The sequence below is a fragment of the Pseudophryne corroboree genome, chromosome 2 (genome assembly GCF_028390025.1).
Source record: "Pseudophryne corroboree isolate aPseCor3 chromosome 2, aPseCor3.hap2, whole genome shotgun sequence".
Taxonomy (NCBI): Eukaryota; Metazoa; Chordata; class Amphibia; order Anura; family Myobatrachidae; genus Pseudophryne; species Pseudophryne corroboree.
In genome coordinates this window covers 336,869,916-337,014,094 of record NC_086445.1, presented here as the reverse complement: position 1 = coordinate 337,014,094, position 144,179 = coordinate 336,869,916, and positions in this window count along the sequence as shown.

The following is a 144,179-nucleotide window of genomic DNA, read 5'->3' as shown; positions in this document are numbered from 1 at the left end:
GCAGCAATTGCCTCCACAAAGTACACAGGGAGCTGAGATGGTGGATTCCAGTGGGGACGAATTGATAATCTGTGAGGAGCGGGATGTACACGGTGATATATCGGAGGATGATGATGAGGTGGACATCTTGCCTCTGTAGAGCCAGTTTGTGCAAGGAGAGATTAATTGCTTCTTTTTCGGTGGGGGTCCAAACCAACCCGTCATTTCAGTCACAGTCGTGTGGCAGACCCTGTCACTGAAATGATGGGTTGGTTAAAGTGTGCATGTCCTGTTTATACAACATAAGGGTGGGTGGGAGGGCCCAAGGACAATTCCATCTTGCACCTCTTTTTTCTTTCATTTTTATTTGCGTCATGTGCTGTTTGGGGAGTGTTTTTTGGAAGGGCCATCCTGCGTGACACTGCAGTGCCACTCCTAGATGGGCCAGGTGTTTGTGTCGGCCACTAGGGTCGCTTATCTTACTCACACAGCTACCTCATTGCGCCTCTTTTTTTCTTTGCGTCATGTGCTGTTTGGGGAGTGTTTTTTGGAAGGGCCATCCTGCGTGACACTGCAGTGCCACTCCTAGATGGGCCAGGTGTTTGTGTCGGCCACTAGGGTCGCTTATCTTACTCACACAGCTACCTCATTGCGCCTCTTTTTTTCTTTGCGTCATGTGCTGTTTGGGGAGTGTTTTTTGGAAGGGCCATCCTGCGTGACACTGCAGTGCCACTCCTAGATGGGCCAGGTGTTTGTGTCGGCCACTAGGGTCGCTTATCTTACTCACACAGCTACCTCATTGCGCCTCTTTTTTTCTTTGCGTCATGTGCTGTTTGGGGAGTGTTTTTTGGAAGGGCCATCCTGCGTGACACTGCAGTGCCACTCCTAGATGGGCCAGGTGTTTGTGTCGGCCACTAGGGTCGCTTATCTTACTCACACAGCTACCTCATTGCGCCTCTTTTTTTCTTTGCGTCATGTGCTGTTTGGGGAGTGTTTTTTGGAAGGGCCATCCTGCGTGACACTGCAGTGCCACTCCTAGATGGGCCAGGTGTTTGTGTCGGCCACTAGGGTCGCTTATCTTACTCACACAGCTACCTCATTGCGCCTCTTTTTTTCTTTGCGTCATGTGCTGTTTGGGGAGTGTTTTTTGGAAGGGCCATCCTGCGTGACACTGCAGTGCCACTCCTAGATGGGCCAGGTGTTTGTGTCGGCCACTAGGGTCGCTTATCTTACTCACACAGCTACCTCATTGCGCCTCTTTTTTTCTTTGCGTCATGTGCTGTTTGGGGAGTGTTTTTTGGAAGGGCCATCCTGCGTGACACTGCAGTGCCACTCCTAGATGGGCCAGGTGTTTGTGTCGGCCACTAGGGTCGCTTATCTTACTCACACAGCTACCTCATTGCGCCTCTTTTTTTCTTTGCGTCATGTGCTGTTTGGGGAGTGTTTTTTGGAAGGGCCATCCTGCGTGACACTGCAGTGCCACTCCTAGATGGGCCAGGTGTTTGTGTCGGCCACTAGAGTCGATTATCTTACTCACACAGCTACCTCATTGCGCCTCTTTTTTTCTTTGCGTCATGTGCTGTTTGGGGAGTGTTTTTTGGAAGGGCCATCCTGCGTGACACTGCAGTGCCACTCCTAGATGGGCCAGGTGTTTGTGTCGGCCACTAGGGTCGCTTATCTTACTCACACAGCTACCTCATTGCGCCTCTTTTTTTCTTTGCGTCATGTGCTGTTTGGGGAGTGTTTTTTGGAAGGGCCATCCTGCGTGACACTGCAGTGCCACTCCTAGATGGACCAGGTGTTTGTGTCGGCCACTAGGGTCGCTTATCTTACTCACACAGCTACCTCATTGCGCCTCTTTTTTTCTTTGCGTCATGTGCTGTTTGGGGAGTGTTTTTTGGAAGGGCCATCCTGCGTGACACTGCAGTGCCACTCCTAGATGGGCCAGGTGTTTGTGTCGGCCACTAGGGTCGCTTAGCTTACTCACACAGCTACCTCATTGCGCCTCTTTTTCTCTATCGTCCTAGTGGATGCTGGGGTTCCTGAAAGGACCATGGGGAATAGCGGCTCCGCAGGAGACAGGGCACAAAAAGTAAAGCTTTAGGATCAGGTGGTGTGCACTGGCTCCTCCCCCTATGACCCTCCTCCAAGCCTCAGTTAGGTTTTTGTGCCCGGCCGAGAAGGGTGCAATCTAGGTGGCTCTCCTAAAGAGCTGCTTAGAAAAGTTTAGCTTAGGTTTTTTATTTTACAGTGAGTCCTGCTGGCAACAGGATCACTGCATCGAGGGACTTAGGGGAGAAGAAGTGAACTCACCTGCGTGCAGGATGGATTGGCTTCTTTGGCTACTGGACATTAGCTCCAGAGGGACGATCTCAGGTACAGCCTGGATGGTCACCGGAGCCTCGCCGCCGGCCCCCTTGCAGATGCTGAAAAGAGAAGAAGGTCCAGAATCGGCGGCAGAAGACTCCTCAGTCTTCTTAAGGTAGCGCACAGCACTGCAGCTGTGCGCCATTGCTCTCAGCACACTTCACACGGCAGTCACTGAGGGTGCAGGGCGCTGGGGGGGGGGGCGCCCTGGGCAGCAATGAAAATCCTTTTTTTGGCAAAAAATACCTCACATATAGCCTCCGGGGCTATATGGAGATATTTAACCCCTGCCAGAATCCATTTTTAAGCGGGAGACGAGCCCGCCGAAAAGGGGGCGGGGCCTATCTCCTCAGCACACAGCGCCATTTCCTCACACAGTTCCGCTGGTCAGGAAGGCTCCCAGGCTCTCCCCTGCACTGCACTACAGAAACAGGGTTAAATCAAGAGAGGGGGGGCAAAATTTGGCGAAATTGTGATTTTATAAAAGCAGCTATAAGGGAGCACTTATTATAAGGCTATCCCTGTAAAATATAGCGCTTTGGTGTGTGCTGGCAAACTCTCCCTCTGTCTCCCCAAGGGGCTAGTGGGGTCCTGTCCTCTATCAGAGCATTCCCTGTGTGTGTGTGCTATATGTCGGTACGTGTGTGTCGACATGTATGAGGACGATGTTGGTGAGGAGGCGGAGCAAATTGCCTGTAATGGTGATGTCACTCTCTAGGGAGTCGACACCGGAATGGATGGCTTATCTATGGAATTACGTGATAATGTCAACACGCTGCAAGGTCGGTTGGCGACATGAGACGGCTGGCAAACAAATTAGTACCTGTCCAGGCGTCTCAAACACCGTCAGGGGCGTTAAAACGTCCTTTTACCTCAGTCGGTCGACAGACACAGACACGGACACTGATTTCAGTGTCGACGGTGAAGAAACAAACGTATTTCCCTTTAGGGCCACACGTTACATGTTAAGGGCAATGAAGGAGGTGTTACATATTTCTGATACTACAAGTACCACAAAAGAGGGTATTATGTGGGATGTGAAAAAACTACCTGTAGTTTTTCCTGAATCAGATAAATTAAAGGAAGTGTGTGATGATGCGTGGGTTCCCCCCGATAGAAAATTATTGGCGGTATACCCTTTCCCGCCAGAAGTTATGGCGCGTTGGGAAACACCCCTTAGGGTGGATAAGGCGCTCACACGCTTATCAAAACAAGTGGCGGTACCGTCTATAGATAGGGCCGTCCTCAAGGAGCCAGCTGACAGGAGGCTGGAAAATATCATAAAAAGTATGGCCCTCATTCCGAGTTGATCGGTCGCAAGGCGAATTTAGCAGAGTTACACACGCTAAGCCGCCGCCTACTGGGAGTGAATCTTAGCTTCTTAAAATTGCGACCGATGTATTCGCAATATTGCGATTACTAACTACTTAGCAGTTTCAGAGTAGCTCCAGACTTACTCTGCCTGTGCGATCATTTCAGTGCTTGTCGTTCCTGGTTGACGTCACAAACACACCCAGCGTTCGCCCAGGCACTCCCACCGTTTCCCCGGCCACTCCTGCGTTTTTTCCGGAAACGGTAGCGTTTTCAGCCACACGCCCCTGAAACGCCGTGTTTCCGCCCAGTAACACCCATTTCCTGTCAATCACATTACGATCGCCGGAGCGAAGAAAAAGCCGTGAGTAAAAATACTTTCTTCATAGTAAAGTTACTTGGCGCAGTCGCAGTGCGAACTTTGCGCATGCGTACTAAGCGGATTTTCACTGCGATGCGATGAAAAATACCGAGCGAACAACTCGGAATGAGGGCCTATATACACACATACTGGTGTTATACTGCGACCAGCGATCGCCTCAGCCTGGATGTGCAGAGCTGGGGTGGCTTGGTCGGATTCCCTGACTAAAAATATTGATACCCTTGACAGGGACAGTATGTTATTGACTATAGAGCATTTAAAGGATGCATTTCTATATATACGAGATGCACAGAGGGATATTTGCACTCTGGCATCAAGAGTAAGTGCGATGTCCATATCTGCCACAAGATGTTTATGGACACGACAGTGGTCAGGTGATGCAGATTCCAAACGGCACAAAGGTGTATTGCCGTATAAAGGAAGAGGAGTTATTTGGGGTCGGTCCATCGGACCTGGTGGCCACGGCAACTGCTGGAAAATCCACCGTTTTTACCCTAAGTCACATCTCTGCAGAAAAAGACACCGTCTTTTCAGCCTCAGTCCTTTCGTCCCTATAAGAGTCATATCTGCCCAGGGATAGAGGAAAGGGAAGAAGACTGCAGCAGGCAGCCCATTCCCAGGAACAGAAGCCTTCCACCGCTTCTGCCAAGCTCTCAGCATGACGCTGGGACCGTACAGGACCCCTGGATCCTACAAGTAGTATCCCAGGGGTACAGATTGGAATGTCGAGACGTTTCCCCCTCGCAGGCTCCTGAAGTCTGCTTTACCAAGGTCTCCCTCCGACAAGGAGGCAGTATGGGAAACAATTCACAAGCTGTATTCCCAGCAGGTGATAATCAAATTACCCCTCCTACAACAAGGAAAGGGGTATTATTCCACACTATATTGTGGTACTGAAGCCAGAAGGCTAGGTGAGACCTATTCTAAATCTAAAAAATTTGAACACTTACAAAGGTTCAAATCAAGATGGAGTCACTCAGAGCAGTGATAACGAACCAGGAAGAAGGGGACTATATAGTGTCCCGGGACATCAGGGATGCTTACCTCCATGTCCCAAATTTGCCCTTCTCACTAAGGGTACTTCAGGTTCGTGGTACAGAACTGTCACTATCAGTTTCAGACGCTGCCGTTTGGATTGTCCACGGCACCCCGGGTCTTTACCAAGGTAATGGCCGAAATGATGATTCTTCTTCAAAGAAAAGGCGTCTTAATTATCCCTTACTTGGACGATCTCCTGATAAGGGCAAAGTCCAGGGAACAGTTGGAGGTCGGAGTAGCACTATCTCGGATACTGCTACAACAGCACGGGTGGATTCTAAATATTCCAAAATCGCAGCTGTTCCCGACGACACGTCTGCTGTGCCTAGGGATGATTCTGGACACAGTCCAGAAAAAGGTGTTTCTCCCGGAAGAGAAAGCCAGGGAGTTATCCGAGCTAGTCAGGAACCTCCTAAAACCAGGAAAAGAGGCTTCCTACGAAGCAATTCCATTCGGCAGATTTCACGCAAGAACTTTTCAGTGGGATCTGCTGGACAAATGGTCCGGATCGCATCTTCAGATGCATCAGCGGATAACCCTATATCCAAGGACAAGGGTGTCTCTCCTGTGGTGGTTACAGAGTGCTCATCTTCTAGAGGGCCGCAGATTCGGCATTCAGGATTGGATGCTGGTGACCACGGAGGCCAGCCCGAGAGGCTGGGGAGCAGTCACACAAGGAAAAAATTTCCAGGGAGTGTGATCAAGTCTGGAGATTTTTCTCCACATAAATATACTGGAGCTAAGGGTAATTTTATAATGCTCTAAGCTTAGCAAGACCTCTGCTTCAAGGTCAGCCGGTATTGATCCAGTGGGAAAAACATCACGGCAGTCGCCCACGTAAACAGACAGGGCGGCACAAGAAGCAGGAGGGCAATGGCAAAAACTGCAAGGACATTTCGCTGGGCGGAAAATCATGTGATAGCACTGTCAGCAGTGTTTCATTCCGGGAATGGAAACTGGGAAGCAGACTTCCTCAGCAGGCACGACCTCCACCCGGGAGAGTGGAAACTTCATCGGGAAGTTTTTCCACATGATTGTGAACCGTTGGGAAATACCAAAGGTGGACATGATGGCGTCCCGTCTGAACAAAAAACGGGACAGGTATTGCGCCAGGTCAAGAGACCCTCAGGCAATAGCTGTGGACGTTCTGGTAACACCGTGGGTGTACCAGTCGGTGTATGTGTTCCCTCCTCTGCTTCTCATACCTAAGGTACTGAGAATTATAAGACGTAGAGGAGTAAGAACTATACTCATGGCTCCGGATTGGCCAAGAAGGACTTGGTACCCGGAACTTCAAGAGATGCTCACAGAGGACTTATGGCCTCTGCCGCTAAGAAGGGACTTGCTTCAGCAAGTACCATGTCTGTTCCAAGACTTACCGCAGCTGCGTTTGACGGCATGGCGGTGGAACGCCGGATCCTAAGGGAAAAAGGCATTCCGGAAGAGGTCTTTCCTACCCTGGTCAAAGCCAGGAAGGAGGTGACCGCACAACATTATCACCACATGGGGCGAAAATATGTTGCGTGGTGTGAGGCCAGGAAGGCCCCACGAAGAAATTTCAACTCGGTCGATTCCTGCATTTCCTGCAAACAGGAGTGTCTATGGGCCTCAAATTGGGGTCCATTAAGGTTCAAATTTCGGCCCTGTCAATTTTCTTCCAGAAAGAATTGGCTTCAGTTCCTGAAGTCCAGAAGTTTGTCAAGGGAGTATTGCATATACAACCCCCTTTTGTGCCTCCAGTGGCACTGTGGGATCTCAACGTAGTTCTGGGATTCCTCAAATCACATTGGTTTAAAACCAGTCAAATCTGTGGATTTGAAGCATCTCACATGAAAAGTGACCATGCTCTTGGCCCTGGCCTGGGCCAGGCGAGTGTCAAATTGGTGGTTTTTTTCTCAAAAAAGCCCATATCTGTTTGTCCATTCGGACAGGGCAGAGCTGCGGACTCGTCCCCAGTTCTCTCCCTAAGGTGGTGTCAGTGTTTCACCTGAACCAGCTTATTGTGGTGCCTTGCGCCTACTAAGGACTTGGAGGACTCCAAGTTGCTAGATGTTGTCAGGGCCCTGAAAATATAGGTTCCAGGACGGCTGGAGTCAGGAAAACTGACTTGCTGTTATCCTGTATGCACCCAACAAACTGGGTGCTCTTGCTTCTAAGCAGACTATTGCTAGTTGGATGTGTAATACAATTCAGCTTGCACATTCTGTGGCAGGCCTGCCACAGCCAAAATATGTAAATGCCCATTCCACAAGGAAGGTGGGCTCATCTTGGGCGGCTGCCCGAGGGGTCTCGGCTTTACAACTTTGCCGAGCGGCTACTTAGTCAGGGGCAAACACGTTTGTAAAATCCTACAAATTTGATACCCTGGCTAAGGAGGACCTGGAGTTCTCTCATTCGGTGCTGCAGAGTCATCCGCACTCTCCCGCCCGTTTGGGAGCTTTGGTATAATCCCCATGGTCCTTTCAGGAACCCCAGCATCCACTAGGACGATAGAGAAAATAAGAATTTACTTACCGATAATTCTATTTCTCGGAGTCCGTAGTGGATGCTGGGCGCCCATCCCAAGTGCGGATTATCTGCAATACTTGTACATAGTTACAAAAATCGGGTTATTATTGTTGTGAGCCATCTTTTCAGAGGCTCCGCTGTTATCATACTGTTAACTGGGTTCAGATCACAGGTTGTACAGTGTGATTGGTGTGGCTGGTATGAGTCTTACCCGGGATTCAAAATCCTTCCTTATTGTGTACGCTCGTCCGGGCACAGTATCCTAACTGAGGCTTGGAGGAGGGTCATAGGGGGAGGAGCCAGTGCACACCACCTGATCCTAAAGCTTTACTTTTTGTGCCCTGTCTCCTGCGGAGCCGCTATTCCCCATGGTCCTTTCAGGAACCCCAGCATCCACTACGGACTCCGAGAAATAGAATTATCGGTAAGTAAATTCTTATTTTTTCTTCTTTGCGTCATGTGCTGTTTGGGGAGTGTTTTTTGGAAGGGCCATCCTGCGTGACACTGCAGTGCCACTCCTAGATGGGCCAGGTGTTTGTGTCGGCCACTAGGGTCGCTTATCTTACTCACACAGCTACCTCATTGCGCCTCTTTTTTTCTTTGCGTCATGTGCTGTTTGGGGAGTGTTTTTTGGAAGGGCCATCCTGCGTGACACTGCAGTGCCACTCCTAGATGTGCCAGGTGTTTGTGTCGGCCACTAGGGTCGCTTATCTTACTCACACAGCTACCTCATTGCGCCTCTTTTTTTCTTTGCGTCATGTGCTGTTTGGGGAGTGTTTTTTGGAAGGGCCATCCTGCGTGACACTGCAGTGCCACTCCTAGATGGGCCAGGTGTTTGTGTCGGCCACTAGGGTCGCTTAGCTTACTCACACAGCTACCTCATTGCGCCTCTTTTTTTCTTCTTTGCGTCATGTGCTGTTTGGGGAGTGTTTTTTGGAAGGGCCATCCTGCGTGACACTGCAGTGCCACTCCTAGATGGGCCAGGTGTTTGTGTCGGCCACTAGGGTCGCTTATCTTACTCACACAGCTACCTCATTGCGCCTCTTTTTTTCTTTGCGTCATGTGCTGTTTGGGGAGTGTTTTTTGGAAGGGCCATCCTGCGTGACACTGCAGTGCCACTCCTAGATGGGCCAGGTGTTTGTGTCGGCCACTAGGGTCGCTTAGCTTAGTCATCCAGCGACCTCGGTGCAAATTTTAGGACTAAAAATAATATTGTGAGGTGTGAGGTATTCAGAATAGACTGAAAATGAGTGGAAATTACGGTTTTTGAGGTTAATAATACTTTGGGATCAAAATGACCCCCAAATTCTATGATTTAAGCTGTTTTTTAGTGTTTTTTGAAAAAAACACCCGAATCCAAAACACACCCGAATCCGACAAAAAAAATTCGGTGAGGTTTTGCCAAAACGCGGTCGAACCCAAAACACGGCCGCGGAACCGAACCCAAAACCAAAACACAAAACCCGAAAAATTTCAAGTGCACATCTCTAGTATTTACCGCAGCTAATTGACTCGCCCGGGGCCTTCCTATTAGCCCTGATTTCATCACTTATTAGGGATTTGCTAAACCAAATCCCTGTTAAGTAAGCATTTTTTTCTTCGCTCGCAGCCGTGGAAGCACATAGGTTCGCAGCTTTTCACAAATTATTTGTGTTTTCTTGCAAAAAAAGGGCAATAATTGGATAGCCCGATAATGACCATGAGACAAAAATCATTAAAAAAAAAAAGTTTTTGTTGTGAGAAAAATTACCACAGCTAATAGGATACCCCCCTGAATAATACATATTGGCCCTCATTCCGAGTTGTTCGCTCGCAAGGCGAATGTAGCAGAGTTACACACGCTAAGCCGCCGCCTACTGGGAGTGAATCTTAGCTTCTTAAAATTGCGACCGACGTACGCGCAATATTGCGATTACAAACGAGTTAGCAGTTTCAGAGTAGCTCCAGACTTACTCTGCCTGTGCGATCATTTCAGTGCTTGTCGTTCCTGGTTGACGTCACAAACACACCCAGCGTTCGCCCAGGCACTCCCACCGTTTCCCCGGCCACTCCTGCGTTTTTTCCGGAAACGGTAGCGTTTTCAGCCACACGCCCCTGAAACGCCGTGTATCCGCCCAGTAACACCCATTTCCTGTCAATCACATTACGATCGCCGGAGCGAAGAAAAAGCCGTGAGTAAAAATACTTTCTTCATAGTAAAGTTACTTGGCGCAGTCGCAGTGCGAACATTGCGCATGCGTACTAAGCGGATTTTCACTGCGATGCGATGAAAAATACCGAGCGAACAACTCGGAATGAGGGCCATTGTGTTGCTCTTTTTAAACTCACTTTAACCTTAAATCTAATTATATTACTAAATAAATATTTAATATATAATGCCACCAATAGTTTTCCTTTATATATTCTCAAATCAAATTTTGGGTTATCCCTCTTGATTAAATGGGGAAGTCGCTGGGAAATGTATAAATATTTTAGATGATAATACATTACCTGGTCATATGTTCCGTTAATATTTTCATTGTTGCCCTAGGGAACGTTTAGACGAGACATTTTTGACAACTGCACTTTAACACCCCATGCTATCCATCTTTCAAAAGGAAAAAGTCATGATGTCAAAACCACAATTACTTACAAAATGGATCTGCAATTCTAATTAAAGCACTCAATTCCTTTGGTCTTTGTTTCTGTTACCATTATGTAGTTAGATTGTAAGATCTCACTGACATTGCACTTTTATTTGTGCGACACTGTGCATTTAAAGTTGTACTAAATAAACATATTAATTGAATCAAAACTTTAACGTCCTTCATAGATACTGGGAACTGAAGTTTACTGTGGGGTATAGAGTGGTCTGCAGGAGCACTGGCACATAAAAAAAACTGCTTGTGCTGACTCCTCCCTCTATGCCCCTCCCCATGACTTAGTCTTAGAAAATGTGCCCAAGGAGCCGGGTGCACATTCTCAAAGTTGCAAGAATGTTTTCTTCAGATTTTCTTTTAGTTTGTTATTTTACAGGTACACTGACTGGCATTCAGTGTACCTGCTTCGTGGGACTCAGGGAGGGAAATGAACCAACTTAATAGAGCGTTAATGGTTCGTTTCCCTGCTGACAGGATACCGAGCTCCTGAGGTGCTGATCTCACTCTGATGGAGAGAGTGAGCCCCCACCAGCAGCATATGCCGCCACCCTGAGCATAATGCCGAAGATCACAGATTCCAATGGTGTGGTGAGTGTACTCCGGGGATCCCGATTAGTGGGTGCCTGGTGATATGTGGCGACATCACAGGATGGCGGTCCCCGACTCTGGCTGCGGCGCCCGCCGGTACCTGCACACTGGACAGTGAGATCCCCTGTTGCACACACGGGCCCTCAGAGAGATGATTTAGACTGTCAGGGCTGAAATACGAAGCTTTTAAACTTTGCAGGGGTCAATATAATATTGTAGGACCACACACCATTATGGGGACGAGGGCTTCCCAGAGAGCGGGATTAGAGCAGCAACAAGAAGCGCCATTTCCTCAGTGAGACTGTAGTGGCTGACACTACCAGGCTCCCTCATCATAACCACTATCCACCACTGCAAACTGGTAACATAGTGGGGTGTTAGACTGGCTGGGGAGCACTGTAAACAGCAGCGGAGGCTGCACAAAGCACCAGAGGTGTTTTATATATATGTATATATATATATATATATATATATATACAGGTTGAGTATCCCTTAACCAAAATGCTTGGGACCAAAGGAATTTTGGATATCGGATTTTTCCGTATTTTGGAATAATTGCATACCATAATGAGATATTATGGTGATGGGACCTAAATCTAAGCACAGAATGCATTTGTGTTACATATACACCTTATACACACAGCCTGAAGGTAATTTTAGCCAATATTTTTAATAACTTTGTGCATTAAACAAAGTGTGTCTACATTCACACAATTCATTTATGTTTCATATACACCTTATACACACAGCCTGAAGGTCATTTAATGCAATATTTTTAATAACTTTGAGTATTAAACAAAGTTTGTGTACACTGAGCCATCAAAAAACAAAGGTTTCACTATCTCAGTCTCACTCAAAAAAGTCCGTATTTCGGAATATTCCGTATTTCGGAATATTTGGATATGGGATACTCAACCTGTATATATCTCCAGCTTAGGCTGTGTAAGTGTGCTGGTCCCCTTTTCTCTCCTTGACTCTCCCCTCCCTGGGTCCGGGTCACTGCTATAGGGGCTGAAATTAGGCTGTAGCTGGGTATTATTATTAATTTGTAATTGTATTATCTGTTGTTATAGGTGTGGTACTTAACAATATGTCTGATAGCAAACCTATGTGTAATGTATGCTTCATGCTGCCATCATCTCCAGATTCCCTGCGGCGTACCCAGTGTTCAGTACCCTCACAGGCTGCAAGTATTGGGCCTGAGTGGGTAGAGTCTTTAAAAGCAATATTTGCAAATATTAATACCGAATTAGCCACTGCTAGGCAGGAACGTCAAGCCCTTAGACAGTCTATAGACACTGAAAGGTCTGCTCCTAGTGATCTCAGACAGGCCACTCAGGCTCCTCTGAGGATCCCCCAGAAACGTACCATCTCTCCGATGCAATCTGACTCTTTCAGAGTCGCAGGCTTGGGACGAGGGAGAGGTAGACATGGAACAAGAAGGTTCCTTTACTCCAGGTGTTGAGGACCTCATTTATGCTATACGTGAAGTGCTTCCTATGCCTGACAAGGAAGCAAACATGCAGGAGGAAATACACTTTCTCTGACGTCCTAGTGGATGCTGGGAACTCCGAAAGGACCATGGGGAATAGCGGGCTCCGAAGGGGGCTGGGCACTCTAGAAAGATTTATGACTACCTGGTGTGCACTGGCTCCTCCCACTATGACCCTCCTCCAAGCCTCAGTTAGATCTTGTGCCCGGCCGAGGTTGGATGCACACTAGGGGCTCTCCTGAGCCCTTAGAAAGAAAGTATAGCTTTAGGTTTTTTATTTTCAGTGAGACCTGCTGGCAACAGGCTCACTGCAGCGAGGGACTAAGGGGAGAAGAAGCGAACTCGCCTGCTTGCAGCCGGATTGGGCTTCTTAGGCTACTGGACACCATTAGCTCCAGAGGGATCGACCGCAGGCCCAGTCCTTGGTGTTCAGTCCCGGAGCCGCGCCGCCGTCCCCCTTACAGAGCCAGAAGCAAGAAGAGGTCCGGAAAATCGGCGGCAGAAGACATCAGTCTTCACCAAGGTAGCGCACAGCACTGCAGCTGTGCGCCATTGCTCCTCATACACACTTCACACTCCGGTCACTGAGGGTGCAGGGCGCTTGGGGGGGGCGCCCTGAGCAGCAATAAAAACACCTTGGCTGGCAAAAATACCACAATATATAGCCCCAGAGGCTATATATGTGGTAAATACCCCTGCCAGAATCCAGTAAAAAGCGGGAGAATAGGCCGCGGAAAAGGGGCGGAGCTATCTCCCTCAGACACACTGGCGCCATTTTCTCTTCACAGTCCAGCTGGAAGAAAGCTCCCCAGGCTCTCCCCTGTAGTTTTCTGGCTCAAAGGGTTAAAAAGAGAGGGGGGGCACTAAATTTAGGCGCAATATTGTATATACAAGCAGCTATGGGGGAAAATTCACTCAGTTATAGTGTTAATCCCCACATTATATAGCGCTCTGGTGTGTGCTGGCATACTCTCTCTCTGTCTCCCCAAAGGGCTTTGTGGGGTCCTGTCCTCCGTCAGAGCATTCCCTGTGTGTGTGCGGTGTGTCGGTACAGCTGTGTCGACATGTTAGAGTCGGAGGCTTATATAGTGACGGAGCAGATGCCGATAAATGTGATGTCGCCCCCTGTGGGGCCGACACCAGAGTGGATGGTTAGGTGAAAGGTATTAACCGACAGTGTCAACTCCTTACATAAAAGGGTGGATGACGTAACAGCTGTGGGACAGCCGGCTTCTTAGCCCGCGCCTGCCCAGGCGTCTCAAAGGCCATCAGGGGCTCAAAAACGCCCGCTCATTCAGATGGCAGACACAGATGTCGACACGGAGTCTGACTCCAGTGTCGACAAGGTTGAGACATATACACAATCCACTAGGAACATCCGTGACTTGATCCCGGCAATAAAAAATGTGTTACACATTTCTGACATTAACCTCTAAAAATGGGTTTTTATGTTTGGGGAGAAAAAGCAGGCAGTGTTTTGTTCCCCCATCAGATGAATGAATGAAGTGTGTGAAAAGCGTGGGTTCCCCATGATAAGAAACTGGTAATTTCTAAAAAGTTACTGATGGCGTACCTTTTCCCGCCAGAGGATAAGTTACGCTGGGAGATATCCCCTAGGGTGGATAAGGCGCTCACACGGTTGTCAAAATAGGTGGCACTGCCGTTTTAGGAACGGCCACTTTGAAGGTACCTGTTGATAAAAAGCAGGAGGCTATCCTGAAGTCTGTATTTACACACTCAGGTACTAGACTGAAACCTGCAGAGCGTGCTGCTGCAGCGTGGTCGGTGACCCTGTCAAACATACTAGTTTGCTAACATGAGAACATATTAAAGACGTCGTCTTATATATGAGGGATGCACAGAGGGATATTTTGCCGGCTGGCATCCAAAATGAATGTAATGTCCATTCTGTCAGGAGGGTATTAGAGACCTGTCACTGGACAGGTGATGCTGACTTTAAAAGGCGCATAGAGATTCTGCCTTATAAGGGTGAGGAATTATTTGGGGATGGTCTCTGGGACCTCATATCCGCAGCAACAGCTGGGAAGAAATATTTTTACCTCAGTTTTCCTCACAGACTAAGAAAGCACTGTATTATCAGGTACAGTCTTTTCGGCTTCAGAAAAGCAAGCGGGTCAAAGGCGCTTCCTTTCTGTACAGAGACAAGGGAAGAGGGAAAAAGCTGCACCAGTCAGCCTGTTCCCAGAATCATAATTCTTCTCTCGCTTCCTCTGAGTCCACAGCATGACGCGGGGGCTCCACAGGTGTAGCCAGGTACGGTGGGGGGCCGTCTCAAAAATTTCAGCGATCAGTGGGCTCGCTCACAGGTGGATCCCTGTTTCATTCAAGTAGTATTTCAGGGGTACAAGCTGGAATTCGAGATGTCTTCCCCCCGCCGTTTCCTCAAATATGCCTTGCCGACAACTCCCTCAGGCAGGGAGGCTGTGCTAGAGACAATTAATAAGCTGTATTCCCAGCAGGTAATACTTAAGGTGCCCCTACTTCAACAAGGAAGGGGTTACTATTCCACACGGTTTGGGGTGCCGAAACCGCATGGTTCGGTTTGACCCTTTTTTATATTTAAAATCCTTGAACACATACATAAAAAAATTCAAGTTCAAGATGGAATCGCTCAGGGCGGTTATTGCAAGCCTGGACGAGGGGGATTACATGGTATCCCGGGACATCAAGGATGCTTACCTGCATGTCCCCATTTACTATCCTCACCAGGAGTACCTCAGATTTGTGGTACAGGATTACCATTACCAAGTCCAGACTCTGCCGTTTGGACTGTACATGGCACCGAGGGTGTTGCCAAGGTAATGGCCGGAATGATGATACTCCTTCGAAAAAGGGGAGTTTTTAATGATCCCGTACTTGGACAATCTCCTTATAAGGGCGAGGTCCAAGGAGCAGTTGCTAGTCGGGGTAGCACTATTTTGGAAAGTGCTACAACAGCACGGTTGGATTCTAAACAGTCCAAAGACACAGCTGTTTCCTACGACACGTCTACTGTTCCTGGGGATGGTTCTGGACACAGACCAGAAATAACTGTTTCTCCCGGAGGAGAAAGCCAAGGAGCTGTCATCTCTAGTCAGAGACCTCCTGAAGCCAAAACAGTTATCGGTGCATCATTGCACGCGAGTCCTGGGAAAAATGATAGCTTCCTACGAAGTAATCCCATTCGGCAGGTTCCATGCAAGAACTTTTCAGGGGGACCTGTTAGACAAGTGGTCCGGATCACATCTTCAGATGCATCGGCTGATAACCCTGTCTCCAAGGACCAGGGTATCTCTACTGTAGTGGCTGCAGAGTGCCCATCTTCAAGAGGGCCGCAGGTTCGACATACAGGACTAGGTCCTAGTGACCATGGATGCCAGCCTTTGAGGCTGGGGGGCAGTCACACAGGGAAGAAGCTTCCAGGGACTTTGGTCAAGTCAGGTGACTTCCCTACATAAATATTCTGGAACTGAGGGCCATTTACAATGCCCTGAGTCAGGCAAGGCCTCTGCTTCAAAACCGGCCGGTCCTGATCCAATCAGACAACATCACGGCAGTCGCCCATGTAAACCAACAGGGCGGCACAAGAAGCAGGATGGCGATGGCTGAAGCCGCAAGGATTCTCCGATGGGCGGAAAATCATGTGTTAGCACTGTCAGCAGTGTTCATTCCCGGAGTGGACAACTGGGAAGCAGATCTTCTCAGCAGACACGACTTCCACCCGAGAGAGTGGGGACTTCATCCAGAAGTCTTCCAAAGGATTGTACACTATTGGGAAAGGCCACAGGTGGACATGAAGGCGTCCCGCCTCAACAAAAAGCTATAAAAGATATTGCGCCAGGTCAAGGGACCTTCAGGCGATAGCTGTGGACGCTCTGGTAACACCGTGGGTGTACCAGTCGGTTTATGTGTTCCCCCCTCTGCCTCTCATACCAAAGGTACTGAGAATAATAAGAAGGCGAGGAGTAAGAACGATACTCGTGGTTCCGGATTGGCCAAGAAGAGCCTGGTACCCAGAACTTCAAGAAATTATATCAGAGGACCCATGGCCTCTGCCGCTCAGACAGGACCTGCTGCAGCAGGGGCCCTGTCTGTTCCAAGACTTACCGCGGCTACGTTTTGATGGCATGGCGGTTGAACGCCGGATCCTAAAGGAAAAGGGCATTCCGGAGGAAGTCATTCCTACGCTGATTCAAGCCAGGAAAGATGTAACTGCAAAACATTATCACCGCATATGGCGGAAATATGTTGCTTGGTGTGAGGCCACAAAAGGCCCCAACAGAGGAATTTCACCTAGGTCGATTTCTGCATTTCCTACAAGCAGGAGTGTCTATGGGCCTAAAATTAGGCTCCATTAAGATACAGATCTCGGCTCTGTCGATTTTCTTCCAGAAAGAATTAGCTTCAGTACCTGAAGTTCAGACATTGTGAAAGGAGTGCTGCATATTCAGCCCCCGGTTGTGCCTCCAGTGGCACCTTGGGATCACAACGTGGTGTTGAGTTTCTTAAAATCACATTGGTTTGAACCACTAAAAACCGTGGATCTAAAATATCTCACGCGGAAAGTGGTCATGTTATTGGCCTTGGCTTCGGCCAGGCATGTATCAGAATTGGCGGCTTTGCCATATAAAAGTCCTTATCTGATTTTCCATATGGATAGGGCAGAATTGAGGACTCGTCCCCAGTTTCTCCCTAAGGTGGTATCAGTTTTTCACTTGAACCAACCTATTGTGGTGCCTGCGGCTACTAGGGACTTGGAGGATTCCAAGTTACTGGACGTAGTCAGGGCCTTGAAAAATTATGTTTCCAGGACGGCTAGAGTCAAGAAAATTGACTCGCTATTTATCCTGTATGCACCCAACAGGCTGGGTGCTCCTGCTTCTAAGCAGACTATCGCTCGCTGGATCTGTGACACGATTCAGCAGGCGCATTCTGCGGCTGGACTGCCGCATCCTAAATCAGTGAAAGCCCATTCCACAGGGAAGGTGGGCTCATCTTGGGCGGCTGCCCGAGGGGTCTCGGCTTTACAACTTTGCCGAGCTGTTACTTGGTCAGGGGCAAACACGTTTGCAAAATTCTACAAATTTGATACCCTGGCTGAGGAGGACCTTGAGTTCTCTCATTCGGTGCTGCAGAGTCATCCGCACTCTCCCGCCCGTTTGGGAGCTTTGGTATAATCCCCATGGTCCTTTCTGAGTTCCCAGCATCCACTAGGACGTCAGAGAAAATAAGATTTTACTCACCGGTAAATCTATTTCTCGTAGTCCGTAGTGGATGCTGGGCGCCCATCCCAAGTGCGGATTGTCTGCAATACTTGTAAATAGTTATTGCTAACTAAAGGGTTATTGTTGAGCCATCTGTTGAGAGGCTCAGTTGTTTTCATACTGTCAAACTGGATATAGTATCACGAGTTGTACGGTGTGATTGGTGCAGCTGGTATGAGTCTTACCCGGGATTCAAAATCCTTCCTTATTATGTCAGCTCGTCCGGGCACAGTGTCCTAACTGAGGCTTGGAGGAGGGTCATAGTGGGAGGAGCCAGTGCACACCAGGTAGTCATAAATCTTTCTAGAGTGCCCAGCCTCCTTCGGAGCCCGCTATTCCCCATGGTCCTTTCGGAGTTCCCAGCATCCACTACGGACTACGAGAAATAGATTTACCGGTGAGTAAAATCTTATTTTCTCCTACGTCCTAGAGGATGCTGGGGTTCCAAAAGGACCATAGGGTATAGACGGGATCCGCAGGAGACATGGGCACACTATAAGACTTTGAATGGGTGTGAACTGGCTCCTCCCTCTATGCCCCTCCTCCAGACTTCAGTTAGACTTTGTGCCCAGGAGTGACTGGACACACACTAGGGGAGCTCTACAGAGTTTCTCTAAAAGACTTTATGTTAGGTTTTTTATTTTCAGGCAGACCTGCTGGCTACAGGCTTCCTATATCGTGGGACTGAGGGGAGAGAAGTCAAACCTACTTCTTCTTAGTTCAAGGGCTCTGCTTCTTAGGCTACTGGACACCATTAGCTCCAGAGGGTTCGATCACTTGGTTCGCCTAGCTGCTTGTTCCCGGAGCTGCGCCGTCAACCCCCTCACAGAAGCCGGAAGAAAGAAGCCGGGTGAGTATTGAAAGAAAAGAAGACTTCAGTGATGGCAGAAGACTTCAGTAACGGAGGTAACCGCAGCGGTAGCGCTGCGCTCCATGCTCCCACACACATCACCAACGGTACTTGCAGGGTGCAGGGCGCTGGGGGGGAGTGCCCTGGGCAGCATGTTACTGAGGTTCTTTGTTTTACACAGGCATTCTCGGGGCCCGGACACCCGGTACAATACCCCCGCCGAACAGCAGCGGTAGCGCTGTGCGCCATTGATCCCGCACATGCCAGCGGTCACTTGGGTGCAGGGTGCTGGGGGGGCACCCTGGACAGCAATATATGTGTGTTTTGTGAAGGTATATAGTGCCTAGACACTATATACGGTCCCCTGCCTGCATGTTACATTTTATTATAATGAGGCTGAAGCGCGCCGAAAAGGGGGTGGGGCTTAGCCTTCACAGCAGTGTTCAGCCCCATTTTTCTCTCTGTCCCCGCCAAAAAGGTGATGCAGTACAAACGAGGGGAGGCACAGAGTTTTTAGTGGTATATTGAGATATATATAACACTTTGTTTAGAAATGGCCATATAATCATTGTTGTGCATATTTCTGTGTGAATTCCCTGTCAGTTATACCCACTATAGTCCACATGTGTCTACATGAGGGAGTGATCGGTCACAAACCGATATGGGGTCACTGTCGACATCGCCAACGCCTGTTGGTACTTGATATAGTCAACAGGTCGGTAGTGGTATGCTTGTCATAAGTACACACTGGGAAACACAGTAGTATGTGGGTGACCCTGTCGGCACCAACTGTGATGAATGGGTGTAAATATATATAAGAAACCTATACCTGTAGGTATATATATGTATGGTACGTTGCAGTGGGCTGTAGCTCGAGCACAGACGTGATAGTATTTTGTGGGGGCGTCCTAGTGAAATTAGGTATGTGTTTCCCTCAGATTCCTCGGGGTCACAAAAAATGTTATTTTGCCCAGTCACTACTCCCTGTCGTCGACACAAATACTATGTTCTATGTCGGCCATAATGTTTCCTGATTAGATCCGCAACATTGGCATTCAGTACATGTTCATACACATTAATGTCACTAGGGACCCTGATGTTCTGACAGATTATATATATATATATATATATATATATATGAGGTGTATATATAGGTATATGTGTATATACGGGAAGCCCCACACTCTCACCCAACGCAGGTAACGGCTGGGGTGCCAAATCAAAGTCTGATCCAATCACTGGGTCAAACTCATAGTACAGTACAGTGTTTCTCCACATTAACAGTGGAGAAAGATAGCACTCTCCAGACTTGTTATAATGGCCCTCATTCCGAGTTGATCGGTCGCAAGGCGAATTTAGCAGAGTTACACACGCTAAGCCGCCGCCTACTGGGAGTGAATCTTAGCTTCTTAAAATTGCGACCGATGTATTCGCAATATTGCGATTACTAACTACTTAGCAGTTTCAGAGTAGCTTCAGACTTACTCTGCCTGTGCGATCAGTTCAGTGCTTGTCGTTCCTGGTTGACGTCACAAACACACCCAGCGTTCGCCCAGGCACTCCCACCGTTTCTCCGGCCACTCCTGCGTTTTTTCCGGAAACGGTAGCGTTTTCAGCCACACGCCCCTGAAACGCCGTGTTTCCGCCCAGTAACACCCATTTCCTGTCAATCACATTACGATCGCCGGAGCGATGAAAAAGCCGTGAGTAAAATTACTTTCTACATAGCAAAGTTACTTGGCGCAGTCGCAGTGCGAACATTGCGCATGCGTACTAAGCGGATTTTCATTGCGATGCGATGAAAAATACAGAGCGAACAACTCGGAATGAGGGCCCATATACGCAGTAAAGATACCGGTTCCTGCTTTTGATGTTGATACTGACGCTGCTGTTTTCCTGATTTTGCACTGAGAGACTGGCTAATACCTTGAGAAAGGTCTGAATAAGGACCGAAACGTTGGTGAGCCCTTTTTGTATATACCTTGTTTGTGACATGAAGATTACATGGAACCAAGTTTTGTGAATAAATGACTTTACTGCGTATATTATAACAAGTCTGGAGAGTGCTATCTTTCTCCACTGCTAATGTGGAGAAACACTGTACTGTAGGTATATGTGTATATATGTGTATTTCAATGTGTACAGTTATATTACAATTTATTATGAATGCTGAAGTAAAGTTATTCTTTCTCATGTGCTGGTCGCTCTGTTGATGAAGCTCTAGGTCACAAGATGGTCCCGAATCCTCACGAGGAGTCCGAGTGTTTATTCTTTTCCCGCCGTGGATAAAGTAAAGTGAATGTCTACCCCTGGTCTACACGGGGCCCTGTCAACAAGGATCGTATACAGGAAGCTAAGTTATAATTTTGATTATATGCTTTGATGATATTGGCATTACATGCGCATGGGGGTGTACTTGTATTCAAAGATGGTCGGTTACCTTGTTATCCGATATAATTAATTCCTTGGGTCTTATCTAGAACATTGCAGCATGCTGACGTGCGACTACAAGAGGTATGCACTGACTCCGAGAAATACTGGAGCATCTTCCCTATGAAGGGATAATCTGGTTTGGTGATGGCTTGGTTAAGTGGATTTCGGCAGGTACCACGGGTATGTCTGCCGTCCCGAACTATGTTCCCTCACAACGGTTGCTGACGCATTATTTATGGGATGCAGTCATTTTGTCCGGTTGGATACCGTTTTGTTTTCCCCTTCTTTGCAGGTAGAGGAAGGTGAAAAGGTAAGAGGTCTGCGGCCTTTTCAAGTTTGCAGAGCAAGATATCGTCCCCTGTTTCTACCACGTCCACCGCAGATCGCTTGGTCTATCTTGCTGAAGCTCTCACCGGTGGGAACTTGTATAATTCCTCAGTCAGTCCTGGAATGGACTTGACACAGTGGGTTAAGAATACAGTCCAGAGGGGGACATACTCGAGTTTCCAGATGATTCCACTCGCTGATTTTTAAAATAGATCTTACCGATTCTCCTATGGACGGGGAGGTAGTAGGCGACGCCATACAAGGTTTGGTTCAGGATCAGGACATTGTCCTGCTGTCCCTGTCAAAAAAAAAAGGGGGAATAGGCTGGCTTTTTTGTGCTTCTGAGACCGGACAGCTCGGTCAGAACAGTCCCAAGAAGATTTCTTCTTAAAAAGTTAGAACTACAAGTTGGAATCTCTCAGGGCAGGGATTTCCGACCTGTAAAAGAAGAAAGAGGTTTTAAGTGCGGTGTCATCCGCGTTAAACTTACCTATTTTTGCTATTCAGGATTGTCATTGCCAGTTCACCAGAGTGATGGTGGTATGATGGTTTCCTTCTATAGTAAGAGCCAATATTTTTCTGTACTGGGATGCTCTCCTGACTACGGCGAGGTCAAGAAACAAATGGTAAAATTTGTTGTTTCTCTCTGACAGTTCTTCGCCACAAAGAATCGCTGTTGATCCCAACAACGCTGAGGTCGGAGTTGGGAATAAGTTTGGATACTGATCAGTTAAGAGTTGTATTTTCCTGTGGAAAGAGATCTGATGATCCAGAGTCGAATCAGGTTTGCAACAGTGTAAACCTGTCGATACCTTTTGTTGATGCGGAAGATGGTTACGGCCTACAAGGCCATTCGGTGTGCAGGTCAAATGCCAGAGTGGTTTTGCGGGACCAGTTGAACTTATGGTCCGGGTCTTACCTGCACATGCACCGGTAAATATTCCTATTTTACAGGACCAGGATATCTCTCCTGTGGTGGCTTCATGGTTCTCACCTCCTACAGGGACGATGGTTCGCGATCCAGGATTAGATCCTGGTGTCCATGGATACAAGTCTTCAGGCTGAGGAGCAGTTTTTCCAAGGGAAGAATTCCCAAGGGGAAAGGTCAAGCCGAAAAGCTTGCCTGCAATAAGCATTCTTGGATTATGATCTATTTACAACGGAACATCTTCTTCGTGTTCTGCCCGTCTTAATTCTGTCGGACGACATAACAGCAGTGGCATAAGTAAGCCACTAGGGCGGAATGAGGAGTAGAGCGGAAATGGTGGAAGCCACAAAAGTTTCCGATGAGCAGAAAGGTAGGTAAACGCTCTATTAGAGGTCGTCGTTCCGGGTGAAGACAACGGAAAAATAGACTTCCTCAGCACGATCTTCATCCAGGAGAGTGGGGTCTTCATCAAGAAGTTCACAGAAATGACAAGTCTTTGGGGAATCCCTCAATTAGATGTGAGGGCGGTTTCGCCTCAACAGGATACTTCGGGGATGTTGGTCCAGGTCAAGGGACACTCAAGCTATAGCAGTGGACCCCCTTGTGACACCTTGGGGGTTTCAGTCGATCTATGTGTTCTCTCCACATTCACTCTTTCCGAAGGTGATAACCATAAGAAAAACAAAGATTCAGGCGATTCTCATTGTTCCGGTCTAGCCAAGGAGGGCTAGGTAACCAGATCTTCAAGACTTACTCATAAAAGATTCATGGCCTCTTCCTCTAAGAGTGGTCCTGTTACAGCAAGGACAGGGCGTGTACCAAGATTTACCGGGGCTGCGTTTGACGGCTTGGTATTGCCAGTAAAGTCAGTTCTACATTGCTTCAGGCTAGTAAAGGAGTAACGGCGAAGATTTACCACCGTATTTGGAGGAAGTATGTGTCTTGGTGTGAATCCAAGAAGGCTCCTACAGAAGAATTTCGTCTGGGTCGTTTTCTCCATTTTTTGCATGCAGCTGTGGATGCAGACCTAAGGCTAGGCTCCATTTAAGTGCAGGTTTCGGCCTTATCAATTTTTTAAAAAAAAAGTGTGGGCCACCTTTCCAAAAGCTCGGACTTTCATGAAAGGAGTGCTGCACTTCCAACCTCCACTTGTGCCCCGGTGACACCATGGGACCTTTATGTGGTGTTGAAGTTTCTTATGTCACACTGGTTGGAACCTTTATGTACGGTAAAAAATTTCTCTCTTGAAAAGTGGTCATGCTGTTGGCATTGGCGGCTTTGCCTCACAAGAGCCCTCTTTGATTTTCCTTGTATATAGAGAGGAATTGAGAAATTGACAACAGTTTCTGCCTAAAGTGCTTTCTGCGTTTTCACAGGAACCAACCTATTGTGGTGCCTGGGACTGCTTAAGCCTTGGCTGATTCAAAGTCTCTTGTTGTACTCAGAGCTTGAATTTTTGAGTCGCCAGGACGGCTCAGATTGGGGAAACAGAGGCTCTGTTTATCCTGTATGCTCCCAACAAAATTGGGGCTCCTGCTTCTGAGCAGACTATTGCACGCTGGATCTGTGATACGATTCGGCATGCTCATTTTACTGCTGGATTGCCGTTACCAAAGTCGGTGAAGGCCCATTCTACCAGGAAGGTGGGCTCTTCTTGGGCGGATGCCCGTGGAGTCTCGGCGGTTCAACTTTGCCGAGCGGCTGCTTGGTCGGGTTCAAACATTTTTGCTAAGTTCTACAAGTTTGATACCCTGGCTGCTGAGGACCTTAGGTTGCTCAGTCGGTGCTGCAGAGTTGTCCGCACTCTCCCGCCCGGTCTGGAGCTTTGGTATAAACCCCATGGTCCTTTTGGAACCCCAGCATCCTCTAGGACGTAGGATAAAATAGGATTTTAATACGTACCAGTAAATCCTTTTCTCTTAGTCCATAGAGGATGCTGGGCGCCCGTCCCAGTGCGTACTGTATCTGCAGCTATTGGTTGTCGTTACACTCATGTGGTGTTTCTTGCAGTCAAGTCTGTTGCTGCAGTTATTCGTGCCATGACATGCGATATCTGATTATCGGTCATGTTACACACAAGTTGTGTTATGTTTTCGGTCAGCATTTTGCTGTATGGTTTTTCCATGCCGTCAGCTGGTGTTCTATTGAATGCCACGTTCTGCGGCATGTTTGAGGTGTGAGCTGGTATGACACTCACTGTGTTTAAACAATAAATTCTTTCCTCGAAATGTCCATCTCTCTGGGCACAGTTTTTTAACTGAAGTCTGGAGGAGGGGCATAGAGGGAGGAGCCAGTTCACACCCATTCAAAGTCTTATAGTGTACCTATGTCTCCTGCGGATCCCGTCTATACCCCATGGTACTTTTGGAACCCCAGCATCCTCTACGGACTAAGAGAAAAGGATTTACCGGTAGGTATTAAAATCCTATTTTAATGTATTACCCAAATCTTCCGTCATGTTCCCAGTGTCTAAGGAATTGGACACTTTAGCTAAGCAAGCATGGGTGAACCCAGACAAGAAATTCCTTATCCCTAAAAGGGTGCTGAATACCTTTCATTTCCATACAGAGGACAGGAAGGTGTGGGAGAATCCACCTATGGTTGATACTTCTGTTTCCAGATTATCACGAAAATTGGTACTCCCAGTACCAGGGGCTATTTCTTTGAAAGAGCCAGCTGACAGCAAAATTGAGAATATTCTCAAGTCATTATATACGGCAGCAGGGGTAGCCCAACGTCCTACAGTGGTCTATAGGTGGATTGCCAGGGCCATAGTAAAATGGTCAGAAGCTGCCATTACAGGTTTTGATACTCAGGAAGATATAATTACACTGATGCAGCACATGCAAGATTCGGCACAATTTATGCGTGAGGCTGTGAAGGAACTCAGTCTTATTCACGGTCGTACTACGGCTTTAGTAGTCTCAGCACGTAGAGCTTTATGTTTGCGACAATGGTTGGCTGATGGTTGGCTGATGCAGATTCAAAGAAGGGAGCGGAAAACCTTCCTTTCACAGGGGAGGCCTTATTCGGTGAAGAACTCAACAAATGGATATCTCAGGCTACGGCAGGAAAATCCACATACTTGCCGTCAGCGCCTCCCATACTAGGCGTACCTATCCAGGGCCTGCTCTGCAGTCCTTTCATGCCAAATTCAGAGGCAGAGGTGCCTCTACGGCAACCAGAGGAACTTGAAGTAGGTTTTGTACGGCCCCTTTTGAGGGGCGAAATCCAGGTGGGTGCTCGGTTGCGACACTTCGCCCAGGAGTGGGTGCTGACTTGCAGAGATCCTTGGGTGAGGGATCTCGTTTCGCAAGGGTACCGCCTGGAATTCCAAGAGCTTTCCCCTCACAGATTTTTCAGGTCGGGTTTACCAGCTTCACCTGCAGCAAAAGTTATCTTGCAAGAGGCCATTCAAAGAATTAATTGTACTAGTACCCTATCAGCTAAAAATGCAGGGGTTCTACTCAACTATTTTTGTGGTTCCCAAACCAGATGGTTCGGGGCTCCCAATTTTGAACCTCAAAAACCTGAACCCTTATTTAAGGGTCTTCAAATTCAAAATGGAATCACTGAGGTCGGTGATATCCAGTCTGCAAGAGGGGGAATTTTTAATCTAACTAAACATCAAGGATGCGTACCTGCATATCCCAATTTGGCCGCCTCATCACGTGTTTTTACACTTTGCAGTGCTGGACTAGCACTACCAATTTAAGGCTCTGCCCTTTGGCCTATCAACGGCTCCAGAGAATCCAGTTTCTGGGTATGATTCTGAATATGGTACAGCAGAAGGTGAGCCTTCTGAGGGACAAGGCCTTGACCATCCAGAGTATGGTCCGCTCACTTTTGAAACCACGGAAAGTGGGCATCCACATCTGCATCCAGTTGCTGGGCAAGATGGTGGCCTCATACGAGGCGATACAGTACAGCAGGATCCATGCCAGACCGTTTTAACTAGATCTGCTAGACACGTCTGGATCGCATCCCCGGATGTAACAGCGGATAAAACTATCTCCAAGAGCAAGAATTGCTTTGCTATGGTGGCTTCAGATGCCACACTTGCTGGAAGGCTGAAACTTCAATGTCCATCACTGGACTCTACTGACAATGGATGCCAGCCTCAGGGGCTGGGGTGCAGTGACCCAAGGGGTCCATTTCCAGGGGAGGTGGTCACGCCAAGAGGCAACTCTCCCGATCAACATCCTGGAACTCAGAGCAATTTACTATGCACTTCTGCAGGCTTTCCCATTGCTGCAGAATCACGCAATTCAAGTTCAGTCATACAATGCCACAGCAGTGGCTTACATAAACCAACAAAGAGGAACGAGAAGCAGGCCTGCAATGCGGGAGGTGTCAAAGATACTCCGTTGGGCGGAGTTACACGTAAGGGTAATCTCAGCCATATTCATTCCAGGAGTGGACAATTGGGAAGCATACTTCCTCAGCAGACACGACCTTCATCCACGAGAGTGGGGTATTCGCCCTCAAGTGTTTCAAATGTTGATCCACAAATGGGGTTGTCCGCAGATAGATTTGATGGCATCACGCCTCAACAGAAAACTCAGCCGTTATTGCTCCAGAACAAAAGATCCACAGGCAACGGCAGTGGACGCTCTCACGGCCCCATGGCCATACAGGTTGGTGTATCTGTTTCTTACAATCCCTCTCATTCCAAGAGTGCTAAAAAGACTAAAAAAGGAGAGAGTTCAGGCGATTCTGGTCACCTCAGATTGGCCCAGAAGTGCTTGGTATGCGGACCTCCTGGAACTGTCTCTGGAGGATCCGTGGCCGCTCCCTTTGAACAGGTACCTGCTACAGCAAGGTCCGTTCATCTATCCAGATTTACAGTAGCTACGTTTGACGGCATGGAGGTTGAGAGGGCGATTTTGAAAAAGAAGGGTTTTCATCCCTCAGTGGTTCCCACCCTGATACGAGCCTTTAAAGGGGTCACATCAAAACATTATCACTGCATTTGAAAGAAATATGTTGCATGGTGTCAGAGTAAAGGTTATCATCCTGTGGAGTTCAGCCTGAGCAGGTTTCTCCCTTTTCTGCAAGCAACGGTTGATCTGGGCCTACGCTTAGGTTCCATTAAGGTTCAAATCTCATCTGTCTCCATTTTCTTTCAGAAACAATTGGCATTGTTGCCTGAGCTGTAGACCTTTTTACATGGTGTTCAGTGCAATCAGTCTCCGTTTGTTCCTCCCATGGCTCCATGGGATTTGAACGTGGTTTTGGCTTTTCTCCAGTCGGACTGGTTTGAACCGTTGATATGGTTGAGTTGAAATACTTGACGTGGAAGACGGTCATGTTGTTGGCCCTGGCTTCAGTTAGAGGTGTGTCAGAGTTGGGTGCTTTATCCTGTAAGAGCCCGTATTTGGTATTTCACAGGGATAGGGCTGAGCTTCGGACTCGCCCACAATTTTTACCGAAAGTGGTGGCACCTTTCCATGTAAATCAACCTATTGTGGCTCCGGTTTTAGGTGACACCTCCATTGCCCCGTGTTCCTTGGACGTGGTGAGGGCATTGAAATTTTATGTCAGCAGGACTGCTAGTACCAGAAAAACAGACTCGTTGTTTGTCCTCTATGATGCAAACAAAATTGGTTGACCTGTGTCTAAGCAGTCTATTGCTAGATGGCTTCAGTTGACTATTCGCTAAGCCTATACTTCGGCGGATTTGCCGGTTCCGAAGTCTATTCAAGCCCACTCAAGAAGATCAGTGGGTTCCTCCTGGGCGGCTGCCCAGGGTGTCTCAGCCTTGCAGTTGTGCCGAGCAGCCTCTTGGTCTGGTTTGAACACTTTTGTCAAGTTTTATAAGTCTGATACTTTGGCCAGTGATGACCTACAGTTTTGTCAGGCGGTTTTGAAGGGGTCTCAGCACTCTCCCACCCATTCTGGGAGCTTTGGGACTTCCCCACAGTAAACTTCAGTTCCCAGTATCCACGAAGGATGTTAAAGAAAATAGGAATTTGTTACCTGCTGTTATGAGCCACGGCTGTGGCTCATTCCTGTTTTGCATTTTTGGTTATGTATTTTATGTTATACTTCTGTTCATGTTCCCCGTGGGTGTCATGGGGTGTTCGGAGTTCACCCTTAAGGAAAGGGTACTGTTATGAACCACAGGTAGTGGTTCATTCCTATTTTATGTTTATAGTTGTCTTGCAGGCCAGGTTTTCCCGTTGCTCTGGTTTAAGAATATTCTTGTTTGCTGCCAGTGGTGAGTCTGTGTAATTGCAGCTTGTTCCCATGTGTTCAGCCTCACCTGTCTGTTGATTGCACCTCTCAGTTGTGCAGCAGGGCAGCTGCACGACATAATTAATTAAGACTCTCTGTTATATGCTGGCTCAGTGCAATTCACAGACGCTGGTGATATTTCCAGGTTTCTAGACTTCCAGAGTTCTTGCGTTTTGAGCTAGTCCCTGCCAGTTCCTGAGCTCCTGTCTAGCAGTGTCTGTCTAGCTGCTTCCAGTGTTGATTCCTGTGTCGATTCCTGTGTCGGTTAATGTGTCCTGCCGTGAAGTGTTCCTGTCCAGAAGTCCTGTGGCTTTGTCTGTGCCTAGTCGAGTCTCTGGCTTCTTGGTGTCCACCGGTCTGTCGTTTGGGATTCTGCCTGTCCTCCGGTTCTGAGAGTCTGTGTCGGCTACATTGGGGGTTCCTGTCCGTTTGCCAGTATTTGTACCGGTTCCGTGAGTAGCGGCTTTGCCGCGTCCGTCGGCCTAGGCCGCAGTATTCTTTGGTTATATTTTGTTACTGGTGTTTTGCAGAGGGTTCTGCTTATGCTGTCACCGCCGTTACACAACAGTATTGTGTCGGCGAGTGGACAGCATTTCCTTGGTTGTTCTTTTCCTTTGGCGGCGTGCCGCACATATATTTAGTTTTAGGGTAGTTAGTAGCCCCTAGCTTTCTGTTGTTTTAGTCAGAGGTCCCCTTGTTATTATCCTGTCTCGGTTCACGCCTTGTCTCACGCTAAGACCTGGGGGCATCGGAGTTGGGCAGACATAATCCGCCCTTCAAACGCGGCTGCCGTGGGCCCAAGAAACCATAGTCACTCAGGCGTGAACTGACCACACGGGTAAAACAACGGAGGTAGGGTGCTAGGGGCTATTTCCACACCACACCTTATTTCAGCGTCACGTTCTGGTGCTCAGGACTCACTACGCAACATCTCCCTTGTTCTGAGCACCAGGAACCTAACATTATCACCAGCCATACAACAAAAAAGAAATAAAGCTTTTTCTTTTTTGGCCCAGTCCAGTGTCTTGTCTAGAATCCAGTCCTGTCTAGAATTCAGTGTGCAGAATCCAGTCCGGTGTTTAGAATCCAGTCCTGTCTAGAATTCAGTGTGCGGAATCCAGTCCGGTGTTTAAAAATCCAGTCCTGTCTAGAATTCAGTGTGCAGAATCCAGTCCGGTGTTTAAAAATCCAGCCCAGTCTTGTCTTGTCTAGTTTAAAAATCCAGTCCAGTCTTGTCTAGAATCTTGTCTAAGAATCTTGTCTAGAATCTTGTCTTAGAATCGTGTCTAGAATCGTGTCTTGTCTTGTCTAGTTTGAAATCCTCCTATGCCTACTATGCAAGCCCTGCAAGCATCTCTCTCAGCCCTGACCTCTGCTTTCAGTGCTTTGAAACCTGAGCGGCTGGAAGTTTTGCAGCAATCCTTAAAGCAACTGCAAAACCTTCTGACCAAAATTTTGCTTATTTTGCCAGAAGTTGTTGAGAGTTCATCCTATAAAGAGTCTCTTGCTCACAATATGGTGACAAGTGAATCCTCAGGTTTAATTAAAGAGAAAAGGTTTAAAAGTTGTCTGCGGCCCAGGCTCTCAGAAGAGGAGCGTCTGTGTCGCAGAAACTTAGATTTATGCCTATATTGTGGGGGTTTAGGCCACTATCTGCAGACCTGTGAGTTGCGCAAGCCAAAGTGTGGCGACAAGTCCTGCCCTCTGGCCAAGTTGAGTCAGGATACAAGACCTACTCCTGTCTCTACTGTGGCAGAGGTACTTGTCACACAACCCACACTAAAAAGCACTCTGTCCTATAATTGGGGTCCTTGGGCTAGGGAGCCCCATTATAGATTCAGGAACCAAAAGAGAATGTTTCTCTCCTCTCTTGATTTTCCTGTTGAAGCAGAGTTGCAAGCCCCTGGAGCGGTGCCCGATGCCCGGGGTCCTGGAGTGGTGCCCGATGCCCAGGGTCCTGGAGTGGTGCCCGATGCCCGGGGTCCTGGAGCGATGCCCGGGGTACTGGAGCGGTACCCGATGCCCAGAGTCCTGGAACGGTACCCGATGCCCAGAGTCCTGGAGCGGTACCCGATGCCCAGAGTCCTGGAGCGGTACCCGATGCCCAGAGTCCTGGAGCGGTACCCGATGCCCAGAGTCCTGGAGCGGTACCCAATGCTCTAGGTTATAGAGGGACATCGAATATTATAGCTCAGGTGTCAATACCAGAAGGGGTCTCAGAAGCTGTTACCCCAGGTAGAGACTTGAAAAGCGCAACTCTAGAGAAGGTGTCTAAAACCATAGTTCTAGAAGGACACTAGAGAAGCAAAACCCCAGAAGGGATCTTTGAAGTAATATCCCCAAGTGGGGTCTCGAGAGACAAAGCCCCAAAGAAGGGTCTAGAAGTCGTTTCCCCAGGAAAGGACTCAAGAGGCATAGCGTTAGTGGAGGTTCTGAAGGTTATAGCTTCAGCAAAAGTCCCAGAAGTCATAGTCCCGGGAGAAGTTTCGATAATTATCGACTCAGAGAGGGAGGCCGACGGCCCGGTCCCAGTAAAAGAATCCGAGGTTCTGGCCCCAGCGGGGTTCCCGGAGGCCACTGCCCCAGCGGGGTTCCCGGAGGCCACTGCCCCAGCGGGGTTCCCGGAGGCCACTGCCCCGGGTGGGGTTCAGAAAGTCACTGCCCCGGGTGGGGTTCAGAAAGTCACTGCCCCGGGTGGGGTTCAGAAAGTCACTGCCCCAGGTGGGGTTCAGAAAGTCACTGCCCCGGGTGGGGTTCAGAAAGTCACTGCCCCAGGTGGGGTTCCGAGGGCCACTGCCCCAGGTGGGGTCCCAGTAAAAGAATCCGAGGTTCTGGCCCCAGCGGGGTTCCCGGAGGCCACTGCCCCAGCGGGGTTCCCGGAGGCCACTGCCCCAGCGGGGTTCCCGGAGGCCACTGCCCCGGGTGGGGTTCAGAAAGTCACTGCCCCGGGTGGGGTTCAGAAAGTCACTGCCCCGGGTGGGGTTCAGAAAGTCACTGCCCCGGGTGGGGTTCAGAAAGTCACTGCCCCAGGTGGGGTTCCGAGGGCCACTGCCCCAGGTGGGGTTCCGAGGGCCACTGCCCCAGGTGGGGTTCCGAGTGTCACTGCCCCAGGTGGGGTTCAGAAACTCACTGCCCCAGGTGGGGTTCAGAAAGTCTTAGCCTCGAGTAAGGTCAATAGTGACCAGGTCCTAGCAAAGCACTTTAGTCAGTCAGATGGGAAGGAAGCAGATCCTGACTCTGTTGATATCTCAACATCTAAAATCTTTGATGGGGACTTAGTCCAATGTCTGGCGCTTTACAAACACTATTACACCATTTTGTTGTTTAGACCATTTCTGGGCATCACTTCAGAGAACCTTGTGCTCTATCTGATATATTCCTTTAGAGGAGAGCCTTTAGAGTGGGCAACCAGCCTAATGAAAGCTGAAGATCCCATTCTTCAGGATCCCCCGGCATTCAGTGATGCAGTTATTAAGAGATATGGTTCCAAAGAAATTTGTCAGGTTCCTCTAGGTCACCCATCTTATCTGCTGAGAGTTCACCGTATTCTGTAAATTCGGCACAAGAGTCTCAGCCCGTTGTTTTGACTGCAGGATGTGCTTTTCTCTCTTCTTCTAATAGTAGTACTTTGCCTGAAAGTTCAGCTCCCAGGGTTAAGAAACCAATCTCTGATTTGAACCCAGCCTTGCTGGGAGGTACCATCAGTTCAGACAATGTTTGGGGAATTACCTTGGTCAGACCTCAAGAACTTTGTAAAAAGAAGAAGAAAAAGAAATGATTATTGACTCTTGCCTTGTTAAAAAAAAAATATATTTTTTATTTTTCTTTCCTTGTCTTGTGTCCAGTGGCCACCGTCAAGGGGGGGGGGGGGGGCACCGTTATATGCTGTTGTCACAGCTTGTTTCTGTTAGACCAGTGTGTCAGGTTTTTTTTTGTATCCCTTGTTTTGGAAAGTCTGAATTTTGACCCCTCCTCAAGGGGGGGGGGGTAATGTTATAAGCCATGGCTGTGGCTCATTCCTGTTTTGCATTTTTGGTTATGTATTTTATGTTATACTTCTGTTCATGTTCCCCGTGGGTGTCATGGGGTGTTCGGAGTTCACCCTTAAGGAAAGGGTACTGTTATGAACCACAGGTAGTGGTTCATTCCTATTTTATGTTTATAGTTGTCTTGCAGGCCAGGTTTTCCCGTTGCTCTGGTTTAAGAATATTCTTGTTTGCTGCCAGTGGTGAGTCTGTGTAATTGCAGCTTGTTCCCATGTGTTCATCCTCACCTGTCTGTTGATTGCACCTCTCAGTTATGCAGCAGGGCAGCTGCACGACATAATTAATTAAGACTCTCTGTTATATGCTGGCTCAGTGCAATTCACAGACGCTGGTGATATTTCCAGGTTTCTAGACTTCCAGAGTTCTTGCGTTTTGAGCTAGTCCCTGCCAGTTCCTGAGCTCCTGTCTAGCAGTGTCTGTCTAGCTGCTTCCAGTGTTGATTCCTGTGTCGATTCCTGTGTCGGTTCCTGTGTCCTGCCGTGAAGTGTTCCTGTCCAGAAGTCCTGTGGCTTTGTCTGTGCCTAGTCGAGTCTCTGGCTTCTTTGTGTCCACCGGTCTGTCGTTTGGGATTCTGCCTGTCCTCCGGTTCTGAGAGTCTGTGTCGGCTACATTGGGGGTTCCTGTCCATTTGTTAGTATTTGTACCGGTTCCGTGAGTAGCGGCTTTGCCGCGTCCGTCGGCCTAGGCCGCAGTATTCTTTGGTTATATTTTGTTACTGGTGTTTTGCAGAGGGTTCTGCTTATGCTGTCACCGCCGTTACACAACAGTATTGTGTCGGCGAGTGGACAGCATTTCCTTGGTTATTCTTTTCCTTTGGCGGCGTGCCGCACATATATTTAGTTTTAGGGTAGTTAGTAGCCCCTAGCTTTCTGTTGTTTTAGTCAGAGGTCCCCTTGTTATTATCCTGTCTCGGTTCACGCCTTGTCTCACGCTAAGACCTGGGGGCATCGGAGTTGGGCAGACATAATCCGCCCTTCAAACGCGGCTGCCGTGGGCCCAAGAAACCATAGTCACTCAGGCGTGAACTGACCACACGGGTAAAACAACGGAGGTAGGGTGCTAGGGGCTATTTCCACACCACACCTTATTTCAGCGTCACGTTCTGGTGTTTAGGACTCACTACGCAACATCTCCCTTGTTCTGAGCACCAGGAACCTAACATCTGCCGGTAATTCCTTTTCTCGTAGTCCAAAGTGGGTACTGGGCGCCCGCCACAGTGCTTCGTTCCTGCCTGCCGGTTAATGTGTTGTTAGGGACTGCTTGCTGCTGTCCCTGTTTTTCAGTGGTTAATTTAATTATCCGAGTTACATCACCATTTTCCTGGGATCGTTCTGTTTGATGTTTCGCATTATGGTTAAGCTGTTGTGTGTTGCTATGTTGTAACACCTGTTACATTAATCATATGCCTTCTTCGAAGTGTGTTCCATCTCCAAAGGCACAGTTTCCTGGACTGAGTCATGGGGAGGGGCATAGAGGGAGGAGTCAGTACACAGCAGAGTTTATTTTTTAATGTGCCAGTGCTCCTGCGGACCGCTCTATACCCCACAGTAAACTTCAGTTTCCAGCATCCACTCCTGAATACGAGAATAGGAATTACCTTTGTAGAGAAAAAAATAAAGTAAAATGCATTATATACAATACATAGGGCCTGATTCATGTTTGTACAGTAAGTAAAGCTAAAAAGCAAGCAATTGGACAAAACCATGTTGCACTGCAGGTGGGACATATGTAGTGTGCAGAGAGATTTAGGTTTGGGTGGGATGTGCTCAAACTAAATTCTAAATTGAGGTCAAAAATAAAGCTAGAATAAAGCTAAAAAATAAAGCTCCCCTTCAATGTTAACATGGTTTGATTCAGACACAAAGTTACTTGCTTTTTTTGCTTAGCTTACAAACATGATTCAGGCCCATTGTACGAATGGCCTGTTATTGCATAATGGGGAATGGCCACCACAGAGAAATTGCTCAATCAGAGAGAAGCAATTTGGAATTACTGTTCTATATATTGCCAGAAAAAAAAATGCAAAGGCTACTACTGTATCTTTATTATGCTACATTTTTATGAATTATGTGTTTTATATTGTCAATCTCAAATGCTTTATTCAATAATTGAAAAATGTGATGTTTTGGTACTATGTGGCTTATGTAGATTTGGACACATTTTCTCGGGTTGGGTATGTGTGCGGTCACCATAACGACTCCGGGATCCCAGCTTGTAGATGGCCGGGAGAGGGGGATGGACCAGTGCAGCGAAGCCCCTTGCAGGCTCGCTGTGCTTGCCACAGATTCTATTCCCACTCTATGGGTGTCATGTACACCCAGGAGTGGGAATAGTCACTGTTGATCGGCATTCAGCGGTCAGGATGCCGGCGTCGGTCAGCTGGTCACATAAGCTCAGCTTGTAGAACTGGAAGCATCTCAAGAAAGGTATAACTAAACATATATCTATTTTACACCAAGAGAAAATGGTGTATATGCCATATTGATGCAAGGAGAAAATAGTATATGTATCTGATTTATACCAGGATATGGTGGTTTTACAATGTTAGTAGTAAATACTCATGTTTCTGTACCCAATTAGTACAAAATATAGTATTTTAATGAAGTATGTATCTTATACATTACAAAGTCCATCTGTGTCTGGCCAGTGTTATTCATAAATACTAAAGTCATATTTACCATGAAAACACAAATAAATACAGATGTAATACAAAATTAAAGTACGGTTTGAGTATCCCTTATCCAAAATGCTTGGGACCAGAGGTATTTTGGATATCGGATTTTTCCGTATTTTGGAATAATTGCATACTATAATGAGATATCATGGCGATGGGACCCAAGTCTAAGCACAGAATGCATTTATGTTTCATGTACACCTTATACACACAGCCTGAAGGTAATTTTAGCCAATATTTTTAATAACTGTACATTAAACAAAGTGTGTGTACATTCACACAATTCATTTATGTTTCATATACACCTTATACACAGAGCCTGAAGGTCATATAATACAATATGTTTAATAACTGTGTATTAAACAAAGTTTGTGTACATTGAGCCATCAGAAAACAAAGGTTTCACTATCTCACTCTCACTCAAAAAAAATCCGTATTTTGGAATATTCCGTATTTCGGAATATTTGGATATGGGATACTCAACCTGTACTAATTAAACTCAAATATCCGTTGTTCTCTTTGAAAAACCAATGAATGCAAGTTGACCACAAACCAAAGGCATCATATATTATACCATAGGATGAACAAGTGCATGTTACACACCTCCTGTGGCCTGCATGAGGTTCACTTGTGTGAGCATACCTTATCCCTCTCCCATTCTGCTTCCCTAAGTGTAAAAAGTAAGGGAACCTTGAAATTGAATCTGCATACAAATGGATGCATGTTTTTTTTCTGCCCTTATGCACAGTACAAAATACAGTCTGCAACACAAAAATATGCCCATCCACTTCAGCACCTACATGTTTTTAGGGCCAGTATGCATATTGTCCCTCATTCCGAGTTGATCGCAGCAGTTCATCACAAACGGCAAAAATTGCACACTGCGAATGCAGTAATGCGCGTGCGCAAAGGGAGCGATACGACGCTTGTGCAAAATTACTAACTGAAATTCAGCTCGTACTACATCACCGAAATCAGGGAGTGACGGAGGCGTGGCAGAGGCACGGCTTTGCTATCTTACGAAATGGGCGTGAAAGTTGGCGGCTAGTGTGGGAGTATGCAACCGGCAGTAGGCGTGTTAGGAGCACAAATGCGTTGCCGATGGTAAAAAGTACACAACAAATGTTCGCTATCTACACGCAGCCGAGGAGTAAGTCTGCAGCTACTCAGCACTTGCGAAGTATTGTTACAAGTGTGTCTGCCCTATTTTGCAATTAATTAGCAAATGAATTCACCTGTTCAGCAATTACTTGCCAAACACTGCAGTTACAAATGACTGCAAACAGCAATTGTATGCCCACATAATAAATGTACATTTACCAAGTCTAAATCTGACATACTCACAAATCAAGTTTATTAATTATGTGGTAAAATACTTTGATGTTAACTGCATGTTTAAATTATTTGCTGAATACTTTGCAATTTAATCAAGTGTGAATAAACCAACTAATAAACTACATCAGCTAAATGTTCTCGCCATAGACATATTCCTTTGTACATACCAAATAACATGAGCAACATAATGCAGCCTACACTTAATGTTACTTACTAACATTTTTTTTTACATTTTGGAGTATGTGTCCATATCTAATACTATGCCATGTTGCCCCTAGTAACCCAAGTTCAAATCCAAGTTTTTTCAAAATTAATATGCCCAGTTAAGTGTTGTGCAAGGCATACATTTTTAACATTATAATATTCAGTGTTTGTAAGAATATTCTGTTTGTTCCATTGTTCCACAAATGTAAATATGCCATGTTACATTTTACAGGGCACAGTTTTCAAGAGTGCATAACCTTTAATAAAACACAAAGTGTTTGCTTATTTTTTTTTACTCCAATAAATACATTAAAGCAGCAACACGACATGGCTACAAATGAGCATCACATACAAAGATGGACATGACAACAAGCAGCTGCCAGTGGGAAATTTTACATAGCAGATCCCAGTACTATGGTAACCCCATCTACTGGCAAAATATTAAGTATACTATTTCCAAAGTATATGTTGTGAACCCCCAGCAAGACAAAACTTTTAGGGGAACTGAGGTCGACTCTGGACCCAAAACACCAACCCTAACATACACAGCATGCTAGGAAGAGGAAGATGGCTCAAGTGTCCAGGAAAATAACTCACAGGCTACAAATCAAAAAACAACACAACCCCCTTTCACCTTGAGGGAGTTGTACATTCTGGCCACACAAGCCAAAAAAAATAGAGGCAACATGTCAAACATGGGTGCTGGGCATCTGCAGAGACATCACTTTCTCTTCTTTTTTCCCGCCTGATGTTCTTCACGGCTCGGTCTGTGAAGTGACCTTCGAGGGCCCTGCCCAGTGGGATGTTCTTCCTGGGCATAGGGAGGGGAGGGAGCAAATGTGGCTGGCTCTCTGCCACTGTGGGCAAGGCAGCTGGCGATGCCCTGGAGCCCTTGCAGGATGGAATAGGCTGTTTCTTTGAACGAGGAGGTGAGTTGCTCTTGGCCCTGCCTGATCTCTGCCAGACCTTGGCAGAGTTGAGCTACACCTTGCTCCACACTGGTTCTGTGCTCAGTGAGACGGACATGTATCTGGCTTACCTCCCGGATCATCCTGTCCTAAAAAGCATTTAGGCTCTCACCATACCTTGCTATTTGAGACAGGACGTCCGGGATAGCAGAGGGTTGGGTGGGGGGGCCAGTTGGAATCTGGATAGATGGAATATGTGGTCCAGCACTGCCAGAGACACTGGGTCCCCCCACCTCAGCCTCAGCCACATTACCCTCCTCCGACTCTACCTGCTCACCCACCTGTGCTGTGTTATGTTAAAAGCAAATAGAAGAATGAGTGGAAAAAGGGAAAAAAAACATTAGACTTTTTGAACCACTAAATTAGATTTTTAGGAATATGTGTGTAAACTTACCTGGCAAGTCATGTAGCTGAACTATTTCAGGCAGGTCCGTGTCCACACAGTCCATTGCCAGCTCCTCAAGATCTGTGTATTCCACAGTGGCAGCTGGACCTCCCCCTGTTGCCCTCGAGGCATTCCACTCCACAGACCTCTTGCCCTTAAGGCGGGATTTGAAGTCGGCCCAACTACATATGTGAGTAGAATTAGGGGTAAAGGACATATAAGTTAAGAATACCTGTTTATATTGATAGTACATATGTTATGTATTTGGTTGCTATAGGCAACATCACATCTACCTAAGCTGGTAACAATAATTAGGGCAGAAAATGGTGTGTCAATATACACTTACCGTCTTCGAACTTCTTTGGTTGCAGCACCCATGTTTTTGCTGCCTCTATGAATTTTTTCCATGGCCTGTGTGACCAAAACACGTAACTCCCTCTTAGTGAAGGCGGGCTGTCTTTTACGTTTTTTGGATGTAGCCTGTGAGCTATCATCCTGACCCTCCTCACCATCTTCCTCTTCACTAGCTGCTTGTGTACTTTGGGTTTGATATGGGAGTCCAGAATCGTCCTCAATTTCCCCAGTATCTATGTCTGGCAGGGGATTCACAACTAACTCCTGGGTCTCAGAAGATGGTGTTTGAACAGTACTGGGTCCTGCTCTTTCAACATCCTCACTGGCAGCCTGTAGCATCTGCCTCCGCAGTGCTAAGCGCCTAGCTGTCAAAGCGCTCATCTGCTGTTGCACCATGTCCATCTCTGCTGCCATCTGCTCACGTGTAGCCATGTTGCTGGTGGCATGTGTGTTTGCACAGCTGTCTTGCGATTTATAGCTGCGTGTGTTTTCCAGTGCGGGAATACGCACAGGTGTAAAAATTATGCAAATACTTCCAGTAATTGTCCTGGCTATTTAAACGCCTTGACTGCAGCCTGTGTGAGTGGGTGTATGATGAGAATTCTTGAAGCAAGACAAGCAAGGTGGACGGTGCCCAGCACATTTCAGAGTGAGTTTTTATTGCAGTATATAGCATAAAAATTAGCGCTTGTTAGCTTGCACATTTCTTACTGTTGTGTTGCGGATGGCGTATTTAACACAAAGTTGTCTAAAAAAAAATAATTATTCAGTATATTACCAAACCAAGTATGTATGTGTGTGCAAGGGTCCTTTGTAGTAATTTTTAATTAGGTAATTTTGTATGTTGTTTCAAGTTTTTTTTCTTCTCTTTGTTAACATGTAGTATCTAATAGTTATATTACATGTAATTTGCAGTGTTGCCGTTCTAGTGCTGAGGTTTGTTTTTTTTGGGGTTCTTATTGGCCATTTCTCTCTCTTGTAGGTGTCTCTATTGTTATTTTTTCCTATTATATTTGGAGTGCCAAAGTAGGCCAATTTTCAGTTTCTTGTCCCAAACAAGTCGCCCTTTATTTTCTGAGCAGGTAAGTTGCCTGTCCCTGGGTGGCCTGGTGTGTGTTTGGTGAGAGTGTCTATCTTATTACTGATTGCCCATTTCTCTCTCTCTTGTAGGTGTCTCTATTGTTATTTTTTCCTATTATATTTGGAGGGCCAAAGTAGGCCAATTTTCAGTTTCTTGTCCCAAACAAGTCGCCCTTTATTTTCTGAGCAGGTAAGGTGCCTTTTTTTTTTTTTTGGTGTTAGAAACAAAACATACTTAGTAGTTTTTTCATATATTGTTGCAGTAATTATATGGGTATGTTTTTAAACTCAAAAACTTTGTTATTTGTGATGGTAACCTATGTTGTAGGTACTTAGCTAACTGTGGATTAATGTTTTTTTTGGGGGGGGGTTTGTTCCGTATTTTCATCATGAAGATATGGCGTACACTCCTGCAGTAAGTGAACACCCATACACTTTTACTTATATTATTTTTGTCAAATGTGTGGTGTTAATTGATTGTGTGTTTTAATGATTCTTACCTTCATTTGAAGTTGGTTATGTCCATTCATGTGGCAGCGGAAACCCTCCCCAACCGGCTCCTCATCCTCCAACGCAACGGAGTCGTGCAAGGCAACTCATTTTCCGAACCCGTGTCCTCCTTTTTGAGATGCCTTATGATGTAGTGTTGCGCAGATACAGACTGCCACCTCATCTAATCCTAGACACTCTCTCCATAATAGAGAGTGATCTAGAACAATCCATTAGGTATCCTACATCAATACCAGCATTGACACAATTCCTTGCTGTGTTACATTTTTTGGCCACTGGTTCATACCAGCATGTCGTAGGAGATATGGTTGGCATGTCGCAGGGCCAGTTCAGTAAGGTCCTGCGGCGTGTCAGCCAAACTTTCCTAACCCGAGTGAAGCAATTTATCTCAATGCCTTTGGATGTTGGTGCCCTGGCTGTGGTGAAGCGGCAATTTCAGGAAGGGGGTAGTCGCTTCCCACACGTTATTGGGGTTGTGGATGGGACACATGTTGCAATTGTTGCGCCCAGACATAATGAAGAAATATTTAGAAACAGGAAACTTTCATTCTCTGAATGTAATGGTTGTTTGTGGCCCATCCCTCCAGATCCTGTCCCTGAATGCTAAGTTCCCTGGGAACTCCCATGATGCCCATGTCATTAGACAATCAGGGATATGGCAAAGATTAAGAACGATGGAAGGCCAAGACATGTGGCTATTGGGTGAGTTTTGTAATTTTCATTATTTGAGCAGTCATTGTTAGGCGCCGGGGTCCGCTCGTCGGTGCGGCCCGGCGCCTAGCAACCAGGGACGCCGTGCGCGTACAGCCGCCGGCTCCCTGGCAACGCTAGACGCCGGGCGCACGGAGCCGCACGGACCCTAGCAACGGGGACGCCACTGGCGGACCGCGTTCCCCGTTGCTGGGTCCATTTAAATTAATTGGGCACCTGTTTCCTGGCCGTGCAGCAAGGCAGCTGCACGGCATTTAATCCAATCAGCCTCTGAACAGCTGATTGGAGGACTCCCTGTTAAGTACACTTCCAGGGCTTCTCACAGACGCCGGTAATAGCTTCCTGCATGCTGTATCTGTTTGCTGAGAGTGTTTCCAGTCCTGCTGTACCCGGTCGTTCCTGTCATCAGTTGTCCTGTACTCGGAAGTCGTCATCTGTTCCTGGAGTCCTGACTGAGCACCTTCTAACATCCAGTGGTGTTCGTGAGTCACGGCGTAGCCGTGTGTTGCGGCTTGGCCGCTTTATTACTTATTATTTATTATTTGTGTTTCTGAGCTTTTGCGGAGGATTCCGCTCCCACAGATCCACTCTGGTATCCAGCGGTGCTGGGTAGGAGTAACGGACTAGTGGATTTTGGTTGTCCTTTTATCTGGCGGTTTTTCCGCGCATACTTCTGGTTTGGTTAGTTAGCTTGTTGCCCCTGGCCTGTTGTCAGTCAGAGGTCCTCTTGTCATCATCCTGCCTCGGATTTCCCTTTGTCTCTCACTAAGACCGGGGGGCACCGGAGTTGGGCAGACATAATCCGCCTTTCAAACGTGGCTGCCAGGGGCTCAAGAAACCATAGTCTCGCAAGGGATCTTCGATAGCACGGGTGAGACAATAGAGTTAGGGCGCCAGGGGCAACTAGTCTTTCTAGCTCCCGTAACCTGCATTCCCCTTCCAGTACTCTGGCCATTGTCATTAGATCTCCTCCGGTCAGGAGTACTGGAATCATAACATTATTACCGGCCATACCAAAACTTAAAATTAAACAGGGTTTGATTTTTTCCTTATTCAGTTTTGTAAGAGTTATCGGCCTCATGAATCCCACAGGTTTAGGGCCAAATCCTGGCCAGCTCCTAGTCAGCCAGATTCAAGAACTTACTCAGATGGTTCAGGATCTTTCCCTTCGGGTGAAGTCGCAGGAAGATCTTTTACGAACTTCCCCGAGGGTAGTCCCTGAACCAAAAATGCACTTGCCTGACCGTTTTTCTGGTGATAGGAAGGAGTTTTTTAATTTTAAAGAATCCTGTAAACTTTATTTTCGTTTAAGACCGATCTCCTCAGGTACTGAATCTCAGCGGGTCGGAATTATTATTTCTTTGCTCCAGGGGGATCCTCAGACCTGGGCTTTTGGTTTAAAAGCAGAGGATCCGGCATTGTTGTCAGTAGACGCCTTTTTGGGGTCTTTAGGGCTTTTGTATGATGACCCTGATAGAGAGGCATCCGCTGAGAGTCAGTTACGCGCTCTCAGACAGGGTAGAAATCCTGCAGAGGTTTATTGTACAGAGTTTCGCCGTTGGTCGAACGACTGTGGCTGGAATGACCCAGCCCTGCGCAGTCAGTTTCGCCTCGGCTTATCTGAGTCTATAAAAGACAGTCTCCTTCAGTATCCCACTCCTGAGACTCTCGATAAACTCATGGAGCTTTCTATTAAGATTGATCGTCGTCTCAGAGAGCGGAGGGCTGAAAAAGGAGCACCTGTCAGGTCTACTCCATGTGTATTTTCCATTCCTGAGGACATAGAGGAGCCCATGCAGATGGGTCTCTCCCGGCTGTCTCCAGAAGAAAGAGCCAGAAGGCAAAACTCTGGTCTTTGTTTGTACTGTGGGGGTAAGGGACATTTTGCCCGTAATTGTCCGAACAAATCGGGAAACGCCTCGACCAAGTGAATTGTGAGGGGGTTCACTTTGGTCTGCAGCTTATCTCCTCGAATAACTCCCTTTTAGTCCCAGCTAAAGTTTCCTTTGGCAGCCTCAGTTCTTCGGTGTCAGCTTTTGTTGACAGTGGAGCTGCAGGGAACTTTATGGACTTAACGTGGGCCAAAGCCTTAGGTATTCCTCAGTTAGCCTTGGGTAGGTGTATCACCATGCATGGTTTAGATGGGAGTCCCTTGTCCAATGGGGTTATTTCCCTCCGTACACCCCCTATACTACTTACGGTAGGAGCTCTTCATTCCGAAAAGATAGAGTTTTTCCTTACCCATTGCCCAGCAGTTCCAGTGGTTCTGGGTCACCCTTTGCTGGCCTTTCATAATCCCATAATTGATTGGCAGTCGGGGGAAATTTCACAATGGGGTACCATCTGTAATAAGGAATGTATTACGTTTCCCGTCAGAATAGCTGCTGCCATTCCCGAACTCATTCCCGTGGAATACCAGGACTTTGTTGATGTGTTTTCCAAGGGCAATGCGGACATTCTGCCTCCCCATCGGCCTTATGATTGTGCTATTGAGCTAATTCCTGGTGCCACATTGCCAAAGGGAAGGTTATATGCATTATCCGGGCCAGAAACTGCGGCCATGAATGAGTATGTTAAGGAGAGCCTAGGGAAAGGATTTATCAGGCCATCTAAATCCCCTTTAAGTGCAGGCTTCTTCTTTGTGGAGAAAAAAGATGGATCACTCAGACCTTGCATTGACTTTAGAGCCCTGAATAAGATCTCAGTTAAAAATACTTACCCTCTGCCGCTGATTTCTGTCCTCTTTGATCAGCTGCGTTCGGCTGTGATTTTTTCTAAAATTGACCTGAGGGGAGCGTATAACCTCATCCGAATCAAGTCGGGAGATGAGTGGAAGACGGCTTTCAGTACTCAGTCGGGTCACTACGAGTATCTGGTGATGCCGTTTGGCTTGTCCAACGCTCCGGCAGTTTTCCAGGATCTCATTAACGATGTGCTCCGTGATTTTCTAGGAAGATTCGTGGTCGTTTACTTAGACGACATCCTGATCTATTCTGACTCAATTGAACAACATGTTACCCAGGTGCGTCAGGTTCTTCAAAAATTACGTGAAAATCACCTATATGCCAAGCTGGAGAAGTGTGAGTTTCATGTCACGGAGGTATCCTTTTTAGGGAACATTATTTCCCCTCGGGGATTCTGTATGGAACCTAAGAAACTCCAAGCCATCCTTAGTTGGGCGCAACCCACCAACTTAAAAGCAATTCAGCGCTTTTTAGGGTTTGCGAATTATTATAGAAGATTTATTCATTCTTTTTCCGACCTGGTTGCTCCCATTGTGGCACTGACTAAAAAGGGAGCGGATCCTACCAACTGGTCACGTGAAGCTGAGTTATCCTTTCAGGCCTTGAAACAAGCTTTTGTCTCAGCTCCAGTCCTCAGACATCCCAACCCAGAATTGCCCTTCATTGTTGAGGTTGATGCCTCGGAGGTTGGAGTGGGGGCTATCCTATCTCAGAAGGATCCGGACTCTCTAGAACTACATCCTTGTGCCTTTATGTCCAGGAAATTCTCATCTGCTGAATCCAACTACGATGTTGGTAACCGGGAGTTACTGGCTATTAAATGGGCTTTCGAGGAGTGGAGGCATTGGCTTGAGGGAGCAACACATACCGTTTCAGTATTGACTGACCACAAAAATCTTCAGTACATCGAATCAGCTAAGCGGCTGAATGCCCGGCAGGCTCGTTGGGCTTTATTTTTTACTCGTTTCAAGTTTATTATCACTTTTAGGCCAGGTTCCAAGAATACCAAGGCGGATGCCCTGTCACGCAGTATTCTTCCAGTTCATAATAACAGTCCTGTTACTCCCATACTTCCGTCTTCAGTCATTTGGGCAGGCCTCACACAAGATTTGTTTACCCAGTTAAAGCAGCTTCAACATCAAGCTCCTGGAAATACTCCTGCTGGTCGTCTTTACGTCCCTGAGTTTTTGAGAGCTACTGTTTTGACTGAGTTTCATGATAGCAAAGTTGCCGGGCATCCGGGGATCTCTAAGACTTTGGAATTAGTCTCTCGCTCAGTATGGTGGCCTGGTCTTTCTAAAGACATTAAGGAGTTTGTTTTTTCTTGTCAGGTCTGTGCACAGCATAAGGTTCCCCGTTCCTTGCCTATCGGACAACTTATGCCCTTAAATGTTCCTCTCAGGCCATGGTCTCATATTTCCATGGATTTTGTGGTAGACCTCCCTCTGTCAGCCGGATTCCGAGTCATATGGGTGGTAGTGGACCGTTTTAGCAAGATGGCCCATTTCATTGCTCTTCCCCGACTGCCATCTGCCCAGGGATTGGTTGTTTTGTTTCTCCGCCATGTTTTCAGACTTCATGGGTTGCCCACTGATATTGTTTCTGATCGGGGTCCACAATTCATTGCACAATTCTGGAAGTCTTTTTGTGCCTCATTAAAGATGAAATTGTCTTTAACATCCGGCTATCATCCCCAATCCAACGGGCAGACCGAGCGAGTTAATCAATCATTAAAACAGTATTTGCGTTTGTACTCAGCCAAACTCCAGAATGATTGGTCCGAGTTTCTTCCTTTGGCGGAGTTTGCTTACAACAATTCTTGTCATTCCTCCACTAATGTGTCTCCATTCTTTTCAGTTTTTGGTTTTCACCCCAGAGCTAATTCTTTTTTTCAACATTCCTCTGTTTCCTCGCTAACCTTAACCTCTCATCTCAGAGTCATTTGGAAAAAAGTGCACCTTGCTCTCAGAAAAGCGGCATTTCGAGAGAAAAAGTTTTCTGACAGGCTCCGGCGTCCTTGCACTTTTAAGGTGGGAGACAGGGTATGGTTGTCGACTCGTAACATTAGACTTCGACAAACCTCAGCTAGATTGGGCCCCAAATTTATTGGACCATTTCATATTATTAAAAAAATCAATCCAGTTGCCTTCCGGTTACGTTTACCAAGAGCTCTCCGAATCGGAAATACGTTCCATTGCTCCCTGTTGAAACCATACGTTTCTTCCAGTAGATTTCCTCGGAAGATCTCTCAGGGGAAATCACCAGTAGATGTACAGGGACATCAGGAGTACTTGGTGGAGAAGGTTCTCGATTCCAAATTGTCCCGGGGTCGGCTTTATTTTCTGGTGCACTGGAAGGGCTATGGTCCAGAGGCAAGGTCTTGGGTCCTGGATAAGGATCTCCATGCCCCGAGGCTCAAGAGGGCATTTTTTCGGGAATTTCCTCGGAAACCTGGCTTTAGGGGTTCCTTGACCCCTCCTCAAGGGGGGGGGTACTGTTAGGCGCCGGGGTCCGCTCGTCGGTGCGGCCCGGCGCCTAGCAACCAGGGACGCCGTGCGTGTACAGCCGCCGGCTCCCTGGCAACGCTAGACGCCGAGCGCACGGAGCCGCACGGACCCTAGCAACGGGGACGCCACTGGCGGACCGCGTTCCCCATTGCTGGGTCCATTTAAATTAATAGGGCACCTGTTTCCTGGCCATGCAGCAAGGCAGCTGCACGGCATTTAATCCAATCAGCCTCTGAACAGCTGATTGGAGGACTCCCTGTTAAGTACACTTCCAGGGCTTCTCACAGACGCCGGTAATAGCTTCCTGCATGCTGTATCTGTTTGCTGAGAGTGTTTCCAGTCCTGCTGTACCCGGTCGTTCCTGTCCTCAGTTGTCCTGTACTCGGAAGTCGTCATCTGTTCCTGGAGTCCTGACTGAGCACCTTCTAACATCCAGTGGTGTTCGTGAGTCACGGCGTAGCCGTGTGTTGCGGCTTGGCCGCTTTATTACTTATTATTTATTATTTGTGTTTCGGAGCTTTTGCGGAGGATTCCGCTCCCACAGATCCACTCTGGTATCCAGCGGTGCTGGGTAGGAGTAACGGACTAGTGGATTTTGGTTGTCCTTTTATCTGGCGGGTTTTCCGCGCATACTTCTGGTTTGGTTAGTTAGCTTGTTGCCCCTGGCCTGTTGTCAGTCAGAGGTCCTCTTGTCATCATCCTGCCTCGGATTTCCCTTTGTCTCTCACTAAGACTGGGGGGCACCGGAGTTGGGCAGACATAATCCGCCTTTCAAACGTGGCTGCCAGGGGCTCAAGAAACCATAGTCTCGCAAGGGATCTTCGATAGCACGGGTGAGACAATAGAGTTAGGGCGCCAGGGGCAACTAGTCTTTCTAGCTCCCGTAACCTGCATTCCCCTTCCAGTACTCTGGCCATTGTCATTAGATCTCCTCCGGTCAGGAGTACTGGAATCATAACAGTCATATTTTTGGAATTACATTCTGTTATGTTTTTTTAAAACTTTTTCTATTCTCATCTTATCAAACAGGAGACCGTGGATATCCTTGCACCCCCTGGCTCATGACTCCTTACAGTAAACCCAGGCCAGGACCACAGACGGCATTTAACTCCGCGCTTACTGCTACTAGACAGCTGGTGTAGCGCATGATTAGTGTTCTTAAAGGGCATTTTCGTGTGCTCCACCGCACTGGTGGCGACATCATGTATTCGCCGGAGATGGTAAGTAAAATTGTGGTCCTGTGCGCTATCCTACATAACATCGCTGTAAGGAGTCGCGTAGAGCTTCCACACACGGAGGAATTGCCGGATGAGGAGCCAGGGGTTGGCCGGACATTCCGTGGGCGGAGTGTGTACTGCCGGGGGAATGCAGTAAGGGCTAGAATTGTCCGGGATTATTTCAGGTATTGTATTTTTTTATTATTTAGTTTTGTCTCCAAAAACTGTCTGTAATTTTTTTTTTTTATGGACTGATGGCATTTAGGTAGCTTGGTAAAGTACAGAGTGTGTTGCTTTTGTTTTGTGAGTCTTTATTATTGTTTCAGTACATAATTAATCTGTAATGTTCTCCTTATCATGTTTGATGTGCAAGATTGTTGTACATAATTGTTTTTTGGGGGGATTTTAAAACAATAATGAAATTTGGGTGAATTGTGTTATTAACCAACATTTTTTTTTTGTGTTTGGCTTGTGCATCTGTTTACAATAAAAATTACACAACATCTGATCCAAAAATTCTTAAACTTTGTGTAGCTGATTGTTCCTGCAAAATGTGGTGAGTACACAGATTATAACAATTACTTGTGTTTTTTTATGCTTTTTGTGCTCTCTCTCTCTCTCTCTCTCTCTATATATATATATATATATATATATATTTTATAATACATATCTAAAAATATCTATATATATATATTTAAAAAAAATTATATATATATATATATATAATATATATATCCGCAGAGAGTCCTGCACTCACATCAATTCAATGAGATAAAACAGCGGGTGCTACCAGTAACCTTTGTGGGGTCACACAAATACAATGCATCTACCACTTCTGTGGAGGGTGCACTCGCGCCAAAGATTAGTCCATAAGACTTGATCGTAGTTCAATTTCTTTAATAAGGGTCAAAGGTAATGCCGTTTTTAAAGTCGACGTTTCGGTCCAATTCAGGGCCTTTCTCTAGACCGGCAAAGTCATAGTTTCTACAACATAATAAAGTCATGTCATAGAACATTCAACAACAGTAAAAAGACAGTACAACAAAGTATATACAATAAAAGATAACATGGTCACATGCACCACCGCCACCAATGCCTCCCAGGCCCCTAGAAACAGAAAGAGGGTGACTGCTGTAAAGGATCATATTGGGCTACCACCAAGAAATAAATCACAGATGGAAGAATCAAATAGATTCAAAATAAATATATATATATATATATATATATATATAGCCTGTCAATCATGCAGCAAAGGATTACCTGAACTGCAGACAAGTCAATAAAAGCGGATCATAGTCAAATCCATGCAAATTCCAATATTCACAAACCACTGAAATGGATATAAAGGGATTAAATAAACCTAGGTGTTAGGTCACAGGTAAAACACTAAACTGACAGGAGCCATGCAAAAGATAATAAATGGACAAGAGTATACCTAGAGTTAAAGTGTTGGTAAAACATGATGCAGCTGTCCTGACATAATGTCATGCCATATGGAGTCGGTCCACTATAAATATAATAGATAGAAGATGAAAACCAAAGGTAACAAGCTATCAACAACAAATGAATCAATAGAAATAACAACCAGTACACACAGGGCTGGTGCTACACGTGGCCAAACAGCTGCATGTCTCACAAAATAGCTGCTGGCTATTTAAAGACCCCTGGACCAGAAGTGTTAATTAGCACTGAGCGCGCATGAAGGTACAATACGGCCATTCAACACAAAACCACTCACTAATAAACCTGTCAGTAGTGTAAACCTGTATATCAAAACAGTATACTTCGGAACAAAAACTCTCAATTGCGGGGGTTACCGTCACGGCCGCTTGAACGGGCGCTTCCGCGTGTCACCTCCCGGAAGTGGATGCGTTCCACATACCGGAAGTGACGCGGGACTCACTAGACGATACAGCACTTGACGAAACATGACGCGGTGGATGGCGGCGTGCGTTCCAGTGACGCCGCAGCTCACAACCAGCCGCACTGCACTAGCCAATCAAATGGATCCATATATGTATACAAGTGCTGGAAAAAGAGCTAATAATCATCACCACTGGTATATTCGATCAATATCACCAAAAGAAGGGCGCCCGACCCGCCAAGTCTTAAATAAAAAACATTATTTAATAATAACCAAAAATAAAGTTCAATACTAATCTACTTAATATATATCAAATAAGGATAATAATATAATTAGTCTAAACCATTAAGGGAACATAGCAGGGTCAAGCTTCCTAGTTCATTCTGTTAGGGACCTGGGCAGACACACCAGATGAAAACAATACAAAAACAACACAGAATATACAACATATATTCGAAGATAAACGTAACATAAATTTATACAACAAAACACACATTAAGACCTAGACTCAGGGTTATCCACAGAGGTAGAATTCTAATCAATCAACCTTAGATAAAGATATTGAGGGAATTGGCCTCATTTAGGCCTTTAGGGGCCACAGTATTTAATGTGTGAATCCAGAAACTTTCCCTTTGTTTGAGTGCTAAAAACCGGTCACCTCCTAAGACAGGAGGGGGAACCCAGTCAATAAGCTGACATTTAAGAGTGGCTACCTGATGCCTAGCTATCAAGAAATGTCGGGCAACTGGTTTGTCGGTTTGGCCAGAAGCAAGGGCCGTATGGATAGTAGACCTATGGTTGGCCATTCGGTCTCTAAAGGGGCGAGACGTCATGCCTACGTAGCACAAACCGCAGGGACACTTTTGGATGTAAATAACAAATTCCAATCTGCAGTGTAGGTGAAATTTAATACCAAGCTTCTTTCCAGTGTGGGGGTGATAAAAATGTGGACCCGTTATCATGGATCGACATGTAGTACACCCTCCACATGAAAAACAGCCCGGTTTGGCCTGCATTAGCTGCAGGTGTGACATCTGAGGCTCAGGGGGAACAAGGTTGGTCTCATCAATAGTTGTTTTAAATTGGCCCCTCGGCGGTATGCCATCATGGGAGCCGCTACTCCCTTGAAAGGCAAATTGGCATCCGAAGAAATAATGGGCCAATATTTTCTAAGTGATTTCCTAGTAACATCTGCAGAGCCGTCAAATTGGGTAGGAAAAATCATACGATTTACCTGGTGTTTACTTGAGGAACCTTCACCGTTGAAAATATGGGTAGCCTTAGTCAAACACTGTGAAAGTGTAGATCTCGAGTACCCACGTTCCAAAAAACGTGCTGTGATGTCAGTACATTGTTCATCTCTTTTTTCTGGATTGGAATTAATTCTCATCGCTCGGAGAAATTGCGAAATGGGCAAACTTTGTTTAAGAGCAGGCGGATGATGACTGGTCGCCAGTAGTGTCACATTGCGGTCCGTGGGTTTACGATATAAGGTTGTATCAAATTTATTGCCTGTTTTCACAATGGTTACATCTAAAAAATTAATAGAGGTATCAGAAATGGAATACGTAAACCGAATGGGATTACTTAATGCATTTAAGTAATTTATCATCTCGACAAATTCCCCTTTGGTGCCAGACCATAGAAGGAAAATGTCATCAATAAAACGTTTAAAGAATGAAATCTTATGCCCGTATTTTGGTAAGATATATGTGTTTTCATAATTGTCCATAAATAGATTAGCGTACGACGGGGCCAAATTGGACCCCATCGCAGTACCCGCGATTTGCAGGAAATATTCAGTTTTATAGACAAAATGATTGCAGGTAAGAACCAGTGATGTGAGTTCCAATAGGAATTCAGAGGAGAAATCCGCATGAGGTGAGAGTGAAAAAATGGTACGTAAAACATTCAACCCCTGCTGATGCGGTATCACAGTATACAAGGAGCATACATCCATCGTAACTAGTAGCATGTGCTCATCGGTACTCTGAAAGTTTCTTAGATGTATCAAAAAATCCCCCGTATCCCTGAGATAACTGCTGGTATTAAAGACTAATGGTTGGAGAATGCTATCGATAAATATAGCAATGGGTTGTAGTAGAGATCCCTCTGCGGCGATAATAGGTCTCCCTGGCGGATGCACTAAGGTTTTGTGCACCTTGGGTAAAGTATAGAGGATGGGGCATTTAGGGTTGTTAACTGTGAGGTATTTTAAAAGATTATCACTAAGAAATCCTTGTTCAAACCCCAACTTCAAAGTATTGTCAATTTTGGACTTTATTCGAGGCATAGGATTAGTGGTCAATAGTTGATAGATGGAACGATCGGCCAACTGTCTATTGATTTCACTATCGTAGTCGGTCCAATCTTGGACCACAACGGCTCCACCTTTATCCGCAGGGCGGATCACAAGGTGGGGTGACTCTCTAAGTTTCTTCAATGCCTTTCTTTCTGAGACTGTGAGGTTATCATACATTTTTTTTATTCTTCCATCGGTGATTTATTTCTTGGTGGTAGCCCAATATGATCCTTTACAGCAGTTACCCTCTTTCTGTTTCTAGGGGCCTGGGAGGCATTGGTGGCGGTGGTGCATGTGACCATGTTATCTTTTATTGTATATAATTTGTTGTACTGTCTTTTTACTGTTGTTGAATGTTCTATGACATGACTTTAGTATGTTGTAGAAACTATGACTTTGCCGGTCTAGAGAAAGGCCCTGAATTGGACCGAAACGTCGACTTTAAAAACGGCATTACCTTTGACCCTTACTAAAGAAATTGAACTACGATCAAGTCTTATGGACTAATCTTTGGCGCGAGTGCACCCTCCACAGAAGTGGTAGATGCATTGTATATAATATATATATATATATATATATATATATAGACGTATATGTTTATGTATTCCAGTAAAATATTACTGGTATATGTGTGTGTATGTATCTACATAACTATCTAGAGACATATATCAAAACATTGTCATGTGTTGTTTTTTACATTTTTTCCTACAAACCTACAATGCTAGTAATTTCTAAGCATTTATTTGGAAGACAAATTTGCAACAATAAGTGTGTGTGTATGTGAGTGTGTGTGTGTATTGTGTGTGAGTGTGATTGTGAGTGAGTGTGATTGTGAGTGAGCGAGTGTGTGTGTGTGTAGTTTTTTTTTCCCGCGGGTGCGAATCTCCGCTAATGCGAACTGTACCCACTGTCCTGCACATTAATGCACACATATCAATAAAGTTTAATACAGATGACACCATAAAATTACAACCAATCAAATGCCACCACACACTATAAATATATGCCCATGTATGGAAAACGCCATTGGCACCATGTGCGCAGCTGCATTCACACGACGGGAGCTGCGCGTGTTGGTGGCAGTTATGGACCAATGCGTAGGCCATGCAGGGCCCTTTATACCCAATAGGGTAAAGCGTGAGGCCTACGTGGAGGTCCGCCGCATACTGCGGACACGCACCCATACCAGAAGAACAATAATCCAGCTGGAAAGGCGCTGGAGCAACCTTTGCCATCGCACGCCGGACCTGTTGGCGGAATTGCGCCAACAAATCCGCTATAGATATAGACACAGTAAGTTTAACATATTACATTAAATATGTGTATTACACTGAGATTATTAGCAGAAACTTTAAATGTAATGACTGCACATTTTCACTAAGAAGTTATATAGTGAGAAAATTAACAGACTGTAATTACACTATTGTAGAACAAACATGACAAGTTTACACAGTGTGTGTGGTTATGGCAAGCAGTACTGACTGTGTAGCAAAGTGCTTGTGAAAAAGTTAATGTTGTTGTACTGAGTTGCTACACAGGCTGTCGGCTGAACACAATAACTTGCTCTGTGTCTTTAACATGGGACAGAACAATGTAATTTTTAATAGCTGATGGTATTTTTTTTTTTTAGCCACAACCTAAATATTACATCTAGGGCAAGCACAACGGCAAGCAGCGAATGGAAAAGCCGCAAAGGTCAAGACCAGACCAATCCCCTTCTCCGCCCCCCTCCCCTTCTGTGGCCCAATCCTCCTCTCCGCCACCCTCCCCCTCTCTTTCCCAATCCCCTTCTCCGCCCCACTCCCCCTCTCTTTCACATTCCCCTTCTCAGCCCCCCTCCCCTTCTGTGGCCCAATCCCCCTCTCCGCTCCATTCCCCTTCTGTGGCCCAATCCCCCTCTCCGCCCCACTCTCCTTCTGTGGCCCAATCCCCCTCTCCGACCCCCTCCCCCTCTCTTTCCCAAACCGCTTCTCAGCCCCACTCCCCCTCTCTTTCCCAATCCCCTTCTCCGCCCCACTCCCCCTCTCTTTCACATTCCCCTTCTCAGCCCCCCTCCCCTTCTGTGGCCCAATCCCCCTCTCCGCCCCACTCCCTTTCTGTGGCCCAATCCCCCTCTCCGCCCCACTCCCCTTCTGTGGCCCAATCCCCCTCTCCGCCCACCTCCCCCTCTCTTTCCCAATCCCCCTCTCTGCCCCCCTCCCCCGCTGTGGCCCAACCCACCTCTCCGCTCCCTCTGTGGCCCAAACCACCTCTACGCCACCCTCCCCCTCTCAATCTGACCCACCCTCTGTAATAAGATCCCCCTTCCATCCTCTTTCCACAATCCAGACTCCTTCCCCCATCCAGCCTCCTTCCCCCATCCAGCCTCCTTCCCCACAATCAGAATGGGCAGCAGAGGCCCCGGAGCAACTTGAGGGAGGTGAACAAGTGGCAGAGGAAAGTAAGTTCACGCACATTTACATTTCATTTGTTACGTAATTTCTCTGACGTCCTAGTGGATGCTGGGAACTCCGTAAGGACCATGGGGAATAGCGGGCTCCGAAGGAGGCTGGGCACTCTAGAAAGATCTTAGACTACCTGGTGTGCACTGGCTCCTCCCACTATGACCCTCCTCCAAGCCTCAGTTAGATTTCGTGCCCGGCCGAGGTTGGATGCACACTAGGGGCTCTCCTGAGCTCTTAGAAAGAAATAGACTTAGGTTTTTTTATTTTCAGTGAGACCTGCTGGCAACAGGCTCACTGCAGCGAGGGACTAAGGGGAGAAGAAGCGAACTCGCCTGCTTGCAGCCGGATTGGGCTTCTTAGGCTACTGGACACCATTAGCTCCAGAGGGATCGACCGCAGGCCCAGTCCTTGGTGTTCGGTCCCGGAGCCGCGCCGCCGTCCCCCTTACAGAGCCAGAAGCAAGAAGATGGTCCGGAAAATCGGCGGCATGAAGACTCAGTCTTCACCAAGGTAGCGCACAGCACTGCAGCTGTGCGCCATTGCTCCTCTCACACACTTCACACTCCGGTCACTGAGGGTGCAGGGCGCTGGGGGGGGGGCGCCCTGAGGCAGCAATAAAAACACCTTGGCTGGCAAAAATACCTCAATATATAGCCCCAGGGGCTATATATGAGGTAAATACCCCTGCCAGATTCCATAAAAAAGCGGGAGAATAGGCCGCGGAAAAGGGGCGGAGCTATCTCCCTCAAGCACACTGGCGCCATTTTCCCTCACAGCTCCGATGGAGGGAAGCTCCCTAGCTCTCCCCTGCAGTTTACAACACAGAAAAGGGTTAAAAAAGAGAGGGGGGGCATTTAATTTAGGCGCAGTATACATATATAAAAAAAGCAGCTATAGGGGACATAACTCAGTTAGTCCCTGCATTATATAGCGCTCTGGTGTGTGCTGGCATACTCTCACTCTGTCCCCCCAAAGGGCTTTTGTGGGTCCTGTCCTCGTTTAGAGCATTCCCTGTGTGTCTGCGGTGTGTCGGTACGGCTGTGTCGACATGTTGAATGAGGAGGCTTATATGGTGACGGAGCAGAGGCCGATATATGTGATGTAGCCCCCTGTGAGGCCGACACCAGAGTGGATGGATAGGTGAAAGGTATTAACCGACAGTGTCAACTCCTTACATAAAAGGGTGGATGACGTAACAGCTGTGGGACAGCCGGCTTCTCAGCCCGCGCCTGCCCAGGCGTCTCAAAGGCCATCAGGGGCTCAAAAACGCCCGCTCTCTCAGATGGCAGACACAGATGTCGACACGGAGTCTGACTCCAGTGTCGACAAGGTTGAGACATATACACAATCCACTAGGAACATCCGTGACTTGATCCCGGCAATAAAAAATGTGTTACACATTTCTGACATTAACCCAAGCACCTCTAAAAATGGGTTTTTAGGTTTGGGGAGAAAAAACAGGCAGTGTTTTGTTCCCCCATCAGATGAATAAATGAAGTGTGTGAAAAGCGTGGGTTCCCCCGTTTAGAAACTGGTAATTTCTAAAAAGTTACTGATGGCGTACCCTTTCCCGCCAGGAGGATAAGTTACGCTGGGAGATATACCCTAGGGTGGATAAGGCGCTCACACGGTTGTCAAAAAAGGTGGCACTGCCGTTTTAGGAACGGCCACTTTGAAGGTACCTGTTGATAAAAGACAGGAGGATATCCTGAAGTCTGTATATACACACTCAGTTACTAGACGGAGACCTGCAGATCGTGCTGCTGCAGCGTGGTCGGTGACCCTGTCAAACATGAGAACATATTAAAGACGTCGTCTTATATATGAGGGATGCACAGAGGGATATTTTGCCGGCTGGCATCCAAAATGAATGTAATGTCCATTCTGTCAGGAGGGTATTAGAGACCTGTCACGGGACAGGTGATGCTGACTTTAAAAAGATTCTGCCTTATAAGGGTGAGGAATTATTTGGGGATGGTCTCTGGGACCTCGTATCCACAGCCACAGCTGGGAAGAAATATTTTTACCTCAGGTTTCCTCACAGACTAAGAAAGCACTGTATCAGGTACAGTCCTTTCGGCTTCAGAATAGCAAGCGGGTCAAAGGTGTTTCCCTTCTGTACAGAGACAAGGGAAGAGGGAAAAAGCTGCACCAGTCAGCCTGCTCCCAGATTCAAAATTCTTCTCTCGCTTCCTCTGAGCCCACAGCATGACGCGGGGGCTCCACAGGTGTAGCCAGGTACGGTGGGGGGCCGTCTAAAAAAAAAATAAAAAAAAAAAAAAAAAAAATTCAGCGATAAGTGGGCTCGCTCACAGGTGGATCCCTGTTTCTTTCAAGAAGTATGTCAGGGATACAAGCTGGAATTCGAGATATCTCCCCCCAGCCGTTTCCTAGATTATGGCTTGCCGACAACTCCCTCAGGCAGGGAGGCTGTACTAAAGGCAATTAATAAGCAGTATTCCCGAATCCCAACAGGTAATACTCAAGTGCCCCTACTTCAACAAGGACGGGGTTACTATTCTACACGGGTGGGGGTACCGAAACCGCATGGTTCGGTGTGACCCATTTATATTAAAATCCTTGAACACATACATAAAAAAAAAAAATTCAAGTTCAAGATGGAATCGCTCGGGGCGGTTATTGCAAGCCTGGACGAGGGGGATTACATGGTATCCCAGGACATCAAGGATGCTTACCTGCTTGTCCCCATTTACCATCCTCGCCAGAAGTACCTCAGATTTGTGGTACAGGATTACCATTACCAAGTCCAGACAGGACTGTACAAGGCACCGAGGGTGTTTACCGGGGTAATGGCCGAAATGATGATACTCCTTCGAAAAAAGGGAGTTTTTAATTATCCCGTACTTGGACAATCTCCTTATAAGGGCGAGGTCCAAGGAGCAGTTGCTAGTCGGGGTAGCACTATTTTGGAAAGTGCTACAACAGCAGAGTTGGATTCTAAACAGTCCAAAGTCACAGCTGGTTCCTATGACACGTCTACTGTTCCTGGGGATGGTTCTGGACACAGACCAGAAATAAGTGTTTCTCCGGGAGGAGAAAGCCAAGGAGCTGTCATCTCTAGTCAGAGACCTCCTGAAGCCAAAACAGGTATCGGTGCATCATTGCACGCGAATCCTGGGAAAAAGGGTAGCTTCCTACGAAGCAATCCCATTCGGCAGGTTCCATGCAAGAACTTTTCAGTGGGACCTGTTGGACAAGTGGTCCGGATCGCATCTTCAAATGCATCGGCTGATAACCCTGTCTCCAAGGACCAGGGTATCTCTAAAATGGTGGCTGCAGAGTGCCCATCTTAAGGAGGGCCGCAGGTTCGACATACTGGACTAGGTCCTAGTGACCATGGAGGCCAGCCTTTGAGGCTGGGGGCAGTCACACAGGGAAGAAAATTCCAAGAACTTTGGTCAAGTCAGGTGACTTCTCTACACAGGCAAGGCCTCTGCTTCAAAACCAGCCGGTACTGATCCAATCAGACAACATCACGGCGGTCGCCCATGTAAACCGACAGGGCGACACAAGAAGCAGGATGGCGATGGCAAAAGCCACAAGGATTCTCCGATGGACGGAAAATCATGTGTTAGCACTGTCAACAGTGTTCATTCCCGGAGTGGACAACTGGGAAGCTGATCTTCTCAGCAGACACGACCTCCACCCGGGAGAGTGGGGACTTCATCCAGAAGTCTTCCAAAGGATTGTACACCTTTGGGAAAGGCCACAGGTGGACATGATGGCGTCCCGCCTCAACAAAAATCTATAAAAGATATTGCGCCAGGTCAAGGGACCCTCAGGCGATAGTTGTGGACGCTCTGGTAACACCGTGGGTGTACCAGTCGTTTTATGTGTTCCCTCCTCTGCCCCTCATACCAAAGGTATTGAGAATAATAATAAGAAGGCGAGGAGTAAGAACGATACTCGTGGTTCCGGATTGGCCAAGAAGAGCTTGGTACCCAGAACTTCAAAAAATTATATCAGAGGACCCATGGCCTCTGCCGCTCAGACAGGACCTGCTGCAGCAGGGGCCCTGTCTGTTCCAAAACTTACCGCGGCTGCGTTTGACGGCATGGCGGTTGAACGCCGGATCCTGAAGGAAAAGGGAATTCCGGAGGAAGTCATTCCTATGCTTATTAAAGCTAGGAAAGAGGTTACAGCAAATCATTATCACCGCATATGGCGGAAGTATGTTGCATGGTGTGAGGCCGAAAAGGCCCCAACAGAGGAATTTCAACTAGGTCGATTTCTGCATTTCCTGCAAGCAGGAGTGAATATGGGCCTAAAACTGGGCTCCATTAAGGTACAGATCTCGGCTCTGTCAATTTTCTTTCAAAAAGAACTAGCTTCAGTACCTGAAGTTCAGACTTTTGTAAAGGGAGTGCTGCATATTCAGCCCCCGTTTGTGCCCCCTGTGGCACCTTGGGATCTCAACGTGGTGTTGAGTTTCTTAAAATCACATTGGTTTGTACCACTAAAAACCGTGGATCTGAAATATCTCACGTGGAAGGTGGTCATGTTATTGGCCTTGGCTTCGGCCAGGCGAGTATCAAAATTGGCGGCTTTGTCCTGTAAAAGCCCTTATCTGATTTTCCATATGGATAGGGCAGAATTGAGGACTCGTCCCCAGTTTCTCCCTAAGGTGGTGTCAGCGTTTCACCTGAACCAGCCTATTGTGGTGCCTGCGGCTACTAGGGACTTGGAGGACTCCAAGTTGTTAGACGTGGTCAGGGCCCTGAAAATATATGTTCCAGGACGGCTGGAGTCAGAAAATCTGACTCGCTGTTTATCCTATATGCACCCAACAAGCTGGGTGCTCCTGCTTCTAAGCAGACTATTGCTCGTTGGATTTGTAGTACAATTCAGCTTGCATATTCTGTGGCAGGCCTGCCCCAGCCAAAATCTGTCAATGCCCATTCCACGAGGAAGGTGGGCTCATCTTGGGCGGCTGCCCGAGGGGTCTCGGCTTTACAGCTTTGCCGAGCTGCTACTTGGTCAGGGGCAAACACGTTTGCAAAATTCTATAAATTTGATACCCTGGCTGAGGAGGACCTGGAGTTCTCTCATTCGGTGTTGCAGAGTCATCCGCACTCTCCCGCCCGTTTGGGAGCTTTGGTATAATCCCCATGGTCCTTATGGAGTTCCCAGCATCCACTAGGACGTCAGAGAAAATAAGAATTTACTCACCGGTAATTCTATTTCTCGTAGTCCGTAGTGGATGCTGGGCGCCCGTCCCAAGTGCGGTGTATCTGCAATACTTGTACGTAGTTATTGTTAACTAAATCGGGTTATTGTTGAGCCATCTGTTGAGAGGCTCGGTTGTTTCATACTGTTAACTGGGTTTCATATCACGAGGAGTTAACACGTGACATCAGTGAGCCAATAAGATGCCGTTTTGAGAACCGAGTAAAACCGAGTAAAACCGAATCCGCTCATCTCTACGAGTTATACGGTGTGATTGGTGTGGCTGGTATGAGTCTTACCCGGGGTTCAAAATCCTTCCTTATTGTGTACGCTCGTCCGGGCACGGTGTCCTAACTGAGGCTTGGAGGAGGGTCATAGTGGGAGGAGCCAGTGCACACCAGGTAGTCTAAGATCTTTCTAGAGTGCCCAGCCTCCTTCGGAGCCCGCTATTCCCCATGGTCCTTACGGAGTTCCCAGCATCCACTACGGACTACGGGAAATAGAATTACCGGTGAGTAAATTCTTATTTTAACTTCACATTCTAATAAATGCAGTGTTGTAGTGGGGCCAATCTTTTCCCAAGGTCCAATTTTTGTCTTCTTCATCATGGTATGGATGTTGGTTTTACATTTGTGTGAGGATCATTAGATGTCTACGTCTGCAATGTTTAGGATGACCACTCTAGGTCGACACTCATGTCGACAGGGTTGCCTCGACAACAGGGTTTATATGTGCGACATTATCAGCAAAACAGTTAGACCTGAGTGGAGTTTAGTATGTTGTTTGACTTTTTCTCTTGTGCCTGGGTATTCCAATATTTGCACATTGAACTCGCATGCTTCACTTTGTTAGCCAGGCTAAGGACACAGTGATTAGTGTTGTGAAAGTTACACTCCAAAAAATTTGAAATACAGTTTTAAAAACCTGTTTCACCTTATGTAGTAAAGCAGGCTTTCAGGGAGTGTGGGCCTGCTAGGATATGTGGTCCTTCTGAAGATGGTGATGCAGTGTGATGATGCAGGGCCAACCCAAAAAAAAATCTGCTTCACTCCAGATCTGAATGAATCCCTGCATGAGGTTACATGTACTAAGATGGTATTTCTATTTAAGTTGGGATGTTGCCCATAGCAACCAATCAGATTATACTTTTCATTTATTAGCACCTTCTACAAGACAATATGTGGAATTTGATTGGTTGCTATGGGCAACGTCCCATCTAAAATATAACTCCGATATTAGTAAATGTACTAATGGTGTCGTACACTTTGTTAAAAAAAAAAACATTGCTGAGCAGGCTTGTGTGTTGTTCTGCTACTGTTTTATCATTAAAACATCCATGATGTAGTCACTTTGCCATTAAAGCAGGCCTGTCCAAATTGCGGCCCTCCAGCTGTTGAGAAACTACACATCCCAGCATGACCTGACACAGCTTTAGCATTCTCTGACAGCAAAACTGGGTCAAGGCATGCTGGTATATGTAGTTTCACAACAGCTGGAGGGCCGCAGTTTGGACAGGCCTACATTAAAGTGTGCTTTGTACCTTGTTTGTATAATAGGTAATGTGAGGAAGTTAGTAATGTTTATTTTGCCTCTTAATTTCAGATGTTGCGGTTGGAGATCCCACAAGTTTTGCGGGCATTCTAGCCAGCATGCGCCAGCACCTAGAAGCATTGCTAAATAATGTTGCACAGTTGCAAAAATTTGGTTAATCTTTTATTTAAAAAAAAATTATAAAAAGTTTATTGAAGAAAAAAATTACAAAAAAAATAAAACTTTATTTTTCAAGTTAAGCGGGTGTTGTATTTATTAATGCAATAAAGGAAAAGCAGATTGGCTAGCAGAAATTGGTTACCTTAAACATTTCACACATCTAACTTAAGAATGTTATTTTAAAATTAAACCCCCCCCCCAAAAAAAAAAAAAAACGAGTTAGGAGGTTATTGTTTACAAAAACATGTAAACACCTTTATTCACAAACTACACCTCTACACAAAAAAATTAAAACATGCATTAGACCAGGCACATTTACCACATCTATATTTTTATTTAAAACATTTAAATGTTGAGGGCCAATTATGCCTACAAAGTGTTCTTCAGGTATTCTTTGAAGACTTAATTGGTCATGACCATTATCATTCATTACAGTAATTGTAATCGTAATTGAGGATGGCTTGTGTAGTTGGAACTGAAAGCAGTAATTCATCTTTAAAAAAAAACATTGCTGTGCGTATTTTAGCAAAAGCGTGTGCAATTTTAAGAGGAATGTGCAAATCTAAGAGAAGTTAGTATTTTTACGATGAGGTTTGTGGGAATGCGATGGGTTCGCATTAGTGCGATGTCATTTGGTATACGCCTACTTTGGGTACTACTGCGTACGAAATAGCAAAAACACGTTGGGGGCGGATATTCGCTATTGTGCAACGTATTCGCAATTTTGCGAATATGTTGTGCGAACGAAAAAGATAGCGATCAACTCAGAATCGCCCCCATTGTAGATTTATTTGTAGATACCAAGTAGAATTGCTGTCTGTATAATATTTGTTTACAGTATAATTTAAATCTGTTCTTTTTGAAGCCTAAGAATGAGTCTCTGCTTTACGGTAATTAGATGTCTTGTTAGACGTTAGTTGCCTATATATAGTATAATATAGCAAATGGTTGCCAAAACTGGAGAAATTGATTATTAAATTTTGTTTTCTTTCTAGTTGTCAGACATTTAATGTAAATTTATGATAGCTATCTTAAAACTTTTTACCTTTTGTATTCATTTTTTAACTATTTTATTACTTTAGATTTTTTGTTACTGCCTTTTTATTTATTTCTGTATTTACCTTTTGGCTGATGCATCTTTTTTTTTTTTTTTTTAAATACAGTAGACTTATCTGTACAGCAGTTGATGACGTTCAGTTAGCAATAATGATTTTTTAAATATCTTTTAATTTATGGCTCAAATGAATGTTAATACTTGTCATTACTTAATTGTTGCATAAATAAATACACTTTAATGAGGTTTCACTATTAGTGAAACTGTGGATACTCTTCATATTGAAACCAAAATATGTGGGACATTTATGTTGATATGCATACATATTACCATCATAGGCTGCAAACATCTCCTGTGCTTTCTAGGATATAAATAATACAAACATTGAAAATGCAATTAATGGATATTCTGTAATTGATATCATCTCATCTAATCAATAACTGATTTGTTCTACTTTGCAAATTAATTGCAATTGTACTTTCTCTAATTGATCTTGATTTATAGATCCAGTATCATAATTAATAATGCAGAAAACCAATACAATAAATCCAAATTTTAAATTATTACAAGGCTAAATTCACAAAATGACAGCACATTTTCTCTTACATCCTTGTGGATACTGGGGAACTGTACTTTAGTACCGTGGGGTATAGATCGGGTCCACTGGAGCCTAGCACTTTAAAACCTTTAGTGTGTGTATGTGTGTGCTGGCTCCTCCCCTCTATGCCCCTCCTTCTAGACTCAGTTTAGAAAAATCTGCCCAAGGAGCCGGGTGCATTTCTCTGAAGCTTCAGAGAGTTTCATTTATTTTTTATTTTAGTTCTTTATTTTCAGGTAGTACTGGTTGGCAACCAGTCTACCTGCTTCGTGGGACGAGAGGGGGGACCGACCAACCTCCTGAGGGTTAATGGTTCATAATCCCAGCTGACAGGATACTGAGCTCCTGATGTGCTGTTTCACACACCATTTTGTGTGTGCTCACGACAGCAGCTAGCCGCCACCTTCTAACAGATGCCAAAGATCGTCAGGTGCAGAGAGTGTTAACACCAGGGTCCCGGTTGGTGGGTCCCCGGTGCGGTTTGGCGGCACGTCAGGCAGCGGTCACGGGCCACGAGCTGCGGTGCCCGCCACGGACTACACTTGCTCTGCGGGCAATTGCTCCACAATGCTCACTGTTACTAGGCTTTGTGTGTACTGTTTATGCTAATTCAGCCAGTATAAAGATTAGTGGGATCGCACGCCATTACAGGGGCGGGGCTACCCGGAGAGCGGGACCAGAAGCGGGATGGCGCCATCTCCTGCTGCTGCGGATCATCATGGCTGCATGCACGCTGCTTCACAGACCCACGCTGTTGCAGACTCTATACTGGTACCAGGGGGTCATAGCAGGGAGAGAGCACATCAGCGGTAGCGCCGCTGCAGATCTATAAGGTGATACACATATTTTCACACACTGCGCTGCTGTGTTCTGTGTGCTGGTCTCCGTTTCTCTGTGTCACTCCAGGGGCTCTCTAGGGTCTGTGTGGAGGTGTTTTTCAGCGAGTTGCACTGTACTACATTTGTGTACAATATGTCTGTTGACATGGTTATGTGTGCTGCTTGTAACTTGTAACCTTCTGCGGGGTCCCTCATGTGTGAACAGTGCTCCTTATCTCCACGGGAACACAGTTCACAGGCACCTGACTGGCTAGATACTTTTAAAAGCATGATTCACAATGTGAATTCAGAATTAGCTGCAGCTAAGAAGGAGTGACAGGTGTTTAAACAGTCTATTGAGTGTATGGCCAAAGCAGGAGATACCAGAATGGCTTCTCAGCCCCCACTGTTGGTTTCACATTAACGATCTCTGCCACAGGTTTTCCAGTTTGATTCTGACTCTGATCAGCCAGATGTGGATGATGATGATGATAGGGACAGCTGTCTGTCCCCTGGGGTGGAGGCTCTCATTTTTGCTGTAAAGGAGGTCCTCCACATACTGGATCAGGAGGAGGAGCCAGATGAGGAGTTATACTTTAATGTTAGACCCAGGAGTTGAGCTACCTTTCCGGTATCTAAAGAGTTAAATTCTCTGGCAAAGGAGGCCTGGATAAAACCTGATAAAAAAATGTAAGAGTCCTCACAGGTTTTTATTTACCTTTCCCCTTCCAGCTGAGGATAGGAAGGTCTGGGAACCCCCCCGTTTGTATACAGACTATCTAAGAAATTGGTACTACCTGTCCTCGGGGCTGTATCCCTGAAGGAGCCAGCTGACCGTAAAATTGAGACAATGCTCAAGGCAATTTATACGGCAGCAGGCGCAGCACATCACCCCACAAAAGTTTGTGGGTGGATCTCCAGGTCTGTGGTAAAGTGGTCTAAAAATGTTATTGATGGTTTAGACTCTCTACCCAGGGATGAGGTCATCATTACTCTGCTGCAACACATACAGGATGCTGCAAATTTTAGCGAGGCTATAAAGGAATTGTGTAAGATAAATGGCCACACCATTGCTATGACAGTTTCGGCACACAGAGCTCTGTGGTTACGTCAATGGTCAGCGGACGCTGATTCCATAAAGGGTGTAGAAAATCTTCCCTTTACAGGTGATGACTTGTTTGTGGATGAGTTAAATAAATGGATCTCCCATGCAATGGCGGTTAAGTCTACCTATCTGCCGTCGGCTGCACCACCTGCTAGACATTCTTTCAGAGGACCCTCCTTGCGGTCCTTTCATGTGGCAAGATTCAGAGGCATGGGGGGGTCATTCCGAGTTGATCGCCAGCTGAAAATGTTCACTGCGCTGCGATTAAGTGAAGAACCGGCACTTCTGCGCATGCGTATGCAGTGCGCACGCGGAACGTACTTTCACAACGGATGATGTATTTTTACACAAGGGCTAGCGAAGCTTTTCAGTCGCAATGGCCGCCGCAGAGTGATTGACATGAAGTGGGCGTTTCTGGCTGTCAACTGACTGTTTTCAGGGAGTGATTGAAAAAACGCAGGCATGCCAGGAAAAATGCAGGCGTGGCTGGGCGAACGAAGGGCGTGTTTGTGACGTCAAAACAGGAACTGAATGGTCTGAAGTGATCGCAAGCACTGAGTAGGTCTGAAGCTACTCAGAAACTGCACAATATATTTTTGTAGCCGTTCTGCGATGCATTCGTTCGTACTTCTTCTAAGCTAAGATACACTCCCAGATGGCGGCGGCTTAGCGTTTGCACGGCTGCTAAAAACTGCTAGCGAGCGATCAACTCGGAATGACCCCCCATGGGCCGAGGGGTCTCCACCACTCCGAGAGGATCTCTTGGTAAGTCCCATAAACCTGCAACTGCTGCATCCCTGGACCAGACCACCGGATCCCCTGCCGCTAAGCCTCCCCGCGTGACGGTTGGCCCCAGCAGCAAGGTGACTTTCAGGTAGGTGCTCGCCTTCAACACTTCGCCCACATGTGGGCGAAGTCCTTCCGGAATCCTTGGGTGAGGGACCTAATTTCCCAGGGATACCAGCTGGAATTTCTCTTATGTCCTAGAGGATGCTGGGGTCCACATTAGTACCATGGGACATAGACGGGTTCATCAGGAGCCATTGGCACTTTAAGAGTTTGAGAGTGTTGGCTGGCTCGTCTCTCTATGCCCCTTCTACCAGACTCAGTTTGCCTAGAGGAGCCAGTCACAGCTAGGGGAGCTCTACAGAGCTTTTCTAGTAAAGTTTAACTTAGAGTTTTTTTTATTTTACAGGGAGGCTGCTGGGAACAGCCTCCCTGCAGTGAGGGACTAAGGGGGGCAGTAGTGTCCGCCCTGTGGGGTCTGAGCCACTGTCTACGCTGACTGGACACTGAGCTCCAGAGAGGTCTGATCGTTCTCCGCCATGGGACCGCTCGCCCCAGCAGCATGCCGCCAACCCCTTACAGAGCTGAAGAAGTGGTGAGTGAGACACCGACCCCCCTAGCAAGAGGGGGGACGATGTGAAGATGGCGGCAGCGGGGAGCGCAGTATTATTTGCGCTCCTGGGAAGGCTCAGCGGTACATGGTGCTGCGCTGTGAGGGGCGCCCTGGGCCAGTGCTTACCCCCTACACTGGTCCAGAAGCCTGTCGGGTCCTCGGATCTCAGCCAGCACTAATTCCTCAGGCCAGTATAATCCATGAAGAGCGGGAAGACAGCACCATTAAGGGGGCAGAGCTTTTCCTCAGAGCGGACCCAGCAGCGTTTCAGCGCCATTTTCCTGCCTGCACAGCACTGAGAGGAAGAACAGGTCCCTCCACAGCAACTCCAGCTATCTGTACATGGTACCAGAGGGTTGTAGAAGGGAGGGGAGGCTGTAATAAGACTGTGTGTCCTATTAAGGTGCACAGTCAGCGCTGACAAGGGGTCTCCCTTTGGTAAAAGCGCTGTGTGTGGGTTGGCTTCAATCTCTGTGTCTCTCTTGCCATTTTTGGAGGGAAAACACCTGTGTGTGTGTAGAGTGTTTGGTGATCTCCTTTAGCTATGTCCAGGGACACTGTGTCATATGCTGCAGAGGATTTATCCTCCCAGGATGATCCCATTCCATGTAATCAGGATAGCACTGGTTTAGCACAGATACCAGCAAGGGAGTCTGAGTGGTTTTCCTCTATCAAATCTTGGATTTCTCAGATTTCTGACAGGGTTGCAAGTAATGAATCTGCAACCCAGGTATTACAGAGCTCTATGGCCGTATGGCCAGTTTCTGGTACCTCAGGACCCCCCGCTATATACCCCCACAAACGTGCGCTTGTGCATGTTACACAAGATGACACGGATACCGATTCTGATACCACAGACGGTGATGGGGATGTGTTGCAGGGGTCCGCATCTCTTGCAAAGGGGGTGCAATTGTTGATAGAGGCTATCAGGGATGTGTTGAATGTTAATGATACCACACCTGAGCAGGTTGAGGAGGCTTTTTTCACTGAAAATAAAAAAGCCTCGCTAACCTTCCCTGCATCAAAGGAATTGAATGCTATATTTGAAAAAGCATGGATAAACTCTGAGAAAAAATTCCAGGTCCCTAAAAGGGACCAGGTGGCGTTTCCTTTCCCTGAGGAGGATAGGAAAAAATGGGAAAACCCGCCAATTGTTGACGCATCTGTGTTTAGACTCTCAAAGAAGGTGGTTTTGTCTGTTCCAGGATCTGCTGCCTTAAAGAAGCCGTCTGATAGAAAAATTGATAACACGCTTAAATCAATGTACACTGCTTCAGGGGCCATATTACGTCTCACTATTGCTACCGCATGGATTGCAAAGGCAATAGTAAAGTGGTCGGCTACCTTACTTGAGGATTTGGATACGATGGACAGGGATGATGTAGCATTATATTTATGCAATATACATGATTCAGCAGATTTTATGGTAGAATCCATGAAAGACCTGGGTTCCATGGCTGCGGGAATATCTTCCATGTCTGTTTCAGCTCGTCGAGGACTGTGGCTGCGCCAGTGATCGGCCGGCGCGGAATCCTGAAAAAGTGTGGAGTCCCTGCCATATACAGGTCAGGCTCTCTTTGGAGAAGGTCTACACGTGTGGATATCCACGGCTACAGCGGGTAAGTCTCTGTTTCTTCCCTCAGCAGCACCTGCTCCGAAGAAATCCTTCTCTTTATCTGCAACGCAGTCCTTTCGGCCTAACATACCTAGAAGGGCCAGAACGTCCAATACCTTCTTTAGGGGAGGTCGAGTTAAGTCCAAGAAACCTGCAGCTGCAGGTTCCCAGGAACAAAAGCCTGCTTCAGGTATGCCAAAGTCCTCCACATGATGGTGGACCGCGCGGCCTGGAGGTGGGCCCTAGTGGGAGCGAGACTCAGACACTTCAGTCAGGTCTGGGTATCGTCTGGCCTGGACCCCTGGGTGATAGATATTGTATCCCAGGGATACAGGCTGGAATTTCAAAGTATCCCTCCTCATCGCTTTTTCAAATCAGGCTTACCAACTCTGTTGGCAGACAGCACTGTACTACAAGACGCTGTCCAAAAACTGGTGGACAGCGCATGTCAGGTCATTGTGGTACTGGCTTAGGTCATTGTGCCAGTACCACCTTACAAGCAGAACAAAGGATACTATTCGAACCTTTTTGTGGTACTGAAACCGGATGGTTCGGTCAGGCCCATTCTGAACCTAAAATCATTGAACCCCTTTCTAAAGGAGTTCAAGATGGAGTCTCTCAGGTGATATCAGGTCTGGAAGAGAGGGAATTCCTGGTATCCCTGGATATCAAGGATGCATTCCTCCACATTCCGATCTGGCTGCCGCATCAGGCTTATCTCCGTTTCGCATTGCTGGACTGTCATTTCCAGTTCCAGGCCCTGCCACTCGGCCTCTCCACAGCACCAAGGGTGTTTACCAAGGTGATGGCAAAAATGATGGTTCTCCTCCGCAAACAGGGTGTGAATATCATTCCATATCTGGACGATCTGCTGATAAAGGCATCGTCCAAGGAGAAGCTGCTGCAGTCCATTGTTCTCACAACACGCCTCCTCAGGAGTCATGGTTGGATTCTGAACCTTCCAAAGTCACATTTGGAACCAACCCAGAGGTTGTCCTTTCTGGGAATGATCCTGGATACGGAAGTGCAGATCCTGGATACGGAAGTGTATCACCAACGCAGGAAAAGGCGTTGGTGATACAGGCTATGGTCCGGGATGTCCTGAAGCCTGCCCGGGTGTCGGTTCATCAATGCATTCGTCTTTTGGGAAAGATGGTGGCCTCTTACAAGGCTCTTCAGTATGGGAGGTCCCACGCTCAGACCTTCCAACTGGATCTCCTGGACAAGTGGTCAGGATCTCATCTCTGCATGCACCATAGAATTTGTCTGTTGCCAAAGGCCAGGATTTCGCTCCTCTGGTGGCTCCAATTGCCTCACCTTCTGGAGGGCCGCAGGTTCGGAATTCAGGACTGGGTCCTTCTAACCATGGAACCGAGCCTTTGGGGCTGGGGAGCAGTCACTCAAGGAGTAACCTTCCAAGGATGGTGGTCAAGCCTGAAAGCTAGCCTGCACATCAACATCCTGGAACTAAGAGCCATCTACAACGGTCTTCTTCAGGCGGCCCCTCTTCTAAAAAATCGGGCCATTCAAGTGCAGTCGGACAACGTAACAACAGTGGCTTACATAAACCGACAAGGCGGAATGAAGAGCAGAGCGGCAATGTCAGAGGTGACAAGAATACTCCTCTGGATAGAAAAACACACATTGGCGCTGTCAGCCATCTTCATTCCGGGAGTAGACAACTGGGAAGCAGACTTCCTCAGCAGACACGATCTCCAGCCAGGGGAGTGGGGTCTCCATCCGGAGGTGTTCAAGGAAATAACAGACCCTTGGGGATTAACCCAAATAGACATGATGGCCTCTCTCAACAAGAAGCTTCAGCACTATTGTTCCAGGTTGAGAGACCCACAGGCAGTGGCAGTGGACGCCCTGGTGTCTCTGAGGGTTTTCCAGTCAGTGTACATTTTTCTCCCACTCCCTTTCATCCCAAGAATTCCAAAGCTCATAAGGAGAACTAGGGTTCAAGCGATCCTCATTGCTCCAGACTGGCCAAGAAGGGCTTGGTACGTGGACCTTCTGAATCTACTGCAAGAAGTTCTGAGGCCTCTTCCTCTTGGGGGAGGACCTGCTGCAATAGGGGCCATTCGCCTATCAAGACTAACCGCGGCTATGTTTGACGGCATGGAAGTTGAGCGCCTGATACTTGCTCGGAAGGGTATTCCGAAGAAGGTCATTCCTACCCTGATACAGGCTAGGTAAGGGGTATCGTCTAAACATTACCATCGTATTTGGAAGAAATATGTCTCTTGGTGTGAATCCAAGAAGTTTCCTACGGTGGAGTATCAACTCAGACGTTTTCTCCTCTTCCTGCAAGCAGGTATGGATCTGGGCCTGAAGTTAGGATCTGTGAAGGTTCAGATTTAGGCCCTGTCCATTTTCTTTCAGAAACAATTGGCTGCCCTCCCTGAGGTTCAGACTTTTTCTCTGACGTCCTAAGTGGATGCTGGGGACTCCGTCAGGACCATGGGGATTAGCGGCTCCGCAGGAGACAGGGCACAAAACTAAAGCTTTAGGATCAGGTGGTGTGTACTGGCTCCTCCCCCTATGACCCTCCTCCAAGCCTCAGTTAGGTTTTTGTGCCCGTCCGAGCAGGGTGCAATCTAGGTGGCTCTCCTAAAGAGCTGCTTAGAAAAAGTTTTTAGGTTTTTTATTTTCAGTGAGTCCTGCTGGCAACAGGCTCACTGCATCGAGGGACTTAGGGGAGAGAATTTCAACTCACCTGCGTGCAGGATGGATTGGCTTCTTAGGCTACTGGACACCATTAGCTCCAGAGGGAGTCGGAACACAGGTCTCACCCTGGGGTTCGTCCCGGAGCCGCGCCGCCGACCCCCCTTGCAGATGCTGAAGATTGAAGGTCCAGAAACCGGCGGCAGAAGGCTTTTCAGTCTTCATGAAGGTAGCGCACAGCACTGCAGCTGTGCGCCATTGTTGTCACACACTTCACACCAACGGTCACGGAGGGTGCAGGGCGTTGCTGGGGGCGCCCTGGGCAGCAATGTATAATACCTTATTCTGGCTAAAAATACATCACATATAGCCCCTGGAGGCTATATGGATGTATTTAACCCCTGCCAGGTCTCAGAAAAACGGGAGAAGAAGCCCGCCGAAAAGGGGGCGGGGCCTATTCTCCTCAGCACACAGCGCCATTTTCCCTCACAGAAAGGCTGGTGGGAAGGCTCCCAGGCTCTCCCCTGCACTGCACTACAGAAACAGGGTTAAAACAGAGAGGGGGGGCACTTATTTGGCGATATGTATATATATATTAAAATGCTATAAGGGAAAAACACTTATATAAAGGTTGTCCCTGTATAATTATAGCGTTTTTGGTGTGTGCTGGCAAACTCTCCCTCTGTCTCCCCAAAGGGCTAGTGGGGTCCTGTCCTCTATCAGAGCATTCCCTGTGTGTGTGCTGTGTGTCGGTACTTGTGTGTCGACATGTATGAGGACGATGTTGGTGAGGAGGCGGAGCAATTGCCGGTAATGGTGATGTCACTCTCTAGGGAGTCGACACCGGAATGGATGGCTTATTTAAGGAATTACGTGATAATGTCAACACGCTGCAAGGTCGGTTGACGACATGAGACGGCCGGCAAACCAATTAGTACCTGTCCAGGCGTCTAAAACACCGTCAGGGGCGTTAAAACGTCCTTTTACCTCAGTCGGTCGACACAGACACAGACACGGACACTGACTCCAGTGTCGACGGTGAAGAAACAAACGTATTTTCCTTTAGGGCCACACGTTACTTGTTAAGGGCAATGAAGGAGATGTTACATATTTCTGATACTACAAGTACCACAAAAAAGGGTATTATGTGGAGTGTGAAAAAACTACATGTGGTTTTTCCTGAATCAGATAAATTAAATGAAGTGTGTGATGATGCGTGGGTTTCCCCCGATAGAAAATTATTGGCGGTATACCCTTTCCCGCCAGAAGTTATGGCGCGTTGGGAAACACACCTTAGGGTGGATAAGGCGCTCACACGCTTATAAAAACAAGTGGCGTTACCGTCTCCAGATACGGACGCCCTCAAGGAGCCAACTGATAGGAGGTTGGAAAATATCCTAAAAAGTATATACACACATACTGGTGTTATACTGCGACCAGCGATCGCCTCAGCCTGGATGGGCAGCGCTGGGGTGGCTTGGTCGGATTCCCTGACTGGAAATATTGATACCCTTGACAGGGACAGTATTTTATTGACTATAGAGCATTTAAAAGATGCATTTCTATATATGCGAAACTCTGACATCAAGAGTAAGTGCGATGTCCATATCTGCCAGACGATGTTTATGGACACGACAGTGGTCAGGTGATGCAGATTCCAAACGGCACATGGAAGTATTGCCGTATAAAGGGGAGGAGTTATTTGGGGTCGGTCCATCGGACCTGGTGGCCACGGCAACAGCTAGAAAATCCACCTTTTTTACCCCAAGTCACATCTCAGCAGAAAAAGACATAGTCTTTTCAGCCTCAGTCCTTTCGTCCCCATAATATCTGCCCAGGGATAGAGGTAAGGGAAGAAGACTGCAGCAGGCAGCCCATTCCCAGGAACAGAAGCCTTCCACCGCTTCTGCCAAGTCCTCAGCATGACGCTGGGGCCGTACAAACAGGTGCGGTGGGGGGTCGTCTCAAGAGTTTCAGCACGCAGTGGGCTCACTCGCAAGTGGACCCCTGGATCCTACAAGTAGTATCCCAGGGGTACAGATTGGAAATTCGAGACGTCTCCCCCTCGCAGGTTCCTGAAGTTTGCTTTACCAACGTCTACCTCCGACAGGGAGGCAGTATTGGAAACAATTCACAAGCTGTATTCCCAGCAGGTGATAATCAAAGTACCCCTCCTACAACAAGTAAAGGGGTATTATTCCACACTATATTGTGGTACTGAAGCCAGACGGCTCGGTGAGACCTATTCTAAATGGAGTCACTCAGAGCAGTGATAGCGAACCAGGAAGAAGGGGACTATATGTAGAGATGAGCGGGTTCGGTTTCTCTGAATCCGAACCCGCACGAACTTCATGTTTTTTTTCACGGGTCCGAGCGACTCGGATCTTCCCGCCTTGCTCGGTTAACCCGAGCGCGCCCGAACGTCATCATGACGCTGTCGGATTCTCGCGAGACTCGGATTCTATATAAGGAGCCGCGCGTCGCCGCCATTTTCACACGTGCATTGAGATTGATAGGGTGAGGACGTGGCTGGCGTCCTCTCCATTTAGATTAGGAGAGAGAGAGAGAGAGAGATTGACCTGAGGCTGATACTGTAGAAGAGAGTGCAGAGTTTAGTGACTGACCACAGTGACCACCAGCAGTGCAGTTGTTTTATTTAATATATCCGTTCTCTGCCTGAAAAAAACGGTACACACAGTGACTCAGTCACATACCATATCTGTGTGCACTGCTCAGCCCAGTGTGCTGCATGCCTGCATCATTCTATGTATATATTATATATCTGACTGTGCTCAGCTCACACAGCTTATAATTGTGGGGGAGACTGGGGAGCACTGCAGTGCCAGTTATAGGTTATAGCAGGAGCCAGGAGTACAAGACAGTCACATACCATATCTGTGTGCACTGCTCAGCCCAGTGTGCTGCATCATCTATGTATATATTATATATCTGACTGTGCTCAGCTCACACAGCTTATAATTGTGGGGGAGACTGGGGAGCACTGCAGTGCCAGTTATAGGTTATAGCAGGAGCCAGGAGTACATATTATATTAAAATTAAACAGTGCACACTTTTGCTGCAGGAGTGCCACTGCCAGTGTGACTGACCAGTGACCTGACCACACTGACCACCAGTATAGTTAGTAGTATACTATATTGTGATTGCCTGAAAAAGTTAAACACTCGTCGTGTGACTTGTGTGGTGTGTTTTTTTTTATTCTATAAAAAACTCATTCTGCTGACAGACAGTGTCCAGCAGGTCCGTCATTATATAATATATACCTGTCCGGCTGCAGTAGTGATATATATATATTTTTTATATCATTATTTATCATCCAGTCGCAGCAGACACAGTACGGTAGTTCACGGCTGTAGCTACCTCTGTGTCGGCACTCGGCAGTCCATCCATAATTGTATACCACCTACCCGTGGTTTTTTTTTCTTTCTTCTTTATACATACATACTACTACATCTCTTTATCAACCAGTCTATATTAGCAGCAGACACAGTACAGTACGGTAGTTCACGGCTGTGGCTACCTCTGTGTCGGCACTCGGCAGTCCGTCCATAATTGTATACCACCTAACCGTGGTTTTTTTTTCTTTCTTCTTTATACATACATACTACGACATCTCTTTATCAACCAGTCTATATTAGCAGCAGACACAGAACAGTACGGTAGTTCACGGCTGTGGCTACCTCTGTGTCGGCACTCGGCAGTCCGTCCATAATTGTATACCACCTAACCGTGGTTTTTTTTTCTTTCTTCTTCATACATACATACTACGACATCTCTTTATCAACCAGTCTATATTAGCAGCAGACACAGTACAGTACGGTAGTTCACGGCTGTGGCTACCTCTGTGTCGGCACTCAGCAGTCCGTCCATAATTGTATACCACCTAACCGTGGTTTTTTTTTCTTTCTTCTTTATACATACATACTACGACATCTCTTTATCAACCAGTCTATATTAGCAGCAGACACAGTACAGTACGGTAGTTCACGGCTGTGGCTACCTCTGTGTCGGCACTCGGCAGTCCGTCCATAATTGTATACCACCTAACCGTGGTTTTTTTTTCTTTCTTCTTCATACATACATACTACGACATCTCTTTATCAACCAGTCTATATTAGCAGCAGACACAGTACAGTACGGTAGTTCACGGCTGTGGCTACCTCTGTGTCGGCACTCGGCAGTCCGTCCATAATTGTATACCACCTACCCGTGGTTTTTTTTTCTTTCTTCTTTATACATACATACTACTACATCTCTTTATCAACCAGTCTATATTAGCAGCAGACACAGTAAAGTATGGTAGTTCACGGCTGTGGCTACCTCTGTGTCGGCACTCGGCAGTCCGTCCATAATTGTATACCACCTACCCGTGGTTTTTTTTTCTTTCTTCTTCATACATACATACTACGACATCTCTTTATCAACCAGTCTATATTAGCAGCAGACACAGTACAGTAGGGTAGTTCACGGCTGTGGCTACCTCTGTGTCGGCACTCGGCAGTCCGTCCATAATTGTATACCACCTAACCGTGGTTTTTTTTTCTTTCTTCTTCATACATACATACTACGACATCTCTTTATCAACCAGTCTATATTAGCAGCAGACACAGTACGGTAGTTCACGGCTGTAGCTACCTCTGTGTCGGCACTCGGCAGTCCGTCCATAATTGTATACTAGTATCCATCCATCTCCATTGTTTACCTGAGGTGCCTTTTAGTTGTGCCTATTAAAATATGGAGAACAAAAATGTTGAGGTTCCAAAATTAGGGAAAGATCAAGATCCACTTCCACCTCGTGCTGAAGCTGCTGCCACTAGTCATGGCCGAGACGATGAAATGCCAGCAACGTCGTCTGCCAAGGCCGATGCCCAATGTCATAGTACAGAGCATGTCAAATCCAAAACACCAAATATCAGTAAAAAAAGGACTCCAAAACCTAAAATAAAATTGTCGGAGGAGAAGCGTAAACTTGCCAATATGCCATTTACCACACGGAGTGGCAAGGAACGGCTGAGGCCCTGGCCTATGTTCATGGCTAGTGGTTCAGCTTCACATGAGGATGGAGGCACTCAGCCTCTCGCTAGAAAAATGAAAAGACTCAAGCTGGCAAAAGCAGTAGCACCGCAAAGAACTGTGCGTTCTTCGAAATCCCAAATCCACAAGGAGAGTCCAATTGTGTCGGTTGCGATGCCTGACCTTCCCAACACTGGACGTGAAGAGCATGCGCCTTCCACCATTTGCACGCCCCCTGCAAGTGCTGGAAGGAGCACCCGCAGTCCAGTTCCTGATAGTCAGATTGAAGATGTCAGTGTTGAAGTACACCAGGATGAGGAGGATATGGGTGTTGCTGGCGCTGGGGAGGAAATTGACCAGGGGGATTCTGATGGTGAGGTGGTTTGTTTAAGTCAGGCACCCGGGGAGACACCTGTTGTCCGTGGGAGGAATATGGCCGTTGACATGCCAGGTGAAAATACCAAAAAAATCAGCTCTTCGGTGTGGAGGTATTTCACCAGAAATGCGGACAACAGGTGTCAAGCCGTGTGTTCCCTTTGTCAAGCTGTAATAAGTAGGGGTAAGGACGTTAACCACCTCGGAACATCCTCCCTTATACGTCACCTGCAGCGCATTCATAATAAGTCAGTGACAAGATCAAAAACTTTGGGTGACAGCGGAAGCAGTCCACTGACCAGTAAATCCCTTCCTCTTGTAACCAAGCTCACGCAAACCACCCCACCAACTCCCTCAGTGTCAATTTCCTCCTTCCCCAGGAATGCCAATAGTCCTGCAGGCCATGTCACTGGCAATTCTGACGAGTCCTCTCCTGCCTGGGATTCCTCCAATGCATCCTTGCGTGTAACGCCTACTGCTGCTGGCGCTGCTGTTGTTGCTGCTGGGAGTCGATGGTCATCCCAGAGGGGAAGTCGTAAGCCCACTTGTACTACTTCCAGTAAGCAATTGACTGTTCAACAGTCCTTTGCGAGGAAGATGAAATATCACAGCAGTCATCCTGCTGCAAAGCGGATAACTGAGGCCTTGACAACTATGTTGGTGTTAGACGTGCGTCCGGTATCCGCCGTTAGTTCACAGGGAACTAGACAATTTATTGAGGCAGTGTGCCCCCGTTACCAAATACCATCTAGGTTCCACTTCTCTAGGCAGGCGATACCGAGAATGTACACGGACGTCAGAAAAAGACTCACCAGTGTCCTAAAAAATGCAGTTGTACCCAATGTCCACTTAACCACGGACATGTGGACAAGTGGAGCAGGGCAGGGTCAGGACTATATGACTGTGACAGCCCACTGGGTAGATGTATGGACTCCCGCCGCAAGAACAGCAGCGGCGGCACCAGTAGCAGCATCTCGCAAACGCCAACTCTTTCCTAGGCAGGCTACGCTTTGTATCACCGGTTTCCAGAATACGCACACAGCTGAAAACCTCTTACGGCAACTGAGGAAGATCATCGCGGAATGGCTTACCCCAATTGGACTCTCCTGTGGATTTGTGGCATCGGACAACGCCAGCAATATTGTGTGTGCATTAAATATGGGCAAATTCCAGCACGTCCCATGTTTTGCACATACCTTGAATTTGGTGGTGCAGAATTATTTAAAAAACGACAGGGGCGTGCAAGAGATGCTGTCGGTGGCCAGAAAAATTGCGGGACACTTTCGGCGTACAGGCACCACGTACAGAAGACTGGAGCACCACCAAAAACTACTGAACCTGCCCTGCCATCATCTGAAGCAAGAAGTGGTAACGAGGTGGAATTCAACCCTCTATATGCTTCAGAGGTTGGAGGAGCAGCAAAAGGCCATTCAAGCCTATACAATTGAGCACGATATAGGAGGTGGAATGCACCTGTCTCAAGCGCAGTGGAGAATGATTTCAACGTTGTGCAAGGTTCTGATGCCCTTTGAACTTGCCACACGTGAAGTCAGTTCAGACACTGCCAGCCTGAGTCAGGTCATTCCCCTCATCAGGCTTTTGCAGAAGAAGCTGGAGACATTGAAGGAGGAGCTAACACGGAGCGATTCCGCTAGGCATGTGGGACTTGTGGATGGAGCCCTTAATTCGCTTAACAAGGATTCACGGGTGGTCAATCTGTTGAAATCAGAGCACTACATTTTGGCCACCGTGCTCGATCCTAGATTTAAAGCCTACCTTGGATCTCTCTTTCCGGCAGACACAAGTCTGCTGGGGTTGAAAGACCTGCTGGTGAGAAAATTGTCAAGTCAAGCGGAACGCGACCTGTCAACATCTCCTCCTTCACATTCTCCCGCAACTGGGGGTGCGAGGAAAAGGCTCAGAATTCCGAGCCCACCCGCTGGCGGTGATGCAGGGCAGTCTGGAGCGACTGCTGATGCTGACATCTGGTCCGGACTGAAGGACCTGACAACGATTACTGACATGTCGTCTACTGTCACTGCATATGATTCTCTCACCATTGAAAGAATGGTGGAGGATTATATGAGTGACCGCATCCAAGTAGGCACGTCACACAGTCCATACTTATACTGGCAGGAAAAAGAGGCAATTTGGAGGCCATTGCACAAACTGGCTTTATTCTACCTAAGTTGCCCTCCCACAAGTGTGTACTCCGAAAGAGTGTTTAGTGCCGCCGCTCACCTTGTCAGCAATCGGCGTACGAGGTTACATCCAGAAAATGTGGAGAAGATGATGTTCATTAAAATGAATTATAATCAATTCCTCCGCGGAGACATTGACCAGCAGCAATTGCCTCCACAAAGTACACAGGGAGCTGAGATGGTGGATTCCAGTGGGGACGAATTGATAATCTGTGAGGAGGGGGATGTACACGGTGATATATCGGAGGGTGATGATGAGGTGGACATCTTGCCTCTGTAGAGCCAGTTTGTGCAAGGAGAGATTAATTGCTTCTTTTTTGGGGGGGGTCCAAACCAACCCGTCATATCAGTCACAGTCGTGTGGCAGACCCTGTCACTGAAATGATGGGTTGGTTAAAGTGTGCATGTCCTGTTTTGTTTATACAACATAAGGGTGGGTGGGAGGGCCCAAGGACAATTCCATCTTGCACCTCTTTTTTCTTTTTTCTTTTTTCTTTGCGTCATGTGCTGTTTGGGGAGGGTTTTTTGGAAGGGACATCCTGCGTGACACTGCAGTGCCACTCCTAAATGGGCCCGGTGTTTGTGTCGGCCACTAGGGTCGCTAATCTTACTCACACAGTCAGCTACCTCATTGCGCCTCTTTTTTTCTTTGCGTCATGTGCTGATTGGGGAGGGTTTTTTGGAAGGGACATCCTGCGTGACACTGCAGTGCCACTCCTAAATGGGCCCGGTGTTTGTGTCGGCCACTAGGGTCGCTAATCTTACTCACACAGTCAGCTACCTCATTGCGCCTCTTTTTTTCTTTGCGTCATGTGCTGATTGGGGAGGGTTTTTTGGAAGGGACATCCTGCGTGACACTGCAGTGCCACTCCTAAATGGGCCCGGTGTTTGTGTCGGCCACTAGGGTCGCTAATCTTACTCACACAGTCAGCTACCTCATTGCGCCTCTTTTTTTCTTTGCGTCATGTGCTGATTGGGGAGGGTTTTTTGGAAGGGACATCCTGCGTGACACTGCAGTGCCACTCCTAAATGGGCCCGGTGTTTGTGTCGGCCACTAGGGTCGCTTATCTTACTCACACAGTCAGCTACCTCATTGCGCCTCTTTTTTTCTTTGCGTCATGTGCTGATTGGGGAGGGTTTTTTGGAAGGGACATCCTGCGTGACACTGCAGTGCCACTCCTAGATGGGCCAGGTGTTTGTGTCGGCCACTAGTGTCGCTTAGCTTAGTCATCCAGCGACCTTGGTGCAAATTTTAGGACTAAAAATAATATTGTGAGGTGTGAGGTATTCAGAATAGACTGAAAATGAGTGGAAATTATGGTTTTTGAGGTTAATAATAATATGGGATCAAAATGACCCCCAAATTCTATGATTTAAGCTGTTTTTTAGTGTTTTTTTAAAAAAACACCCGAATCCAAAACACACCCGAATCCGACAAAAAAAATTCGGTGAGGTTTTGCCAAAACGCGGTCGAACCCAAAACACGGCCGCGGAACCGAACCCAAAACCAAAACACAAAACCCGAAAAATTTCAGGCGCTCATCTCTAACTATATGGTGTCCCTGGACATCAAGGATGCTTACCTCCATGTCCAAATTTGCCCTTCTCACAAAGGGTACCTCAGGTTCGTGGTACAAAACTGTCACTATCAGTTTCAGACGCTGCCGTTTGGATTGTCCACGGCACCCCGGGTCTTTACCAAGGTAATGGCCGAAATGATGATTCTTCTTCAAAGAAAAGGCGTCTTAATTATCCCTTACTTGGACGATCTCCTGATAAGGGCACGGTCCAGAGAACAGTTGGAGGTCTGAGTAGCACTATCTCAAGTAGTTCTACGACAGCACGGGTGGATTCTAAATATTCCAAAATCGCAGCTGTCTCCGACGACACGTCTGCTGTCCCTAGGGATGATTCTGGACACAGTCCAGAAAAAGGTGTTTCTCCCGGAGGAGAAAGCCAGGGAGTTATCCGAGCTAGTCAGGAACCTCCAAAAACCAGGAAAAGTGTCAGTGCATCATTGCACAAGGGTCCTGGGAAAAATGGTGGCTTCTTACGAAGCGATTCCATTCGGCAGATTTCACGCAAGAACTTTTCAGTGGGATCCGCTGGACAAATGGTCCGGATCGCATCTTCAGATGCATCAGCGGATAACCCTGTCTCCAAGGACAAGGGTGTCTCTTCTGTGGTGGCTGCAGAGTGCTCATCTACTAAAGTGCCACAGTTATGCATTCAGGACTGGGTCCTGGTGACCACGGATTCCAGCTTGAAAGGCTGGGGAGCAGTCACACAGGGAAAAAATTTCCAGGGAGTGTGATCAAGTCTGGGTCCCCAGTTTCTCCCTAAGGTGGTGTCAGCGTTTCATCTGAACCAGCTTATTGTGGTACCTGCGGCTACTAGAGACTTGGAGGACTCCAAGTTGCTAGATGTTGTCAGGGCCCTGAAATATAGATTTCCAGGACGGCGGGAGTCAGGAAAACTGACTTGCTGTTATCCTGTATGCACCCAAAAAACTGGGTGCTCTTGCTTCTAAGCAGACGATTGCTAGTTGAATGTGTAGTACAATTCAGCTTGCACATTCTGTGGCAGGACTGCCACAGCCAAAATATATAAATGCCCATTCCACAAGGAAGGGGGCTCATCTTGGGCGACTGCCAGAGGGGTCTCGGCTTTACAACTTTGCCGAGCTGCTACTTGGTCAGGGGCACACCCTGGCTGAGGAGGACCTGGAGTTCTCTCACTCGGTGCTGCAGAGTCATCCGCACTCTCCCGCCCGTTTGGGAGCTTTGGTATAATCCCCATGGTCCTGACGGAGTCCCCAGCATCCACTTAGGACGTCAGAGAAAATAAGATTTTACTTACCGATAAATCTATTTCTCGTAGTCCGTAGTGGATGCTGGGCGCCCATCCCAAGTGCGGATTGTCTGCAATACTTGTACATAGTTATTGTTACAAAAAAATCGTGTTGTTATTGTTGTGAGCCGTCTGTTCAGAGGCTCCTACGTTTGTCATACTGTTAACTGGGTTTAGATCACAAGTTATACGGTGTGATTGGTGTGGCTGGTATGAGTCTTACCCGGGATTCAATATCCTTCCTTATTGTGTACGCTCGTCCGGGCACAGTATCCTAACTGAGGCTTGGAGGAGGGTCATAGGGGGAGGAGCCAGTACACACCACCTGATCCTAAAGCTTTAGTTTTGTGCCCTGTCTCCTGCGGAGCCGCTAATCCCCATGGTCCTGACGGAGTCCCCAGCATCCACTACGGACTACGAGAAATAGATTTATCGGTAAGTAAAATCTTATTTTTGAAGGGAGTTCTGTACATCCAACCTCCCTTTGTACCACCTACGGTGCCTTGGGACCTTAACGTGGTGTTGAAGTTCCTCCAGTCGGATTGGTTTGAGCCTCTAAGGGAGGTTGATGTCAAGTTTCTCACGTGGAATGCTGTCATTTTGTTGGCCTTAACTTCTGTTAGACTTGTGTCGTAGTTGGGGGCTTTGTCCTGTAAAAGCCCTTACTAGATCTTCCACGAAGATAGAGCTGAACTCCGGACCCATCAGCAGTTTCTTCCGAAGGTTGAGTCGGCATCTCATATCAACCAACCTATTGTGGTGCCAGTGACTACTGACTCCTCAATTACATCAAAGTCCTTGTATGTTGTAAGAGCTCTGAAGATATATGTGAAGAGAGCTTCTCGTCACAGAAAGTCGGACTCTCTGTTTGTCCTATATGATCCCAAGAAAATTGGGTGTCCTGCTTCTAAGCAGACTATTTCTCTCTGAATTAGGTTCACTATCCAGCACGCTTATTCTATGGCAGGACTGCCGTGTCCAAAATCTGTCAAGGCCCACTCTACTTGTAAGGTGGGGTCTTCCTGGGCAGCTGCCAGGGGTGTCTCGGCAGTGCAACTTTGCCGTGCTGCAACTTGGTCTGGGTCGAACACATTTGCAAAGTTTTACAAGTTCGATATTTTGGCCTCTGATGATCTGAAGTTCAATCAGTTCTGCAGGAGCCTCCGTGCTCTCCCTCCCATTCTGGGAGCTTTGGTACATCCCCATGGTACTAATGTGGACCCCAGCATCCTGTAGGACGTAAGAAAAAATAGGATTTTGGTTACCTACCGGTAAATCCTTTTCTCGTAATCCGTAGATGATGCTGGGCGCCCGCCCATCGCTTCGTTTTCCTGCAAACGTTATTTGGTTCAGTACAACTTCGTTTTAGTTGGGCACTGCATTGTTACTTAGTAAGTAATGTTTCAGCAGTTGCTGAGTGTTCAAGCTTCGTTGGCTTGACGTGTCTTGTATGTGTGAGCTGGTATAAATCTCACCACTATTTGTGTATAATCCTTCTCTCGAAGATGTCTGTCTCCTCGGGCACAGTTTCTAGACTGAGTCTGGTGGGAGGGGCATAGAAGGAGGAGCCAGCCCACACTCTCAAACTCTTAAAGTGCCAATGGCTCCTGGTGGACCCGTGTATACCCCATTATACTAATGTGGACCCAAGCATCCTCTACGGACTACGAGAAAAGGATTTACCGGTAGGTAACCAAATTCCTATTTTCAAGCACTTCCTCCTCACAGATTTTTCAAATCATGCTTACCAGTTTTGCACGCAGCAATAATTACCTTGTAAGAGGCTATTCAAAAACTTTTGCAGACAGGGGTGGTGGTTCCAGTACTTCCTACATTAAACAACAGGGGTTTTTACTCCAGTCTTTTTGTCGTTCCAAAACCAGACGGTTCGGTGCAACCCATCTTGATCCTGAAGTCTCTAAACCTGTATCTGAAGGGGGGTTCATATACAAGATGGAATCCCTGCAGGCAATGGTATCCGGTCTGGAGGAGTGGGAATTCCTGGTATCTATAGATGTCAAGAATGCTTACCTACACATTCCCATGTGGCCTCCTCATCAGGCTTACCTCAGGTTTGCCATATTGGATGACCATTTCCAGTTTCAGGCCTTATTCTTTGGCCTATCCACAGCTCCGAGGGTCTTCACCAAAGTCATGGTGGAGATGATGCTGCAGCTGCGCCTGATGGAAGTCAACATAGTCCCCTACTTGGACGGTCTCCTGATAAAGGCTATGTCTAGGGAGCGTCTACTGCACAGCATCGATCTGACGACTCTCCTGCTTACGAATCATGGGTGGATCCTAAATTTTCAGAAATCTCACCTGGAACTGACCCAACGTCTTCAGATCCTGGGAATCATACTGGATACAGTGTCTCAAAGGTGTTCCTTCCGATGGACAAGGCCTTGGCTATCCAGGCTATGGTCCGCTCAGTTCCCCATCCTCGCAAGGTATCCATACATCTTTGCATCCGCTTGCTGGGCAGGATGGTTGCTGCTTACGAGGCAATACAATATGGCACATTTCATGACCGGCCATTTCAGGATCTACTGGACAAATGGTCGGAGTCTCACCTTCACATGCATTAGGAAGTGACCTTATCTCCGAAAGCCTGGATTTCTCTATTATGGTGGCTACAAGTTCCTCACCTGGTAGAAGGCAGGAATTTCAATATTCACTAGTGGATTCTACTGACAACGTATGCCAGCCTCCGTAGTTGGGGGGCTGTGACCCAAGGTGCCCAGTTCCAAGGGATATGGTCAATTTAGGAATCTTTGCTGCCGATAAACATCCTGGAACTCAGTGCAATTTACACTGCTCTTCTGCAAGCTTCCCGTCTCCTGAAAGATCAGGCGATCCAGGTTCAATCGGACAATGCCACGGCAGTGGTGTACATAAACTGACAAGGGGGAACAAGGAGCAGAGCAGCGATGCAAGAAGTGTCAAAAATACTCTTCTGGATGGAGGCCAATGCAAGGGCCATCTCAGCCATATTCATTCCATGAGTGGACAACTGGAAAGCAGACTTCCTCAGCAGATAAGACCTCCATCTGGGGGAATGGGGCTACATCCCCAGGTGTTTCAACAGTTAATTCACTGGTGAGGCTGTCCGCATATAGATCTGATGGCTTCTCATCTCAAGAAGAAGCTATGCCGTTACTGTTCCAGGACGAGGGATCCGCAGGCTGTAGCAGTGGATGCGCTGACAACACCATGGATGTACCAGTATGTGTACCTGTTCTCTACTCTACCACTAATCCCAAGGGTGCTAAAAAGACTAAAAAGGAAAGCGTTCAAGCAATTCTAATTGCCCTGGATTGGCCTTGACGGGCGTAGTACTCGGACCTCCTTACCATGGCTCTGGAGGATCTCTGGCTTCTGCCGCTTCAAAAGGATCTTCAACAAGGTCCGTTCATCTATCCAGACTTACAGCAGCTACGTTTGACAGCTTGGAAGTTGAGAGATAGATTCTAGCAAGAAAAGGTCATCCCTCCAGGGTTATTTACACTATGGTCCAGGCCAGGAAGATGGTTACGTCTAAAGATTATCATCGTATCTGGAAAAAAATATGTTTTCTGGTGTGAAAGTAGAAAGGTTTCTCCCGTGGAATTTAGAATTGGTTGTTTTCTACTTTTACTGCAAGCGGGAGTGGATACGGGCCTATGTTTAGGCTCCATCAAAGTGCAGATTTCTGTGCTCTCTATTTTCTTCCAAAAACAATTTGCCATGTTTCCGGAAGTACAAACTTTCCTAAAAGGAGTTCTTCATATGCAACCACCCTTTGTACCTCCCACAGCTCCGTAGGATCTCAATGTGGTTCTGTCCTTTCTTCAATCGGACTGGTTTGAACCCTTACACATGGTGAAGTTGAAATTTCTTACCTGGAAGACGGTGATGTTATTAGCATTGGCATCTGCCAGATGTGTCTCTGAATTGATGGCCTTATCCTGTAAGAACCCGTATTTGATTTTTCATGAAGACAGAGTGGAATTCAGGGCCCATCCTCAGTTTTGGCCAAAAATGGTATCAGCTTTTCATGTGAATCAACCCATTGTGGTTCCGGTGTTGTCTGACGCTTCCATTGGTCCAGAGTCCTTGGATGTGGTGAGGGCTCTGAAGATTTATGTCAAATGGACTGCTCATCATCAGAAATCTGACTCGCTGTTTGTCCTTTATGATGCCACCAAGATTGGTCGTCCGGCTTCTAAGCAATCAATTGCTCGTTGGCTCAGGTTGACCATTCAACAGGCCAATACTTTGGCGGCTCTGCCTTTGCCGACGTCTATTCAGGCCCTTTTGATGCGGTCTGTGGGCTCTTCCTGGGTGGCTGCCCGGGGGGTCTCGGTCTTGTCGTTGTGCCGAGCTGCTACTTGGTCTGGTTTGAACACTTTTGTTAAGTTCTATAGGTTCGAACTTTGGCCAAGGATGACCATCAGTTTGGTCAGGTGGTTTTACAGGGGTCTCAGCACTCTTCCACCCGTTTGGGAGCTGTGGGACTTCCCCATGGTACTAAAGTACAGTTCCCCAGTATCCACTAGGATGTAAGAGAAAATAGGAATTTAATAACTACCGGTAATTACTTTTCTTGCAGTCCGCAATGGATACTGGGCACCCACCTCAGTGCTTCGATTTCCTTCTTACCTGGGTAAGTGTTTAGTTGGGCCGCCATTGCGATCCCCTTATGTTGTTGAAATAGCTTTGCTATCCTGGTTTGGTTGGTGTTGCTATCCTCTGTTCGGGTTCGGGTTAGCCCTCCTTTTTGATTATGGTTGTATGTTGGCTTAGTGCCTCAACGCTGTTGTACCTGTTTCTTCTCTCGTGGTATGTCCGTCTCATCTGGCACAGTTTCCTAGACTGAGTCTGGTAGGAGGGGCATAGAGGGGAGGAGCCAGAACACACATACACACTAAAGGTTTAAAGTGCTAGGCTCCAGTGGACCCGATCTAAACCCCATGGTACTAAATTACAGTTCCCCAGTATCCACTATGGACTACGAGAAAAGGAATTACCGGTAGGTATTAAATTCCTATTTTTGCAAACTACAAATTGCAGTTAAAAAATACACAATACAAGACATAGGGGCTAATTCAGACCTGATCGTAGATGTGCTAAATTTAGCACATCTACGATCAGTCACACTGACATGCGGGGGGACGCCCAGCACAGGGCTAGTCCAACCTGCATGTCAGTCCCTGTCCCGTCGCACAAGTACAAAAACATCGCACAGTGGTAATGTGCTTTTGAACTTCAGGAGTAGCTCCCAGCCAGTGCAGCTCTTGCGTGCTGGCAGGGAGCTACTCGTCGCTGCCCGGGTCGCAGTGGCTGCGTGTGACGTCACGCAGCCGCTATGGCCCACCACCCCAATGGTCCGGGCACACCTGCATTGCCCCGGACCGCGCCCCCTAAACGGCATGTAAATGCCGCCGGCTCGCCCCCTCCCGCCCAATCAGGCAGAGGCGATCGCAGGGCTATGACAGCATGCACAGTTCAGACCCGATCACCGCTGTGTAAAAATGCACAGCACCGATCAGGTCTGAATCAGCCCCATAGTTTCATCTTCATCCCAATCATGTTTCAGGTAGTGTTTTTTTATTTTTCTTTATTTCCAAGTTGAAAAGAAGATGCTCTGCAGACATTTTTATTTCATTTTTTTTGTGTTAAGGGGTTGAAAAACAGTATACATGAGAATCTATATATTATATTCTGTGCAATTCTGATGGTTCACTGTGTTGCTGGGAGCTGTAGATTTGTCTCAGTATACATCGGGGGTATCCATCTGCTGTGGAACTTCACATCCCAGCATGATCTGCCACAGTTTTGATATTAGGACATGTCACTACTTTGGCAAGGTATGCTGGGATGTACAGGATTGTTCCAAAGCAGGTGGAGCACCACATGTTGAATAACCATAGTATACGTACTTTACTAAGAACAAATGGCTCCTTTATACACTAGTGCTGAAATGCACTGTGCATGTGGTGGGTTTTGCCACCCTAGATGGAAGTGCAGCAGACATTGGTGGTCATTCCTAGTTGATTGCACGCTGCTGATTTTTGCAGCGCAGTGATCAGGTTACTACTGCGTATGCACTGTAATGCGCACGCGCATCGTACAAACAGCATCGTTGTTGGGCAATGCTTCTAGCGACGAATCCATTTGCACGGGTGATCGCAAGGAGATTGACAGAAAGAGGGCGTTTATGGGTGTCAACTGACCATTTTCTGGGAGTGGTAGGGAAAATGCAGGCATGTCCAGGCGTTTGCAGGGCGGGCGTCTGACGTCAATTCCGGGACCGGACAGGCTGAAGTGATCGCAAGGGCTTAGTAAGTTCAGACCTACTCTGAAACTGCAAAAAACTTTTTCATCCCGCTCAGCTGCACATGCGATCGCACACTTGCAAGGTGAAAATACACTCCCCTGTGGGCGGCGACTATGCGTTTGCACGGCTGCAAAAAGTAGCTAGCGAGCGATCAACTCGGAATGAGGGTCATTGTCTCTACGTAGTACATGTCCCATGCCATACTGTAAAAAGTGGCTTGATGTCTGACCCATAATGCAAATGTGGCTTGTATGCAGCATTCCTGGCACATTGGGATGTCTTATAAGACACTGAGCAGTGCACTTTAGTAGATCTTTCTTTTCCGTTTTTCTACAACCGACTTGTCAGGATGGTTAATACCTCTTTCAGACAGACAGTAAAAACCTGGGTTTTTGCCCAGTGAATGGCATTGACCCAGGTTTTTGCTATGTGTGAACAGAAATGACGCGGTCGAAGTCCGAGGTCCACAACCCTCCTCTCTTCCAGGGTTTTTCCTGGGTGCGACCATGATCGCCTCTAGTGTGATCGCATTCAACCTGGGTTTTTAGATCTGGGTTGGAAGAAAGGTGTCTGATTGGATGTTCGGCTAATCTATAAAATAACCCAGCTAAGGACTAAATGCTCATTTACTAACATTTAAAAAATGATATATAAATATTGTCTGTTAGTAAATGTGTGTTTCAGCCCCTGAAACACAACATCGATTTAGATCAATTTTACCATATTTTAAATTTATTAAAATCAATTCAAATTGATCTTTATTAAATTTTCCTAAAAATTTGATTGAACAATTAGCCTTGAATATGACTTTATAATATGGCATACTCCATTTGGACCTTAGAAATACACAGCCATAGAAGGATCTATGTGATCAATGGGGCTCATTCAGACCTGATCAGTGCTGCGCGTGTTCGCACAGCAGCGATCAGGCCTGAACTGCGCATGTACCGCAGTGTTCTGGCGCATTCCAGACAGCCGATGGCTGTCTTTAGCTAGCGATTGCCTCTGCCTGATTGACAGGCAGAGGCGGTCACTGGGCGGATGGCGGCGTTAAGCCGCAGTTTAAGGGGTGCGGTCTGGCCAACGCAGGCGTGGCCGTACCTTTCCAAGTGCGGGCCGCGGCGGCTGCATGATGTCACATACCTGCTGCGACTTGGGCAGCGATGAGTAGCTCCTGGCCAGCGCGCAGGAGCTGTTCTGGCCGGGAGCTACTCCTGAAGTACAAAAGCATTGCTGCTGTGCGATGCTTTTGTACTTCTGCGATGGGGCAGAAACTGACATGCGGGGCAGGCTAGCCCTGTGCTGGGCGTCCCCCCGCATGTCAGTGTGCCTGATTATAGCTGTGCTAAATTTAGCACAGCTACGATCAACTTTGAATCACCCCCCATATTCTGTTGAGCCGTTCATTACAATGGTCCTGCACATGTACTGCAGTCCACAAGGGCATCACAACAGGTAGCTAACAAGTGTGGTTTCACAGTTTATGATAGAGATGAGCGCCTGAAATTTTTCGGGTTTTGTGTTTTGGTTTTGGGTTCGGTTCCGCGGCCGTGTTTTGGGTTCGAACGCGTTTTGGCAAAACCTCACCGAATTATTTTTGTCGGATTCGGGTGTGTTTTGGATTCGGGTGTTTTTTTCCAAAAACACTAAAAAACAGCTTAAATCATAGAATTTGGGGGTCATTTTGATCCCAAAGTATTATTAACCTCAAAAACCATAATTTACACTCATTTTCAGTCTATTCTGAATACCTCACACCTCACAATATTATTTTTAGTCCTAAAATTTGCACCGAGGTCGCTGTGTGAGTAAGATAAGCGACCCTAGTGGCCGACACAAACACCGGGCCCATCTAGGAGTGGCACTGCAGTGTCACGCAGGATGTCCCTTCCAAAAAACCCTCCCCAAACAGCACATGACGCAAAGAAAAAAAGAGGCGCAATGAGGTAGCTGTGTGAGTAAGATTAGCGACCCTAGTGGCCGACACAAACACCGGGCCCATCTAGGAGTGGCACTGCAGTGTCACGCAGGATGGCCCTTCCAAAAAACCCTCCCCAAACAGCACATGACGCAAAGAAAAAAAGAGGCGCAATGAGGTAGCTGACTGTGTGAGTAAGATTAGCGACCCTAGTGGCCGACACAAACACCGGGCCCATCTAGGAGTGGCACTGCAGTGTCACGCAGGATGTCCCTTCCAAAAAACCTGAACCACTAGCCATGAACATAGGCCAGGGCCTCAGCCGTTCCTTGCCACTCCGTGTGGTAAATGGCATATTGGCAAGTTTACGCTTCTCCTCCGACAATTTTATTTTAGGTTTTGGAGTCCTTTTTTTTCTGATATTTGGTGTTTTGGATTTGACATGCTCTGTACTATGACATTGGGCATCGGCCTTGGCAGACGACGTTGCTGGCATTTCATCGTCTCGGCCATGACTAGTGGCAGCAGCTTCAGCACGAGGTGGAAGTGGATCTTGATCTTTCCCTAATTTTGGAACCTCAACTTTTTTGTTCTCCATATTTTATAGGCAGAACTAAAAGGCACCTCAGGTAAACAATGGAGATGGATGGATTGGATACTAGTATACAATTATGGACGGACTGCCACGGTTAGGTGGTATAAAAAAACCACGGTTAGGTGGTATATATTGTAATACAATTATGGATGGACGGACTGCCTGCCGAGTGCCGACACAGAGGTAGCCACAGCCGTGAACTACCGCACTGTACACTGGTTGATAAAGAGATAGTAGTATACTCGTAACAACTAGTATGACTGACTATGACGGTATAAAGAATGAAAAAAAAACCACGGTTAGGTGGTATATATTGTAATACAATTATGGATGGACGGACTGCCTGCCGAGTTCCGACACAGAGGTAGCCACAGCCGTGAACTACCGCACTGTACACTGGTTGATAAAGAGATAGTAGTATACTCGTAACAACTAGTATGACTGACTATGACGGTATAAAGAATGAAAAAAAAACCACGGTTAGGTGGTATATATTATAATACAATTATGGATGGACGGACTGCCTGCCGAGTGCCGACACAGAGGTAGCCACAGCCGTGAACTACCGCACTGTACACTGGTTGATAAAGAGATAGTAGTATACTCGTAACAACTAGTATGACTGACTATGACGGTATAAAGAATGAAAAAAAAACCACGGTTAGGTGGTATATATTATAATACAATTATGGATGGACGGACTGCCTGCCGACTGCCGACACAGAGGTAGCCACAGCCGTGAACTACCGCACTGTACACTGGTTGATAAAGAGATAGTAGTATACTCGTAACAACTAGTATGACACTATGACGGTATAAAGAATGAAAAAAAAACCACGGTTAGGTGGTATATATTATAATACAATTATGGATGGACGGACTGCCTGCCGACTGCCGACACAGAGGTAGCCACAGCCGTGAACTACCGCACTGTACACTGGTTGATAAAGAGATAGTAGTATACTCGTAACAACTAGTATGACACTATGACGGTATAAAGAATGAAAAAAAAACCACGGTTAGGTGGTATATATTATAATAATACAATTATGGATGGACGGACTGCCTGCCGAGTGCCGACACAGAGGTAGCCACAGCCGTGAACTACCGCACTGTACACTGGTTGATAAAGAGATAGTAGTATACTCGTAACAACTAGTATGACTGACTATGACGGTATAAAGAATGAAAAAAAAACCACGGTTAGGTGGTATATATTGTAATACAATTATGGATGGACGGACTGCCTGCCGAGTTCCGACACAGAGGTAGCCACAGCCGTGAACTACCGCACTGTACACTGGTTGATAAAGAGATAGTAGTATACTCGTAACAACTAGTATGACTGACTATGACGGTATAAAGAATGAAAAAAAAACCACGGTTAGGTGGTATATATTATAATACAATTATGGATGGACGGACTGCCTGCCGAGTGCCGACACAGAGGTAGCCACAGCCGTGAACTACCGCACTGTACACTGGTTGATAAAGAGATAGTAGTATACTCGTAACAACTAGTATGACTGACTATGACGGTATAAAGAATGAAAAAAAAACCACGGTTAGGTGGTATATATTATAATACAATTATGGATGGACGGACTGCCTGCCGACTGCCGACACAGAGGTAGCCACAGCCGTGAACTACCGCACTGTACACTGGTTGATAAAGAGATAGTAGTATACTCGTAACAACTAGTATGACACTATGACGGTATAAAGAATGAAAAAAAAACCACGGTTAGGTGGTATATATTATAATAATACAATTATGGATGGACGGACGGACTGCCGACTGCCGACACAGAGGTAGCCACAGCCGTGAACTACCGCACTGTACACTGGTTGATAAAGAGATAGTAGTATACTCGTAACAACTAGTATGACACTATGACGGTATAAAGAATGAAAAAAAAACCACGGTTAGGTGGTATATATTATAATAATACAATTATGGATGGACGGACTGCCTGCCGACTGCCGACACAGAGGTAGCCACAGCCGTGAACTACCGCACTGTACACTGGTTGATAAAGAGATAGTAGTATACTCGTAACAACTAGTATGACTATGACGACGGTATAAAGAAAGAAAAAAAAATACCACGGTTAGGTGGTATATAATTATACAATTATGGATGGACGGACTGCCTGCCGAGTGCCGACTGCCGACACAGAGGTAGCCACAGCCGTGAACTACCGCACTGTACTGTGCTGCTAATATAGACTGCTTGATAAAGAGATAGTATACAACAATATACTACTATACTGGTGGTCAGGCACTGGTCACCACTAGTCACACTGGCAGTGGCACTCCTGCAGCAAAAGTGTGCACTGTTTAATTTTAAATTAATATAATATTATGTACTCCTGGCTCCTGCTATAACAACCTGCAGTGCTCCCCAGTCTCCCCCACAATTATTATAAGCTTTTATACATTGATGTGCAGCACACTGGGCTGAGCTGAGTGCACACAGACTGAGTCACACTGTGTGACTGCTGTGTATCGTTTTTTTCAGGCAGAGAACGGATATAGCAGAGAACGGATATATTAAATAAAAGTTAACTTAACAACAACTGCACTGGTCACTGTGGTAAACTCTGTCTGCACAATCTCTCTCTCTCTCTCTCTCTTCTAATCTATTCTAATGGAGAGGACGCCAGCCACGTCCTCTCCCTATCAATCTCAATGCACGTGTGAAAATGGCGGCGACGCGCGGCTCCTTATATAGAATCCGAGTCTCGCGAGAATCCGACAGCGTCATGATGACGTTCGGGCGCGCTCGGGTTAACCGAGCAAGGCGGGAAGATCCGAGTCGCTCGGACCCGTGAAAAAAAACATGAAGTTCTGGCGGGTTCGGATTCAGAGAAACCGAACCCGCTCATCTCTAGTTTATGATACCTTCTTCAATGGAGATGTATGAAATCACTCTTAAAATGCGTTTGGAATAAACTTGCATGTTGTACAAACTTTTATTGCATAAAACATTTATCATATCCTATCTTCGTATATTTTTCTTAAATCTGGACTAATATCAATTTTAAAATGCAGGTCACTTTTCCATCTAACAGGGGTCTCAAAACGTTTTCCTGCATGAGAATGGAACATCGCAAGCAGCAGAGCTTAGCCAAATGCGCACACACAAATCACTGTATGCGCATGTGCAAAGTCAGCCGTATGATGAATGTGCAGAAATACAAATGCTTTTTGTGTTCGCAGCCACACAACGACAAAGAGGCATGTTGAAGGCGGTGTGGGGGAATGGTTTCACTAACTAGCGAAAAGGGGCGTGAAGGTGGGTGTCTTGTGGGGGAGTGTGCTATGGTTAGCAGGTGTGCTTTTCGCACCACTGCAAAGCTGCTCGTTGCCGGTACACACCAGGCATTCGCAGCACAGGAGTAGGTCTAGGCTGCGCACAACTAGTGAACACTTGTTAAAGGTGCCTGACAGGGCGTAGCAAGCTAATCATCGGCAATAGAATGCAGCTGATTGACATGCTAACGCATCAACACTGCAATTGTAGCTGTAGCACTCTCACAGATGGTATGTATATTTACACTCCCAGGAAATGTGGTTCAAATTGAGGAAGATTCTGGCCACAATACCCAAACCAAACTATCCAGAACCCAATATGAAGAGGAAGGTGGGACAAGTTCACAGGCTAATGCTCACAGGCTAATACCAAAAAGATAAGCCAGCAAACCACATTCAGTATGATGGAGTTTGGCATTCTAGTCCCACAATCCATTAATTTTCCATTTTGGAACTGATTCAACATGGGTGCTGGTAAATGTGACCGCATCTGGAGATAAATTATTTATTTTTATTTTTCCGGCCCACCTGAAGTGAATGTTGTTCACTGCTCGGTTTGCGAACTGACCTACGAGGGCCCTGCCCAGTGGGATCTGGTTCCTGGGCAGGGGTAGGGGATGGGCCAGGTGTTGGATCCTCCCTGACACTGTGGGCAAGGAGGCCAGTGATGGTCTGTATTCCTTGGCCAATTGTGGTGTTTAATTATCCAATTGTGTTGTTCAATTGTTGGACCGAGGAGGTGAGGTCAGCCATACCTTGGCGAATACAGGTGGTCAGGTCAGTGAGCCATAAGGACATCTCACGTACCTCCCAGGTCATCACATCATGGAATTGGGTGTTTATAACTCCATGACTGGCTATTTCACTAAGAATTGCTGGGAGAGAGGGTTGGGGGGGGGGGGGGGGGGTATTTCCTGCCCCACACTGGAGGTGTCACTACCTCCCCCAGCCTCAGCTTCAGTGAGATTCTCCTCCTGTGAATCTCTGAGATGCCGCTCCTGTGCTGTGTTTTGAAAAAAAAGTATTTTAAAAAATAGTCTCAATTTAGACAATTATACAGAAAACACTCGACAATATATGTTTTGAAACTTACCTGCCAAGTCATGTGGCCATAGCATGTCAGGTGTGTCGTTGTCCATTTCTGACACACCTGCCACTTCCTCATAGGACACACAGACCATCGCTCGCTCCTCTAAATCTGTATACTTCACAGTCTCAGGGAGTGGTCCTCCCCCTGTTGCCCTCGAAGCATTTCAGTTCGCAGCCTTTTTCTGTTTCAGGCGAGACTTGAAGTCGGCCCAACTACATATGTTTATTGGTTTTGGGGAAAGGAGAGTAAATGAAATGTAAGTAAATGTGAAGAATACTTTTTAAACACATGTCCTGGTTTGGGTTGCTATAGGCAACCTCACTTGAAAAATGTTGCTGTAATCTTAGTTAATACATGCTACAGTGTTTTTCATTGTGTCTCAGTATGTACTTACTGTCTTCGGACTTCCTGTGGTGTGCGGAGAATTAGGTCAACTTCATTAATCCGTTCTGTAATTTCTCTCCAGATATGGTCTTTGGCCGCAGCACCCATGTTTTTGTTTCCAAAATAGATTTTATCAATGGCTTGTGGTACCAAAATCCCCAACTCCCTCCTTGTCAAAGGGGGCTGCCACGTTCTCTTTTTGGCTGCTGCCTGTGAAGCATCATCCTGCAAATTGTCCCCACCTTCCTTTTCAGTTTGTGGTTGGCTTTACTGTGTTTGGGTATTGTGACCAGAATCTATCTCAGTTTGGCCCACATCTTCCTCAGGCAGGGCCCTCACACCAGCCTCTTGTCTTGTTTGTGGGCAAGTAATTGAGGGTTGTTGACTACTGGGTTGTTGACTACTGCGTTCGTTGTTGTTGCAGCCATCTTCTCCTGGCTACCATGTCACGCATCTGCTGTTGCAATTGGTTGATCTCAGCAGTGATTTGCTCTGTCTCTAGATCAGGATTCATGATAGTGATAGCATGTGCATATGAATCTGTGTTGTGTTTTTATACCTGCGCATGCAAGATGTTGCAGGAAACTACACAGATGATGCATACAATTGGTAGACGTACTTTAATTGCATACGCTATTTAAACAAGTTCCATGCGGCATGTGTTTGTGGGTGTATGCAGGAGTTGGAGAGGAGTTGCCAGAGTTGGGGAGGAGAGAGAGAGAGAGAGAGAGAGAGAGACGGAGGAAGGAAGGAAGAAGAGGAAGAGTAGGAGTGTTTTAAAGTTGTGTGAGAGGTAAGATATGTTTGTGTATGCTTCCACCGTGTTGCGTTGCGAAAATTTATTGTCTTGCGGATGCACAGCTTTTTTTTTTTATTGTTAAAGTATTAATGTATTGTATGACATTTCTGGTGGTGATGTCCTTCATTGTAATTGTAATCTGTTTTCCTTTATTATAATTGGACCAACAGTATATCTGTATCTACCGGTAAGTATCTGCATGTTCTTTGGTGTGTTTTGGGTGGTGGAGTGTTAGAGTTTGCTCCTTTTTTTGTATTATTATTTTTCTTCTCTAGGGTGCATATTTTGTTTTCTTTGTTTTTGCCAAGTGAGGCTTTTTTTTCTAAGTGCTTTTTGCAATAGTTTTTTTCCCCTCTTATATCTGCTGGTACGTATGTGCATGTTCTTTGGTGTGTTTTTGGTGGTGGAGTGTAGTCTTGTTAGAGTTTACTTCTTATTTTGTATTATTAATTTTCTTCTCTAGGGTGCATATTTGGTTTACTTTGTTCTTACCAAGTGAGGCTTTTTTTTCTAAGTGCTTTTTGCAATAGTTTTTTTTCTCTTATATCTGCTGGTAAGTATCTGCATGTTCTTTGGTGTGTTTTGGGTGGTGTGTTTGTTTTACTTTGGTTGCTTTTTTTTATTATTTTTGTCATGTTAGTATATTAGTGATATGTTTTTATGTTTAAGTTACGTATATGCATGGTAAGTGTGTATTTGGTGTTTTATTGGTGGTTTGTATTGTAATGTAACCATTTAAAGCAATATTAACACAAACTTTTTTAAATACTTTCCTCCTGGTGTTCCCCATTTAGAAATGTATTATGAGACTGAAGTAAGTGTGTTTTTAATGATGCATATATTAAAAAGTTGTAATGTTTGTAACATATTGGATATTTTTGTAACACTATTTTTAAACATTTTTTAGATGCAGGTTGCAACATATCTAACAACCAAAGCTGTCCAACCCCAACCGGCCCCTCATCCTCGAAGGCAACGGAGGCGGGCAGGGCCTACTATTTTCTGTACCTGTGTCACCTTTTTTGATATGCCAGATGATGAGGTTGTGCGCCGCTACAGGCTGCCCCCTCATGTCATCCTAGAAACTCTCTCGATAATAGAGAGTGATCTAATTAGGCATTTACTAGGAATCAGCATGGATTTGTGAAGGACAGGTCATGTCAAACTAACTTAATAAGCTTCTACAAAAAAGTGAGCGATAATATTGATCAGGGTCAAGCAGTGGATGTGATCTTTTTAGACTTCGCTAAGGCCTTTGACAAAGTTCCACACAGGAGACTAATTCTCAAACTAAGAGAGCTTGGGGTAGGAAACACTATTTGTACTTGGGTGAGTAATTGGCTGTTTAATAGGGAACAGCGAGTGAGGATTAATGGGATGTACTCTGAATGGGCTTCAGTACTCAGTGGAATACTGCAGGGCTCAGTACTCGGCCATTGCTATTTAACATATTCCTTAATGGCCTAGGAGAGGGACTGGAAAGCACAGTGTCAATTTTTGCAGATGATACTAAACTACAGGTATGTAGAATAATTCAGACAAGGATGTTGAGTCTCTACAGAATGACTTATCTAGACTTGAGGACTGGGCGGATAAATGGAGAATGAGGTTCAATATAGACAAATGTAAAGTTATGCACTTTGGAACTAAGAACAATCAGGCAGCCTATAAACTAAGAGGAGAAGGGAGGTTGTGGATCTGCACCAGCCAAAGTGGAATATTTTTTTTTTAATAAACATAACAAAAACCAAAATTCTGACTGTTATTGTTAATACGAAACAGTACTTAATTTGGTGGTGCTCCCACCAATTTTGTAGATTAGACTACAAGAAAACATAGAAAAAGACTAAATAACTAGTGATGAGAGGGTTCGGTTCCTCGGAATCCGAACCCCCCCCCGAACTTCACCCATTTTACACGGGTCCGAGGCAGACTCGGATTCTCCCGTATGGCTCAGTTAACTCGAGCGAGCCCGAACGTCATCATCCCGCTGTCGGATTCTCGCGAGATTCGGATTCTATATAAGGAGCAGCGCGTCGCCGCCATTTTTCACCCGTGCATTGGAAATGATAGTGAGAGGACGTGGCTGGCGTCCTCTCACTTTGTTTCAGGGGGCTGCAAATATCTTTATTCTGGGGACCAGCAGTATTATAGGAGGAGTACAGTGCAGAGTTTTGCTGACCAGTGACCACCAGTATTATACGTTCTCTGCCTGAAAAACGCTTCATATCTGTGCTCAGTGTGCTGCATATATCTGTGCTCACACTGCTTTATTGTGGGGACTGGGGACCAGCAGTATTATATAGGAGGAGTACAGTGCAGAGTTTTGCTGACCAGTGACCACCAGTATTATACGTTCTCTGCCTGAAAAATGCTCCATATCTGTGCTCAGTGTGCTGCATTTATCTGTGCTCACACTGCTTTATAGTGGGGACTGGGGACCAGCAGTATTATATAGGAGGAGTACAGTGCAGAGTTTTGCTGACCAGTGACCACCAGTATTATACGTTCTCTGCCTGAAAAACGCTCCATATCTGTGCTGCATTGTAGTATATAGTAGGAGTACAGTGCATAATTTTGCTGACCACCAGTATATAATATATAGGAGTACGGTACAGAAGGCCACTGCTCTACCTATCTCTGTGTCGTCAAGTATACTATCCATCCATACCTGTGGTGCATTTCAGTTTTGCACAGTTTGCTGACCACCAGTATATAATATATAGCAGTACGGTACAGTAGGCCACTGCTCTACCTACCTCTGTGTCGTCAAGTATACTATCCATCCATACCTGTGGTGCATTTCAGTTTTACACAGTTTGCTGACCACCAGTATATAATATATAGCAGTACGGTACAGTAGGCCACTGCTCTACCTACCTCTGTGTCGTCAAGTATACTATCCATCCATACCTGTGGTGCATTTCAGTTTTGCACAGTTTGCTGACCACCAGTATATAATTTATAGCAGTACGGTACAGTAGGCCACTGCTCTACCTACCTCTGTGTCGTCAAGTATACTATCCATCCATACCTGTGGTGCATTTCAGTTTTGCACAGTTTGCTGACCACCAGTATATAATATATAGCAGTACGGTACAGTAGGCCACTGCTCTACCTACCTCTGTGTCGTCAAGTATACTATCCATCCATACCTGTGGTGCATTTCAGTTTTGCACAGTTTGCTGACCACCAGTATATAATATATAGCAGTGCGGTACAGTAGGCCACTGCTCTACCTACCTCTGTGTCATCAAGTATACTATCCATCCATACCTGTGGTGCATTTCAGTTTTGCACAGTTTGCTGACCACCAGTATATAATATATAGCAGTACGGTACAGTAGGCCACTGCTCTACCTACCTCTGTGTCGTCAATTATACTATCCATCCATACCTGTGGTGCATTTCAGTTGTGCGCAGTATATATAGTAGTAGGCCATTGCTATTGATACTGGCATATAATTCCACACATTAAAAAATGGAGAACAAAAATGTGGAGGGTAAAATAGGGAAAGATCAAGATCCACTTCCACCTCGTGCTGAAGCTGCTGCCACTAGTCATGGCCGAGACGATGAAATGCCATCAACGTCATCTGCCAAGGCCAATGCCCAATGTCATAGTAGAGAGCATGTAAAATCCAAAAAACAAAAGTTCAGTAAAATGACCCAAAAATCAAAATTAAAAGCGTCTGAGGAGAAGCGTAAACTAGCCAATATGCCACTAACGACACGGAGTGGCAAGGAACGGCTGAGGCCCTGGCCTATGTTCATGGCTAGTGGTTCAGCTTCACATGAGGATGGAAGCACTCATCCTCTCGCTAGAAAAATAAAAAGACTTAAGCTGGCAAAAGCACAGCAAAGAACTGTGCGTTCTTCTAAATCACAAATCCCCAAGGAGAGTCCAATTGTGTCGGCTGCGGTGCCTGACCTTCCCAACACTGGACGGGAAGAGGTGGCGCCTTCCACCATTTGCACGCCCCCTGCAAGTGCTGGAAGGAGCACCCGCAGTCCAGTTCCTGATAGTCAAATTGAAGATGTCACTGTTGAAGTACACCAGGATGAGGATATGGGTGTTGCTGGCGCTGAGGAGGAAATTGACAAGGAGGATTCTGATGGTGAGGTGGTTTGTTTAAGTCAGGCACCCGGGGAGACACCTGTTGTCCGTGGGACGAATATGGCCATTGACATGCCTGGTCAAATGACAAAAAAAAATCACCTCTTCGGTGTGGAATTATTTTAACACAAATGCGGACAACAGGTGTCAAGCCGTGTGTTGCCTTTGTCAAGCTGTAATAAGTAGGGGTAAGGACGTTAACCACCTCGGAATATCCTCCCTTATACGTCACCTGCAGCGCATTCATCATAAGTCAGTGACATGTTCAAAAACTTTGGATGACAGCGGAAGCAGTCCACTGACCACTAAATCCCTTCCTCTTGTAACCAAGCTCCTGCAAACCACACCACCAACTCCCTCAGTGTCAATTTCCTCCTTACACAGGAAAGCCAATAATTCTGCAGGCCATGTCACTGGCAAGTCTGACGAGTCCTCTCCTGCCTGGGATTCCTCCGATGCATCCTTGATCGACTCCCAGCAGCAACAACAGCAGCGCCAGCAGCAGTAGGCGTTACGCCTACTGCTGCTGGCGCTGCTGTTGTTGCTGCTGGGAGTCGATCGTCATGCCAGAGGAGAAGTCGGAAGACCACTTGTACTACTTCCAGTAAGCAATTGACTGTCCAACAGTCCTTTGCGAGGAAGATGAAATATCACAGCAGTCATCCTGCTGCAAAGCGGATAACTCAGGCCTTGGCAGCCTGGGCGGTGAGAAACGTGTTTCCGTTATCCACCGTTAATTCACAGGCAACTACAGACTTGATTGAGGTACTGTGTCCCCGGTACCAAATACAATCTAGGTTCCATTTCTCCAGGCAGGCGATACCGAAAATGTACACAGACCTCAGAAAAAGAGTCACCAGTATCCTAAAAAATGCAGTTGTACCCAATGTCCACTTAACCACGGACATGTGGACAAGTGGAGCAGGGCAGACTCAGGACTATATGACTGTGACAGCCCACTGGGTAGATGTATTGCCTCCCGCAGCAAGAACAGCAGCGGCGGCACCAGTAGCAGCATCTCGCAAACGCCATCTCGTTCCTAGGCAGGCTACGCTTTGTATCACCGCTTTCCAGAAGAGGCACACAGCTGACAACCTCTTACGAAAACTGAGGAACATCGCAGAATGGCCTACCCCAAATGGACTCTCCTGGGGATTTGTGACATCGGACAATGTCAGCAATATTGTGCGTGCATTACATCTGGGCAAATTCCAGCACGTCCCATGTTTTGCACATACATTGAATTTGGTGGTGCAGAATTATTTAAAAAACAACAGGGGCGTGCAAGAGGTGCTGTCGGTGGCCCGAACAATTGCGGGCCACTTTCGGCATTCAGCCACCACGTGCCGAAGACTGGAGCACCAGCAAACAGTCCTGAACCTGCCCTGCCATCATCTGAAGCAAGAGGTGGTAACGAGGTGGAATTTAACCCTCTATATGCTTCAGAGGATGGAGGAGCAGCAAAAGGCCATTCAAGCCTATACATCTGCCTACGATATAGGCAAAGGGTGGGGAATGCACCTGACTCAAGCGCAGTGGAGAATGATTTCAACGTTGTGCAAGGTTCTGCAACCCTTTAAACTTGCCACACGTGAAGTCAGTTCAGACACTGCCAGCCTGAGTCAGGTCATTCCCCTCATCAGGCTTTTGCAGAAGAAGCTGGAGACATTGAAGGAGGAGCTAAAACAGAGCGATTCCGCTAGGCATGTGGGACTTGTGGATGGAGCCCTTAATTCGCTTAACCAGGATTCACGGGTGGTCAATCCGTTGAAATCAGAGCACTACATTTTGGCCACCGTGCTCGATCCTAGATTTAAAACCTACGTTGTATCTCTCTTTCCGGCAGACACAAGTCTGCAGAGGTTCAAAGACCTGCTGGTGAGAAAATTGTCAAGTCAAGCGGTACGTGACCCATCAACAGCTCCTCCTTCACATTCTCCCGCAACTGGGGGTGCGAGGAAAAGGCTAAGAATTCCGAGCCCACCCGCTGGCGGTGATGCAGGGCAGTCTGGAGCGAGTGCTGACATCTGGTCCGGACTGAAGGACCTGCCAACGATTACTGACATGTCGTCTACTGTCACTGCATATGATTCTCTCACCATTGAAAGAATGGTGGAGGATTATATGAGTGACCGCATCCAAGTAGGCACGTCAGACAGTCCGTACGTATACTGGCAGGAAAAAGAGGCAATTTGGAGGCCCTTGCAGAAACTGGCTTTATTTTACCTAAGTTGCCCCACCTCCAGTGTGTACTACGAAAGAGTGTTTAGTGCAGCCGCTCACCTTGTCAGCAATCGGCGTACAAGGTTACTTCCACAAAATGTGGAGAAGATGATGTTCATCAAAATGAATTATAATCAATTCCTCCATGGAGACATTCACCAGCAATTGCCTCCAGAAAGAACACAGGGACCTGAGATGGTGGATTCCAGTGGGGATGAATTAATAATCTGTGAGGATTCACAGTGAAAGGGGTGAGGAATTGGACGATGTGGAGGAGGTGGACATCTTGCCTCTGTAGAGCCAGTTTGTGCAAGGAGAGATTGATTGCTTCTTTTTTGGTGGGGGCCCAAACCAACCAGTCATTTCAGTCACAGTTGTGTGGCAGACCCTGTCGCTGAAATGATGGGTTTGTTAAAGTGTGCATGTCCTGTTTATACAACATAAGGGTGGGTGGGAGGGCCCAAGGACAATTCCATCTTGCACCTCTTTTTTCTTTCATTTTTCTTTGCATCATGTGCTGTTTGGGGACTATTTTTTTGAAGTGCCATCCTGCCTGACACTGCAGTGCCACTCCTAGATGGGCAAGGTGTTTGTGTCGGCCACTTGTGTCGCTTAGCTTAGCCATCCAGCGACCTTGGTGCACCTCTTTTTTTTTTTTTTTGCATCATGTGCTGTTTGGGGACTATTTTTATGAAGTGCCATCCTGTCTGACACTGCAGTGCCAATCCTAGATGGGCCAGGTGTTTGTGTCGGCCACTTGGGTCGCTTAGCTTAGTCATCCAGCGACCTCGGTGCAAATTTTAGGATTAAAAATAATATTGTGAGGTTTGAGGTGTTCAGAATAGACTGAAAATGAGTGGAATTTATGGTTATTGAGGTTAATAATACTATGGGATCAAAATGACCCCCAAATTCTATGATTTAAGCTGTTTTTGAGGGTTTTTTGTAAAAAACACCCGAATCCAAAACACACCCGAATCCGACAAAAAAATTTCAGGGAGGTTTTGCCAAAACGCGTCCGAATCCAAAACACGGCCGCGGAACCGAATCCAAAACCAAAACACAAAATCCGAAAAATGTCCGGTGCACATCACTAAAAATAACCTTTTTTGGAAGCACTCTTATGATAATGAATGATGAACAATAAAAGGAAAAAACGTGTTAAGTCTTTTCACTACGAATGTATTATAAAACTTAACCTTTATTCTGTTCTCAGTTAATACCATCACAAATAGTGAACCTAATGTAAAATTAAAATCTTGATTGCCTTTTTACCAAATATGGTTCAAGATAAAGGTGAAAATATCAGATAATTGATGTTTGGATTTCTTAAAAAAAATTCTGAGATATCCTGATGGTCACTGAGTAATTCAGAAGTTGATTGTGGTACATGACAAGCTATATAAAACATTCTTTATTACAGTATTTTCAATCCATCTCTTATCTTTATTGTTGTTTATACACAGTTTTTGACTACCAACGTGGTATTGATCATCCATGTTATATAGCTTGTCATGTACCACAATCAACTTCTGAATCAGTCAGTGACCATCAGAATATCTCAGAATTTTCTTTAAGAAATTCAAACATCAATTATCTGATTTCTCATACGTCCTAGAGGATGCTGGGGTCCCCATTAGAACCATGGGGTATAGACGGGATCCGCAGGAGACATGGGCACTTTAGGACTTTGAAAGGGTGTGAACTGGCTCCTCCCTCTATGCCCCTCCTCCAGACTCCAGTTTTAGAATTGTGCCCAGTGAGACTGGACGCACTACAGGGAGCTCTACTGAGTTTCTCTGAAAATACTTTTTTGTTAGGTTTTTTATGTTCAGAGAGGCTGCTAGCAACAGTCTCCCTACTTCGTGGGACTTAGGGGAGAGAAGTATGACCCACTTCCAGTGAGTTCAAGGGCTCTGCTCCTGGCTACAGGACACCATTAGCTCCTGAGGGTTTGATCGCTGGGTACGCTCAGATGCTCGCTCCCACAGCCTGCCGTCACCCCCCTTTCTGAGCCAGAAGTCAGAAGACAGGTGAGTAACCGAAGAAAAGAAGACTTCAACTTCAGTGACGGCATTTTATGAGGTACCGCGCAGTGGGCAGATGCTGCGCGCCAAGCTCCCACTCACACAGCACTGCAGGGTGCAGGGTGCAGGGGGGGCACCCTGGGCAGCTGAAAAAACATCCTCATTAAGCCCACTGGAAAGAGGGGACATTAGTGCTGTGGCACTGTCCCAACCCCCGCCAATATAAATATTGAGAAAAGCGTGATAGAAGTGCGCCATTAATGGGGCGGAGCTTCTTCATCACAGCTCACAGCACCATTTCCTCTCCACAGCAGAGATGCTGGTCCTCCTCAGACAAGTACCAGCGGTGCAAAACGGGGGGGGGGGGGGGGGAGAGGCATATAATTGGTGCAATATATATATGTGATAAAAGCGCTATAGGTCTGAAGCATTGTCTTGGCGTTTTTAGAAACTTTCCCGGACTGTTTGTGGTTGTTTGGTGCACGAGTGTTGAAATGTCTGATGCTGAAGGCTCTTCCCAGGAGGAGGCTGTATTAGGGACACAGGCGGTTGCGGGGGTGATCCTGTCGCACCACCGACACCTGATTGGGTAAATGTGTTGAACGCTTTGAATGCTAATGTGGCTCTTATTAGTAAGAGGCTAGATAAGTCTGAGTCGCAGACCCAGGCATGGAAGAAATCTGTGGAAGATATGTTATACCAAAGTCAGGTCCCCTCAGGGTCACAAAAACGTACGTTGGCCCAGTTGGCAGACACTGATACCGACATGGACACTGAATCCAGTGTCGACTATAGCGATTCCAGGTTAGACCCAAAATTGGCGAAAAGCATTCAATACATGATTGTGGTGGTTAAATATGTATTACATATCAATGAGGACCCAGCTATCCCTGATAAAAGGGTCTGTATGTATAAAGAAAGGAAACCTGAGATAACGTTTCCTCCCTCTCATGAACTGAACACGCTATTTGAAAAAGTTTGGGAAGGTCCTGACAGAAAGTTTCAGATTCCCAAAAGAATTATGGCAGCTTATCCGTTTCCCTCGATGGATAGGGAAAAGTGGGAGTCACCCCCCACCGTGGACAAGGCCTTGTCTCGTTTGTCTAAAAAGTTGGCTCTCCCGTCACCTGACACGGCGGCCCTTAAGGATCCTGCGGATCATAAACAAGAAACTACGTTGAAGTCCATTTATGTGACCACGAGTACACTACTCTGACCTGTCATTGCGCCTGCGTGGGAAAGTAGTGCTATCGAAAAGTGGGCAGATAACTTGTCATCTGATATAGATACCATAGATAGGGATGGCATCCTCTTGATGCTGGGTTATATCAGGGATGCTGCAGCATTGGGATGCTTAAGGAAGCTGCGAGAGATATTGGTCTTTTGGGATCAAAGGCCAATGCCATGGCTGTCTCAGCTAGGCGTGCATTGTGGATTCACCAATGGAATGCTGATGCTGACTCCAAGAAAAGTATGGAATCTCTACCATATAAAGGTAAGGCCTTATTTGGAGACGGCCTTGATGATTTGGTATCTACGGCTACCGCAGGTAAGTCATCCTTTTTACCTTATGTTCCTCCACAACAAAAGAAACAGCACCATTATCAGATGCAGTCCTTTCGGCCCAATAAATTCAGAAAGGGCAGAGGTTCTTCCTTCCTTGCTACTAGAGGAAGGGGAAGAGGTAAACGATCTCCAGCCTTGTCAGGCTCCCAGGAGCAGAAGTCCTCCCAGGCTTCTGCCAATTCCACCGCATGACGTTGGGGCTCCTGTGCGGGAGTCTGCACCGGTGGGGGTGGTTCTAAAACTCTTCGGTCAGTTTTGGGTTCGTTCGAACCTAGACCCTTGGATTTTACAATTAGTATCCCAAGGGTACAAGCTGGAGTTTCAAGACGTCCCCCCTTGCCGGTTTTTCAAATCGGCCTTACCAGCTTTTCTTCCGGACAGGGAGGTAGTTTGTAACGCATTACAAAAATTGTGTCAAAATCAGGTAATCGTCAAGGTTCCCCAGTCACAACAGGGAGAAGGTTTTAATTCGAGCCTAATATTTAGGTATCCTGCGCTCTCCTATTATGGGTATTGGTGGTGGCAGCAGAGTTGCAAATGAGGCTAAACCCGCAGCCTCACAAATCAAGAACAGAAGGAAAAGGGTTATGCAACTGTGCCTGAGAATGTATCACTACCAATGTCTAAATCACTGGTTCTATAAATAATGTGACTCTATGTCCAAAGAGAAAGAAGAAAAATGTATTACAATCTATTAATATACCAGAAGTATCTGAAAAAGACAAGAAAAAAATAAAAAATATATAATAAAATATGATATAGGAGAAAGAAACTTCTTTTTCGTGAAGAAGCAAAGAGCTGTTTTCTAAAGTCCAAACTTGGTGCTGCGACGGAGTGTGGTGTCCCACCTCCTCATTTTGCACCCCGAATGAGATCACTGTCTATATCTGCATGCAGTTATGTACATTTAATACAGTCCCAGCCTGGTAGTGCTCCAACTTAGGAGGTCATTCCGAGTCGTTCGCTCGGAAAATTTCTTCGCATCGCAGCGATTTTCCGCTTAGTGCGCATGCGCAATGTCCGCACTGCGACTGCGCCAAGTAAATTTGCTAAGAAGTTAGGATTTTTACTCACGGCTTTTTCTTCGCTCAGGCGATCGTAGTGTGATTGACAGGAAATGGGTGTTTCTGGGCGGAAACAGGCCGTTTTATGGGCGTGTGGGAAAAAACGCTACAGTTTCCGGAAAAAAATGCAGGAGTGGCTGGAGAAACGGGGGAGTGTCTGGGCGAACGCTGGGTGTGTTTGTGACGTCAAACCAGGAACGACAAGCACTGAACTGATCGCAGATGCCGAGTAAGTCTGAAGCTACTCAGAAACTGCTAAGAAGTGTGTAATCGCAAAATTGCGAATACGTCGTTCGCAATTTTAAGATGCTAAGATTCACTCCCAGTAGGCGGCGGCTTAGCGTGAGCAACTCTGCTAAAATCGCCTTGCGAGCGAACAACTCGGAATGACCTCCTTAATAAATGAGTCTGTTGTGGTAAAAAGTCTGTTTAAAGCAGAACAACTTAGAAGGGATCCTTGGTTCCAGCAGTGTATATCAGTGAACGGGGTACCCCTGGTGGATGAACGGGGGGAAAGGACTCAAAGGGATCGGTATGCTGATCGCTCTGGACCGGCCACTCTTCTACCTCTGACTGTGCTGCCGGAAAGCACCCGTTACTACAGACGCCGTCCATCATCCAGGGAAGCGGGCACTTTCCCCGCAGAGACAGGCCTGCTTCCCTCTGTTCTGGCTGACAGACGGCGTCTGTAGTAACGGGCGCTTTCCGGCAGCACAGTCGGAGGTAGAAGAGTGGCCGGTCTAGAGCGATCAGCATACCGATCCCTTTGAGTGCTCTCCCCCCATTCATCCACCAGGGGTACCCCGTTCACTGATATACACCGCTGGAACCAAGGATCCCTTCTAAGTTGTTCTGCTTTAAACAGACTTTTTACCACAACAGACTCATTTATTAAGTTGGAGCACTACCAGGCTGGGACTGTATCAAATGTACATAACTGCATGCAGATATAGACAGTGATCTCATTCGGGGTGCAAAACGAGGAGGTGGGACGCCACGCTCCGTCGCAGCACCAAGTTTGGACTTTAGAAAACAGCACTTTGCTTCTTCACGAAAAAGAAGTTTCTTTCTTTCTCCTATATCATATTTTATTATATATTTTTTTTATATTTTTCTTGTCTTTTTCAGATACTTCTGGTATATTAATAGATTGTAATACATTTTTCTTCTTTCTCTTTGGACATACAGTCACATTATTTATAGAACCAGTGATTTAGACATTGGTAGTGATACATTCTCAGGCGCAGTTGCATAACCCTTTTCCTTTAATTCGAGCCTGTTTGTGGTCCCGAAGCCGGACGGCTCGGTCACACCAATCCTATACCTGAAATCCCTGAATTTCTACCTAAAGAGATTCAAATTCAAGATGGAGTCTCTCCGAGCAGTGATCTCCAGTCTGGAGGAAGGGGATTTTATGGTGTCGGTGGACATAAAAGATGCCTACTTACATGTTCCCATTTATCCTCCACATCAGGCTTACCTGAGGTTTGCAATTGAGGACTGTCATTACCAATTTCAAACGTTGCCGTTTGGTCTGTCCACGGCTCCGAGGATTTTCACCAAAGTGATGGCTGAGATGATGGTTCTCCTTCGCAAGCAAGGAGTCACAATTATCCCATACTTGGACGATCTCCTGATAAAGGTGAAATCCAGGGTCCAGTTGGTCCAAAACGTTGCACTCCCCATGACAGTTCTTCAACAACATGGTTGGCTCCTAAACTTGCCAAAATCACAGTTGATTCCGACGACGCGGTTGTTGTTTTTGGGAATGATATTGGACACAGAACTACAGAGAGTCTTTCTTCCAGTAGAAAAGGCTCTGGAACTTCAGAATCTGGTCAAACAAATTTTGAAACCAGCAAGAGTGTCAATCCATCAATGCATTCGGTTGCTGGGGAAGATGGTTGCGGCCTACGAGGCCATTCAGTTTGGCAGGTTCCATGCCAGGGTGTTCCAGTGAGACCTGTTGGACAAGTAGTCCGGGTCCCATCTACACATGCACCAGAGGATAATCCTGTCTTCCAAGACCAGGGTATCACTCCTGTGGTGGCTGCACAGCTCTCACCTCCTAGAGGGGCGCAGGTTCGGGATCCAGGACAGGATCCTAGTAACCATGGATGCAAGTCTCCGAGGCTGGGGAGCAGTAACACAGGGGGAAAACTTCCAAGGAATATGGTCAAACCAGGAAACTTGTCTCCACATAAACGTTCTGGAGTTAAGGGCCATTTACAACGGCCTATTACAAGCGGAACATCTTCAAAGTCTGCCTGTACTGATCCAGTTGGACAATGTAACAGCAGTAGCATACATAAACCGTCAGGGCGGAATGAAAAGCAGAGCGGTGATGGCAGAAGCTACAAGGATTTTCCGCTGGGCGGAAAAGTATACAAGCGCTCTGTCAGCAATCTTCATTCCAGGAGTGGACAACTGGGAAGCAGACTTCCTCAGCAGACACGATCTCCATCCAGGAGAGTGGGGACTCCACCAAGAAGTCTTCGCAGAGGTGACAGGTTGTTGGGGAGTTCCTCAAGTGGACATGATGGCTTCTTGTCTCAATAAGAAGAAGCTTCAGAGATATTGTTCCAGGTCAAGGGACCCTTAAGCGATTGCAGTGGATGCTCTGGTGACACTGTGGGTGTTTCAGTCAGTGTATGTGTTCCCTCCACTTCCTCTCATTCCAAAAGTTCTAAAGATCATAGGAAGAACAAAGGTCTGAGCGATCCTCATTGTTCCAGACTGGCCAAGGAGGGCTTGGTATCCAGATCTTCAGGAATTATTCATCGGAGATCCCTGGCCTCTTCCTCTGCGCGAGGACCTGTTACAACAGGGGCCGTGCGTGTATCAGGACTTACCGCGGCTACGTTTGACAATGCGTGTGGTTGAACGCAAAATCCTAGCCCGTAAGGGTATTCCCAGTGAAGTAATTCCCACACTCATTCAGGCCAGGAAAGGGGTAACATCCATACATTATTATCGTATTTGGAGGAAATATGTTTCTTGGTGTGAATCCAAGAAGGCTCCTACGGAAGAGTTTCAGCTAGGACGGTTTCTCCATTTTCTACAAGCAGGTATGGATGCAGGCCTAAAATTGGGCTCAATTAAGGTTCAGATTTCAGCCTTGTCGGTTTTCTTTCAGAAACAATTGGCCTCCCTTCCAGAAGTTCAGACTTTCGTGAAAGGCGTGTTGCACATCCAACCTCCATTTGTGCCTCCCGTGGCACCATGGGATCTTAATGTGGTGTTGCAGTTCCTTCAATCACATTGGTTTGAACCTTTACGGAAGGTGGAGTTAAAATTCATCACTTGGAAAGTGGTCATCCTGTTGGCCTTGGCATCTGCAAGGCGGGTGTCTTATTTGATCTTCCATGAAGATAGAGCTGAATTGAGGACACGTCAGCAATTTTTACCGAAGGTGGTTTCCTCTTTCCACATAAACCAACCTATCGTGGTTCCTGTGGCTACTGACGCCTTCGTTGAGTCAAAATCTCTGGATGTGGTCAGAGCTTTGAAGATTTATGTCGCCAGAACGGCTCAGATTAGGAAAACAGAGGCTCTGTTTGTCCTGTATGCTCCCAACAAGGTTGGGTGTCCTGCTTCCAAGCAGACCATTGCTTGCTGGATCTGTAACACGATTCAGCAGGCACATTCCACGGCTGGATTACCATTACCAGAATCAGTGAAGGCCCATTCCACTAGGAAGGTGGGCTCATCCTGGGCGGCTGCCTGGGGGGTCTCGGCATTGCAGCTTTGCCGAGCAGCTACTTGGTCGGCGTCAAACACTTTTGCAAAGTTCTACAAGTTTGACACCTTGGTGTCAGCGTCCAGAGTCTTACCGGTACGCTGGGGCCGTGGGGCTGGCTTCCTTGGCGATGTGCGGGCAGCGGCGGAGGTGGGCTGCTGCGCTGGATCTGTGGGCAGCAGTAGCGGCGGTGAGGGGGTCCGCTCGTGGCGGCGGGATGCCGCTACTGCGGGTTGATCTTGCTGAGCCGTTGCTAGGAGACCAGGGGCAGTGAGCAATGTGGCTTTGCAAAAAGGTCTGCATTACTGGGCGCCACCATGTTAGAGACCAAGTTTAAAGCATAGTTCCTGTTTCCTGTTTCTTCCAGCCAATCCAGGGGAAGCTTTCCCTATAAAAGGGGGCTGGTTTAGGACAGGGACGCCAGTGCTTCAAGTTACAACCCTGTTGTAGTTGCTTTAGCCTGTGCTCCCAGGATTCCTGCTGTATTCTGGTTCCTCCTGATCCTGCTTGGTTGGTTCCCTGTTGCTGCTGCAGCCCTGCAGTTTCTAGCCTGCTACTGCCTGTGGAAGCGCTCCTGGAAAACCTGGTCCAGTAGGACTCTTTTGGCACAGTCGGCCCCGGGTCTTCTGCCTCGTCTTTCAAGCCACACTCCACATATCTCCTTCACCAGCCACGCCTTTGTACCACCGACCACAGCCTGCAGATTATTATCTTCAGCCTCGTTTTCCAAACCACAGTCCACATTCCTTGTCTCCAGCCACGTCTTCAACCACCATCCACAGTTCCACAGTTCATGATCTACAGTCTCATTTTCCAAACCACAGTCCACAGTCCTTGTCTCCAGCCACGTCTTCAACCACCATCCACAGTTCCACAGTTCATCATCTACAGTCTCGTTTTTCAAATCACAGTCCACTGTTCTTCGCCTCCAGCCACGTCTTTAACCACTATCCACAGTTCTGCAGTTCATTAATCACAACCTCGTCTTTCAAGCCACAACCCGCAGTTCTTTATCCGCAATTACGTTCCTTAACCATTGTGCTCCAGCCTCGGTTCTCTACCTCAGCCCTGTACATAATAAATACTTTCCATTGACTCTCAAACCCCGCCTACATTCTTCATTGCTCCGTGTCCCATGCGAAGGAACTATATCCAGCCCCCTCATCTTGTTCATTCCCAGCCTGCTACCTCCTCGGGCAAATCTCAGCTGCCGGATCCTCAAACTTTGCTAGACGTGACAGTAAGCACTAGCCCAATGGATTTAACGGGTGATCAGGCCTCAGGAGGGGATTCAACTGCAGATATCTGGTCTCGCTTAAGTAAGCAGGAGGCCACACAATCTCAAATCGTGCAGTTCATGCAGAGTATGTCCGAACGTCTCGATTCTCTCTGTGTTGCCATGATGGCCCCTCTAGTATCTACAGCTGATCCCACATTAGCACCTCCGGTCCCGCTTCCTCCTGTACCAGTACCACTTCCACGGTTGCATTTGCCACCTCCCAGTAAATTTGATGGGAATCCAAAACAATGCCGCGGGTTTCTTAACCAGTGCGTAATCCAGTTCGAACTACAGTCGACCAACTTCCCATCAGCACGAACCAAAGTAGCCTATATAATTTCTTTACTTACCGGGCAAGCGTTGGAATGGGCTTCACCTTTGTGAGAGAGGATGGATCCCATCTTATCTAACTATCCAGAATTCGTGTCCACCTTTCGAAGAATCTTCGACAAACCGGGCAGGACTTCTGCCACCTCATTGGAGATCCTGCGCCTGCGTCAGGGCACGCGTACGGTCAGTCAATACGTGATCCAGTTTCGCATCCTTTTCTCAGAACTGAACTGGAATGAGGAGGCTCTCATTGCAGCTTTCTGGAGCGGTCTCTCCGAAAAGATCAAAGAGGTCATTGCAACTCAGGACGTACCTGATAAGCTGGATAAACTAATTTCTTTATGCAATAAGTTAGACCTGAGGTACAGAGAATGCTGTATGGAGAGGTTGCGGTCAGATCGCCCTAAGCCTAGAGTTGTTCTTCCACCAACACCATCATCACCAACTGCGGAAGAACCCATGCAGATTAATCGCTCCCACCTCTCCAATGAAGAACGTCGGGGACGGCGGCAAGGGAACCTCTGCCTGTATTGTGGTGCATCTGATCACTTTGTTAAAACTTGCAATCTACATCCGGGAAACGCCTGCTCCTAGTTTGTGCTGGAGAGGTCAAGCTAGGAGAATTCTCAGAATTACATACCAAGAAAGAGTCTGTCCTGTTAACCCAATTGGAGCTCCCTTCTTCTTCTCTTCTCATCCCTGTACTACTCGACTCCGGAGCTGCCGAAAGCTTCATTACGTCAGCCCTGGTCAAACAATCTGGAATAAAAACGGTTCCTTTGGATCGTACCATTTCTGTTACCGCAGTGGATGGAAGTTATATCCCTGAGGGTATTATATCCTCTTGTACTATTCCTCTCAAGATGAAGGTCGGAGTTCTCCATTCAGAAAAAATCTCTTTCCTTGTAATTCCTAAAGCCTCTCGTGAACTAATCCTAAGGTTTCCATGGTTACTCAGACACAATCCCCACATAGATTGGCAAACTATGGATGTTCTCTCTTGGGGAAAAGACTGCTTTCAGAACTGTTTACCTTCAGTTAGACCTCTCTGCTCTTCCAGCCTTCCTGTGGAGTACCATGCTTTTCAAGATGTTTTCAGTAAGCATGGGGCGGACACCTTGCCTCCGCATCGTACTTGGGATTGTCCCATTGAGCTAGTACCCGGTAAGACTCGCCGAGGTCGAATTTACCCTCTCTCACTTCCCGAGACACATGCCATGTTGGAGTATATCCGGGAGAACTTGGAGAAAGGGTTCATCAGGTCTTCTACATCTCTGGCCGGAGCGGGGGTTTTTTCGTCAAAAGAAGGATGGGGGGTTGCGGCCCTGTATTGACTAAGAGGTCTCAATGACAGAACAGTTAAGAACAGATATCCATTACCTCTGATTCCAGAACTGTTCGACCGTGTTAAAGGAGCTACTGTATTTAATAAGTTGGACTTACGGGGGGCCTACAATCTTATACGTATTCGCCCAGGGGATGAATGGAAGACGGCATTTAATACCCGTGACGGCCATTACGAATACCTGGTAATGCCTTTTAGGCCTATGTAACGCCCCAGCCGTCTTTCAAGAGTTTGTTAACAAAATCTTCAGAGATCTCCTCTACGACTGCTTGGTAGTGTATCTGGATGACATCCTCATTTTTTCTAGGGATCTGAAGACCCATCGGGAACAAGTCAAAGAAGTGTTAACTTGTTTACTAAGGAATCAGTTATTCTGTAAGTTAGAGAAGTGCACCTTTGAAGTACCCACGATTCCATTCCTCGGTTACATTCTTTCAGGGCAGAGGTTACAGATGGACCCCGCTAAAGTCCAGGCAATTCAGGATTGGGCGCTTCCAGCTACCCTTAAAGGAATTCAACGTTTCCTGGGGTTTGCTAACTTCTACCGAAGATTCATTCAAAATTATTCTTCTGTCATAGCTCCTATAACCGCATTAACTAGGAAGGGAGTCGATCCTGCCAAGTGGTCTCCAGAGGCTTTGGAAGCATTTTCATCTTTAAATGAGGCCTTTACGACTGCTCCAGTTCTTCGATAACCTGATCTCAGTCATCCTTATCACAGCTTTTCGAGGACAAGATGGTCCATCCTTGTGCGTTCTTCTCACGAAGATTCTCCCCTGCTGAACAGAATTACGCTATTGGGGAACAGGAATTACTGGCAAATAAGTTGGCCTTTGAGGAGTGGAGGTATTTGTTCGAGGGAGCTCAGCATCCAATTTCGGTGACCATGGATCACAAGAACCTCCTGTATCTACAGTCACCCCAATGTCTGAACCCACGCCAAGCAAGATGGGCACTCTTCTTTACCCGTTTTAATTTTAAACTCAGTTACCGACCAGGTTCCCTCAACAAAAAGACAGATGCATTATCTCGCTCCCTAAGTTCAGAAGAACCGTCTGACCATTCAAAAGAGCAATTTACCCTGGAATCCACTTTCTCTTTCAGGGGAGATCTTCGTTGCACCAAATCTTCGGAAGAAACTTCTTACATGGGCTCACTCCTCCTCCTTCATGGGCCATGCGGGCGGTCATTAGACACTTAAATTCATTCAGTGCTCCTACTGGTGGCCTCATCTCAGGACTGACGTTCAGGAATTCGTAGCTGCCTGTCCAAAATGTGCCCAGCATAAAAGTCCCACAGGTCCACCAGCCGGATTACTCCATCCTTTGCCGGTACCACTAAGACCGTGGATGCATATTTCTATGGACTTCATTACAGATTTACCTATGTCTGGTGGGCACTGTATAGGTCATAGTTGACCGATTCTCTAAAATGGCACACCTTGTTTCTATGGCTAATCTTCCATCTGCATCCCAGTTGGCAAAATTGTTTATAGCAGAGATCTTTCAACTCTATGGTCTACCACAGGAAATCGTGTCTGATAGAGGTCCTAAATTTGTGGCCAAGTTTTGGAGATCCCTATGTTCTGCTCTTGGCGTGAAATTAAACTTCTCCTCAGGATATCATCCCCAAACGGATGGTCAAACAGAGAGAGTGAACCAGGATCTGGAGACTTTTCTGCGTTTATTCATGTCCTCCTCACAGGACGACTAGCTGGACTCTCTCCCGTTCACAGAATTTGCCCATAACAATCTTTATCACTCTGCCACAAAATCTTCTCCATTCTTCATTAATTATGGTTACCATCCAAGAGTTCCTGACTTCCAACTTCTGCCTACGCTCGAGGTTCCTGGTGCAGAGTCAACACTTTGACAATTTACTGAAGCCTGGAAACAAGTTCATAAGACTTTGCTCAAGACATCCAAGAGATATAAGACCTATGCAGATCTGAAACGAAAAGCTGTACCAAGCCTTAAGGTAGGAGATCGGGTTTGGGTTTCCACACGTAACCTAAGATTAAAGGCTCCTACAAAAAAGTTTGCTCCCAGATTTATTGGGCCTTACCCAATTGAAAAAGTTTTGATTCCTGTGGCTTACAAAGTGAAATTACCTCCGCAGTTAAGAATTCCTAATGCATTTCATATTTCTCTCTTAAAACCATTGGTACTTAATCGGTTCAGAGCCGCTCTGCCTAAATCACCCAAGATCCAATCAGCACATGGGGACGAATTTGAGATTCACAAGATCCTCGATTCTCGCAGACATTATGGTTGCATCCAGTACCTTGTTGATTGGAAGGGGTATGGGCCAGAGGAGAGATCTTGGGTAGATGCAGAGGATGTCCATGCTCCAAGACTTCTTCGGACATTTCATGCCAAGTTTCCAACTAAACCACATAGGTGTCCGGAGTCCACCTGCAAAGAGGGGGGTACTGTCAGCATCCGGAGTCTTACCGGTATGCTGGGGTATGCTGGGGTATGCTGGCTTCCTTGGCGATGTGCGGGCAGCGGCAGAAGTGGGCTGCTGTGCCAGATCCGTGGGCAGCAGTAGCGGCGGTGAGGGGGTCTGCTTGTGGTGGTGGGACGCCGCTACTGCGGGTCGCTCTTGCTGAGCCGTTGCTAGGAGACCAGGGGCAATGTGGCTTTGCAAAAAGGTCTGCATTACTGGGCGCTGCCATGTTGGAGACGAAGTTTTAAGCTTAGTTTCTGTTTCCTGTTTCTTCCAGCCAATCCAGGGGAAGCTTTCCCTATAAAAGGGGGTTGGTTTAGGACAGGGACGCCAGTGCTCCAAGTTACAACCCTGTTGTAGGTGCTTTAGCCTGTGCTCCCAGGATTCCTTCTGTATTCTGGTTCCTCCTGATCCTGCTTGGTCGGTTCTCTGTTGCTGCTGCAGCCCTGCCGTTTCTAGCCTACTACTGCCTGTGGAAGTGCTCCTGGAAAACCCAGTCCAGTAAAACTCTTTGGGCACAGTCGGCCCCGGGTCTTCTGCCTCATCTTTCAAGCCACACTCCACAGATCTCCTTCACCAGGCACGCCTTTGTACCACCGACCACAGCCTGCAGATTATTATCTTCAGCCTCGTTTTCCAAACCACAGTCCACAGTCCTTGTCTCCAGCCACGTCTTCAACCACCATCCACAGTTCCACAGTTCATCATCTGCAGTCTCATCTTTCAAATCACAGTCCACAGTTCTTCGCCTCCAGCCACGTCTTTAACCACTATCCACAGTTCTGCAGTTCATTAATCACAACCTCGTCTTTCAAGCCACAATCCGCAGTTCTTTTTCCGCAATTACGTTCCTTAACCATCGTGCTCCAGCCTCGGTTCTCTACCTCAGCCCTGTACATAATAAATACTTTCCATTGACTCTCAAACCCCGCCTACGTTCTTCATTGCTCTGTGTCCCATGCGAAGGAACTATATCCAGCCCCCTCATCTTGTTCATTCCCAGCCTGCTACCTCCTCGGGCAAATCTCAGCTGCCGGATCCTCAAACTTTGCTAGATGTGACAGCTGGCCAATGAAGACCTTAAGTTCGGTCAATCGGTGCTGCAGAGTTGTCCGCACTCTGCCACCCATTGTAGAGCTTTGGTATAACCCCATGGTTCTAATGGTGACCCCAGCATCCTCTAGGACGTATGAGAAAATAGGATTTTAATACCTACCGGTAAATCCTTACTCTTCGTCCGTAGAGGATGCTGGGTGCCTGTCCCAGTGCGTACTGTATCTGCAGTTAATAGTTCTGGTTACACATATGTTGTGTTACGTTTATTGTCAGCATGTTGCTGCAATTGTTCATGCCATTGGCCTGTGTTCTGTTGAATGCCATGTTGTGCGGCATGCTTGAGGTGTGAGCTGGTATGATTCTCACCTTAGTTTAACAATAAATCCTTTCCTCGAAATGTCCATCTCCCTGGGCACAGTTCCTATAACTGGAGTCTGGAGGAGGGGCATAGAGGGAGGAGCCAGTTCACACCCTTTCAAAGTCTTAAAGTGCCCATGTCTCCTGCCGATCCCGTCTATACCCCATGGTTCTAATGGTGACCCCAGCATCCTCTACGGACTAAGAGAAAAGGATTTACTGGTAGGTATTAAATCCTATTATTTTCAGCTTTATATATCTTGAACCCTATCTGGTACAAAGGCAATCAATATTTTAATTTTACATTAGGTTCACTATTTGGTATAAATTGAGAACAGAATAAAGTTAAGTTTTATAATACATTCATAGTGAAAAGACTCAACATGTTTTTTCCTTTTATTGTTCATCATTCATTATGATAAGAGTGCTTCCAAAAAAGGTTATTTTGTCTTTTTCTCTCTGTTTTCTTGTAGACTATAAGCTAAATGGGGAAAATGTAGGGATAACGGTAGTTGAAAAAGATTTGGGAGTGCTCATCGATAATAAACTTGGTAGCAGTACGCCATATCAAAATGCAGCAGCAAAGGCTAATAAGGTGTTATCATGCATAAAACGGGGTATGGAGACAAGGGATGAGAGTGTAATCCTGCCTCTGTATAAATCATTGGTGCGGCCACACCTGGAATATTGTGTACAGATTTGGGCACCATACTATAAAAAAGATATCTTGGACTCGAAAGGGTTCAGAGGTGAGTTAGAAGGTGAGTTCGAAGGGGTTAGAGGCACTGGATTATGAGGAAAGACTTAAAAGGCTTGATATGTTCACTGGAAAAGAGGATACTGAGAGGGGACATTATTAATATTTATAAATACATTAAGGGACAATACAAGGATTTATCAAATGACTTGTTTAAAAAAAACACTACATAGGACACCCCCTGAGGTTAGAAGAGAAAAAATTCCATACTCAACGGAGAAAAGGGTTCTTCACAGTAAGAGCAGTAAGGATTTGGAATTCTCTCCCAGAGAAGGTAGTAATGGTGGACTCAATCAATAAGTTAAAAAATGGATTAGATGAATTCCTAGCGGAAAAAAATATCCAGGGATACAGCATTTAATTAATATAAAAAAATAAATATATATATATATATATATATATATATATAAATGTTATTTAGGTTGAACTCGATGGACATTTGTCTTTTTTCAACCTGAACAACTATGTAACTATGTAAGATACATCAATTCCGTATCCTACATCAATACCAGCATTGACACAATTCCTTGCTGTGTTACATTTCTGTGCCACGGGTTGCTACCAGCACGTGGATGGGGTGCTGGTAGGCATATCCCAGTCGGCATTTTCTAAAATTCTCAGGCGCATAATTGCTGCATTTTTTAAGAGAGCAAAGCAGTTCATATCAATGCCATTGGATGTTGGGTCCCTAGCTGTGTTGAATCAGCAATTCCAGGAAGGGGGTAGTTGCTTCCCACACATTATTGGGGTTGTGGATGTGACACATGTTCCACTTGTGGCACAAAACATAATGAAGAAATCTATAGGAACCGAAAAATGTTCCACTCTTTGAATGTGATGGTTGTTTGTGGCCCATCCCTCCAGATCCTTTCCCTGAACGCCAAGTACCCAGGAAGTGCTCATGATTCCCACGTGATTAGGCAATCAGGGATATGGCAAAGATTAAGAATGATGGAAGGCCAAGACACGTGGCTATAGGGTAAGTTGTATTGGCATCATGTATTAAAGAGTTGGTTATTTATGTGATGTTGTGGTAATTTTATACTTATGATTGTATTGTGTTTTTACAGGAGATCGTGGATATCCTTGCACCCCCTGGCTCATGACTCCTTACAGCACACCCAGGCCAGGGCCACAAATGGCATTTAATTTCGTGATTACAGCCACTAGGCAGCTGGTGGAGTGCATAATTGGCATCCTTAAAGGACGCTTCCATGTGCTCCACCGCACTGGTGGCGACCTCATGTATTCGCCGGAAATGGAAAGTAAAATTGTGGTCCTGTGTGCAATCCTGCACAATATTGCTGGGAGGAGGCGTGTGGAGCTTCCTCAAACTAAGGAATTGCCCAGAGAGGATGAGGAGCCAGGGGTTGGGTGGACAATGATGCGGGGCATGGAGGCCCAGCATGGACATGCCGTTAGGGCAAGAATAGTGCGCCAGTATTTCAGGTATGCTTATGTACTGAACACATTATACAATTGTTTATGTTAGTATTGATATTTTAAATGGTGTCAGGGATAACATATGTGACTCCAGCTTTGAGTTCTAAAATTTAGACATTTTAATGGCATATATTTAAAATAAATGGGTGATATTAAAAAGAGAGATCTTGTAAAAACACATTGTTAAAATGTTTGCATTTATTACACATCTTGGCAACGTACTTTAAAAAATTAGATGCGTAAAGGGTTGCCACCAATCAGTACTCCGGGGTTAACAAAATTAAATTATTATAACACGCACATTACCACAAACAGAACGTGTGTAATATCGACCACTATGTGTATGTGTTTTAAGTAGTAAATTAAATTACTATGAACTTGATAGGTTTGTAAATGCCCACTGAACAACAGTATTGTGTGGTTATCATATATATTTTAGATTTAATTATTATTATCATGTAGTTTGTAAAATACACATTTTTACATGTAAACATAAAAATGCTAACATTGGTTTATGCTTTTTGTAATTTCACATGCAAGCCTATTCTTTAATGTCTGTTTTTTTATTTCCAAACAACATGCACACCTGGACAAACTAATACTACAATCCTGGATTGATTAGCTGAATGATGCTGCCAAATGTGGTGAGTTTTATATATATGTATAACAGTGAGAGTTTTAGCTGTGACAGGCGCTAATAGTCGCATATACGTATGCAAGAGGAGCACACAACACATTGTTAATATACAGTAATATTAATAAAGTTTATTAATAGAGATACCATCACATATTGGCCAATCAACAGTTAGAACACAGCATAAATATTAGCCCATGTAGAAAAAATGCCATTGTCACCATGCGAGCTGCTGCCTTTACAATGAGGGAACTGCAGCTCCTCACTGCCATAATGGGCCACCGCGTAGGCCGTGCGGGGCCCTAAATTCCCAATTCAAGGAAGCGTGCAGCCTACGCGGAGGTCCGCAGAGTACTGCGGGCGAGGGTCCGCAGCAGGCGGACCATCGTCCAACTTGAACGGCGCTGGTCTGACCTCCGCCACAGTCAGCCTGACTTGCTGGCGCATCTGTGCCAGCAAATACACGCAAGTAACTACTCAACACAAACACCTGTGTTTGCATAAGTGTGTATTTTTTAGACCTATACTGTATGCATATAGACTGTGTGGGGGTAGGCCTTGCAGGACACACTGGGGAATGCAGTGGTAGGGGCCCATGTGTAGGGGTGTGGCCAGTCTCCACAGAGGCTGTAGATAGACACCACTTCCGTGTAGACATGGAGCCCCTTTAGTCACGTTGATCGGGCTTTCGGTTTGTTATTTTATTTAACCCTGTGGATGCTACATGGACAGAAGAGGACCGATCTTCCCTGGATAATAGGTGAGTATTTTGGACATTTTTTTAACAGGTACCCTGTGTATTCTATGTTGACAAGGGGACCGATGGGCTCTGTGGGACACTAGGTAAGAATGTGTGAGTGTGTAAGTGTGTATGTTTGTTAATTAAAGTTATACTTTCATGGTGTGTGTGTATTGTTTTTATTTGAGTATTTCTTTATTTGTACAACTACAGGTACCAATGGGTCCATTATTTCCCTGCATGCTGGTACTTTTGGTTCTCCAAGTACCAGCAAGCGGGGAGGCTTTCTGGGACTTTTAGTTCCACAACGAAAGACAATATTATTTTTTTACTCAATTTTAGCTATCAGCTCCCCATCCACCGCCAAGGGATGGGGTGATAGCCTCGGGCTTCACCCCTGGCCCTTGGGTGCCTGGAGGGGGGGACCCCTTGATTTAAGGAGTCCCCACTCCTCCAGGGAACCCCGGCCAGGGGTGACTAGTTGGGGGGAAGTGATGCTGCGACCGCAGGGACCTGTATAAATGTGTCCCATGGCTGTGGCATCACCTCCTTGGCTAGAAGAGCCCAGTGCTCTTTTGTCCCCCATATTTTTGGAACCAGGACCGGACCAAGAGCCCGGTATGGTTGCTTAAATACGGGGAAGTCCAGTCAATTTTTTTCTTCAGATTTTTGTAACCAGGACCGGCTCAAAAATCCCAAGGCTGGTTATGCTTTAGGGGGGGACCTGCATGTCGTTTTTTTTATTTTTAACACTTTATGGTTCCATACAGAAGCATGAACGGATCTCACTGTTCTGTGCATACTTCTGACTAAGTAATAAAAACATGACCCAAAATCCGCATATTTTTGTTACTAAAAATCGCATGTTTCCTTTACTAAAAATCGTCAGAAATTGCAAGCGAATTACATTTTAACCTTAATATTCGCACCCTATTACATTTGCGATTTTTAGTAAAAAATTGCAAATTACAAACGTGCGATTTTGTGCGTTTTTTTAGACACCTAAAAAATCTCACCCTATTACATTTAGCCTTACATCTTAATTCAATTTAGACTGAGTCTTTATTTTACTTTCATATTTTGGAGACCATTTTTTGGGGGGGTAAAATGCTTTTATTAAGACGCATCAGGAATATACATAAGAGTTAAATATATATATTAAATATAATAAATATATAATAATATAATAATAAGTTAAATATAATATAATATACACAATGCAGTTTACCCGGCACTCCACCTCGTACACAGCTGGTTCTGGTGCCCTCATAAAACAAATACAAGCAAGCAGGGATGCGGCACTCACGAACACTTGGGAAGAAAATCACAGACACCAATTCTGGTATAATCAACGTTTCAATCCTTTAAGGATTTTCGTCAGGAGCAAGCATTGTACATGTAATGAAAAACTCACCTTATATCCCCACCACAATCACAAGCGACCCACAGGTGGACGGCTTCTCGCTCCGGCGCAGGAGTCCGTGAGCGCTGGCGCCGGGTAGTGACGTCATCGCGTATCCACGCGACGCACGTCATGATGCTGTCATGGCAACCCGGTGGCTGAAAACAACAGAGAAGAAATGCTGATAACAACTGTCCCATTCATATGAACGGGCAGACTGCTGTACTTGACCACGTTGCCATGGTAGCATGTACACATATATATGTATCAGAAGTGAACAATACAAAGATGCCACATAAAATTGCCGTATGTAATCACAATGCAAAACAATTGTTGTTATGGCAACCAGGCGATACACTGGATATTAGTGTCAATGCGAAAAACTGCATAATCAAAATGCAGGATGCATAGCAATATATCAATTCAACAAAAGGAGAAAGAATGGTTATTACTGCAATCAAGGTAAACTCAGTAACATGCAAATAAAAATAAACATAAATGCAGAAATTCATCAACCAAGAGAACATAACAATCCCCACAGATAAAGGGAGCAGCAAAACTATCAAACGAATGTAGAGAAAGTAATAGCATCATTCAGACCCTTAGGGTGGATCACATCCAGGTGGAAAATCCATTCAGCCTCACGTTTGAGCAACAATGCATTACGATCGCCCCCCCTACGTAACGGGGGAATATGGTCGATCATTCTATATCTAAGGCTGTTTAAAGGATGCCTGGCTAACAGAAAGTGCCGCGCCACTGGTTGCTCGCTGGAGCCATTATTAATGGCCAAACGTATAGCCGAGCGGTGTGCCCCCATCCTTTCTTTAAATTTTCTCTGTGTTTTCCCAATGTAGGAAAGCCCACATGGGCAGAGTAGTTGATAAACAACATAAGAGCTTTCACAAGTAAGGTGGAAACGGATCTTATACCTAGTCCCTAAATGGGGGTGACAGAAGGTATCACCTGCAATAAGGAAACTGCAAGTAGTACATGGGCACTTAAAGCATCCGTTCTGTTTTTTGGCCAGGAAATTTCTACTCTCGTTGCTACCAGTTGTTGAAACATCTGTTTTGACCAATAGGTCTCTCAAATTCTTAGGGCGTGAGTAACATGTCATTAATGCAGTATTGGCCAATCCTAAATCTGTATCCGATGTTATAATGGGCCATAGTTTTTTAGAAGCATGATTAATCTTAGGTGATTGGGTATTGAATTTATTAACCCAGTGTAGCCTATTGGAGTTTTGTCTGGGTATCTGTTTCAATAATAGTTTTCTTCTATCCAGGGACATGGCTTTCTTTTTGGCCGACAATAGAGATTTTAAATGGTATCCCCGATTGAGGAATTTATCAATGAGCCAGTCAATCTGGTCGGACGCTTGGGATGCGTCACTATTAATTCTGATAATGCGTACCATTTGGGAAAAAGGGAGCCCCATTTTTAAATTAAGTGGATGACAACTCTGGAAATGAAGAAGTGAATTTCTATCGGTCTCTTTGGAAAATAATGTGGTTACTAAATTACCCCCTTGAATGCTAATTTTTACATCGAGAAATTTGATGTCAGATTGACTCATCTCGAAAGTTAATTTAACCGGTGAGGCAGAGGCGTTGTGGGCCTCAAGCAATGACTTTAACTCAATGTCTGTCCCCACCCAGATAATTAACAAATCATCGATAAATCTAGTGTATAGCAAAAAATTTTCAGCTATTGCAGGGTTGTCGAAAAACAATATTTTTTCCACATCAAACATGTATATATTGGCATAACTGGGGGCCACGGAAGATCCCATGGCACACCCAGTTATTTGGAGATAAAACTTGTTATCAAACATGAAAAAATTCCGCTTCAACACCAATTCCAACATTTGCAGTAAACAATCAATGTGAATCTCAGAATGTATATTATGTTGCTTAAATAAGCCCCTCACTGCAGCAATTCCCTCCATATGGGGGATCACTGTGTAGAGGCTCGATACATCAGCCGTCACCAACCATGCTTCGGGCGGGATAGAACCCAAAGATTCCAATTTGTTCAACAAAGAAGTGGTATCCAATAGAAAGCTACCTTCTCTGTTGTTTTCAGCCACCGGGTTGCCATGACAGCATCATGACGTGCGTCGCGTGGATACGCGATGACGTCACTACCCGGCGCCAGCGCTCACGGACTCCTGCGCCGGAGCGAGAAGCCGTCCACCTGTGGGTCACTTGTGATTGTGGTGGGGATATAAGGTGAGTTTTTCATTACATGTACAATGCTTGCTCCTGACGAAAATCCTTAGAGGATTGAAACGTTGATTATACCAGAATTGGTGTCTGTGATTTTCTTCCCAAGTGTTCGTGAGTGCCGCATCCCTGCTTGCTTGTATTTGTTTTATGAGGGCACCAGAACCAGCTGTGTACGAGGTGGAGTGCCGGGTAAACTGCATTGTGAATATTGGTTTGTGTTTCTTTATACAAACGAACCAGGGCACCCTCGCCATATTCATTACCTGTATCTATGGAACATTTGCATTTGGCTCACTGACGTTTTTTGGATATTTAGAGGTGTGTGAGTTACACTGCACTTTTTTGGATTTTTGTGCACTATTTGCACAGATTGTGCACTATTTCTGTGGTTGGTGGATTTGACTGCAACTGGTGATTAACATGGCTGAATCAGTTGTATAGCTGAAATTTTTTTGCTATACACTAGATTTATCGATGATTTGTTAATTATCTGGGTGGGGACAGACATTGAGTTAAAGTCATTGCTTGAGGCCCACAACGCCTCTGCCTCACCGGTTTAATTAACTTTCGAGATGAGTCAATCTGACATCAAATTTCTCGATGTAAAAATTAGCATTCAAGGGGGTAATTTAGTAACCACATTATTTTCCAAAGAGACCGATAGAAATTCACTTCTTCATTTCCAGAGTTGTCATCCACTTAATTTAAAAATGGGGCTCCCTTTTTCCCAAATGGTACGCATTATCAGAATTAATAGTGACGCATCCCAAGCGTCCGACCAGATTGACTGGCTCATTGATAAATTCCTCAATCGGGGATACCATTTAAAATCTCTATTGTCGGCCAAAAAGAAAGCCATGTCCCTGGATAGAAGAAAACTATTATTGAAACAGATACCCAGACAAAACTCCAATAGGCTACACTGGGTTAATAAATTCAATACCCAATCACCTAAGATTAATCATGCTTCTAAAAAACTATGGCCCATTATAACATCGGATACAGATTTAGGATTGACCAATACTGCATTAATGACATGTTACTCACGCCCTAAGAATTTGAGAGACCTATTGGTCAAAACAGATGTTTCAACAACTGGTAGCAACGAGAGTAGAAATTTCTTGGCCAAAAAACAGAACGGATGCTTTAAGTGCCCATGTACTACTTGCAGTTTCCTTATTGCAGGTGATACCTTCTGTCACCCCCATTTAGGGACTAGGTATAAGATCCGTTTCCACCTTACTTGTGAAAGCTCTTATGTTGTTTATCAACTACTCTGCCCATGTGGGCTTTCCTACATTGGGAAAACACAGAGAAAATTTAAAGAAAGGATGGGGGCACACCGCTCGGCTATACGTTTGGCCATTAATAATGGCTCCAGCGAGCAACCAGTGGCGCGGCACTTTCTGTTAGCCAGGCATCCTTTAAACAGCCTTAGATATAGAATGATCGACCACATTCCCCCATTACGTAGGGGGGGCGATCGTAATGCATTGTTGCTCAAACGTGAGGCTGAATGGATTTTCCGCCTGGATGTGATCCACCCTAAGGGTCTGAATGATGCTATTACTTTCTCTACATTCGTTTGATAGTTTTGCTGCTCCCTTTATCTGTGGGGATTGTTATGTTCTCTTGGTTGATGAATTTCTGCATTTATGTTTATTTTTATTTGCATGTTACTGAGTTTACCTTGATTGCAGTAATAACCATTCTTTCTCCTTTTGTTGAATTGATATATTGCTATGCATCCTGCATTTTGATTATGCAGTTTTTCGCATTGACACTAATATCCAGTGTATCGCCTGGTTGCCATAACAACAATTGTTTTGCATTGTGATTACATACGGCAATTTTATGTGGCATCTTTGTATTGTTCACTTCTGATACATATATATGTGTACATGCTACCATGGCAACATGGTCAAGTACAGCAGTCTGCCCGTTCATATGAATGGGACAGTTGTTATCAGCATTTCTTCTCTGTTGTTTTCAGCCACCGGGTTGCCATGACAGCATCATGACGTGCGTCGCGTGGATACGCGATGACGTCACTACCCGGCGCCAGCGCTCACAGACTCCTGCGCCGGAGCGAGAAGCCGTCCACCTGTGGGTCGCTTGTGATTGTGGTGGGGATATAAGGTGAGTTTTTCATTACATGTACAATGCTTGCTCCTGACGAAAATCCTTAAAGGATTGAAACGTTGATTATACCAGAATTGGTGTCTGTGATTTTCTTCCCAAGTGTTCGTGAGTGCCGCATCCCTGCTTGCTTATAATATAATATATATATATATAGACATGCACAGGGCGGCAACACTCTGGACATTTAAATAAGACTCAACTCTTCTAGCTCTAAAGGATGCAGTGTTAAGTCTAAAAGTCCAGATTTGTGTTTGTATATATACACAGCCAGGGAGGGGTGGCTGACTTCTTTTGGGAAGACCATTCCAGATTATTGTACAGGGGCCTCCCAGCTGGCTGGAGAACCCGTTGGCAAAGGTTTCTGTAACTGTGGAGCTGGGGTTGCTAAGAGCAGTGGGACTCCTATGAGGACAGGTGGTTGTCTCCTAGGGTTGTCACACACTGGTAGCAGCACTTGGGAGATCTATCATTCTAGGATTAGGGTCTTTGACATAAAAAAATATGATTTTATGTTGATTACTTTTACAATATCACGTTGTCTCAATGAGATCATATTTCAGGGCTACTACACAAATCCTTAACAGAATTAATACTATAAAATACTTACGCTTTTTATCTCAAATGAGAAACATTTTCTCCATTACGTTGATGTGGCAAGTGCAAAAAATGTAGAAGCTGTACATGGAAACACAGGTGCATTCTAAATTACTGACAACCTGATCTAAAGAACTGCAGTGGAATGCAATTGCACCGCAAATCACTGGTAATGGACAAGAGTAACTTCCTCTTTGCATAACAACTCCTGAAAATGACACAGTGAATAGTACTATAGAAGAGATAGATAATACTAGTAAAGCAATAATAGTAGTGAACAATACTTATAATAGAACATTAATATTGTAAGAACCATTTAACTCAAAATCAAGCTTGAGACCATTTGCATGTAGAGTTTTCAACCTATGTATCCACTGCATTTCATATTTTGCTAGTTTAGTCTCAGTATTTCTATTTTTCAATGTACCCTGTACATGCTGAATAGCCTTCAAACCTTGTGGAAATGATGGAATTTCATAAAATGGTCTCCAAACTTTAGAAAATTATTTTTTACCAATGTTATTGTTCACCATTTTTTTCATATGGAAGGTAGCTTCTAGCGTAACTCATCTGATTCCCATTCTCATAATTATTTTCACAGTAGTAAAATAATTCTTCTCTATAAATGTGTCAAGAAATCCATAACTATGATTAGTGAAAATACAGGCTGCTCTATTTGACCTTATTTATTTTGATTGGTGATACTTTTTCTGATTTAGAATGCAGCTTATAGTATTTTTTATAAGACTTAGGAATCTTATTTCCCATCCAGTGTCCAATCTGAAATTTCCAGGGTCTTTGAATCAACCGCATACTTTCTACTTTGTGCACCAAATTGTCTGGTCTAAGATTATTTACTCCGTACTTGACTTTGTAATGGCTGCTTTATGCCCCCCTGTACCTCACCCGTATTGACATTGTTTCTGGTTCTATGCCCATTGTAAAATACTTTGGTTTCAAGTTTTTGGTGTGTTGCTCCTTTATGAATTATACATGGATTATAGTATGCTTCCATCCCCTGTTCACCTTCCCTAACCCCATCCTCCCCCTCCTCCATTTTTCTCTTGTTATAATGTAAACCCAATTGATATTTCAGATGGTTTACCTATACTGTTATTGGTGTATGTGTTGTTCTGATGTATCTGTCCACTGATTTCTTCAAGTACACTATGTAGAAAAAAAGTGATTGGTGTGCTCCTGCAGCAGACATGTATTCGGTACAATGTTTGCTATTTTATACTTCTATGTGTTTATAACTGTGATCCATGTTTTATTTCTTCCAAGTGGGTAGCACTCACACTGTTAGATGCCGAAGCCCTCCTGGCCGGGAATCCTGTATATGCAGTAGAGTTGGCGGTACTCAGCAACAATAAACAATTTCCCACACTATGTAGGTGCATCAACATTTCAAAGCTTTATTGCCTGTTGTCAGTATTCTGACGTCGAGGCAATAAAGCTTTGAAACGTTGATGCACCTACTTAGTGTGTGAAATAGTTTATTGTTCCTAAATGCCGACAACTGTACTATATATATATATATAAATACAGTGTATATATATATATATATATATATATATATATATATAGGAAACCTCCCCCCCTATGCCATTTTACTGCATTTGGGTTGCAAACAGGTTGAGCAGTATGCTCAGAGGTAATTAGCCAAGGTATATGCAAAGATGCAGCATATGTTTATTGCCAGTATGTAGGCACTCAAAGACAGATTTTTCTTTACAGGTTATGTAGTGTAGAAACACTGGTGAAGGTTTTCAGGATATTCAGTACAGGAACACTGATATATGTTTTCAGACTATTCAGTGTGCGAACAATGATGTAGGTTTTCAGGCTATAAATTGTAGAAACACTGATGTAGGTTAGCAGGACCTCCACCGTAGGAACATTGATGCAGGAACTGATTTGCAGGATGCATAGCAGGAACCTGGAGCCAAGGTAATAGTCTCTTTGAGAGTTGTTCTGCAATGTACTGCCAGAACATTCTGCTTTAAATAGCACATGCTGACTAGTGATTGGTCCCACCAATCATATGACCAGGACATGCTACAGGTCCTGACTGGCTGAATGACTGGGGATGTTACACCAAGGTGATAGCACCCATGATCTGGAGCTGTGGTATCCACTATAAGAGAATACCAGCCACATGCAAGTAAGCTGTGGGCACTGTGGAGTGTCTCGGTCAGGGACCTGAGGGGCAAAAGAGGACACCACCATACCTGGTAATGGGGCCCCTGGAGTCCAGTGTGTCACATAGTGATTTGTGCACTTTAGATAGATGACAGAAAATTGAAGTGAAATTAACTATATCACAGAATAAAATTTCCCTTAGGATATTTTTCGCTTTGCTTGGCTTGACTCAGAAAGTTTCCTTAATTTCAAGAAGTGGTAGAATACCTATATAATTTGGTGGAAAATGTAATTGCCGTAAAGTCTCAACTATGTAATCTCTATTGAGAACAACTACTTCTCAGCTGCTTTGGGAACTATGCAGGTGTCATTTTTTGATTCCTTCAAAGCCCTTCACCCACTCCTCCCCATGATAGATTTGATAATTTGGAATAGATTTACTAACACTTTTAAAACTGAAAAGTTGTGTTATTACCTATAGCAATCAATCCAATTCTATAATTTTCTGGGATTTGATTGGTTGCTATGGGCAACACAACCACTTTTAATTTTTAGAAGATTTAGTAAATCTATTCTAGTCATTGCATAAAAAAATGTTCAAACTCTACCAGAGTCTTCTTATAGAACATCTTAATATAGTACATTAACTCATTTGATATAAGGAATACAAATTAATTTTCATTTAGGATTTTAAGATATTTCAATTGAGGATGAATAAAAATATTAACCTAAAAATTGGAGATACAGGAATCTATCAGATCTTTAGATTCCCTTTTTCCCATAAAAATTCTGGTTCAGCTACTGTTTGCAGACACCATGTTGACAATGTCTATTTAGGCCATTATGTTATCACTACAATGTTGAATTATGCCATGTCAACATGGTTAAGATTTAACAAATTACATTTCTATTTAGTCAACTATAGAATTCTTAGGGCTAGTGTGGCTTGTCAACATTACATCATATCAACTGTATGGAGCATCAGTTTTCTGGTGGCTCATGGTCGACAATCTCAACAGATAGTGCCCCTTCATTTGGAAATGTAAATGTTATACAGTGGATGCTAGCTCAGGAAAGGTCAGACTTATCTAATGAATGAGGATTCAGACTTGTACAAGTATTTATGGACTGCTCTCAAACATGTGAAGGCTACAGACATTGTGGCCCTGCTGCAGCTGATCGAGCAGTACCATACATCTAGAGAACATGTGGCTGCCAGGGAGTTTGCAGAATGGCAAGCTGCTGCGGACTGTCAGTACCAGTTGAAGCTAACTAGAATCAACAGGCAGCATGCAATCAGAGACTCGCCTATTAGCAGACAAATTCCTTGTGTTGGAAAAGGACAAAGGAAGCCAAGCAAATGCCAGCTCTGTTTTGGAGAACCAACTGGACCTGCGCATTTCAACAGATACTTGACAAAAGTTGGACACCTATGCTAGTTCCAGGGAAGCTGCAGAACATAAGGCAGCTAGGAAGGACTTGGTTGCTGATCCGAGACAACACCAGAGTATCATAGTTTGTATCTGGTCCCAAATCTAGATGACCTACTTAACATGATGAGTATAGAAAAGCTAACTAAAGAATGCCAGCTACAAGATATCTTGTGTTGCAACAATACCTGCAGTGAGATGATCATGCAGCTTGACTGTACATAGGAAGAAGAAATCACTGCATTCAGCCAGCATCACACGGTGGTTCTATTTCCAGGATACAAGATGTGTCTGGTGGAATAGCTGTAGTGTCTAGAGAAGACTTTTGCAGATGCTCAAGGGAGACGTATTATTGTGGGAAGCTCGATACCCCATTTTAGCAAGACTGAAAGGCAATGCCTGCAGCAGTGTCTATCACCAGTTAGAGATAAACAGTCCAGCTTATATGGGTGTCCCACAGTCTACAGCTAAATGTTTTGTGAATGACACAAATATTAATTTTCACAGTCTGATGCCTCAGTTTTTATGATGGCAATTTTCTATGAATGTCTTGAAGAGTGGTCAGCTAAATTGCAGTTAATTGCAAAGTCCCTCTTTTCCATGACAATGAACTTAGGCCCTCATTCCGAGTTGTTCGCTCGCTAGCTGCTTTTAGCATCAGTGCAAACGCTAAGCCGCCACCCTCTGGGAGTGTATCTTAGCTTGTGCAAACAAAAGGATTGCAGCGCTGCTACAAAAAAAACTGCAGTTTCAGAGTAGCTGCAGACCTACTCCTACCTTGCGATCACTTCAGACTATTTAGTTCCTGTTTTGGCGTCACAAACCTGCCCTGCGTTCGGCCAGCCATGTCTACGTTTTTCCAGCCACTCCTACGTTTTTATCTGGCACGCCTGCATTTTTTCACACACTCCCCGAAAATGGTCAGTTACCACCCAGAAACACCCACTTCCTGTCAATCACTCTGCGGCCAGCAGTGCGACTGAAAAGCGTCGCTAGAGCTTGTGTAAAACTACATCGGCTTTTGTGAAAGTACGACACGTGTGCGCAGTGCGCCCCTATACGCATGCGCAGAATTGCCGATTTTTCTCCTGATCGCTGCGCTGCAAATGAAAGCAGCTAGCGATCAACTCGGAATGAGGGCCCTAATCCCAAAAACATTTCTACAGCATTTCAGCCCAGCCACAAAAGGACCAGCTAACATCATGGCAGTGATTCTCTCGTTAACACAGATGAGAGTGTTGAAAAGGACAAGGCAGGAGATCACTCTGTCATGCTGATTGAGTTAGAATAACAGACTGGAGGCTTTAAAAGGAGGGTGAAGCTTGAAATCATTCTTCCTCTGTTAACCATGGTTACCTGCAAGGAAACACATGCAGTCATCATTGCTTTGCACAAAAAGGGCTTCACAGGCAAGGATATTGCTGCTAGTAAGATTGCACCTAAATCAACCATTTATCGGATCATCAACAACTTCAAGGACAGAGTGAAGAAGGATTCAGGGCCCCCAAGAATGTACAGCAAGCACCAGGACTGTCTCCAAAAGTTGATTCAGCTGCAGGATCAGGGAACCACCAGTGCAGAACTTGCTGAGGAATGGCAGAAGACAGGTGTGAGTGCATCTGCATGCACAGTGAGGCGAAGACGTTTAGAAGATGGCCTGGTGTCAAGAATGTCAACAAAGAAGCCACTTCACTTCCAGAAAAAAACATAAGGGACAGACTGATAGTCTGCAAGAGGTATAGGGATTGGACTGCTGAGGACTGGGGATAAAGTCATTTTCTCTAATGAATCCCCTTTCAGATTGTTTGGGGCATCTGGCAAAATACTTGTCCGGAGAAGGAAAGGTTAATGCTACCATCAGTCCTGTGTCATGCCAACAGTAAAGCATCCTGGGACCATTCATGTGTAAGGTTGCTTCTCAGTCAAGGGAGTGGACTCACTCACAATTTTGCCTAAGAACATAGCCATGAGTAAAGAATGGTACCAAAAACATTCTCCAAGAGCAACTACTCCCAACCATCCAAGTACAGTTTGGTGATGAACATTGCCTTTTCCAGCATAATGGAGCACTTTGCCATAAGGCAAAAAGTTATAATTAAGTGGCTCGGGGAACAAATTATTGAAATTTTGGGACCAGTGCCAGGAAACTTCCCAGATCTTAATCCCATTGACAAGTTGTGGTCAATCCTCAGGAGGCGGGTGGACAAACAAAAACCCACAAATTCTGACAAACTCCAAACATTGATTAGGCAAGAATGGACGGCCATCAGTAAGAATGTGGCCCAGAAATTCATTGACAGGGCAAATTGCAGAGGTCTTGAAAAGAAGAACCAACACTACAAATATTAACACTTTGCATAAACTTAATGCAATCTATATATATAAATGCGAAAGCCCTCACTCACTGACTGACTGACTCATCACTAATTCTCTTACTTCCCGATATGTTAGGAAGCTGAAACAAGGGAGACGTATTATTGTGGGAAACTCGATACCCAATTTTAGCAAGACTGAAAGGCAATGCCTACAGCAGTGTCTATCACCAGTTAGAGATAAACAGTCCAGCTTATATGGGTGTCCCATAGTCTACAGCTAAACGTTTTGTGAATGACACAAATATAAATTTTCACAGTCTACTGCCTCAGTTTTTATGATGGCAATTTGCACATACTACAGAATGTCATGATGAGTGGTCAGCTAAATTGCAGTTAATTGCAAAGTCCCTCTTTGCCGTGACAATGAACTTAATCCCAAAAACATCTCTACTGCATTTCAGTCCAGCCACAAAAGGACCAGCTGACATCATGTCAGTGATTCTCTCGTTAACACAGATAAGAATGTTGTTGAGGATAAGGTAGGATATCACTCTGTCATGCTGATTGAGGTAGAATAACATATTGGAGGCTTTAAAGGGAGGATGGTGCTTGAAATCATTGTTCACCCTCTGTTAACCATGGTTACCTGCAAGGAAACACGTGCAGTCATAATTGCTTTGCACAAAAAGGGCTTCACAGGCAAGTATATTGCTGCTAGTAAGATTGCACCTAAATCAACCATTTATCGGATCATCAAAAACTTCAAGGACAGAGTGAAGAAGGATTCAGGGCCCCCAAGAACGTACAGCAAGCACCAGGACCATCTCCTAAAGTTGATTCAGCTGCAGGATCAGGGAACCACCAGTGCAGAACTTGCTGAGGAATGGCAAAAGACGAGTGTGAGTACATCTGCATGCACAGTGAGGCGAATACGTTTAGAAGATGGTCTGGTATCAAAAATGCCAACAAAGAAGCCACTTCTCTTCCAGAAAAACATAAGGGACAGACTGATATTCTGCAAGTGGTATAGGGATTGGACTGCTGAGGACTGGGGGTAAATTCATTTTCTCTAATGAATCCTCTTTCAGATTCTTTGGGGCATCTGGAAAAACACTTGTCCAGAGAAGGAAAGGTTACTGCTACCATCAGTCCTGTGTCATGCCAACAGTAAAGCATCCTGGGACCATTCATGTGTGGGGTTGCTTCTCAGTCAAGGGAGTGGGCTCACTCACAATTTTGCCTAAGAACATAGCCATGAATAAAGAATGGTACCAAAAACATTATCCAAGAGCAACTACTCCCAACCACCCAAGAACAGTTTGGTGACAAACATTGCCTTTTCCAGCATGGTGGAGCACTTTGCCATAAGGCAAAAGTTATAATTAAGTGGCTGGGGAACAAATCATCGAAATTTTGGGACGAGTGCCAGGAAACTTCCCAAACTTTAATCCCATTGACAAGTTGTGGTCAATCCTCAGGAGGCGGGTGGACAAACAAAACCCACAAATTCTGACAACTCCAAATATTATGAAAAATGGGAAGAAAAAAGAAGGCTCTTGTGTGGGCGCACTCTTGTAGAAGAAGCACAAGAGTGCGCCCACACAAGAGCCTTCTTTTTTCTTCCCATTTTTCAAAGTTTGCATACTTTCTGGCTCTGGGTGCACCACCAACTAGGACAGCATAACATTTATACGTATATGTTTAATACTAAAAGGGCTAATTTTGCCGCCTCTCTCCCTTATCTATTAAGGGTAACACACTGTCCAAATTTGGTTTCTTTTTCCTAATTCTATTATCATTCCTACTTAGTAAATCCGGTGCCGGATCGCCCTGGGCTTTCATATCAACTCCAAATATTAATTAGACAAGAATAGACAGCCATCAAGTCAGTATGTGGCCCAGAAGTTGATTGACAGGGCAAATTGCAGAGGTCTTGAAAAGAAGGACCAACACTGCAAATATTGACTCTTTGTATAAACTTAATGTAATCTATATATATATATATATATATATATATATATATAAATGTGAAAGCCTCTCTCACTCACTCACTCACTCACTCACTCACTCACTCACTCACTCACTCTCTGACTCATCACTAATTCTTTTACTTCCCAATATGTTAGGAAGCTGAAATTTAACAAAGGTATTCTTCAGGTGGGAAATATGAAAACTACTTGATTAGAATTTTAATAAACCTCCCCTAAGGGGATGAAGAAGGGGTTGACATAACGACGTTGTTACCAATGCATGGCTTGTGTTGCTTGAACGATAATGCCCAAATGGACAATTGGATCAAAATTTGGATTGCACCTCTAGTGTGTAGAATTTAATAAATTACAAAAATGTGAACGCCCTCACTCACTCACTGCTTTACTGACTCATCACTAATTCTCCTTCCGATATGTTAGAAATATGAAATTTAACATAGGTATTCTGCAGGTGGGAAGTAGGAAAACTACGTAATTAAAATGTAAAAAAGCCTTCCCTAAGGGGATGAAAAGGGTGTTGACATAATGACATCATTACAGATGTGTGGCTTGCATTGCAGGAACGATAATGCCCAAACGGACAATCGGATCAAAATTTACATTGCACTTCCAGTGTGTAGAATTTAATAAATTACAAAAATGCCAAAACCCTCACTCACTCCATGACTGACTGACTCATCACTAATTCTCTTACTTCCCGAGATGAAATTTAACAAAGGTATTCAATAAATAACAAGCTAGATGTCAATAAAAGCCTTTTACACTTATGAAGTGTTCATAATTTTACTTCAGTTTACCATAGTAACATCTGACAAGGTCTACGTAAATACACTTAAGCAGAAAACTTTATGAAAACCAATACTTGTGTCATTCTCAAAACTTTTGGCCATGACTGTAAAGTCACTTTTGAATAAGCTACCAAAATATTGCATCCAGAGGCCCAGTTTATTCTTCTGGGGTAAGCTGATGATGCGAACTTCATACTACCACAAGTTTCTGGGATTTGTTACTAGAGGATGCTGATTTTAGAGGACAGAATTGTTAATAAGGCTATTTCTGTGAGAGATATGTGTGGTTGAGAAGCGGATAGGTGCCAGTGTTAGCGCTTGCAACTATGTGGATTTACGCGAGGGAACCAGGTGTAATTGGGCATAATTTGTAAACCTCTAATAGTGGAATGTGGCCTAAAGTTAATGCCACACTTAATTGGATTCCGGCATTATTGGGACGCTGTTACAAGTGTTTGTTCTGTTTTGCTATATTCTCATGTAGTCTGTTTCCCAGCCACTAGGGGTCATCAGGCCTGCTTTGACTGTTGTACTAGTCTGTCTTGAGGTACTGCATTCCTGACTTTGTGATGAAATTGGGTGTTAATCAGTAATTACCAAAATGGACAGCACCTGACATCTCCTTATTTAGCCTGCCGGGTTCCAGAACTCAGGGCTGGTCATTGTTGTTTTCTGATCTTAGAGGAAGTGGATGTTTTTCCTATCTGCTATCTGATTTGTGTTCATATATCTTGTAATATTCAGGGCCACAGAAAGGAAGTAAGTTTCATATCAGCCTGGAATCTCTGTGCCTGGGACCTGTCATTTTGTACATACTTATGTAATGTCTTGCATTCTTTTCATCTATCTGGTCATATTTTAAGTACCACAGGAAGAATGTGAGTCATACCAGCTCTGTGTCTCTCTGCCTGGACCCTGTCATTATTTACCATATATTTATCTGATGTCTGGATTCTGTCTGCAATACTCCTTGTTCTGGACTTTATTTTATAATCACCATCCATTACCTGGCATTATCTGTCATTCATCTTGGTTCACTTTGTCATCTCACATCCTAGCTCGGTCTGTTGCTGGGTGCCTAGTCTCTTTAGTTTTCTTTGGTAAAATCTTGTTTGCTAATTATCATGCTACATCTGTGAATATCTGTCCGGTTCTCTCCATAGCTGCCAATTGGTTGTTACTTTTGTTATTACCCAGTCAGTGCTGCACATCCAATGCCAGTGATAGTTTATACCTCGTTGCTGCTGCCTGATTTGTTTCTTGCGTATTGTAGTCCTGGTCTCCTGCTCTGCATATATACAATGTTAGCAGCTATGTGCACCCTCTTAGATACAGGGGAAAATTATGTGTGTGAATACACTCTCAAGTCCAGTAAATACACGGAGTAAATACCCCTACAGGAGAGAGACAGTTTTTTTTTTGCCAACAAGAATGCATTTGAACAGATAATAGACTTCTAACTGGTGTTTCTGAAGGATTTGAACCCGTAAAGCAAAGTAACAGTGACTTTTTGGACTTCAGAGTGCATTTATTTATATACGTAAATCTCACCCATATTCACTAGGGTGTTTCACATCTGCCAATATTATTTACTTGCTATTTATTATCACATCTTGGAGTTGGAGCGTGGAAGAAATTACGTTCTACTGGACTTGAGTGTATTCACACACATATAATTTTCACCTGTATCTAAGAGGGTGCGAATAGCTGCTAACATTGTATATTGTGTTGTAGAATTTTTAAGGTGGTGGGGACCACCTTAGCATCTGTTGCTGCATCTTTGAGTTGAAGCACTGATTTAAACCCATTTGATTGCATTTGTCCTGCTCTGCATATGCCTGGTGTTTCTGTTTCTAGTTACTACGTTTTTGTGGAACTTTATTCTTGTATCTACTAACTGCAAGCACTACTATTTCTACACAGTGAAATCCATCTATGCTGATTATCAACTGCAAAGCCATATGTGTCTATGCTTACTCAGTGATTACTATTCTGCTGATTACCATGTGGAACTTTAAAAAACTTCTGTTATTCAAGTGTATGCTGTGCTGGACTTTATACTGGCAGAATATCTCATTAGAAGGCTCTAGGGGTCTCATTCATATGCAGGGGTGTTTCATAACAACATGTTAATGTGTTAGAATGCAATCTGTTTTTCCACTGACATCTTGTCATGAGGTAGGAACAGTGGACCATGTTGTTACCAATGTGGTACTTGATACTGGGTCAGACCGGACTCTAGTTCACCCATCCCTAGTGAAACTAGAGAACATTATCCCAGGAAAAACTATTTCTGTACAAGGAGTGGGTGGTGTGTACCCCTGATTGGAGGGTATTTTAACTGGGGCTCAAGAAAAGGCATCTGTGAATTGGGAGCTCTAAGTAGTTTTCCCACAAATGTTCTACTTGGGACTGATCTGGGAAGGAAGTGCCACACATAGGTAAATGAGCGTAATGTCATTACTTATGCAATGATACCTGCTAAGCTTTTCTTCCCCCAGGTAACCCCAGCAGCTCAAGGGAAACTACTTGTAAATATATGTACTGATGATGATCTTAAGGGTTTTTGACATGGACTAAACACATTGAAATCCCACAGTTTAGAGTCCAAACATCTAATCAGAATGAAATGTGTATGGTTATGTAAAATCAGAATTAAATTTGTTTGGATGTGATGAAAAGCGACCATGCCAATTTGCATGTGCCATGGTGTGACCAGGAGTGTACAAATATATCTATTGGGGAACTAGTAGGAGCAGCACATGTAAACTTCATTAATCAATGAAGGGCTGGTTGGGGATATGTCAGGAATATGATAGCTACCTGGCAGCAGCCCCCCTCCCTCCACACTCTGCACACAGAAACACCCAAAGGCCAACCCCCCGCCTCATACAGACCAAGTTATGAGAAGTGAAACCTTTCAAGTAAGGCAACAGATTGACCCTACCTCAGAACCAGTGAAGATGACTGTCAGTCAGCCACATTAGAAGGGTGAGAACAGAAGGCAGACATTGCATTTAAAATCTCTGAGAGGGAGGGCCTGTTAACCTTTCCTTGAGGCTGAACCAGCAAAAGAATATGTTGAACCTTACACAACTTTATACATTGAGAGAGATGCCAATACGTATCAAAAATTAGGTTACTGAGAGATAGTGTGTAGGGCATGATCTTTCCATCCCTCTGCCCAAATGCAGGGCCATTTAAGTTCATTACTGGTTGTATTGTGGGGCCTTTTATGGTCAGTTCTGTGTTAGAATCTACTCATTGTATGGAGATCACTGGTCTAAATATAGTGACAGAAGAGTCTGGTTCCAAAGATGTAATGTCATAAACAGCGAGCTGTCAAATGTCCCCCTGTACTGAGATGGTTCATAAGGACTAGGCAAAAACTCCAGCTACCTCTGATAGACTTGCATCACACCACCTTGGCCAGCACGGAGAAGGCTCTCCAAGCCTCCTAGAGCTGCCAGTTAAGGACCTGAATGAAATATTAGATGATAATGGGTGACTCTGTGAAGAAAGAGGGTGTGCTGATGGGCTCTCCTGACAAGGTGATGACATGATAGCAGGGGCACAGGAAAAAAGTGCTAATCACTATCTCTTCCCTGTCTATCTTTGGGGGACGAGTCAAGATCTGTCTCGTTATCTGATCCCAAAATATGGTATTGATCAAATTGTCTGTTGCATCAATATATATTCTGTGAGGAAAATGTTTTTATCAATCTGTATGGCAATTGCAACACTGTAATTGAACGTGCCATGTTGTAAAATAACTATGTGTACTGTATACCGCAGGGGGCTATCTGAGAGCTACAAAGCACTTTGGCACCTAATGCCTTATACACAAACTCTATGTCAACTTAAGTGACAGAAATTTCTTTATAAGGGCATTTGGTCAGGTAAATATCCTTCGTGACAAATCCATAAAACTGGCCAGAGTATTGACAAGTCACAGGTTCTTAGCCTTCAATCAGAATTAAGCAGGTAATTAAGTGACCCTGCTTGTTTGACTGGGAAACCTTGTGTTGTAAGAACAAAGTGACCACACATAAACAAAACTGTCAATCCATTAATTTTGGTACTGTGAGAGTCAAATCCTAAAGGTGATGGCTGCGGGACACCTGCAGAGGGATGAGTCAGATGCTACCAGCACAAAATGTCCATTACATAAAAGAGAGTCTGCTGACTGGTAATGCATCAAACCTTTCTTACATTACTTATTTTATGGCTGAGTCCTAGCCTATCATATAAATTAGTGAATTCTGGCTTCATTCCCCCTTTTATTTTCTGAAACTAGTTGCAATATAATCTGTATGTCAGTGTTTCTAATATAATTTTGTAACCAAACTTTGTAAATATCTTTCATCTTAAATACATTTAATCTAGCATATTCTCTGTGTTTCTAGTTGAATCTGCTAGCCTCTGAGGCCAACCCCACATACATATATGTAATTAAGTGTGAAATATTAATATTTATGTGGAGATCATAAAGACTCCCTTAAGATCTCATGTGGTGGCAATGCAATTGGGTATTTTTCCTAAGTGACTGAAGTATGCACCATCACAACCCAGCTGTTCTAAGTTGCTGTACGTGAGGGTCTGGAATCATGACAGCAAGTTGTACATGGTAGCAAGGTGTTCGTCTACTGTCTGATGATGGGAAGACCTGTGCAATGATCCTGTCAGGATATACAATGTTAACTTTAAAAAAAACATCTTGAGGATCACAGTAAGGGAAATGGAATAATCTCCAAAGGTTCCAGAGATGCCCCAATAAATCCTGGTGTACTGGTAGTGTGCTAAAGCCAATCCTTCCTAATGTGTTTCATTACTCATATGGTAACTTCATCAGAGGAAAATAAAAACAACCTTAATCTCCATCAGGTCTCACTTATTGAACCCTATCTGTAATCTGCAGCTGGACTGCAAACTTCATATGAAGTCTCACGTTCCTTTTTGGCATGGCTGCCACACTGTTACAAAGTCTCAGAGCCTCAAACTCCTCCCTACAATCTGCATATATACATGCTGGCCTCATGGACCCCAATGGCCTTTTTGGACTTCAGACACAATGGGCTCCTTGGCTGCCACAGTTCCACTTGGACTATCTCCACAGGGCATCCTGACTTCACCACCACCACCACCACCACAACCCCCCCCCTTTGGGCTGTATACAAAGGGTGTGGTCACAACCCCTTTTTCTTCCCTGTGTGGGTTGATCCATCCACTCCCACATTGAAACAGTGGCTCACTATCACCACCTAGCTTGCCACACATCCTTCTCCCCAGCCCACAATTCCTGGGGTGAGCGACCTTGGATGAGGCATCTTCAAGGCAATGTCCCTCTTCACTCTCATCTAGAGGGCCATGCTCCACATTTTCCATTAATCTGACTTTTCTGTTATCTGTTGGTCTCATTTACCAACTTCTTATTTGTTTCCCTTTGACTTTATAGTACCCCTTCAACTCCTTGCTATCTGTATTGAGTACTTGAGATTAATTCTTGGATACCATGTTAGGCATTTACAATTCAAAGTAGCTTTCCTTAAAGTAACATTCTTCATCTTCAGTCTAGTCACCTCTGGTCATGGAAGTTCTCTTCCTCCAATACACAGTGTTCCTCAGAATCTTTATGTACAAGTTTCTTACAAGTTTCTTTTTTTATCACAATCAAGTTTTCTCTTAAACCTTTTACAGGCACACCAATTGGCTGACTTCTGCTTGAAACCTCACATGCTGTACCTTCAGCCTTGAAGAACTGTATTAACAACTTTCATGCTTCACTGGTATCACAACTTCTTTTACAGAACCAATACTTTTAATTTTCTCCCTCTCTGAGCTCTTAGCACCTTTTTTGGACAGTGTACAAACCTTTCCTGAGCAAATAATAAGGGACAAAATAATAAACAAAGGTATTTTGACCTTTTGTCCTTGGAAGAAAACTGTTCAGATGTTACACATAATATGCTTGGTCACTCTTGCTTTCTCTGAGACACATGACAAGTTACAATTATAATTACTTTCTACTGTTGGAAAAGCTATTTTCTTCTTCACAGTCATCTGCCAATAAACAATATTGTTTGCTACTGTACCTTTATCCCTCTTTTACAGAGTGACTTTGAATTATATATTCTGGACATACTGTACATCAAATCCAAACAACAGTTCTCCACTGGCTTATTCTTCAGAGGCACCATTCCTCTCTGAATCTTCTTGGGCTTTGGCTTTTTGGGCAATCCAACCACAGTGAACAAATTCTATAGTCTACATCAGAACATACCGAATCACCTTCAATGGGGATCTTTAATTTCAGATTCTTTTTAGCTGGTTTTTCTTGCTTCAGGCCTTGTAGTATGAGATAAACTTAAATACATTTTCTCACAAACAAATTCAGCTGCATTACAAGTTCTAATGTGTATCATAAAGACAATGTTTTATGTATACGAATAGTGTTCTGTACAAGACCAAACGTGTTTGACCTGGTCACATTCATATCACATGGCAACATTAGAGTCTTCTCCCGGAAAGCCATAGATATTTTGGTAGCCTTCTGTAAGTCTTGTGCCTCATGGAACAAAGATTCCTATTAGTATTTATCAATTCTGTATAAAAGAAGCAGATTTCAATTTTCCTCGTCAAGACAGCAATATAGGGAAGCCAAAAAATACAGACTTGGCAAGCAATATAATAGGAGGTATTCTTTAGTTATAACCAGACAGGCATTTTGGCAGATTTTGCAGAGATTTAATACTGAAAAGCAATGATTATGAACATTTACTTCTAGTTACACCAGTAGGAGGAAGACTCACGCAGTTTGCAGGAAAATGGGCCCAATTTACAGAGAGCAGATGTGTGCTGGAAATAGTGATGAAAGGTTACTACCTAGAATTCAATAGGAAGCCAAAAATAAATAGATCCATACAGTCACAGATACCGGTTACAAAACTAGAAAAAACTGCAATGGAGGACAGTTTAAGGAGTTTAATAAAACTTCAAGCAATAAACAGAGCACCAATAGAAGAAGAAAAATCAGGCTTCTAGGCCCTATTTGGATGATATATTGATCTCTGGGGGAAAAAAATAGTGGAAGAGAAAGTGTATCAGACAATACAGTTTCTACAAGAAAGCATCTGGATTTTAAACTGGTAAAAGAGCCAGTTAGAGCCAACTTAGGATATACAATTTCTAGGAGTTCAAATAGATACTCAGAAATATCAGGTAAAGCTTTAAAAAAAAAAGGTGTATGAAAATACAGAAACTGGCAAGGAAAGTACAGCAGTACAAACAAATTCCACTACGAACAGGGATAAGATTATTAGGCATGATGTACTCTACGATATATATGATACCATGGGCAAGACGTCACAGCAGAAATCTACAATGGGATGTAATAAGTTATAGTTGCAAGAAGGTACCGCTTCATCATCACATATAGTTAAAACAATATACAAAGGCCTCACTAGATTAGAGGACAGATATGGAGTTGACAGAAAGATCCACAACTCTTTTTATTTTTTACGCAAATTGTGTTTTATTAGTAGAGAAATAGCAGTATACAGCTCAAAAAAATTGCATACAGTACAAAAATTATCGTAGCATAAGCTGACATAACAGTCGGAGACTAAGCGTACAGAAAACAAAAGCAATGTGTATAATATCATCAGCCTATGTCACTTGAGGCAATAAGCTGTATTATCTTCAAGTAATCATAACAAGAAAAACAAAACATACAAGAAACAGAAAAAACAGACAGAGAAAAGGGAAAAATATCAATGAAGTTCGTATCTAGCGCCCTGCCTGTCTGGATATCTTTTATGGCTGCAAGGTTGCGAAAGAGGTAAACCCACACCTCTAAGGGTATACACAATAGAAATAAACAACCGCGCCTGATTATGTTACGAGATGCATACCCAAATACTTGTCATAAATATATTGTCAATTCTGAATAGTTAATATATAGCCCAATTGTCAATGAAAATTATATCGTACACAATGTGTTCTTTTGGGGATTTTAATCAGAAAAAATTATGTATTAAAATCTTTTTGGTTAATGCATACATATAAAGATGTGATACAAAGTATAAGAGAGAGGAAGGGAAGGGGGGGAATGGAGGAGGAAAACAAACACGGGAAACGGATAAATGAGAGGATGAAAACAATTGCTGCAGTGTTCAGGGGGAGAAAAATCTAGATGTTATGATTTGTTTGGGAAAATTATAAACACTGCAGTGATCAGTCTGTGATGCACTCAGATCGGTGGCGTCCCACCTCTGTAGTACTAATGTCCTTCTGGATGTCTTGTGAGCTCAGTGCCGATGAGGTAGTGTGTACAAGTGTCTTTTTGAGGTTGCAGAATATGGGGTCCCCCTGGTGACCTGCTGGCAATCTAGGATAAGATTGGGGCTGGTACTGTGGTAATTAGGACTCCGGACGCACCGTTATCCCTTGCGCCCCGATCAGCCACGGTGTCGATCTGAAAAGCGCACCGTGGTTCTCAGGGCAGCTGGGATGCAGTCACCGTCTTGGAGAGAGAGAGAAGGGAAATGCTTCCAGCCCTGTTCGGCTGTCCGCCTTGCCTTCTCCTCTCCTACGGGGTCCCTTACCTCGTTCCCTCAGCTCCGTCTTTCCTCTTCTTGCCCGCAGCGTCTCGCTTCTCCTTGGTAACCTCTCTTCCTTCCGGGTCGGTCCGGTCACGTGACCACAGCAGCGGCTCTCTCGGTATGCTGTCCCCTCGCTCGTCCTCTGCTTCCTCTCCTTCTCCACGGCTCTGTCTGTGAATAGTGATTGATATGGGATGTGATATAATTGAATGCACAGTCTGCTCCTACGCGTGTCGACCCTTCTGGGTCTTCCTCCCTGAGGAAGACCCAGAAGGGTCGACACGCGTAGGAGCAGACTGTGCATTCAATTATATCACATCCCATATCAATCACTATTCACAGACAGAGCCGTGGAGAAGGAGAGGAAGCAGAGGACGAGCGAGGGGACAGCATACCGAGAGAGCCGCTGCTGTGGTCACGTGACCGGACCGACCCGGAAGGAAGAGAGGTTACCAAGGAGAAGCGAGACGCTGCGGGCAAGAAGAGGAAAGACGGAGCTGAGGGAACGAGGTAAGGGACCCCGTAGGAGAGGAGAAGGCAAGGCGGACAGCCGAACAGGGCTGGAAGCATTTCCCTTCTCTCTCTCTCCAAGACGGTGACTGCATCCCAGCTGCCCTGAGAACCACGGTGCGCTTTTCAGATCGACACCGTGGCTGATCGGGGCGCAAGGGATAACGGTGCGTCCGGAGTCCTAATTACCAC